The sequence below is a fragment of the Delphinapterus leucas genome, chromosome 11 (genome assembly GCF_059928025.1).
Source record: "Delphinapterus leucas isolate spDelLeu-1000000601 "Yukka" chromosome 11, BTC_Dleu_Yukka2, whole genome shotgun sequence".
Lineage (NCBI taxonomy): Eukaryota > Metazoa > Chordata > Mammalia > Artiodactyla > Monodontidae > Delphinapterus > Delphinapterus leucas.
In genome coordinates this window covers 56,845,852-56,990,030 of record NC_143139.1, presented here as the reverse complement: position 1 = coordinate 56,990,030, position 144,179 = coordinate 56,845,852, and positions in this window count along the sequence as shown.

Here is a 144,179-nt window from a genome sequence, read left to right as displayed (position 1 = left end):
AAAATTAAATGATCTTCCTGCTCATTCCCATGTTTTTTAAATTCTGCCAAATATCACCTTAGTATTCAGACAAACTGTTCCATATGCCCATTGTGGTGGATCTTCTTATGGTTTCTTTAGAACTACGCTTTTAGGATTTTTAACCATCTCTCGTGTCCACATGCTCGTATTTAAATGTCAGGGTTCAGACAGACCACACACCTTGCTCCAAAATGATGAGAGGCTAACAGGTTCCCATTGTCAGAGATGCTTCTCCCAAGGCCCACTGCTAGAGTATATTCAGATCTACAGTCTCTCAACTGCAATTCTGAAATTGTAAGAGCTCTGAAAAAGGAAAGGTTTCTGAAACAAACTTGGTGGCACAATGTGAACTGAACGGACATGAATCTGTTTATAGTCTTTTTCTCGTTTCGTGTTAATATTCGCTCAGTTTGCCACAGAAATGTTGATGTGTTTGATTGCAGGGTGCTTCCTCAGACTCCACTGGGGGTTTTATATAATATATGGGCTATCATTCCCAATATAGTCTATTTTTCAAATCCTCCAAAATTCTGCCTTTGCAGCATCTGTGACCTTGACATTTTTGACAAAGGGATTATGAACCTATAAACATTAGCAAACTTTGGAATATTCATCTCATAAACAATTTTCAGAAGAAAGACAGAAAAAAGGAGCATTAGAACTTGTTGGATGAGGAAAGAGAGGGAAGTACCTTCGAAAGCACAACCCAGAGAGAGGAGAAAGGAAGTGGTCAGCTCAGGTGAGTGAGCGGCCATCACTGGACACATTCTCCTTTGCAGAGTACAGGGCAGAACTTCCTGTCTCTTCTTCTGGGGACGTATCTGTAGAGTAGCTAGTAGAAACCATTCTATATGTTAGGAACGAGCTCTATCTCAAACACTAGAGAATAAATAACCATTGATAAGCATATTTCAGGAAAGAAAAACCAGAGGTGTTGAGTAGATAGTAATAGTAAAAGTAAGGGGAAGGAATTGTACAGCTCACTTAGAAGAACAAATTTATGGATTTTATTCCATGGACACGCAGGATTTATAAAGGAAAGTAAACAAATACAGAGCACGCTATTTCCCCAAATGCTTTATTTTGATAAGTCTAGTGTATTTTAATTGAGTATGCATAGTAGCATTTCACTGCAAGTACAGTCTCATAATGCAGGGCAAAATATATTGCGCAAACATTGTGGCTCAAGTCAGTGAGTCATAATAAAACATTGTCCAGATTGCTGCAATTAAAATTTACAGAAGCTTTTTGTTGAGCGTTGTTAGGTTTGTGGATTAATAAAGTGAGCCTGTTTGTTTTAATGCTTCTTTAACAAGGACTAACATTTTGATTTTAAGTTTCATAGATTTTTCTTCTTTTGCATAGATTTTAGATTGTATTTTGTAGGAAGAAATCTCATTGCAGCTTTAAAAATATGTAGATATTCTAAATACATTTTCTAAGAGACGATCCCTCTCCTTTTCTTCCCGTCCTTCAGTCTCCTTTGTTCACATTCTCTCTGTTTTTCCCCCTCCCATTTTCTCCCTAACTTCCCATGGGGATGGCTGGGAGAGGGTGGAATGGTGTGAGGGTCATTGGCTTGGTCACCCAGGAGAAGAGCAGCATAACATAGCAGCACAATACAGGTTTTGGGTTCTCACAGACCAGGGTTCAAATCTCTGCTCTGTCATTTACAAGTTGTGGGACTTGGAGGAACTTCATCTGTGAGGCCCAATTTCCTCATGTGCACAATGAGGACAATTGTGCCAACTTTGTAGAGCCATTAGCAGAACAAGACTTAATGTGTTACAGGGACTTCCATGCAGTTAGCACTTAATATATGGTAGTAATAAAGGATCTTCCATTCTTTTCTTGAACTTTTTCCTTGAGAAAGTCTATTGAACTCTATAGAGCCTTTCACTTTTTTTCTTTTGCTAGTGACATGGTACTTTGAACATTTACTGTGGTTTCCCATGAAAGTAGAGTGTTTCACAAAATTTTGAGATCACCTTGGTCGGGAACATTTGCCAGTGAAACAGTCTGAGTTACATTTATCAGGCCTCGGTTTCCAGTTTTAGTAAAGCCTCAATTCCCAGTTTTAATTAAAATGTATCTATCCAAAGGCATATATTGCACATTCAATAGATACCAAGCACTGGAAACGTGGGGATAAATACATATGGCGCCTGCTTTCAAGTAATTCACCACTGAGTTGAGAAGACAGACATGAAAAACAGAAAATTAAAATGCAGGATAATAACAGGGATAAAAAAAAATGCTGCTAGGGTAAAAAGGAGGGAGGAACTAACTCTGCCTCAGAGAAAGGCTTCACAGAAAAGGTGATATGTGGAGCAAGTTCTTGAAGGCTCAGCATGAGTTTGTTAAATGAAGAGAAGTGGAAGGCCATCCCTGGGAGTGTGATGAGGACAAAGGTAATTTTTAGACGATGATTAGCATGGTGCTAGCTCAGGGTGAACATGTGTGAATCTTGGGAAACTGGCATAAGGAGAAGCTAGAGAGATACACTAAGGCAGAGGGATTGTGAAAAGGGTGTTATATGCCATCTTATTAAGCTTGGGCTTGATCCTGGGTGCAATAGGGGGCCAGGGCATCTTTAAGCAGGGGAATGATGTCACATTTTATCTTTGGGAAAAGAGAACTTTAGTGTCAGCATGGGGCACTGTGAGAGTAGGAGTCAGGAGTTATCACTGATTTCAGTATATGCATATTTGGGCAAGAGGTGAGAAATACCACAATCAGTATGTAGCACTGGACATGGCGAGGTAGTAGGTGTTAGATTCCTGAGATATTTCAGGGGTGGAATTGGCACAACTTCGTGCCTATGATACCTACAAGGGATAGAATGGTTGTAATGTCTTTGTTGCCTTTAGCCTGGGAGGCCGGGTAGATGATGATTATTTCCTGAAAAATGTTGTTACCATTTTTGAGTCCTTATTTGTGCCAGGTGCTGTGCTAGGTGACTTAAATGCATCTTTTAAAAAATTTATCCCTGTCAACAACTTGTAGGGGAAATATAATTATCCTCTTTTAAACAAATAAGGAAAGTGAGGCTCAGAGAAATTAAATAACTTTCCAAAGTTTCTTTTCCATTAAGTGGTGAAGTTGACATTGAATCTGTGGTCCAATAGGACTCCAAAACCACACTTTTAAGCCCCGGAAGAGGATCAGGCTTTGAAAAAAGATAGTAAATTTAACTTTGGACACATCAAGTTTGCAGTTGAAAAAAGTTTTCAAAAATCACTTAGGGTGCTGATTATAACATGGAATTTTACAGCTTCAAATCTTTCTTGTGGACTCTTTTTTTTTTTTTTTTGCGGTACGTGGGCCTCTCACTGTTGTGGCCTCTCCTCCTGCGGAGCACAGGCTCTGGACGTGCAGGCCCAGCAGCCATGGCTCACGGGCCCAGCCACTCTGTAGCATGTGGGATCTTCCCGGACCGGGGCACGAACCCGTGTCCCCTGCATCGGCAGGTGGACTCCCAACCACTGCGCCACCAGGGAAGCCCTCTCTTGTGGACTCTTTGATTTAAGCCAGACATAAATTCTTGATCTCAGGCTTGATGCAATGGCCTCTGTGTTTGTGTTGCTCTCTCCCAATGGTAGATCACATGCAGGGCTCAGAAAACCCAAAATTCAGGAGCTGTGACAATGTCCTAACCAATTACGGTGGCAAATATTTTTGGCAAGTGATTTCTAAGGTTCTTTATTCTACTTGAGCTTTTTCCAGTCACATAATGGCTGAAATTTAATGCATTTTGAAGACATAAAAGACTTTTCCCCCTTTTATGAATGATATTACCCAAGTAATTAAAACTTTTTTCCTCTTATAAACTGTCATTTTTCTTCATCTTTCTGTTTCATCAGGCCATAATGTAGTTTCTGAAGGCATTTTATAAATGTTTCTTTGATAAGTCAGTTACAAGAGGAACGAATACAAGCTAGTTGTAGAAATATTGAAAATAAACAATTATAGAACACAATTCAAATCATGTGCAACCCCTCCACTTGAACATAAGAGCTGTTAACATTTTACCTATTTCATTTCAGTGTTCTTAGTACATATATATATATATATATATATATTTTACCCAGTTGTGGTAGTTTTCCACTTATAATGGGAAAATATTATCCCTCATTAATAATATTTGTAAATACCAGTTTTTTTTTGTGTCTTCATGATAGTTTATTCTCCCTATCCCACAGATGAGGGAATTGGTGCTCAAAGAACTTGAAAAACTTCCCTAAGTATGAAGCAGATTTGACCCCGTTCTATACACTATGTGACCTCTCAATTTAGCAAGGAGGATTCAAGATTGAGAGAAATGACCAGACTAGAATGCAGGTTATGGGAAGTTCGTTAGGAGAAATTCAGAGGTTATAGGAGTTTGGAGGCAGAAGGGAGTATGTCCTGCTGGTAGAATTAGGGAAGGCTTTATGGAGCAGCCTGCATCTGAGATGCGTCTTAAAGCAAGGGCAGTAATTTGACATTGGAGAAAGATATTTAAGAGCAGGGAACAGTATGAACAAAGGGATGATGGCAGGAAAGCTTGGAACCTATTTGGGAAATTGTGTTTAATTCAGACTTGGTTGACTTTTGGGCTTTTAAAAAGTTTTTGTGTGCAAAGCTATAAAATTGAAAGTTAGGAGAAGATTGAATTAATTTCAGATAGATGGATGGGTAGGAAAGAAATTATGCCTTAGGAGCCTAACTTTGGCATTGGGGCCTGGGGCTGATTGAAGGGAGAAGGTGGCAGAAGGACTACTGATTCAGTGTATACTTATTGGGCACTATTATATTCTGGGTATACCAGCTAGAACAATACAACAGACAAAGTTTCCAAGCTGGCTGGTCGAGAGAAAGGTGTTGCTATTAAAAAATGAGCAGATGAGGGAAAGAAAAGTCCAGATTTGGGTACGTTGAGTTTGGGTGGCCCAGGACTCAACTGGATATTCAGGCTGGTTCTTCAGAGAGAGGGGAGGGATAGACGTCCATATGTTTGGGAATTCTAGCAGATGAGGTGGTCATGGTTGATACTGATATTGAGAGGTGATGGATGTAAGTGTGGGAACTGGTGGAATTGTGGAGGAAGGGATTGTAGATAAATATCTTACATTTACTGACTATTCATCAGGTACTGTTCTAAGCATTTTACAGGTATTATCTTATTTAATCCTCAAAACAACCCCATGAGGTAGTTACTATTTACTTCCCCACTTTGTAGATACCCCCATTTTACCTAGAGATATAGGTTTGCTTCCAGACGACTGCAATATAGCAAGCCACACAAATTTTTTGGTTTCCCACTATGTAAAAATTATGTTTATACTATGCTGTAGTCTCTTAAGTGTGCAATAGCTGTATGTCTAAGAGGCCGATGTACATATCTTAAAAAATACTTTGTTGCTAAAAATAGTACCCATCATTTGAAACTTCAGTGATTCATAATCTTTTTGCTAGTGGAGGGTCTTGCCTTGATGCTGATGGCTGCTGACTTTTCAGGGTGGTGGTTGCTAAAGGTTGGAGTGGCTGTGGACGTTTTTTAAATTAAGACAACAATGAAGTTTGCTGCATTGATTGACTCTTCCTGTCACGAACAATTTCTCTGTAGCATGTAATGCTGTTTGAGAGCATTTACCTACAAGCAGAACTTCTTTCAAAATTGGAGTCAATCTTCTCAAATCCTGCTGCTGCTTCGACACCTAGATTTATGTAATATTCTAAATCCTTTGTTAACAATCGATTAAATTCACCTTCTCATATGGGTACAGTTCATGCACCCAAAACAATTAGAGTAGTAACATCAAAGATCTCTAGTTAAAGATCGCCACAACAAATATAATAATAATGAGAAAGTTTGAAATGTTGCAAGAATTACCAAACTGTGACACAGAGACACAAAGTGAGCAAATGCCATTGGAAAAATGGCGCTGATAGACTTGCTTGACACAGCGTTGCCACAAACCTTCAGTTGTAAAAAAATGCAGTATCTGCAAAGTGCAATACAACGAGATATGACTGTGTAGACGAGGAGACTGAGGCCCAGGATCACACAGCTGGAGAATGTTAGATCTGGGATTTGACCTCAAGCGGGCTGACTCTAAACCTATGTTGTCAGGCTCTCCTTTCTTCTTCCCAAGGAGAAGAGAGAGAGAAGACAAATCTGAGAAATCTCAACACTTCGAGGAGAAATCAGGAAGAGGAGTCAGCAGAGACCAGAAAGGAACAGTTACAAAAGGGCATTAGAAGGAAGCCCAGAGAGGCTGTCACCAGGAGGATGGGTAGGCACGGTGTCAAACACTATAGGCGCATCTGTTGAAAGGCACATTATTGTGGGTATGAAGCAGGTGTCAGTGAAACACTAAGGCTGCATCTTTGTGGTTTGAAACAAGGTTTTTGTTCAGTTACTTAGCCAGGAAGAATATTCAGAAGAAGTATGGTTATTAAGCAACTGGTACCTGGTTGGTTGATCATGGTCTCTATCTACATTTATATATTCTTAGTTTTCAATACCAGGACTAATCACTTATTAATGGAAATCTGACGTAACCTCACCCACTAATAATTTTGAATAGCTGGGGGAATAACTCATTTGAGGGAGAGAAAAGTCTGACTCATATGCTTTTTGCTGAAAAGAAATATGTTTACTAATTTAGAGTACGAACAAAAGAGAAAACTACTCCTGGAATTGGGTTTAACAAAATTGTGTCAAATTAAACACATGCCTGAAGGAAAGTTACAAGTGACTTACAATTATTATTTCAGTGGTTTTATGAGTAAATGTGTAGTTCCAGAACCACCTTCCTTAAGGCTATCCTCTTAATTTAATTCAATAAGAATTTATTGCCCACTATTACAGATTTAAGCTGTGCCAGGCACAAAGAGTGCTCTAAAAGGGATATTCACTTATTTATGGAATAAATATTTACTGAGAACTTACTTGGTTTGGCACTGTGTTTGGTACTGAGGATAGAATGGTGAGTAAAATGGAAATGGTCCCTGATCTCCTGGAGCTTCTGGTCTAGTGGGAGTGATAGACATTGATTAAAACCAGACACACCACAAATAAGTACTCGTTTACAAACTGATCTGAGTGCCATGAATGATCTTTTTGGGAAACAAGATTTACCAATGAGAGAATAAAATAAAATGACATGCAAAAATGAGTGGCATTGCCTAGAATGATGTTTATACCATTAATTTGTTTAGTAATCTCTCTTTTAATAGATAGATGAAGTAAACACTATTTTGAACACTAATAAAATTAATATCCTTCTCAATTAGTGTGAGTAATTGAGTTTTACTCAATTGAGTTTTACAGTTTTACTTTCATTCACCCTTTTCCTGTAGGCATTTTTTATCTCTATTTTTCCTTTGCTTGTAAAACTGTATAATTGTGGCAGCTCATTGGTCTGTAGGTTCATGCTAGTGGCAGGCAAACGAGGACAATGGAGGAGGAATCATATTAATGAGAGTTTTAACGCTTCAATTTTGAGGCTGTTTTGAGTGTTGTAAAGGTGTGTGTATCATCTCCAGCAAGGGGACAGGTGGCTATACTAAGTAGCTGAACTTCCTCAGATACATACTCGGTTGAAATCTCTTAAAAAGAGAGATCAATGTTTTCTACGGTGTTAAAAAATTTCTTGCGTGACCACTTCAGTGCCAAGTCACTGTGGACAGTCAATTGTTGATCGACATTAACGTTGACTTCCAATGTTGGCTTGAGCCGTTGGTTTGTCTGTATATGAAATGTCAGAAGAGGTGTTGTCTTTCCAGGAAATTCAAAACCTTTGAGAATGTGCTTTTCATTTCATTTCCAAATGCTTTTCAACCTTCACACTGAGCTTGTACTCATAGCCCAGGACAGAACATGTGGCAAAAATCTGGCAAATCTTTTTCAGAGGAAGAGATGTATTAGTTACAAAGAAAGAAAAAGTGAATATCACAGACTTTGGAAATGGAGAAAAGCTAAAAGAAGAGGCCATCTTGAAAATAAAATAAAAAAGAACAGCTTATTCTGAGGTATAAATGGAAAATATAATATGATTTCTAAAATTAACTTGTCTTTCTTTAGAAACTGTCAAGATAGGCAACTCTTTTTCACTAAAAGTCCTTTAAAAGTAGAATTTTTGTTTATTTTACATAATGTGGGTAAGACAAAGGGAATTTTAAGAGGTTATAAAAACTCTATGATGGAAGAGTATTAAAAAGAGTAATTCCTTAGATGGTAAAGTTAGAATAGTAAAGGAAAACATTTATTCTAATAATAATATTTAGTTACTATCTCTGGCTGGTAGAACTTCAGTTCTTATGTCAATTTACTGGCCATAGCTCTAGGATGGCTTTTTATAAGAATCAGGATTTCTTGACGTACTAGAGGATAGTAAAAACAAAAACAAAACACTAAAACCCAAAAAATGTGGTTAACAAAAATTTGTGATGGAATTTCACATGTCCTGTGATTTCTTCCCCTGTTGGCTGTTTCACTTAAGGTTCCAGGTTCTAGGATGAAGAAATGGATTCTTTTCATGTTATTGAAAACTCTTAGGAAAAAGGGGAACTGCTTCCTGACTTCTAATTTAAATTCTTATGTATATTAACTGTAATTCCCCAAAAGTGCTGTTTTGTAAAACACATATTATGTAGTTACCCCCAAAGAGAAACAAGAATGGAAATCCTTAGAGGGAAAAGAGCAGCATATGACTGAGGTTTAAGTTCTGGTTTGATGTATAAACTAAACTTAGTGTGGTGCTAGAAAAGGAATGTGTTTGCCTGTAGTTTATATTTATCTATGAGTAAATATACATATATACATATATATATATACACAAACAGAGTATATACACAAACAGAGGATGTTAAGGGACCAACTATTTTACATGCTATATAATAGAATTTGTTTCATAAGCAAGTTAAAATTTAAAATTGATCAACTTAAATGCCAAAAGCCTTAAGGCTTTAATTATATTTAGGAGGTTAATTAACATTCTATTCTTGGCCTAGGAAAACTAGCCCTTCATCATTTTCACTTGTTCAACAAATATTTATTGAGTACTTGCTATGGCAAGATGGCGTTCTTGGTTCTGGAGACACAGCAACCAAACAAAATAGACACAAATTCTTGCCCTTTACATTCCAGAGCGAGTGTACATTCTAGACAGGCACACAATGAACAAACTGATAATTAAAATACATAGAATGTCAGGTGGTAATTAGTAAAAGTAAAGCAGGAATGGGGAGGTAGGGAGGGTGAATTGCAGTTTTAAGTAGAATGACCAGGGTAGGGTTCAAAGAGAGGTGACATCTGGATAAGACCTGAAGGAAGTAAGAGAGTGGATCGTGCAGGCGTTGGTGCAGAGGACCTTTCTGTGAAGAAGAACTAGCAAATGCAAGGCCACTGAGTGGCAGGGGCAGGACTGCCATGTTTGAAGGACAGAGAGGAGACCAGTGCAGCTTGAGTGCCCTGAAGACAGAAGGCAAGGCTACTGTAATCCGGGTAATGGTTTGGGCCAGGGTAGTAGCAGTGGAAGTGATGACAAGTGGCTGGTTTAGGGGTTAGAGTCTGGAGATGTTCTGAAAATAGAGCTGACAGAATTTGCTGATGGATTGGATGTGGGGTTTGTGAGAGGGAGGGAGGAATCAAGGAAGAATTCAAAGTTTTTGACCTGAGCAACTGGAAGGATTGAAGTTGCCCTTAATTGAGATGGGGAAGACTGCAGGAAGGAAAGGTCTGGGGGAAAGAAAAGAAGGTTGGAATTGGACATGTTCATCTTGAGAGCATATCGTATGTCTGAATGGAAACACTGAGTTTGTAGTTGAATATGTATGTCTGGCATTCAGAGGAGAGCACCAGGCTGGCAATTTAAAGTTGATAATTGTTGGAACACAGGAGGCATTAAAAATGAGCTTTTCTTTTTTTAACAATAAGATCCTTTCAGAAATTTCTAACTACTTTGTAACTGCATGACTTAACCTGGTGACAAAAGCAGTTATTAAAAACACTACCTTTTCCAAAAAAAGAATAAATAAATAAATAAAATAGAATAAAAGCAACAAGACTTCCTGAGATCATTAAGGGAGTGAGTGTGGATAGAAAAGAGAAGAGATCTGAAGACCAAGCCTGAAATACTCTGAAACTACCCTATAAAAAGTCTACAGTAGAGGTTGAGGCACTGAAGCATTACCAGCAAAGGTTAGGAAGGAGAATGGCCAGTGTGGGAGGAGGAAAATCAGGAGAAAACGGTGTTCTGGAGGCCATGGGAAGGAAATACTTCAAGTGGGAATGAGTGATCGACAGTGAAATATGCTCCTAACAGATTTAAGATGAAAAGGGAGAATTGTCTATTGGGTTTAGCGTAGTGCAGGTCATTAATAAATCTTAGCAAGAGCAATTCTGATGGAGTGATGGGGACAGTCAGTCTACTTGGAGTGCATTCATTTAACCTGTTTGAAACAGAAATAGAAGGTATCTAATCTATTTGGGAATGTCTGAGATAAATAAAACAGTCGGGAATATTCTATGTTCAAAAGACCTAAAACAGGCTTTCAGATATTGAAACAAAAAATAACAATGGACATTTATTCAGCACCTACTTGTGCCAGGTACTATGCAAAAGTGCTTTAGAGGCACAATTTTATCTTTCACAATAAATCTATGAATTAGGTGCTATTATCTTCATTTTATAAGTGAGGAAACTCAAGTTTGCCAAGTTTAAGGGGCTTTGCTAAAGTCATGTAACGAGTAAGTGATAGAGCTGAGGTGTTGGAAATATTTTCATAATACCCTTAAACTGACCAATGATTTTGTTTCTAAGTTATATCTATTGATTTTGGAAATTAACAACCTCATTCTTTAGAAACTATTATTCTTTCATTTTGTTCATTCCATTTATTTCATGTATCTTTATTTTCCCAATATCTAGCACTTCTGCAATATTGAAAATTTATAACCAGTTTCTTTGATAGTTTGATTTTTTTTTTTGATGCAGAGAATTGAATGTCAAAATGTTTCAATTTATAGAATTTGATTGAGGCGGCCAATCATGTTAAAATGTTATCAAAGACCTATATGGGAAAAGAATCTAAAAAAAGAGTGGATATGTGTATAAGTATAACTGATTCACTTTGCTGTACACCTGAAATTAACACAACATGGTAAATAACTATACTCCAATAAAAAACTTTAAAAAAATAAGTAAAACAAGCCAAAAAAATGTTATTGAAGAGAATGTAATTTTCTATTTTTTGTACAGAAGTTTTATTTTGAGGAACTTGATTAAATTTTTGGAAGTACATTCTTTTTTTTGATTGAAGGATAGTTGATATACAATATTGTATAAGCTACAGGTGTACAATATAAAGATTCACAATTTTAAAGGTTATATTCCATTTACAGTTATTATAAAATATTTCCTATATTACCTGTGTTGTACAATATATCCTTGTAGCTTATTTTACACCGAATAGTTTATACATTCTTAAAGTAATGATATGGAAAGCCACTGAGCATTGAACACGCTCATTTCATGTTCACGACCTCTCCATGAGGTGGACATTATTATTATCTACATTTTACACTCATGGAACCAGATGTTTGGGGAAGTCAAGTAAATTGCCCAAAGATACGACTTGTAAGTGGTGGAGTAAGGATTGACCCCACGTCCTCTGAAATTATAGTCCATGCTCTTTCCACTACAACATGCATGTAAATTTAGTTAATTCCAAAGCTTGGCTTGAAATATTATATCTTTCCTCATCTGTGTAAAATTGATTACCCTCATTTGATGCACCATTGTAAGTCTAACAGCTGGTGCAACGAGGGGTTGCAATTTTAGGAAGCATGTATACTTTTTTAAATTAAACATGTTTTCTCTGGGAAACATGTGTGTACATTGATTTTTTCCCCCTGTATTAAGAATGGCTCTACATAACTTCAGAGAGGGAAAAGCAGCGTTACTGTTTGCTTGGGTATGCTTTTCATAGTTGCTGATTCTTTTTGAAGATGCGGCTAGGATTGGTGTTGGTAGAGAACTAGGGTAAACACAGATTATGCCATGGATTCTGGAGCCTGCCATGAAATGGGCCTGGGAGTATGTCATTGTTTTTCTAGAATGACTCTTATAACTTCCCACTGCCCCTGAACCTCACATTTCATTCACAACAAAATGGATGGTTTCTTTCAACTAGCATGCCCTTCCCACTTCTGCTTTGAGACTCTTTAATCAAGTTTCCACTTTATGACCAGAGTGGTTTAATAAAAATGCAACTCTGACAACCCACTTGTATGCTTACAATTCTTCAGTGGCTCCCCGTTACATTTAAAGTAAAATACAACCCCCTTCCTAGAGCCCACAGGGCCTTACATGACCTGGCACTTACCCTACCCTCTAACCTCTTCTAGCACCATGTTCCCTCTGCTCATTAGGCTCCAGCCCAAGCCTTCTTGAAGCTCCTTCAAGTCTTTTCCTGACTCAAGATGCACACAGTAGTATTTCCTCCACCTAGAACATTCTGTCTTCCATTGTCAGTGTAATTGCTAACTCCTCAGAGACTTTCCCTGACTGCCCAATCTAAATTAGATACTCCTGTTATCATTTCTCTCATTACCTTGTGCTTTTCCTTCAATGTACTTATTATAATTTAGGATTGCATCTTATTTATATGTTTGTTTAATATCACCTTTCCCCCACCTGAGTACAAGCCATGAGGACAGTTTCTATACCTGTTTTTTCCCCACCACTGACTAGCTTATAGTAGATATTCAATAAACTTTCTTGAATAAATAAATGCCCTTTCAAAAGCTGTTTCTCAGCCTGGAATGCAACAAAAATAGCTAACATTTATTTTGCACTAAAATCCTAAGTACTGTGATAATATTACAAATCAGTTGATCCCAGAGCTGGAGCAAAGATGGGAGGTGCAACTAGGTAGCGTGTAATGATAAAGACATTCTATACATAGGATGCTAACTTTTTGTTCTTCTGCTGGATTTCACTGACTGTTTTAAAAGCAATTTATAGGGAAAGAGCACAGAAGTATTCGGTCAGAGATCATTGTGTATCCTATTATAATCTAGATATTCTTGTGTTACGGAGAATACAATGTAATTGAAAAGCTGAGATGTGTAAGAGGATCGATGTGGGTTTGTTTTAAAGAGATGAATGCTCATATCAACTTTTCAATCCTTTTGGTGGGGATAAGTAAGGATAAAACTCAACTATCTTTCATTTTCTCTAATTTGAAAATATTCTTTCTGCCCTCACAGCTGTTTGTGGTTGGGAGCAGAGAACGGATAAAGCTATCGTTTGAGCTCCCCCTGCTGGTCGTGAGTGATGCTTTTACCGGAAGACAGATGAAGAGAGGGCAAGCAGTATGGCTGAAAGGTGGGGATGAAACAACTTTACCGTTGCTGTTACACTCCCCATGGTAAAGGTAGGAAGCACACATGCTAATTTTAAAACAATTTTTAACAGCCATGTTGAGATATAATTTACATGCCATAAAGTTCACCCTCTTAAAATTTACAGTTCAATAGTTTTTTTGTTTGTTTGCTTTTGCGGTACGCGGGCCTCTCACTGTTGCGGCCTCTCCCCTTGCGGAGCACAGGCTCCGGACGCGCAGGCTCAGCGGCCGTGGCTCACGGGCCTAACCGCTCCATGGCTCACGGGCCTAACCGCTCCGCGGCATGTGGGACCTTCCTGGACTGGGGCACGAACCCGCATCCCCTGCATAGGGGGGTGGACTCTCAACCACTGCGCCACCTGGGAAGCCCTACAGTTCAATAGTTTTTAGTATATTTACAGAGCTGTGCAACCATCACCATAATCTAATTATAGAACATTTTCATCACCCTACAAATAAAACTTCTTCTATTCATTAGCTATAATTCCTTATTTCTCACTCCATTCTCCCCTGCCCTTAGCGCCTGGCAACCACTAACTAATCTTTCTGTCTCTGTCACTTACCTATTTTGGACATTTTGTGTAAATGGGATCATACAACATGTGGTCTTTTGTGATTGCCTTACTTGTTCACCCATATTGTAGCACGTACCAAAGTTTCATTGCTTTTTATTGGCAGATAGTCTCCCACCGTATAGATATACCACACTTCATTTATCTATTTATTAATTGCTGGACATTTGGATTATTGTTTCTATTTTTTTGGCATATGAACAATGCTGCTATGAACATTAGACATTAGTGTACACGTTTTTATGTGGACATGTGTTTTCAATTCTCTTGGGTGTATACTTGAAGAGAATTGTTGGGTCATATCTGTTTAACATTTTGAGGGACTGTCAAATTGTTTTCCAAAATGGGTGTACCTTTTTACCTTCTTACACAATGCTCTCTTGGATAGATTTTAAAAGTAGTACTTCAGGGCTTCCCTGGTGGCACAGTGATTGAGAGTCGGCCTGCCGATGCAGGGGACACGGGTTCGTACCCCGGTCAAGAAGGATCCCACATGTCGCGGAGCGGCTGGGCCCGTGGGCCATGGCCGCTGAGCCTGCGCGTCCGGAGCCTCTGCTCCGCAATAGGAGAGGCTGCGACAGTGAGAGGCCCGCGTACCGCTAAAAAAAAAAGTAGTACTTCAGATAAAGATAACTTCCATTTAATAAATGCGCTTTATCAATTACACTTTCTTCTATTATACTTGTGTATTTTTGCATTGTCCCCATTTGCTTTTTTATTGCTGCTCCATCTATCTCTTCTTCATTAGTACTGTGAAATCTCTCTGGTTTTCTCCCCTGTAAAGATGGGTGATGAGATGATGTCCACATTCTTGCTCAGCTCAGAAATATTAGGTCAGGATGAAAAATGGAAGTGCTGTCTCGATTGCCTGCTTCCTCAGTGATATTCCTGGAAAACTTCTGGAGAAGCATATCACAATGGCTTAGACTGTTGATTCTGGAGTCAGACCATCTGGGTTTAGATTTTTGGTCTTACCACTTTCTCATTGCATAACCTTGGGCAAAGACTTAATTTTCTAACTCATGCATGAAATGGGAATACTAGCAGCAGTAATCTAATGGGATTGTTATGGAGACTGAGTGAGAAAAAACGCTTCACAGAGTGCCTGGTACATAGATTAGGAGCTCTCAGTAAATACTGGCTATTATTGAGTCTATCTTACTCTCAGCTCTCTGAACCTGGCACTGGAACTACAAATAGGTCTGTAGGTGTAGAGATTGCTCCTGGAATGGGTATTTCATTAATTTGGGGCTCCTGTAGAAAGCAGGAAGAGAACAGGATAAACAATCAAGACGGCTGCTATTTTATCAATGTCTTCAATCATCAGAATCTTCAATCTATAGCTCTATCTTCAGATGCAAAGTGCTCAACCATGGCAAAAATTTTGTGGTATTGAAGGGCTGAAAGATAGTATGAAATAGAAAATTTGCACTTCTTGTTAATTTAACTCCTCTAAAACTTGTTTTGGGGGGCCATCTACCATATTTAAAATTTTATAAAAGCAATGAGCCCTGTCTACATAAAATACTAAGATGTGTATGCACCCTAAATTTGCATAAACTTTCCTGGTAGTCGTGTATTGAAGCACTGAAGGCCATAGGAGTCCATGTTAATAAGCGCTGCATTCGACATAAAAGATTATTTATTTATGTAGCTTCCTTTAGGCATTCTGAAATTCTTTTTTACTTTGAAAAAATTTTATTCCCATTCTTCTCAGAAAACCTGGAAAAATGCATGTAAATCCCGTGCTTACACCATTAAAATGGTCAATCCATTTCCCCGCCCATACTTTAAAAAATTATACTCATGGGATTTAGGGAAAGATACTATGAATCTTAAGTTCTTGGTACAATAGAGACAAAAATGATACTCAGAGAAAAATGCATGGGTTGCATGTATGTAAAGATTTTTGAGCTCAACTCTGGGATACTAAGCCTGTGTTATGAGAGCCTTGAGCATTTTGTACATGAAGGTAAGAGAGTAGAATGGAGAATGTCATGTCTTTTCTCCACATTGGGATGGATGGGAAGGCAGCACTGAGTGGGACTCTGTGGTCCCTTCTGAGGTTTCCAGAGGCCTGGAGATCTGGGAATAGTCCAAAATCATCTCCCAGATCTTGGAGCTCTGTCAGCTTCTCAGAGACTATGAGGACAGAGGAGGTGGAGAGTGCCTAGTGCTTTGGGATTCGTCCCTTGATGGCTGAGAATTTCCCACTTTATCTCTAGAACTTGCAATATAGGGTTGAGATTAGATATGGAACGAAGCACTTTTTTCATCTTTACATAGACGCTGGTAGATGAAGATGGTACCTCAAGATTTCTCCTCTGTTCCACCCTCCTCTTGGACTGCCATTCTGTTACCTTCTCAATTCTTCTCTGCTTGCTTTTCTCCTGCCCAGTTCCCAGCCCTGTGTGCACAATGCAAGACTTACCCTTCCTATACCCAGGAGCTCTCGTTGGATCCACTGTCTAGTGTCTAGTGTCCGGAGATGTGGCCAAGTTTTCACTCTTCACTCTTTTACCCATAAATTTAAAATAAAACTCAATTCTAAATCAAGAAGCTGAATCTCCAATATGGGAGCTGATAGAAAAAGTTGTATGATCACTTATAAATTGGAATATTTTTGGCTAAATATCATACATTTACTCTCAGGAAATTGAAAGTTATAAACTGCAGCTCCAATCTGCTACTGTGAATAAGTTGATAACCAAAGGTTTTATTTTATTTTTTCATGAGGGCTCTTTGGACCTGTAATGCAAGAGGCATTTCAAAGTTTGGATCGCCCTTAAAAAAGAAAATGCCAAGTATGTTAAATTGTGCACTTAGCTTTCAGTGTGGAGGAACAAATCCCAGATTCAATGAACTAACACAAGTTTTCAGAGCTTGAAAGAGCATTTTCAATTAAGACACTGTACTTGCTGTGCGCTGGCTGATTCTTTCTCCTGGAAAGCTTTGTTTCTCTGTGAAACTGAAAATCCTGCCATTGATCTGTACTCACAAAACCCTGTTGATTTAAACAGGACTCCCAGAGGTGGAACAACAGCAAAACCAAGAGACTCAATTTACTGAGCTTGGGTTACAGGAAACATACTTAATAGCAGACAGTTCCTGTTTTCATTGTTTTCCATCTAAGTTCCTACAAAATCAGATTGTCTTTAAATAGATGCTGCTGCCATTGGGACAAGGTTCAGTTTCACATCCCTAAAGAAAGAAAGAGTTTTGTAAAAATTCACTCTACCTTGGCCTCCCATATAATGGGCTTAGGTCAAGCCAAAAGGATCAAGATGGATATCACGCTAAAACAGTGATAGAATAACGACACCAAAGATGTGAAACACATACTTTTTTAGACTCTTTAATGTAGCCCTCAATAACCAAGGAATGAGTGCTGGTGGAAGGAAGTGAAAAGGGATTTCATTTGAGAGCAACCTCTTTTTGTCTCTTTTAGAAGCATAATACAGGTTGGTTTTAAAGACTTCTAAGGAAGAAAAGCAGGGGAAGTAGTTTGAGAAAACCATCACTTAATGATTGATCTCATTGTTTGGAAAGATCCTGGGTTTGGCAGGATTCCTGGAGTTTTGCGTTGAAAGAGATGAACTTTGACCAAACAGTGATAAAGCTAATGCTCATAATGATTATGATGGCGATGGTGATGGCTCATATTTATTGAGCACATAGTATATGTCACAGGTCCTATGCTAAGCATTTTCTCTCTCTACAATCTTGTTTAATATAATAACAATTCATAATGCTTGGATTAAGGCTCTACCCTGGGTGGCCTCATAGTATGATAGTTAAGGGAAGGTACAGGGTTTTAGTTCTTCTCCCACCATGAAATAAGTGACCTCAAGTAAGTCATCTCTGAGTCTTTGTTTCTTAATCTGTACAATGGCACAGTAAGGCCTACTTCATTGGTTTTCAGAAGGATTAAATAACACAGGCCAGCAGTGGAGACAAACTGCCTTACAATTTGAATACAGTGAGATCCATGGGATACGGATTAAAGCACTGGGAGCAGCTTGCGGGAGGATTTTCTGCTCTCCCAAGACTTTGGGGATGCAGGACTCCTGGAGAAGCTGCCCTCTAAGTGGACCCCTGGGCTATGGATGGAAATAAGTCAGGAGAAGCTGAGGGAAGGGTGTGCTAGGTTGAAGGCATGTTTGTGGGGAATTGTCTGTTGCTGAGCAGCCTTGATGCAGGGAGGGGAAAGGCTGAGAGACAAGCCAGAGAGATAGGCTGACCCAGGTCCTGAAGGCTTTGGATGGCGTGCTAGGGAGTTCGAACTTTCTCCTGAGGTCAGAGGGTAGCCGTTGAAGAGTTTTAAATAGGAGATTGACATACTTAGATTTGCTTTTTTGTGAAGTTCATTCTCTTTGAGATTAAAGATACTGTCAGAACTTCCCTGGAGGTCCAGTGGTTAGGACTCCACGCTTCCAGTGCAGGAGGCATGGGTTTGATCCCTGGTTGGGGAACTAAGATCCTACGTGTGGCGCAGTGCGGTCAAAAAAAAGATACTGTCTGTGAACAGAGACCCTTTCTTGACCTCACGTTTGAGCAAATTCATAACCTTGACCTCTGGTTTGGGGACTGTCATCAGGTGAGCTAGCAGGTGTTTGACTCGCGCTGCCCTGACTGCTGTTATAGCATTTTATGGCTTTGAATTGTTTCTTATCTGAGATAAGTGTGGTGGTTCAGAGGATGGAAGGCTGCATCTCTGCTCGTAGGCATGGCTGTGGTCCATGGGGTGGGCCGCCCGAATACATTCTTTTTCTTTTTCTTTTTTTTGACTGTGCCGCATGTGGGATCTTAGTTCCCCGACCAGGGATTGAACCCCGGGCCCCTGGCAGTGAGAGCGCAGAGTCCTGACCACTGGACTGCCAGGGAATTCCCCTTTTTTTTCTTGAGTTGCCTTGTTTGTGGATTATATACTTACTATATTATATGCAGCTAAAATTTAATCTCAGATTGACTTTCAACTGCTTTCTTCTGGATTGCAACCATTTCTGAGAGGTGGTTAGGCAAAGAGAATCATTTTCTAATGTTAATCTAAGTAAAACAATAGTAAAGAACATTTGTAGACATCCTGTCTCTTCTTACCCTCAACCTGGCTGCTTGTTATTTGAGTAAAACACACAATAAAATCCAATTGCATGAGTAATTTCTTTTGGAGTGGGGAGGGTTATCTGTGCTTCTGCTCGCCTTGAATAGAAAATTGACTCCATTTTATGACAATATTATATTCCCTGAAAAGTCCAAGAAAATCATATTTAAAAAAAATTAGGTAGTAATGTCCTTCTAGGTCATAGTTTGTTAAATGATTTGCAATTACTATTTTGTAAAGTATTTGTCGAAATATCAACTCCTGCATAGTTACAAGGTTAAAGTTAGATATGACAAGAATAAAAAGTCACGTTAGACTGTTGGATTTCTGGTGAAGCAAGCATTTAAATATTGAAATCAGGTGAATGCTTATTTAGAACTCCATATGTTCTATACTTGTGGTAAAATTAGAAAGTTGTTAATATATCCACAAATAATAATCTGTGCATAGTGTCCAAAGGGTAAATAATTATAATTTAATTTTAAGAGAAATTAAGTGTCAGAGGACTATGATAAAACTTTTATTGGAAAATTTTAGAATTTCTTAAGAAAGAAAAATATGTATAATGGAAATTAAATATATTTGCTTTGAGTTGTTCGTGAAGTGACTTAGCACTCTTGGAGCATTTTATGTTTTACTAATGCTGTTAAATCCCATCTGGTGTTTGTAAAGTCTTTTACTATCCCCTGCTGGGACAGGCAGACATTGGTTTGCATGACTGTGTGTTCCCAAAATATTTTTAAAAAGTATCTAGTGGATTTATACCAACTGTAGCAGGATGGTAGAAGACCACATTTCCATTATAATGCCTTCAGAAATGGAGACAAATGTCATCAGGTCACAAAAGATCCATCAGTTTTACACTGTGTGACATTTGGGGAAGAATGTGAATGATTAGTGGTTTTCAAAAGTTGTTTGGAATTCAATATCCTGTGTAGATATTACTTGAAAAATATTTATAGGTTCTGAGTCAGTGAGATGCAATTTATTCCTCCTTGGAATTCATTCTAGAATGTGTGGAATATTGCCTTGAACCTTAGTTGTTCCGATATAGTCCCTGGAAATATCATTATTGTCAGCAAACAGGTTGTTCTGCCTCCTTGAGTGCTTTTTATTGTATTTTGACCACCCAACATCTCTGGAAATCAACAAGATCTTTGTGTAGAGAGAAAATAATTTAATTCAGCAAGAATTTATTGAATAACTTCTATATTTAAGACAGTCTGATAGGCATAGGGAGAAATGAAAAAGAATTAGACACCATCACTATGTTCAGACAATTTATAGTCTAGATAAAAAAGAAGGTAAGGTGAGAGTCAGGAGAGCCAGATGAAAAACAAGGTAAGTTAAGTTTCCAAAATGAAATATAATAAAGATGGTATACTAACACTGAGAAAGGATTGATTAAATTTGATTGTGTGATTTTAAAAAAAAGTACCATGGTGAAAATAAAACAGGCCTTAAAAGGTAAGTATACTTTTAATTTAAAGGAGGTGGTAGGTAGAGGTCAATATAGGTAAAGTAAGTAGCACATGTTAAAATTTATTATATTCGGTGGGAATGTAAATTGATACAGCCACTATGGAGAACAGTATGGAGGTTCCTTAAAATACTACAAATAGAGCTACCATACAACCCAGCAGTCCCACTCCTGGGCATATACCCTGAGAAAACCATAATTCAAAAAGAGTCATGTACCACAATGTTCATTGCAGCTCTATTTACAATAGCCAGGACATGAAAGCAACCAAGTGTCCATCGACAGATGAATGGATAAGGAAGATGTGGCACATATATACAATGGAATATTACTCAGCCATAAAAAGAAATGAAATTGAGTTATTTGTAGTGAGGTGGATGGACCTAGAGTCTGTCATACAGAATGAAGTAAGTCAGAAAGAGAAAAACAAATGCCGTATGCTAACATATATATATGGAAGCTAAAAAAAAAAAGTTTATGAAGAACCTAGGGGCAGGACAGGAATAGATGCAGATGTAGAGAATGGTCTTGAGGACACGGCGGGGGGAAGGGTAAGCTGGGACGAAGTGAGAGAGTGGCATGGACATATATACACTACCAAATGTAAAATAGATAGCTAGTGGGAAGCAGCTGCATAGCACAGGGAGATCAGCTCAGTGCTTTGTGACCACCTAGAGGGGTGGGATAGGGAGGGTGGGAGGGAGACGCAAGAGGGAGGGGATATGGGGATATATGTATATGTATAGCTGATTCACTTTGTTATAAAGCAGAAACTAATACAGCATTGTAAAGCAATTATACTCCAATAAAGATGTTTAAAAAATTTTATTATGTTCCAAGATAAAGTCATGTAGAAGTCAGAATGCAGTGAAAAGAATTGGTGGCTAGACATCTGAATTTTAATCTTGGCTCTGGAAGTAACAGTGTAAACTTAGGCAGTGCTCAGCTAACATTTATTGAGTACTTATTCTCAGTCACTGCTTTACGTCCTGGAGTTACAATACTGCTGACAGTCAGGGTATCTAATAGTATGCATTTTAGCTGGAGGAAATGAGAAGAAATAAATACAAAAATTAATGGAAAAAAAGAAAACAGCAGGTAGTAACTAGTACTGTGATAAAATAAAACTGGGTAATGTGATAAGGAGATAAGAGTGGGCTGCTTTAGGCTATCATGAGAAAGGACCCATCTGAGGAGGAGGTGACATTTCAGCTGAGACCTGAATGACAGTGAACTTTCCATGTGAAGGTCTGTGTAAAGATAGTTCCAGAGCAATAGCAAATGTAAATATCATCTTTCTATTCCTCACTCCCCCAGACTCAAGAAGAAGAGATAGCAGGATGTAAACTGGAGGGAAGGCAGAATGATAGCCAGGTTCTAATTAAAGAACTAGTAATAGGGCTAGTGAGTTTAACCACAGGGCTGGACCGAGGGCAGGGAAGCAGGTAGAGGTAGTATCATGGGTTGGTTGTAAGTAAGCACATTAAAATGGTTCCTCCATTTGTTTATATTTTTCTGTATATCAAGGTCTGATCAGTGATATTTCAAACATTATTGAGCTGGCTGATCTTTTGCTTTCACAGTAGTTCTTCCGATATCTCTTCATTATAGTATCATGTTAATCCATTATCTGCCTTTAAAAAGTGGTTAGTTGTTGTCACATCTTGTGTTGCAGAAATAGTTGCTTTCTCTGCTGCCTCTGATTTGGAGTGTGATTTGTGTTGACTTTTATGGATGGAGAAGAGGAATGAAATGAATTATGTGATAAAAGGGCACTGGACTGGGAGCCAGGCATATTGAGTTTTAGACAGTCCCAGCTCTGGCAGCTGTGTGACCTGGGATAAGACACTTAATATCTTTGGGCCTTGGTTTTCTCATTTGTATAACTAGTGAGTTAGATGATCTATATAATTGAACAGTCTGTAGTACGCTAAAATCCAGCCCACGGGAAGAGTATAGAATGTAATTTGAAATACTCATTTACAATAGTCAGTGTTATCAGTGGGTTGGCAATGCCTGCAAATAATAGTGGAAAGCACACACTGAAAGTAGCTTTAAGAATAGGGGAAATTTACTATAACATAAGAAAAAGATTCTGAGGTAGGTTGGCTCCAGGTTCGGTTAATAATATTTATTACCTCCTAGGATTATTATGGTTATTCTCTGAGGTGATAATGTTATTATCCCTACTTTACAGATGTGTCAGCTGAAAGCAAGAAAATTAATTCATTCATCCATGGTCACAAATCCAGCAAGTGGCAGTGCAAGGTTTTACCCTCCCAGGCTGTCAGACTCCAGACCATATTCTTAGATGCTCTGTCGCCTCCTTTTGGCCGCTAAATCAGGATGCTTTAAATTACATTGTTTGCTTTGTTGACTGATTATCAAGATTAAGTGGAAAACCATGTGGAAACTTGAAAAATAGTCACCAGATTGACTACCAAGTAGCAGGCTGAGGGCAGGGAGAGCTGATCCTTGATCTTGTGACTGGAGAAAGGTTTCTATTTTTACATGCAGTGAGAGCTTTTGGACACTAGAGGACACTTTGCAGACTATGTACATACTTCAGGACAGCAACTGCCTTCACCGAGCTTAAGTCTTCAGGCAGCACCATGTTTTATGGCCTCAGAAAAGAGGCTACTTTTACATCTGGCTACTGCTCCAGTTCCGTGTCGTAAACTCCTAGAGGCCGTGTTGGGGTCTTATCTTTGTTTCAGGGCAGCCCGCATGTCGGAGTTGTCTTCCAAATCTCAGTATGGGCTCCCTCAGCCCTTTATGGCCTTCCCCTTTTCACCCAAGGTACCTATTCTGCAGGTAATGCTCCAAATATTGTACTTTCTAGTTAGGCTAAATGTCCCCATCTTCCCATTGGCACATCTGCTTCAGGTAACCACTGCCTGTGTTCTACATTTAATTAAAATGAATTATGGTTTTCACTCATTCTTCTGCTCTTGAGTAATCATAATAACTTAACTATTAGAAAAAAAATTCTAGCATCGGCTAGTGTTTGTTTTATTGTTCCTTTTTTTTTATAAGTAAGTTTAGGTTTGTTCATATCGATATTAGTATAATTTTTAAAAAATCCTTTTTTTTTTAAAACAAAGTCTTCAATACATATGGGTGCTTAAAATGCCGTTAAATGATGAAGTTGATTAATTATTCATAGTTAAAATTCAACAGGACAAATTTAAACAAGAAATACAAAGTTTTTCTGGATAATAGACAATTTAATTTACAGGTTCTTAAATATGCTTGCCACACAGTCATAGGGTAGAGAGGACAGCGTGACAATAGAAGTCCTGCTGTGTCACTTCAGTGGGTGAATATGTGAGGAGACCCAGGGGCAGGTTGGAGAGCAGCCATGCTCTTCTAGCCTTGCAGCTGGGTCAGCCTGGAGGAAGGAAATTCTCAGCTATTGATGCCAGTACTGAGCTAGGTTTTTAAAATGAACTACCTTCCCTTTGTTAAAAATTGTAGCATAGATTTATACTTAGAGTGCTTGAAGATATGGTGTCTATGAAATTATTAATTGGGATACTTTGTGAAGATAAAAGTATAAATTTTTAATATATTTATAATTTATGAAATATATAGGAACCTATTACAATAGATCTTATATATTTTTCTTTTAAATTCAGGCATGAAGTGGGACATTATTATATCTTAATTCTTAATTCCATTTGTTTTTAAAGGCCTAGGCCTTCTGTTACACCTATTTACCACCACTTATTACATGGCTTTGCAAGTCAACTTGTCTCTTTCCTCCACCAGACTCTTTCCTTAACTGTTGTTGTCTTTAGTAGACAAGAGGGTTTGGAGAAGCTTCCTGTTACAAACACCTCACTAGTTGTTTGGTAGGAGAGTTAACTTGCTGTTGGTATAATGGCACAACCAAGCACAACAGAGGGTAATGGATTGTTTCCCAAGGTGAGGGGCAGGTACCATGAAGAAGTACACGTACAGGACTCCTCAGTCTGTTTTATATGATCATCAGCTATAATGAACTTAAAAACAGGTAGTAAGTAAATCATTCCTTTTGAGTTTTCTTTCGATTCTTCTAATTAGTTCAAAAGAAAGGCTTAGTTTGGCATTAATCACACTTACAACATCTGACACTTTGAATCTCTCATTTGAAGAGGGGGACTAGGTCTCACACTCAGTCTTTGCAGGTATTTATGTAGCATTAAAGACTTCTTTTTGTTCTTTTTTAAACCTTTAAAAATGAAGGTTTTTTTTTTAAGAGTTGATTTTAAAGAAAAATATAAGTAAATAATAATACAGAAATACAGATTGTCTACAAATATTTCAACCATGTGAAACTCATATCTGACTGATAAAAGCTTGTGAAACATTGATGTAATTGTGTAAGGGCACAGCCTTTGGACTTGAATACTGTCTCTTGCATTTCATCCATGGGGTATGTGGGCATGAAATTCTCTCTAAGGCCTGGTCTCCTCAACTCTAGAATGGGTTGATAATAGTACCTATATCATAGGGTTATTTTGAGGATTAAATGGCATTTAATATTAAGTTCTTAGCACATTGTAAGTCAAAGGGTGTCAGCTTCCTCTACTTCTACTACTATTTCTGTTACCACCATTACTTTTATCTGTATTTTTGGTCAAATCATATACAGATTATAAAAATTACAAATAATAGGGATCTACTTTCATCACTGTAGCTTTATTTTTATGAGCACAATAAGGCCCTCTACTTCCCTTTAGATAATTTAGTGACTAAAATATATTGAATTATGATTGATAAGGTTAGTGAGAACTCTGAGGATAGTAAGGGTAAAGTATGGGGGTGGATGGTAGAGCAAGGAAAATTTAAGAAGGAAAACACAAAATCCGGATAACTCTTGGGCTGACCTTGAGGAAATGAGTCTAACTCCTCTAGGAATCCAGACAACTGATTTGTAATACTTTTTATTCTCCCTATTTTAGGTAGATTTTATTTCTCCTTATGAAACTTAAGGACATTTCTTTAAACATTTGTTCTATTTTATTATAATATTCAAAAGTTTTCTATATTAATTGAGTATAGGTGATCTATAACAAAGTGCATTGTGCCTTTTAGAGTCGAATAATTAGAAAAGTAAATCCGTGAAGCAGTATAGTATAATGATTTTCTGCTCTGTTGATAGAAGTGGGTATGGCCTGTATCCACTCAAAAGAAGAAGTGAATTTGTTATTCCAGGTAATAGACTGCAGTTTTATTATTCAATACTTATAATAGAATTTATTATAAGGTGAGTTAATTAAAATGACATAATTAGCATGCTAAGGCCATCCAATGGGAAAAGGACAGTCTTTTCATCAAATGATGTTGGGAAGACTGTATATTCACATGTGAAATAATAAAATTGAACCCTTACCTTACACCATATATAAAAATAACTTGAAATGGATCAAGTGGACCTAAATGTGATCAGTGGACCTAAATGTGAGAGCTAAAACTCTAAAACTCTTAGAAGAAAACATAGGGCAAAACCTCATGACATTGGATTTGGCAATAATTTCTTGGATATGACATCAAAGCCATAGGAGATGAAAGAAAAAGTAATAAGTTGGACTTCATCAAAATTAAAAAGTTTTGTGCGTCCAAGGAAATTATCAACAGAGTGAAAAGGCAATGCTTGGAATGGGAGAAAGTTTTGCAAATCATATATCTGATAAGGGATTAATATCCTGAATATGCAAAGATCTTCTACAGTTCAACAACAGCAAAATAACCCAATTAAAAAATGGTCAAAGTGAGGATGATTATAATTTTTGTGACTTTCTGTTTGAATAAAAAAAAAAAGGGTCAAAGGACTTGAATAGACATCTCTCCAAGGAAGATATACAAATGGCCAATAGCACATGAAAAGATGTTCAACATCACTAATCACTAGGGAAATGCAAATCAAAACCACAGTGAAATGCCACTTTACACACATTAAGATGACTATTATTAAAAGAACCAACCAAACAGAAATAATAAGTGTTGACAAGGGTGTGGAGAAATTAGAACCTTTGTGTGTTATGGGTGAGAATATAAAATGGTATAGCTGCTGTAGAAAACAGTATGGAAATTCCTCAAAAAATTAAACACAGAATTACCATATGATCTAGAATTCCACTTCTGGGTATACACGCAAAAGAAATGAAAGCAGAGAGTGGAACAGATATTTGTACACCCATTTTTATAGCAGCATTATTCACAATAGCCAAAAGGTGGAAGCAACCCCAGTGGCCACTGATGGTTGAATGGAGAAGCAAAATAGGACACATACATAAGATGGAATATTATTCAGCATTAAAAGAGAGGGAAGGGCTTCCTTGGTGGCGCAGTGGTTGAGAGTCCCCCTGCCTATGCAGGGGACACGGGCTCCTGCCCCGGTCCGGGAAGATCCCACATGCCACAAAATGGCTAGGCCCGTGAGCCATGGCTGCTGAGCCTGCGCGTCCGGAGCCTGTGCTCCGCAACGGGAGAGGCCACAACAGTGAGAGGCCCGTGTAACACACACACACACACACAAAAAAAAAAAAAAAAAAAGAGAGGGAAATTCTGACACATGTGACAACATGGATGAACCTTGAGGACATTATGCTAAGTGAAATAAGCCAGTTACAAAAGGATAAACATTGTTCGACTTCACTTATATGAGGTACCTAGAGTAGTCAAATTCATAGAGACAGAAAGTAGAATGGTGGTTCCCAGGGGCTGCAGGGGTGAGGAAGGGGAGTTAGTGTTTAATGGGTACAGAGTTTCATTCACCCAACCCCAACATTCCCGAAAGTCTCAATGTATTATAGCAGCAACTTGAAGTCCAAATAATCTAATCTCATCTAACTCTCATTAGCTCAGAGTCCCAGATCTCATAATCTAACCAGATATGTGAAATGCTCATCTCTAATCCATCCTGAGGCACAATTTCTCTCTATTTATGAACCTGTGAAACTCAAGAAACAATTAGCTGGTGCTAAAATATAGTTGTGAGACAGGCATGGGATAAAAGTTATAGACCTCCTCACTCAAAAAGGGAGAAAAATGGAAGAAAAAAAGGGGTCACCAGTCCCAAGCAATTTTGAATCCAGGAGGGCAGGTGACATTATGTTCTAAGGCCTTGGAACAATCCAGTGTGGTTTCTGGTTCCACCCTCTGGACTTGGGCCTCCACCTCTGGAGTTGTCATTTTTTTCATGAAGGGTAGCATGTACTTGGAACTGAATAGTTTTGTCAGTCTGTTTTCTGCTTGTGGAAAACCTTTCATTCATCCTCTCTCTGTCCAAACTGGTTCTGCTTGTCCAGATTGGTTCTGTTTGTATAAAATTCTCAAGAATCTTGTGGGTCTCTCGTGTATGTGTTGGAAATTATTCCATGAAACAAGAGGTTCTTCCACAGGTCTTTCCTAGATAATCCCATCCTTATTTTTGGCTTTTGTTGAGCTGGCTGGGGAGGATCTATGAACTACATGTTTAAATTTTTCAAAATACTCCAACATTTTGACCCTTCTAAGGAAATAGCAATATGTATTACACACATATGAATACTTATTTCAGGTATGATTAATATTCAATAAAACTTATAAATTTTAAGTAAACAGTTTGATGGATTTTAGCATGTGTATGCATCCTTGTAACCGCCCAGATCACACTATAGAACATCTTAATTTTCCTAACATTCTTTGGTGTTGTTTCAGCAATTCCTTCAGCAACTTCCCAGAGGCAATGATTATTCTGATCTCTATCACCATAGATTAGGTTGGCTAGTTCTTGAATTTCACGTAAATGAACTCCACTGTATATACTCTTTTGTGTCTAACTTCTTTGGCTCAAAGTAATATTTTTGAAACTCATCCCTGTGTGCTTGCAGTGTGTGTGTGTGCATGAGTGTGTGTGCCCTTTTTCATTGCCAAGTAGTTTTCTATTGGCTAAGTTGGGAGAGTGAAGCCAAGAAAAATTTCTGTTGGATTGGATGTAGGATGTGAGGGAAAGAGGAGAATCAAGATGATCCCAAGGTTCCTGGCCTGAGAAACTAGAAGTTGCTATTCACAGAGATGAGGAAAACTGTGAGGGGAGTGGGTTGGAGGGCAGGGAGTTTAAACTGTCAGGCACTCAGTCTAATGGAGATGTTGAGTAAGCAGTTGGGTGTATGAGTCTGGAGTTTAGAACTAGTGTTATAAATTTCGGCATCCCTGGCTTTTTGATGGTCTTTGAAGCCCTGAAAGTTGAAGTGATCTATGTATAGAGAGACGACTGAAGAAGAAGTGCTTCAATATTCCAGTTAGGTGTTAAGAGATCAGGAAGTTGAGGAGGAACCTGCAAAGGTAATGGCAAAGGAGGAATCTATGAAGTAAGAGGAAAAGCAGTAGCATTGCTACCCTGAAAGCCATGTTAGAGTCCTATGAGGCATTATAACAATGCTAAATATTTATTTTGTGTTTAATTTATTTTAACATAAAATCACTTTTAAGGTTCTTAAAAAGTTTATAAACAACTGCATTAATACTGTTTTTCCAGGACTACAACTAGGGAACTGGTGGCTCTTACAAAAGTGGTCAACAAATTCTATCACTAATAATTTTGAAATGACTAAGGATCTATTAATCAATATTCTTTTGTGGTGACTGCTTACTTTGGACCTCAATTTGATACTTGGGCTTTGTTAGTCCCTGAAACTGAGCTTCTCTCATGAGAAAATTGGCCGTGGTAAGCTTCTCAGGAAACAGATTATAGAACTAGAGACCCAAGAAAAATATCTGAAATCCATACAGCATCAAATAGAGGTTTTAAAAAAGTCTTGTAATTCCACACGAACGAACAGGCCGTGTGTTTAGACATCCCTCAAATTTTAGAGAGAGTAGGGAGTTTCTCTTTAAATCTCACCCCAAAAGTTAGGATTTAGCTGGAATAAACTTAAACGATGCACCTGGATAAGCTAAGTCTGGGCTAATTTCCACCCCAATATCCACTAACAGTCAGCCAAATGACATCCCAATTGTTCTGAGTTTCTCCCAAGCAGTGATTGTCAGCTCTGCTTATATCATTGCTGGCTTTGGTTTTCTAATGAGAATAAATGACTCCTGGAACTGGGTAGCTACCATTAAATTTTGTTTTTGATGTGATTGTAAGCAAATCACAACCATAGAGCCTTATATTACTTATGATACGTTTATGGAACTTTTGATGCTAGTGATGAGAATACCATGTGTGCTAGTCTGATAGCATAAAACTGTAAGTGGGAAATTATACACCAAGTCATATTCTCCATCCTAAACATTTTTCAGATTTCCCAGAGCTGTTTAACACAATGGTGCTATGTGACCTTCATGCCTTCAGAGAGGAAATGATATAGAAAATGACTCTCAGCAGATTGACTGATGACTTGCTAATGATGGCAGTGTAACCTGTCCTAATGGAAGAGTTGTCAGCAGCATTTCAGATGTCTGACCACATGGTGCTGTGGTCTCTGTTACAGTTCCTGGTTGGTTTGGTTGGCAAATGCCTGCTTTTTTAAACTGGCTTTTGGAGGTAGGTGAAAAGGGCATTAAATTCCCTGGAAGAGCTTTCCCTCCTGTTTTAAATACGATTGGAAACTATTTTGTATTTATTGAGAGTGAAGTCATGGCCAGATAAACAAAGATCTGAGCAGTGAATAATCAGCATCAAATTTAGGTGTGATTGACCAATAGATGCCTTTTTGTATTGTTGTCTTTTTGCTTAGTTTTCTCTGTGTATGTGTGTGTGAGAGAGAGACAGAGAGAGAGACAGAGAGACAGAGAGAGACAGAGAGAGAGAGGGATGTGTGTTCTGAAGATGTGGAAAGTTGCTTTCTTTTATGCAAATATTGAATATCAAATATGGAACTGACAAGGATGTTTTTCCACTCCAAAGATGTGGGGACTCAAAATGTATTAAAAAAAAAACAACCCATAGTCAATGCTGATTAGATTATTTGGTTTTACACTGTAGGTTTTGTATTTTTATAAGGTTTAACTGCCTGGCTCAGAGCAGTTGATCAGTAAATACTCATTGAATTTAACTGGGGAATTAAGTTGGGCTGGGCTAGAAATCTCATCATCATTAATCAGTTTCTTTTGCTAGTTTATTAATTAATTCACCTATTCACTTATTTTTATAGTTGATACCTGACATCAACTATAAAATATACTGTATTTTATAGTATAGTTGAGTGTGCTAGGTTTTGTGAGGAAATATAAGGAATTTGACACGGACCTTGATTTCTAAGGGTTTATAATTTCAAGTGGGAGATGATATATATGCAAGGAACCAGAAAATAAAGTAGAAAATTATTACAACTGGAAAAGATATTCTGAGTTCCAGGTTTATAAGTTCCAAGCTCACAGATTTTTGAACCCAAAATGGTAAGGTCAAGGCCACCTGTGAACATTTATTTATCTTTATTTACCTGTTTAAAACTCTTTAAAAATGATGTATACAGAATTTTTATTTATTTATTTAAATTTATTTATTTAATTTATTTATTTTTGACTGCGTTGGGTCTTCGTTGCTGCGCGTGGGCTTTCTCTAGTTGCGGTGAGCGGGGGTTACTCTTTATTGTGGTGCACGGGCTTCTCATTGCAGTGGCTTCTCGTTGCGGAGCACGGGCTCTAGGCACGCGGGCTTCAGTAGTTGTGGCTCGTGGGCTCAGTCGTTGTGGATCTTCCTTGAAAATATGAATGTGAAAACTTAATATATGATAGTAAAAACCAGTTCCACTAGTTACACACCTCGTATACAGTGGTATAGAACTTGGTATCTATAGTTCAAAGCATAAATTATTTTAGCCCTTTTTCAGATGACTATAATACTGTTTCTCTATCCCCATGGTCAAAATTTGGCCAAGGGAAATGAGAAAACCCAGGAGGTAAAAGCACAATTAAAACCATTTTAAGTTGGAAAATGTGTTCAAATTTTTAGTTTAGTTTGGAGCTTAGTGTTATATTGGCAAGAAATTCTATCTCCCAAAATAAAGTTTTCGATTTCTTTATTAATAAAAGCACCATTATACATTGTGTTGCCTAAGTAGCAGATCTGGTAGAAATGTTCAAACATCACACTTAACAGAGAAACCTTAGAAGCCTTCCCTTTAAGGTCAGTAACAAACAAGGACGCCTGCTATGGCCCTTTCTGTTCAACAAAGGACTGCATGTCCTGGCCAATGAAAGATGAGAAGTAAGAGAAATAAGGGTTAAGACTAGAAAGGAAGAGACAAAACTGTCAATATGTGTAGATGATTTAATTATTTATGTAGAAAACTCAAGAGAATCAACAGACAAGCTATTAATGCTAAAAAGAGAGTTCAGCATGGTTGCTTGAGCACAAATCAATAAGCAAAAACCAATAGCCAGTTAGCAAAATTAGTAGACCATAATATGATATTTACAGTTATCAAAAGGAAATAAATAAAATATATAGGAACTGACTTAAAGATGCAAAAGTTGTTATGGATAATATTTTTTTTTTATGGATAATATTTAAAAACTTTTTTAAAGGACACAAAAGTAGACTGGAGTAGGAAAAACTAATGTTGTATGTCAATTGTATCTCAATGAAACAAAAACAAAAAAAACACATAAAAATAAAAAACCCCATCAGCAGTGAATTGGGCACACACAAATCCACACATAGCCAAACCAATTCTTAGAAAGAAGAACAATGTGGAGAATATCTTACCAGATATTAATACATGTTATCAAGCTGTAGTAATTCAGTGTGATACTGGTTCTAGAAATGCCAAATAGACAATAGGATATGATCTAAGACAAATCCATGTGTGTATGGGAACTTGATAAGTTGTTGGTAGATCATTGAGGAAATGGGAGAAACAGGATTTTGAAAACTGACAAAATATTTGGAGAAAAACAGCCCCAAAACTCACACCACAACATCATACAAAAATAATCTCCCATTGGAATAAAGATCGAACGGTAAAAGACAAAACTATAAAGCTATTATAAGGTAATGTTGGAGAAAGTCTTTGTAAAAACAGTGGGAAAGGATTTCTTAAATGAGGTGAAAAAAAAAAGCACAGACCATAAAAAAATGGTGTAATTGATGACATGAAAATTAACGATTTCATGTTTTGTGTAAGAAACTATCAACACAATGGGAGAAGATGTTTGGGATGTGAACAACCAATAAAGGATTAAAACATAATACAAAGTGACAGTTCACAGAAGGGGAAAACTAAAATACCTAAAAAGCAAATGAAAAGAAGCTCGATTGGATAACTGCAAATTAAAACTTTGGAAAAAAAAAAAAAAACTTTGCACACGAGAATGGCAATGATAAAGAGTTGGATAATATCAAGTACTGCCAAGGCTGTGGGAATCAAGAACACTTCATCACTGCTGGATGGGTATACGTTTGTGCAGCCATTCTGAAGATTTAGGGACAGAAGGAGGATTTAGGGACATGGCATGTGTACAAACCCACTGCCATAACACTTCTGTGACTGGGTATACCCCCCAGAGGAAATCTTGCACCGGGGAACAAGGAGACACGGATGAGAATAATCTTACCAGTATTGTTTGTGATAGAATTTTCTAAACTTATTGAATACCTTCTTCTTTTACTCTTAGAACATCTAATTGGACTGGAATTCTGTAGCAAACACTAGGGAAACAGTGATTTTAGTGAATAGTTCTTTTTTTAAAAATTTTTAAAAACTTTTTATTGGAGTATAGCTGCTTTACAATATTATGTTAGTTTATACTGTACAGCAAAGTGAATCAGCTATATGTATACATATATCCCCTGTTTTTTGGATTTCCTTCTCATTTAGGTCACCACAGAGCATTGAGTAGAGCACCCTGCGCTATACAGTAGGTTCTCATTAGTTATCTATTTTATACATAATACCAATAGTGTATATATGTCAATCCCAATCTCCCAATTCATCCCACCCCCCCTTTCCTCCCTGGTATTCCATACATTTGTTCTCTGTGTCTGTGTCTCTATTTCTGCTTTGTAAATAAGATCGTCTATACCAATTTTTTCAGATTCCACATATATGCATTAATTTGTTTTTCTCTTTCTGACTTCACTCTGTATGACAGTCTCTAGGTCCATCCATGTCTCTACAAATGACCCAATTTTTTTCCTTTTTATGGCTGAGTAATAGTCCATTGTATATATGTACCACATCTCTTTTATCCATTCCTCTGTTGATGGACATTTAGGTTGCTTCCATGTCCTGGCTGTTGTAAATAGTGCTGCAATGAACATTGGGGTGCATGTGTCTTTTTGAATTATGGTTTTCTCTGGGTATATGCCCAGGAGTGGGATTGCTGGGTCATATGATAGTTCTATTTTTAGTTTTTTAAGGAATCTCCATATGGTTCTAGTGAGTAGTTCTTAAATTTAAGGTCGTGCCCAATTAGAATGTCAGTGAGCGTAAGTACATTTCTACATCACTATCAAACAAGATCAGCTTGTCTGGCATAAAATGATCTATTTAGTACAAAATAGAATTGTACTCAGTAAAAGTGCTCTAGACTTGTGCCGCATTTAAACCATACCAAATGTAATTTACCATAGCTTGAGAGTTTGCTAAACTCTCAAACATAGTAACAGAGTTTGCCATCTCTCTCCCCGATTATCTAAGGTGGAAAGTGAAGAGACCATTTAGTTCTGAGAGCTGTAGCAATATGGGGATGATTATGCTTTAGAAAGATACTACCAAGTTGAGAATTACTTTAAATAGAAATGGAGTATTTGTGGAGCCATTTTTAAATATACCGTCTAACATGTTAAACAGGATCTTAGCTAATATATGTATACAAATTAAGATTATGGACCAAATGGATATGGCTTGTATCTCTGGAAAATGAGATTGCTAATGTTTATATTTTCTTTATACCTTTCTGTATCAAGTAAATCTTCTATAACTAGTATTTACTGATTTTTAATCAGAAACACAATAAACCTTTTTCCTTTTGAAAATAAATTGCGTATTAATTTCTCTAACAATGTAAAGAATGAAATAGTAACTATTTTCATCCTCCATATAAGTTGAGGAATGTATTATACTTTCAATTCCTTCTATCTCATCCCACTTTTGAGTTTCATCAAAAGAATCTGGGATTTTTAGATCCAGAATATTATTACTAATGTTTTTTAGCATCCTGTATCGTATCTTTTAAGATATATACTTTTTACTTTTGAACAGTTTTATGGCAATATTAACAACAATTAGGTAATACATTATGTTCCATTTCAGGATCTATTGCTATGTAACAAACCGCTCCAAAAGTTAGTGTCTTAAAAAACGGCAATTTGTTATTACCTCTCAGAGTTTTCTGGGCTGATGGGGCTTATTTGGGTGGTTCTCGCTTGAGGTCTCTCATGTGTTTACAGTTAGATAGAGGCTGAGATTGGAGTCGTTTGAAGGCTCAACTGGGCTAGATGTCTGGGGCGCTTCATGGCCCTCTATGCGGCCCCTCTCTCTAGCAGAACTTCTGGTCCTTCCTACAGGGAGCTCAGAGCTCCAAGAGGAAGGAAGCAGAAGCTGCCAGGTCAGTTAAGGGCTTTGTCTGGACCGAGCATAGTGTCGTGTTTATAGCTTTCTACTGGCCACAACAGTCACAGGTCTAACCCAGAGGCATGATTGTGGAGAAATAGATTCTACCTCATCGCTGGGGAGCAGCAAGCCACATCACTGAAGAGTTTGTGGGAAGGGAGATAATGTTGCAGCTGTCTTTCAAAACTTATCACAGTTGTTCATTTATTTTTTTGTTATGCTTTTTCCATCCTTAAAATACTTTGATTCAAGTCTCGGTTAGAATACTTCTTAGTGTAATTATTTCACAGAACTGATATACTTCCTGAATCTTTATAAAACTTTTAGTCCTTAGATGTGAATGAATTCAGAATCCTTGGATCACAGTTTTTGTCTTTAAAAGCATCCAAAGCATGTAGTGTTGTAGAGGAGATGTCTGTTTCTAAACGTTTTTCTCTTCGTGCATTTTCTCTTCTCACCTCCCATTCCCTGTCTGGTCTGGGTATATGTAGTTTTCTTTTCCTAAAGACCTCAAATTCATTAATTTTATCAGTAAATATCTAGGTTTATTTCTTTCTACGTAAAATTGACCTGTCATTCATTAATCCATTTGGGCTGAAGAAACAAACCTTCTCATAAGGAAAAGTTGTTCCATAATTCCTAATTTCTATGATAAAGTAATGATTTACTTTATATGTTCTACTTCTACACAGAGTTCCTGTTATAAGCAAATTCTACTTTGTGGATTTGTTCTCCATATCTCTTATTTTTGCATCTTTAAAAAAAACAAATTTACAGATTCAATTTTCTATAGTAACCTCATATGAAAATTGATATCTTGTGGTAATAATGATTTTGAATAAAACAATATTTATATACTTTAGGTTATTCCTTTTTCATAGATACAGTGTATTTTCAACTCTTGCTTGGAATACAGGTAAAACATTTGTAATGCTGTCTCCCATTTCTTTCAGAAAAGGCTGTTTAGAGGGAATTGTTTACCTAGTGCAGATCCCTAACCCTCTTTCAAACTACTAAATAATGTCTTAAGTTGAGTGGTCTTTCTCTTTTTTGCAAATTCCCACACTGGGGATGCAGGGGTTGATGTTTCCCCACCATTTGGAGTTATGAATTTTGTAGATTATGTGGATTGCCATTCAAATCCTTTAGATGCGAACAAAAGAATAAAACACTTGTTTGTTGTCGTTACTAGTTCAGAGGCTGGTGGGTGGAGGAAAGGAGGTTTGGCGCCTTGTCCCTTTCAGGTTTCAATTGTAATGCCACCTCTTCAGAGAGACCATCATTGACCCTTTTATCAAAAATGATCTATTGCAATTTTTCTCCCTCTCAAGGGTTGGCAGACTACAGTCCACAGGCTAACTCTGGCACACTGGCTGGTTTTGTAAATGACATTTTATTGGAACACAGTCACACCCATTCATGTATGTTTCGCCTGTAGCTCCTTTTGTGCTGCGATAGCAGAGTTGAGTCGTTGCAACAGAGGCCATTTGGTCTGCAAAGCCTAAAACATTTACTGTATGGCCCTTCAACAGAAAAAATTCTCTTACACCTGCTCTATCTCATCATCCTGTTTGTCTCCTTTATGCTGTGTATCACACTTGTAATTGTCTTATGTATTTCTTCGGTTATTTATTATCCATCCCCACAAGGATGAAAGCTCCGTGAGGTCAGATACTTAGTCTGCCTCTTCATCTATCTCTGTATCTCTCATCCTGGCACAGTGTTTGAAACGTGATATTTGCTGAATACATAAATGAAACAGATTTTTAAAATGTTATATTGATCTACTCACTTCACTGGGAATTTGGGAGCAGGATGGGGGGAATTAAATGTATCTTGGCTCAGTTAACATATTAAATTGGAAGTAGGTAACAGGAATATTTAGGGTATGAAACAAAGAAAATTTAGAAGGGAAGGTTCAGATAGAGGAGGCTAAGAGCTATGAAGAAACCCATAGACAGTGGTGCCCAAAAGTCAAGAGCAGGATTTCAATGGCAAGGAGTAAAAAATTTTGCCAAATGCTATAGCGAGACATCAAATTTAAAAAGTCTTAAAAATTGCCCCCTGGATTACAAAGAGCCCATTATGACATTGTTTCAGTGCAGTGTCTGGGAGCTGTATTAATTTGCTAGGGCTGCCATCACAAAGTACCACAAACTCAGTGACTTAAATAAAGGGAACTTTATTCTCTCACTGTAAAGAATAAATCAGAAGTCTGGAAGCTAGAGGTCTGAAATCAGAGTGTCAGCAGGGCCATGCAGACTGGAGCAGAGGATCCTTCCTTGCCTCCTCCTAGCTGTTGGTGGTTGCCAGCAATCCTTGGTGTTCCTTGGCTTGTTGATATATCACTCCAATCCCTGCTTCCATTCTCACGTGATGTTCTTTAGGTGTGCCTCAGTGTTGCTATGCTTCCATATGGCCTTCTTATAAGGATACCAGTTGTTGGATTTAGGGCCCACTCTAATCCAGTATGACCACATCTTAACTTAATCTCATCTGGAAAAACCCTATGTCCAAATGAGGTCATATTTACAGGTACTGGGGGGTTAGGATTTCAACATATCTTTTTTGGGGGATACAATTAACCCACAATGGGGGCCAAAGTCAGGTTGCAGGGGGCTGAGAAGTGAATGCTGCATTTTACTGTATAAGTAAAGACAATAAAATCTTCAAAAATCTTGGTAGTGAAGAGAAGGAGAGAAGTAGAGCGGTAGTTAGAGAGACAGGGTTTAGAGAGATGTGTGAAGGGCTAAGAGGAAGATGCACTAGAGGGAAAATGAAAAGATACAGGAGAGAGAAAACATGAATATACTGAAGAACACAAGAAGGCAGGAGAGGACTGTGGTTGACACTGTTACTTCTCCCTCAGTATCCATTCTTCCTGTCTCTGCTTCCCTTGATTATTAGCTATGTTCACTTAATTGTTCATATTAAGAATAAATTTCCTAGCTTCTTTTGCAGCTATGTGGGCCTTATGATTAAGTTCTGGCCAACAAGAGGGAAGCCGATGCATTGTTTGTTGACTGGAATGCATACACATTGGCTGGAGCTCAGTAGTTACCTTGGACCATGAGGTGGAAGCCGTGTGTTGAGAATAATGGAGACACATGTCAAAAGGAACCCTATCTCTGATGATTGTGGAGATATTATATTAGCCCTGATTTGCTTATGTAAGGTCTTAATTTTTACAAAAGGGAAATACATTTTGTGTATTTCCTTCCCTTGTAGTTGAACTTAATTGTGATTGAACATAGATCTAGAGCATGGTGTGAAGATTAGGCTCAGTTCAAGCAGAAGATAACCTAATTCACTGAAATGCGAGGGAAGGATGGAATAATGGTTGTGAATATAGATGCACTGCTAAGTAGATGGTAGGAAGTTTAGGAGTTCCTATCTTAAGGCACTGATTTTCTCTGTAAGTTAAATGTAGAAATTAGTTGTTGAGAATAGCAGAAGAGAGAGATTTTAGTAGAGCAGGTTTGAGGTTTAAGGTGGATAGTGAAGATTTAACAAAAAGTTGTGAGACATGAGAGAGAGCTAATAAGTAAGGGTTTGGGAGTGGCATTGAGATTAGAGACTACATAATTATAATGGTCAAGTGAATTCCTCTTGTAGTGTTCTGTGGGATGGACGAAGGTTCGCAGTAAAGGATCAACGACTAGACTTATGCTTTATGGGAATAAATAAGGGACCAGGGGACTTAGCTACTGTCAATTCGACGTTTTCTATATGGTAGGTGGACTACACAAACATGCCAAAATGCAACAATTCAGACTTCACTCCAACTGTGAAAGGAACCAGCTTGGAAGATTTGGCCCTTGAAGAAAGCTCCTGGACACAATGGCAGAGTGTGTGGGGAAATGGGTGGGTACCACTTCTGCACATGTTGAGAAGTGAAGAAATGCCCTAACATTTCATAGTTTATACCATTATTACCATCTTTAAGACAAAGGGAAATAAATCTAACAGGGCAGGTAACTCACTGCTGCTCCATGCTTAATTCTATTCAGAGTTATTAGGACTTTTGTATAAGTAACACAACGCATGGAGAATGCAGCAAGCCCTACTTCAAACTTTTTTTTAGTGTAAAGAAGTCTTTTTAAAAACTTTATTTATTTTTGTCTGTGCTGGGTCTTCATTGCTGCACACGGGCTTTCTCTAGTTGCGGTGAGTGGGGGCTACTTTTTGTTGTGCTGCACGGGCTTTTCATTGCGGTGGCTTCTCTTGCTGTGGAGCACGGGCTCTAGGCACGCGGGCTTCAGTAGTTGTGGCACATGGGCTCAGTAGTTGTGACTCACAGGCTGTAGAGCACAGGCTCGGTAGTTGTGGCACACGGGCTTAGTTGCTCCGCGGCATATGGGATCTTCCCGGACCAGGGCTCGAACCCATGTTCCCTGCAATGGCAGGCAGATTCTTAACCACTGTGCCACCAGGGAAGCCCTGTAAAGAAGTCTGTATCAGACTAATATTTTGTTTCGGTTTTATCACTGTGGTGAAAAAAGTATTATCATTTAGAGACAAAAGGAAGCATCTGAACAAATAGTGATAAAATCATGATGAAATTTGTGTTACAGAGTTAGTACCTGGCAGTTTTCAAGATATATTCCAAATATATGTTCCCTCATTTAATCTATAAGCATCACTGTAAGGCAGGTTTTATTATGACTACTTAATTTACAAATAAGGGCATTGGGACTCAGAGGTTAATGATTTTTCCAGATCATATAACTAGCAAATACCAGAATCCAGTTTTGCCTCCAAAGTCCAATGGGTGCATTTTACCATGTTCATCCTCAATATGATGATTACTCACAGTAAGTAATTAGTCTGGACAGCTCCACCATGAAGTAGGCAAGGTTTTCATTTTCCATGAAGGGTCTCCAAAAGTCTGAGGCTTTTTCAAATTATTATTTAAAACTTCAATTTGTGGTTTGTGGTTGTTAGTTCAAGGCAACATATCCACCTAAAATGGAACCTCTCTTCTCTTGAATTTGCTCTATTTTCTAAAGCCTATAAATCTTAAAGTCTTGAAGATTGTACTTTGAGGCACTGTTGAATGAATAAAATATATCACATTCATGTTGGCCTCTAGAGGTCACAAATGCAACAGAATCTTGTTTCCTTCTCTTCTCTTCAAGAGTGATTTTGACAGCCCACAAACCACAATGGTTTTGATGCATGTGTGTGGTCACTGTAATTCTTGTGATTCTAATGATTGCATTACAAGGATAAGTTTGCTTACAAATATGTTCAGAACCTTACTTTTAAAACCAGCATTTTCTAAATATTAATAGCCTTGGAGAACAGGAGAAAGCAATAGAAAGATGTCTTTGGAATCTCTGCAAATGTTTTTTAAAAATATAGAAAGTGAGGATATATTATTCTGAAGAAGACCAGTTGGAATTGTTTGCTATCACTTTTGTGTACCAATGACAAATAAAAAACATTTATTTTATATATTCAATAAAAATATTTGAAAAATACTTTATGTATTTGTGTATAAAAATAAATGGAAAAGTACTGTTAGTGTGCTATTTACACAAAGTAGTTAAAACATAATTTAAATTGGTTCAAATATTATGAAAACATTTTAAGAAGCAATAAATTGGTGGTCAGTAGAGCTCTGAACTTTTTAGTATTTTAATTTTGTGGTGTTTTCTAATAAAAATCTCTACCACTTACAACCCATGAGGCATCACCTAAATGCTCTTTAAACATATTATTCCATTTATTTTCACAACAACCCTATGCAGACCTTTTGCTAAATTTAAAAATTGATGCTTTTTATTTGCTTGTTTATTCTTAAGAAGTGTTTCCAACAAAGAGTTGGAAAGACCCATTTATATTAATCTGGAGAAAATAAGCATAGGTATTTTAAATTTTAAGTAACTATTTGAAATGAAAATATCGGTCAAACAAGTACATAGATTCATTTAATTGAGAGACAATTAAAAAAAAGAATGCCAGGTCAATATAGGCAGTTAATAAAACATGACTATTATTGCTATATCACTATCCTAATTTTTGCTTACTCTATGTTCCCTAGAGATTACTTCATAAAGCCACTTCTCAATATTTTGCAAGCTATGAATTGCAATAATGCGTACTAAGTATTTAGTAGTAATACTGAAACGGAGCAGGACCCTATGGTCCTTGCCCCCCATGTCCTCAGTCTGCCTTTTTTCTGTGGAAAAACTTTCGCCAAAGAATAAGTTTAATCAGAGAAGTGAGAAAATGCAGAAGCAAAGAAAAGCAGTCAAACAGGACAAAACAATAATAGTTTGGTCAGTAAGCATAATCAAGGACCTTTAGTTCCTTCTCAAGGGCTATAGATAATATTCTGAGCCATATCCTATGAGCTGTCTTATAGACACTGAAATCCCCACCAGGTGGAAAAAACTACGTGATGACCAGACTGTCATAAGATGCCACAATTCTGAGAATTGGCCTCAAGGAAATGGGAAAAAACCGACCCGGAACTGAAGATTAACTGTCCTTAAAATAATCAAGATGACGCTGGTCAGACCACCGATGACCAATTTCAAGATGACTGTCAGAGACTATCGTTTCTGCACGTAGCCCCGCCCTCCACCGATAACAGCTCTTGCCCACTGACTGTCAGTGGGGGGGAGTCGGCCTCTGGACAGATGTCCCCCCTCTGCCCTGCCCTGGTTGCTGGCATCCAAAATGAAGCAAACTTTCCTTTCCACTAACCTTGCCTCTTTATGGGCTTTTGAGCAGCGAGCCACCGGACCCCACTTTCGGTTACAATACCAACCCAGGAACCAATGTTGAAAATTACTCAATCTGTCATTTTTATAGAAGAAATGTTAAGACCCAGTGAAATGTACAGATATCATCAGGGGAATTGTCCTCTCCCGTCTGAGCTTGCTTCTTCACAGTGTGGAAAGAACATGCCTGGGCTTTGGAGTTAGAGCTGGGTTTAAATTCTGACTCCTTTATCGTGGGCAAGTTATTTATCCACTCTGAGCCAGATTTCTCTCTGTGAAAAGTGATAATTATATATTCTTAGCATGAAGCTGCCAGCATGGTGACTGCCCAGCCTTCCTCTCCTCTTTACCTTGGTCTGACAGGCAGTCATTAACTCCTTAGCGCTACAGGACAGAAGGAAGGGAACAGCTGTGAGGTGGAGTCTTCCCTGCTCTCCATTATCTTCCACACTTCCTCCCCAGCAGAGTTCTATTACCTCTTAGCAGTCACTCTCTTTTTTTTTTTTTTTTTTAGTCACTCTCTTTTAATTAGATGATTGGAAAAGGAAAGGGATCATGGAGACTACTGGCTGGCATCTGGATTAGTTGGCAAGGGCAGTTTGGATGAACAAACAACGTGAAGAAAGGGTTTTGTACCTACGTCCCAGGGGTCTCAGAGCAAATCTTCAAATACAAGAGATGGTAAAAGAGAAATACTATTTGTAAAGTGGACAGACAATACAGCAGAAGAGTTGTGAGAAGGGGTTGCAAAGTCAGACCGCCGGGCTTTAAATTCCACCTCTGCCACTTGCCTGCTGTGGAACCCTTTGCAAATTACTTAACCTTTCTGTGCCTCAGTTTCTTCATCTTTAACCTGGTGATTATTAGAGTCCTCACCTCAGGGGCTGTTGTGAAGTTTCCATGAGTTAATATGTGTGAGCGTTAGAACAGTGCCCAACATTGTAAGCTCCACATGGGTGATTATTGCTGTTATGAATGATTACAAAATAAACCAATGCAAACGTGACTGCCTACGTTAAGAAAAGTTTAAATTATGCTCTTTAAAAAAATGTCATTAATATAGGCTACTTCCTTCCCCACCTTGAATTTTGATCCTGGTATACAGGTTTGAATAACTGAAAACAATGCACAGTTGAAGTCAGAGTGAAAATTCCAGGAGATGAAATAGCAGAACCCCTGCATTACAGTTTTCATACCAAAGCTAAAATGAATCCAGGTTTGCTTTAAGCTGGCACCTTTGTTTTGTTTTGTTTGGTTTTAAAGAGTAGGTTGTTCCTAAAAGACAGTATAGCTTTTGGTAAGTGTTTCAAAATGTCTGATGAAGCTTCAAAGTTTGAACTAAGACCAGGCCAGGTGATTTTGTCATAAAAAAGATTGTGATTTGCAAAATGCAGTTAAGACCTCTGAAAAGGAGGCCTAAATCGTGCCAAATCTAATATTATAAAGACACAATGATATTATCTACCTTTGTTTGTCTTTTCTTTTTCCCTTTTCTTTCTTTTCTTTTTTTCCCCTGCACACTAATTTAAGAAAACTCAAAAAATAGAGTAAGACCTGAATTTAGACTGCATTTACTTGCTTGTGCATGGATAACTTCCCTCACATCCAGATGAATTTTTACATAGATATCTACAGTTATTTCAAACTCAACACACTCTAATGAAACTTATATTCTCTTTTAAAACTCTGTCATTTGTGGGGCTCCTCTAGTTCCATTAAGAGCACCGTCACCCACCCAGTTTTCCATCTTGATACCTTTGAGTCATCATTTTGATCACAGAATCTTGTTAAATCTACATCTGGAATGACTGTGAAGTCTGCCTTTTTCTTTCCCAGGGCCAGCCTCACCCTCTGCCCCTCTTTGTCCCACAGCTTTTGCTTGTCCATGTTGGATAGTCTAAGTAATTTCCTGGTTTTGGGCCTCAAATCTAAAAATTTGCAACAGGTTTTTAAAAATATATTGTTTTAGTTACTCCCTAGAATCTCAGTTTAATTACAGTATTCAGCTTCTCTCTCTAGCCATCCTGGAGATCTTCTCCTGTCTTTGTTTCCTGAGTATTGTGTGTCCTAGAACATGGTAGATGTTCCATGAATGTTTGTTGAATGAATGAATAAGCCCCCCAAAGAGTGTCAATTTATTCATGTGCCAAAATGGTTTCACCCAAGGAGGTGTCAACTATGAAGTAGTTCTAAGAAACAAAATGTAAACATTATTTGAATTGATGGCTTGAAGAGATTCTAGTTTCAAAAGCGTACACATTTTGGTAGGAAATCTAAGATTTGAAGAGAAGTATTTGTGAAGACCAAGTTTATTTAACACTCAGAGAGAATCATAAATGAGATCCGCAATCAGATATTTTTTAAATGTGGTAGGAAAAAAAAGCCAATTCCCCTCCCATAAGTGAAATCTATGGCAGGAATGGCCAGGTGTCCACCAGAGATTTATGCTCCACCCTCTCTAGTGTTGAGTTGTTGCTGGGAAGCAGCTGCCTAGCCAGCCCTCCAGGTGTCGGTGGGGCTATGTCATTGTTCCCACCAGTGGGTAATAGGGAAGGTGAGTTATTTCACTTCTGGACTAAGGACGTTAAGAAGTGGCATACCTTCTTTATTCTATCTTTCCCCATCTGCCAGCTAGCATCAGAGGACTACAAGACTTCCAGCAAGTGACAGAGAAACAAGGTGGAAAGAGCCTGTATCACTGCATGGTTGTTGTTGTGATTTTTAAGAATTAACCTTTGTTACATAGAGTCTGGGGTGTTGGATGATGAGTTCTGATTCAACAAAAGGCCACAAGGGAATTGAAATAGACAGCTTGTTACTCAGAGGTCCTGGAGGAGGCACATGGTATGCCTCAAGGACCTTGTGGGGAGGCCAAGAAAGAGTACAGGAAGAGAGACAGCAGAACTTGGGGCTCATGCCTTTATTAGGGTCTCTGAGTAGAGTAGTTTGGGATTCCTTGGCTAAGACCAGATTGGTCAGTTCAAACTAAGAGTGGGTGAGAACGCTTATCACAAGTTGGCTGGGGGAACATATCAGGAACTTACATCTACTTGCAACTCTATGGGCTGTTATCTAATGCATGTGCTTGAGGGAGGGGCAAGTGGCAGTTTAAGGCCCCCCACAGGCTACTTAGCCACACAAAACATATGCCAATGCAGCGATATTATATAATCATCAAATGGAGGGAAGCCACCTTCAAACAAGGAACGTACACAATAGACTCTTACATGAATACGAAGTAGACTTTTATTGGGTTAGGCCAGCAGAATTTTGGGGTATATTCGTTATAGTATTCCTGGTATTTGTGTGTATTATATATGCTAGTATTCCTCTAACTAATACACTGTCTGATTCCAATGTGTTCATATACTGACTCTATAATAATATTGCATGTCCTTCGCAGGCTGGCAATGTGTCTCAAAAATTTCTGTACCTACCATAACACTTAATCTAGGGCTGATCACATTCTTTTCAATTCATAAGCATATATGTTCATAAAATTGTGTATATCAGATAAGATGATTGAACGTTGTTTTGAGGGAAACCATCTTCTACGAAATATCTCTTGCTGTCTTCTGAATACATAGGGCAGTTATTTGAATGGTAAAGTCATTAAACTTGGTTGCTAGTTTTTTTTTTAATAACTTGAAATTTATTGAAGACTTTTCAGCTCAAGTTTGACTTTACAGAGCATTTCCTGACAACCTTACCTCATATGCCCCAAGGTAGAAATAATTAATCCCTCTTTTAAACTTGCAAAGACATTTCTATAGTAACTACAACCCTGTATTGCTTAGTTGCTTGTGTATCTGTCTGTCTCTACTCTACTATAAGCTCTTTGAAATCAGGCACCATGTCATTTGCATCTTTTTATCTCAATAGGCTAGAAATTCACTAATGACAAGACTTGGCCTGTGGTGCTTACTGGCTTTTACTTACTAGTAAGTAAGGGATAGATGTTTCAATTTTTACTTGCTGTATTACTTTCTCTTCCTAAACTAAGATCACTGAAGAAAATTGTGATTTGTTATCAAGAGCAGAAATATCTGAAATGAGATCAAGATAATAAAATAATAAAAATTTAAAATATATCAAAAGTCTTACCCATATGCAAACCTGAAAATGTGAGAATGTTTTAAGATAAAACAGCTACTACTCTTTCTAGAGATGAACTCATAAATGAGAGAAGACGAACAAGACAATCACATATTTGAAAAACATGGTACTACACTATGTGTTAAATCTCAGCATTTTAATTTATTAACTTTTTTAGTATTTTTAGAGAGGTAAAATGATAAAATAGAGGATGGCTATATTGTGAGTCTTGATTCTAAAGTGGACTGGCTATATATTATTGGATAAATCAGTCACTTAACCTTTCTGGGCATGAATCAAGTTCTTATCTGTGAGATGGGATTGTTAGACTGTGCATTCTAATTTTATGGTTTCAAGACTCATTATGAATGCAGGATGATTAAAAAATATGATATTCATTTAAAATGTTTTGTCTAGTATTTATTCTACTCATATGTATTATCTTCAAAAGGTTGCATTTTAAACATTTGCAATCACTTTAATCTTGTGGCTTAGTTTCTTTTCTTGTTTATCAATTACTAACCTTTTAAATAATGTAATTTTTTAGTTATTTTGATTTGATTTAAAAATACATAGAAAAAAGTATAAATCACTTAGAGTGTTTTCACCAAAAGGAAGAAAGCACTTCATATTTTGTTATAGGTCTTTTCAGTATTTTTATTGTACATATTTTAAAAATTGGAATTGTGTTCTATGTAAACATTTTCTCTCTCTCTTTCTTTCTTTTTGATTGTAACATTATCTTTAAAGCATTTTCACTTGTCACTGATTTAATTTTTTTTTGGTATGGAAGATCCAGAATTTATTTAACCATTTCCCTGAATTTACTGTTTAATTATTTAGTCATTTTCACATTTTTAGTTTTAAAAAAAGCTACTCTAAACATATTTCATTCACATCAAGCCCTGTTTATCAAAGCTGATTTTGAAATATAGTAAAGTGTACTTCAAATAGAAAAGACTAAAATTCTATATTCTTAAGTTAGTTTTCTATGCACAAGAAGTCAGCCATCTATTAACTTACATTTTACTCTTAACTAAGAATTCCTTAATTACTAGTAAAGAAGAAAAACCTGGAAAAACCAAATAGCATGAGAATACCTTTTATGGATCAGGAAGTGTTTTGAGAAACCTTAAATAAGTGATTAGCATGGTTTATGTTCTACTCTTTTAAGAAATTATTAATTCAAGTGGCACAGAGTCAAACTTATAAATCACAATAAACTCATTTATATAATTTTCTTTCAATAGTATTTAGGCATTGTATTTAATCACTATTATGTTTATATTTCTTAATGATGGATAATGATGGATAGAATCATTTGTAAAAACTTGCTTTGTGTTCATAATATTTTCTGCAAATGAAGATTTCACTATTTGTATTAAAACACTACACATTTCCAAATATTGTTCTGAAAAAAAGTGCATCCTGATGAAAAATTTCTACTACGACATTATTTAAAGAGTCTGAACACTCCAGGGAACTAAGGGCATGGTGCGATGGAAGGGCACAGATCCAGAAAGTCTATCTTTTTATCTTGGCTTTGTAACTCTTTAGCTATTTGATTATAAGTGAGCAAACCTCCTTGTGCTTCCACATAGAGTAAATGAAAGGATTTGAGAGGATAATCACTCAATTCCCTTTCAGCTCTAAAATTCTATACACCTCTGATTCTCCTTTCCTAAGGTGAGGAAAGAGATTGTATCAGAAAAATCTGATTCTGATCTATGATACATTGATTGCAGAAATGGCCCCAATTTTCTACCCCTCCCTGATTTGTACCCATTGCCATGTGACTTTGAATTTCTTCCCCTTAGAAGGTAGAGTCTATTTCTCTACTCCTCGAATCTGAGTTGGCCTTTGACTTGCTCTGGCTGGTAGAATGTGCAGAGGTGAAGCTGTGCCCAATTCCGAGCCAGGCCTCAATAGGCCTTGTGAAAGCTTTCATGCTCCCTGGCTGAACCTTGCCACTGTCTTGAGAATGAGCCTGTTGGAGGATGAGAGATTATGCTGGGCAGTGCTGAGTCAGCCCAGTTGTCACAGCCAAAACTTTAAACCCAGCCAAGACAGCTGGTATCTGACTACAAAAGCATGACTGAGTCTAGCTGGGACCAGAAGAACCATTCAATCACCAGCAGAATCTAGAACTAAATAATTGCTTATTATTTAAAGCCATTGAATTATGTAGTTGTTTGTTATGTTGTGCAGCATCCTTGTGGCAAATAGATAGCTGGTACATAATCCTTTAGGGCATTGTACATACCTTGTTTGGCCCTTACTCTTGAGAATTCAGCTAGGGGTGTTATTTTCTTCTACCAATTCAATAGCTTACCTGAAAGTACTTGGTCTTGTGGGCATTGCACATGCAATGTATTTATGATTGATGTCATCATTTCTCCCCCTCTGCATCACACCAGAGCTGCTCCTTATGTATCTCCCATCTTGGTAGATATAGTATCACAATTCTTCCAGGTTGCCAACTAGAAACAGTCCTGGAGACACACTTAATACTCTTTCTTTTCTCCCCTGCCTCGCTGCCCCTTTTTACTGCTGCTGTCTTAGTTTCAGCCTTAACTTCGCTTCAGAAAAGTTGCATTAAGTTTCTAACTGAGCTCTCTTAATATATAAATTCTCCCATAAGCTAAGCCTGGAGGCTCTGAAAGACAAGAGCCCATGCTAAACTTTCCATAGAGAAAAGAAATGTATCATTTTTGGACACTTGATCAAACTATCAAAAGAATATAAGATCAGCTATATACACTATGAACCCAAGTCAACAGTTTTGTTGAATCTGCCAAAAAAAAAAAATCTTTAAAATCTCAGCAATACAGGAAAGAAAAACCAATTGTTACCACATCTAAATAATTTTCTTTGCTGAAACATCATTTCTTTGGGGAAACTTAAATACTTGCTGGGAAATATTAATGAAGGAATTCATCAATCATGGCACTGAAATCACTAAAACGCTATTTTTTTTAATGAAAGTTTTTGTTTATCTGTCCATTGCCTGGCACATATAGGCACTCGGCAAATATTTGTTGTTGTTGTTCTTCTTCATTTTAATCATTGGTGCTGTGTGTCTGAATTTCACGAGTGTGATGGGTGGAATTTCACATTGTTGCGTTGAATTCCATACTTAGGTTCTGTAAATATTTTCAGATACTGATGTGTGTAATCAGGGCAGAAGATATTTAAACTGACACGTTTTTTCTTCAGTCAGAACTAGAAACAGTCACTTTATTTTGTGGCTTTATGAAAAGTACACTTCTGTGTGTGAACATCAGCCTCTGTTTTCAAAGATTGGAATAGCTACAGAATGAAAGAGGGTCTGTGGTTGTTAAGACAGATGCTGGGCTTACAGTAGGAGTAAATAGGATTTTGTGGCTGGCACCTAATTTTTGGTGAAGATCAAAAGGGTGAAAATAAAATGTACTCACTGCTGAGAAAAGGAATCTGGGGCCTCTTGAATCATCATTAAAGTGTGGGCTAGATGCAGCAGTCTTGCTGGGAGAGTCTTCTGGTGCAGGGGTTCCCGAATCTGAAATGCCATGAGGACCATCTGAAGAGTACCCCAATCAAAACTAACAGAGTCCTCAGCCAGACCCTTTAGTGGGGCCCAGTCCTCTGTATGCTTTATAGACTGACCAGATAATTTCAATAACCCGGCATATATGGGCTCCAGTATAGGATAAGGTAGCTACAAACTTTTTATTTTTTTTAGGGCAGTGCTAGTTTTCCCAGTGCTAATTTTCTGAAGCCTCTAGATACAATTTTTTGGAGAAAAGAAAGACATTATAGTAAGACTTTTTTGAAAAAATAGATCAGAAAAAGGAATGGAAGTCAGGTATATATTTTTTCTATCCTGAATATTGAGATTTTTTTTTGGTTGAGAAACTATATAGGCCTCTGCCAGTGGAACCTAAAAATGTTGAACTCATAGACACAGCAGAATAGTGGTTACCAGGAGCTGGGGGTAGAGGAAATGGGGAGATGTTGGTCAAGTGTTCAAACTTCCAGTTATAAGATGAATAAGTTCTCCAGAAATAGACTCACAGACTTAGAGAAGGAACTTATGGTTACCAGTGGGGAAGACTGGGGCGGGGGAGGGATAGATTGGGAGTTTGGGATTGACATGTACACACTACTACAATATATTTAAAATAAGATGCCTTTCCGTGAAAAAAAAAAAGGAATAAGTTCTGGAGCTCTGATGTACAGCGTGGTGGCTATAGTAAATAATAATGTATTATATACATGAATTTTGCTGAGGGTAAGCCTTAAGGGTCCTCACCACACAGAAAAATAGGGCAACTATGTGAGTTGATGGATATGTTAATTAGCTTGATAGTGGTAGTCATTTCACAGTGTATATGTATATCAAATTATCATGTTGTAGACCTTAAAAACATGCAATTTTTATTTGTCAACCCTAACTCAATAGAGCTTGAAGAAAAACATTAAAAAAAAAAGCTAAGCAGAAAAAAAAGAAACTATACAGGTCTCTTCTTATGATGAATTTTTGTTACAAACCTTAATACTGACATTTCTCTATTTAACCAGAGGACAAATCATTTATTTTGGGTGATTATAATTCTAATTTCCTTTATTTTGCCACCTGAGCATCTTATGATAGGGAATATTGTGCAAATGCCTTAAAAAATAGTATGCTTATTGATTCATAAGACTTATTTGCAATGTCACCTTGTTTATTTTGTACTGAAAGTTAAAAACTCTTTTTATAGCCAGTAAGCTATCAACTGTGACAGTTGACTGCAAAAAGAGAGAATTCCTGAAAGAGAAGGAAGATATGAAGCCTTTCTGGGAAAAGTTGGTCTGAAAACAAGTTTTAAAAACTGAATAATTTCTCTAGGGACAGAGGGTTGAATTTTGTCAAAACATTGGCTGCCTTCATTACAAAAAAAAAAAAAAAAAATCAACTGCCAAAGTTTTAGCTAAAACCACTGAGAACTGTCAAGAATCAACCAGATGGCAGCCTACCTGCCTGATGAAGCTGAAAAATTAAAACAACATGTGAATGGGAACACACGAAAAAGAAGCAGCTCTTCAATTTGTCTGTTTCTACTTGGAGCACTTTTTTTTTTTTTTTGCGGTAGGTGGGCCTCTCACTGTTGTGGCCTCTCCCGTTGCGGAGCTCCGGACGCGCGGGCTCAGCGGCCATGGCTCACGGGCCCAGCCGCTCTGCGGCATGTGGGATCTTCCCGGACCGGGGCACCAACCCGCATCCTCTGCATCGGCAGGCAGACTCTCAACCACTGTGCCACCAGGGAAGCCTACTTGGAGCACTTTTTAAAGGAGCAAATATATGCAAGGCCACAGACCACGTTTAATGCATCTTTTTTTAAAAAATTAATTTATTATTTTTACTTATTTTTGGCTGCGTTGGGTCTTAGTTGCTGTGCACAGGCTTTCTCTAGTTCTGGCAAGCGGGTGCTACTCTTCGTTGTGGTGCGTGGGCTTCTCATTGCGTTGGCTTCTCTTGTTGCGGAGCTCGGGCTCTAGGCGCACGGGCTCAGTAGTTGTGGCACACAGGCTTAGTTGCTCTGTGGCACGTGGGATCTTCCCAGACCAGGGCTCGAACCCGTGTCTGCTGCACTGGCAGGCAGATTCTTAACCACTGTGCCACCAGGGAAGCCCTAATGCATCTTTTAATGATGTTTTGAACCAAGAATAAATTCCCAAAAGATAATCCAGTGCATAAGTCAAGAATAAAAGACAGGGCTTCCCTGGTGGCGCAATGGTTGAGAGTCCGCCTGCTGATGCAGGGGACACGGGTTTGTGCCCCGGTCCGGGAAGATCCCACATGCCGTGGAGCAGCTGGGCCCGTGAGCCATGGCCGCTGGGCCTGCGCGTCCGGAGCCTGTGCTCCACAACAGGAGAGGCCACAACAGTGAGAGGCCCGCGTATCGCAAAAAAAAAAAAAAAAAAAAAAAAAAAAAAAAAAAGAATAAAAGAGATTAATCATGGGTGCGAAATAAAATGGAGTTTCAGTTATTCAGCAAATGTTTCTCTACTGACAGGTTACTTTGTTCCACACTGACAGGTGTGAAACACTATACATTTGCTATTACGATTGATCTAGGATAGTTTCTTGGTCCTTTGAAATTTGTTTTTATTCATTTAGTTAACAGATTTGAATACCCACAGTGTGCTAGGTGCTAGGGACACAAGAAGAGATCATTTCTTGCCCTCATCAACCTTTTGGTTTAGATCATGATCATCAAACTATGGCTACATCTGGCCTGTCACCTGTTTTGGTAAATAAAGTTTTATTGAGACACAGACACATTCATTTGTTTACATATTGATCAGGACTGCTTTCACGTTACAATGGCAGAGTGAGTAGTGGTGACAGAGGGACTGTATGGTCCTTGCCTAAAATACTTACTATCTGACTTTCTCAGAAAATGTTTGCTGACCCAGGACTAGGTTCTTTCTAAAGCAGTAAATCTAGGATGGGGAAAGTAAAGACAAGACACAAAAACACCGGGGCTATGTATTTTTTTAAAAATCACTGTGCCATACATATAGTACATAGGTACTAAAATAGTCTTTAATTGGATAAGAAATATCTTTTCCTGGCTAGCTCAAATAGTTATAACAGCATGTTAACAAGTCCAAGACCATATTCTTGACCCTCATAAGGGACAATTATCTTCCCTCTAGGTATTAGCATCTAGACTATGAACACAGACTTAACTATCAATGCCAGCGAACTGTGCTGCACATTAACGGTGCTGTTTATAAGGGTGAGAGGTTGAAAGCGTGTGACTTAATCAATGTAAAATTTCCAACATGGCAGAACAAATAAAGCATATCCCTTTCCAGTGAAGGGCTTATAGTGTCTTTGCAGGTTAAACTGAGAAAGAAGTGTTGAGGAAGAGTAATGGCAGATAGAAAAGAGACCGCAACCAGCCTTAGCACTTCTAAGATAGCCTTTCTGCTCAATGGGAGTGACTGATGTCACAGTCAGATCACTATCCCCTTGGAAGATATTTTAGTTGGGAAAAATCAAGATTCCCATTTTGTAAGACAAAATTAAGGGACAGGGGCATAGTGCTGCCTCTGTATCACTAAACTGCTAGTTTAAGAATCTCCAGTATTGCCCCTGTAACCTTGAACCACATGGAGAAAGCCTGCTTCTAATTTTGGGCTGTAAAGTAGAAGAGTCACCAGGGAGAATGTGGACATTACTGAATTTCTTGTCTGCCTGCGAAGGTGAATCCATCACCAACACCATGCTGCTATGACTGTGCATCTGTTGAAGCCTGACAACCCTGCAAGGGTACAGAGGAAGCGACTAGCTTTTCACTGCATTGCTCTACTAGAGGAGGAACACTGGGCTTCTCCCAGCTCTGGGAAATTGGGGCTAAAGATATTCCTGACTCCCTTATGTCACAGAGTAGAGGCTAAGCTTACTGTATATGCAAAATGCCTGGGGTGGGATAGGGAGGGTGGGAGGGAGGGAGACGCAAGAGGGAAGAGATATGGGGATATATGTATATGTATAGCTGATTCACTTTGTTATAAAGCAGAAACTAACACACCATTGTAAAGCAGTTATACTCCAATAAAGATGTTAAAAAGCCTAACAATTGATTTTAAAGTGGCTTGGATAAATGACCTCAATGCAATGCTTTGGGTTGGGAGAGAAAGTGAGATAATGAACAACTCAACTTCACTGAATCATGCAAATCTTGCAATCATGCAGTCTTGCAATCAAAGAATGCAAGATCTCATTTTCTTCAATTAAATTAGCTTTACTTGTTCATAATTTGACTTAAGATATCAAACTTGGTGAAACATATAAATTGTCTGATTTTTAGTAAATAGGGGTGACCAATTCAAGCAAATGACTTCACTTGACCCAGGAAAAATCTAGTCAATACTCAGTAGATGCCCTAGAGAGAGAAAGGAATAACATCCCAGCAGAGTAAATTTATTTAAAAAGATCAAGCTTGGTGAATTAGGCAGACTATCTGGTTTCAGCACTTTGGCCTTTAATCTTGGCCTAGTGAATTCCTTGCTGTGTCACTTTAAGTTAGCTTCCTGCCTCTGCTTTGTCTTCAGAGGTTTTTTGTTTTGTTTTTGTTTTTAACAAAATCAAACATCCCGATTGACTAAATGGATAGCTCTCTCCATTTTCTTCTTCTACCTAAAAACAGAACTGGAATTTGGGGAAACTCAGTTACTTTCCTAGAAAGTATCTCCATAGTAAAATCAATACTTGAAAGTTGAAAAGTGCAAATATAAGCTGATGTATATAAGCACTGTTGAACAATAATCAATATAGAGGCTGCAAAGAACAAAGAGCTTTATTTGGGGTCTTAAGAATTGCGATTTGGGAGACACGGATTTGGATAAAACTGAAAGAATGTTCCGGGGAAGAGAAAGAGTCAGGAGCTTATAAAGGCAAACGCCACAAGGCTGTACCCTGACACAAGAAAGGAAATACTTCTCCTTAAGGGAGAGGCTGTTATGAGTTGTTTTAGGTAAAGGGTCTGATAATAGATAGGCTGTCACAAGTTATTTTAGGGTGAGGGTCTGATAAGTATCTTGAGTTTCTGGCTGATGTTCTGGATGTCTTCGTTAGGACGATAAGTGCTCAAAAATTCAGATTCCATCCAGGCTGAGATGTGCATAAGTCACACTTCCTCTATGGCCTCCAGGTTCCCTTTTAGAGAGCTCTCTTAGTAATACCAGCTCCATTTGGATTTTCCTTTCACAATATGAAAAGGTTTCTTTTTTTCTCCTTCCTCTTCTTATAAGCTTATTCTTATTGGTGGTTCTCTCTAGTTCTTATGTCCTTCAGCTCCCTGTTCAATCTGGTTGAGCTGATAACTAGGGTGGCCCCAGCTTTCCATTCCTCCTAGAATCAGGGGGAAGGATACTTTCTTTGACACTGTTTTCCTTCTTTTATAAAATTGGGATTATTATAATAACTAACTAGGTTTCTCATGAGGCTTAATAACACAATGCAGAAAAACACTTAGCAGAGTGTCTGGCACATAGTAAGTGTTAAATAGATATTAATTATTGTATTTCAAATTCCAAAATAAAATGTGGCAAACATTTCCCTACCCAAACAGTGATTGTGATTGAGGGGGTGTGTCCCTTGCTTGAAATCAGAGTTTGTGGGTTTAAGTCTCAATATGGGATTCTAAATATTTAATTCAGGAGAATCCAGCCTATTTTTCTGAGCAGGAATAATTTCTGTTCCTCAGAAGACCCAGATCCTTTGGGTGTGATGGGATGCTTTGTCCTGAGCATCAGGGCTGAACAAAGGGGAAGTGAGGAGCCCTCATCTTCCCAGGAAAAGAGAGTGTGACTTAGATGTTCTAACCATTCAAGATGGGTTTTACATTATGTCTAGCACCCGGGTAAGAGGCATGATGATAAAGACCTAGAGAGGCTAGATATCGCTTCTGGAATGTGTATGTGTATTGTGAGTCAGAATAGGTATATTGTAAAGGAGATGTGACACAGTCTGGGAAGGCAAATTATTCACTTCCTGACTGTGCAGAATCATCAGGGAGTTTTTTAGAAAAGAGTGAGATTGTTGGATTGAGGATATATAGAATGCCCACTGTGCTATGTGCTTAATGTGGGTTATCTCATGGGAACCTCACGACAACCATATGAGATGGCTATTATTACTCCCGTACACAGATGATAAAAAAGAGGCTACAAGAGGTGAATCCATTCTTCTGAGTTGCATAGCGAGTAAATAACAGAGCTGGGATTAAAATTCAGTTCTCAGACTCTAAAGTGCATGTTCTTTTATTTTAACTTTTAATTGTAGGTTAAAGGATGTTAAAATAGGATGTTCCTTTAAAATAGGATGTTTGGACAAAAAGACAGAAACACACACAGAGAAAATTCATATACTAAATATCTGGCCTTTTGGGGTTGAGAAACAGCCTTAAAGGAAAACCCAAAAGCTCAGGGCACAAGAAATTGAAAACAGAGGCTGAGCCATGTTAACAAAAGTTGGGATTTGTGAATGGGAAATTGATCTGAACCACTGTGCCTTCAACCCTTCTTACTGCATCTCACACACCTCTCATTTAGAGTGATGTGGCTGGAGAAAAGGGAACCCTCTTGCACTGTTGGTGGGAATGTAAACGGATACAGCCACTATGGAGAACAGTATGGAGGTTCCTTAAAAAACTAAAAATAGAACTACCATATGACCCAGCAATCCCACTCCTGGGCATATACCCTGAGAAAACCATAGTTCAAAAAGATACATAAACCCCAATGTTCATTGCAGCCCTATTTACAATAGCCAGGACATGGAAGCAACCTAAGTGTCCATCGACAGACGAATGGATAAAGAAGATGTAGCACATATATACAATGGCATATTATTCAGCCACAAAAAGGAACAAAATTGAGTTATTTGTAATGAGATGTATGGACCTAGAGTCTGTCATACAGAGTGAAGTAAGTCAGAAAGAGAAAAGCAAATACCGTATGCTAACGCACGTATATGGAATCTAAAAAAACGGTACTGATGAAACTAGTGGTAGGGCAGGAATAAAGATGCAGATGTAGAGACTGGACTTGAGGACATGGCGGGGGGAAGGGGAAGCTGGGACGAAGTGAGAGAGTGGCATGGACATATATACACTACCAAATGTAAAATAGCTAGTGGGAAGCAGCCGCATAGCACAGGGAGATCAGCTCGGTGCTTTGTGACCACCTAGAGGGGTGGGATAGGGAGGGTGGGAGGGAGACGCAAGAGGGAGGGGATATGGGGATATATGTATATGTATAGCTGATGCACTTTGTTGTACAGCAGAAACTAACACAACATTGTAAAGCAATTATACTCCAACAAAGATATTAAAAAAATAAATAAATAAAGTGATGTGGTTGGGGGACAGCATGATGCAGTAGAAAGAGTCCAGACTTCAGTGATGGATAAACTTGGGCTGAAAGTTTTTCAGTTAATTGGTGGCTCTGTGATATTAGGCAAATCACTTAACCTCTCTTAATCTGTCGAATGGGGATAATCACACATGTAGTTGAAGAGAAAAACTATGCGAATGATCTAGCATAATTATAATATTAATCATTCATAATCCCAGAAAATCCCTGCTTCTTCACGTTGAACTAATCCACCCTCTCCCCCACTTATATTACCGTTTATCCTAGGGAGATAGACTCTGAGATGGAAATTTGCAGGCGGGAGATTTATTTGGGAGTGTTCGCAGGAACAGCACCTGTAAAGGGAGGAGGGAAGCTGTACTGGGCAGTGGGAGAAGTTGATCTGTGCTGCATTTGCAGCAGAAGTCCCAGTGGATCCCATCCGGCACTCTGAAGCTGGGACGGCACTTTATGGATGTCCTGAGTTGAGCCTTTGGATGCCTTTTCCTCCAGCCATTGAAGGCAGCTGCCTCCGGGACGGGGTATGGCTTTGGGAGAGACACCTCTATTCAGGCCAGTCCCTGAAAGGGACTCTGCTGTGACCTGTCAGCAGGCAACCCTGTTGGTGGCCGTAGGAAGTGGGGCTCCGGCAGCACACCACAGCATCTCTGTTGTCCCAGGTTAGCTCATCATCCACTTGCATCCTTCACTGTCCCTTCACTGCTTCCTTCTCCTACCTCACTCCTTCAGTCTAGGGGACAGAGCATTCATGTTTACTATCTTTTGTGTACCTGGTACTGTGGTGGTATGTAGCACATATATAGTTATATATGTTATGTAAGGCATATAACATATGCAATCTTATTTAACCCTGTGAGGGAGCAAAATTTGCCACCCCAAAATGTGTCTCTTTGGCCTGAGGTTTCAATTAAGTTGACTTTTTTTTTTTTTTTATTTTTTTTAGCAGCACGCGGGCCTCTCACTGTTGTGGCCTCTACCGTTGCGGAGCACAGGCTCCGGATGTGCAGGCTCAGTGGCCATGGTTCACAGGCCCAGCCGCTCCGTGGCATGTGGGATCTTCCTGCACCGGGGCACGAACCCGTGTCCCCTGCATTGGCAGGCGGACTCCCAACCACTGCGCCACCAGGGAAGCCCTAAATTGATTATTTTTAAGGAACAGAAGAGTCAGGAAGTCTTGCTTTTTACTTCCCCCTTAGCTGCCTAAGGAATTTAAATGGAGGACCATTCCAGAAAGGGAGGTATCACCATAGTTCACTGTAGTATGAACTAGGTATAGTAGACAAGGAGGAGTATAGCAAAGCCTGCTTGTTAAAATTCCTCTCTGTGTCCCACTGTCTCTGCAGGGCCCAGCAAACATTTATTTACCAAACATTTGCTTTTCTATCTTCATGTCAATGGCTTTCCTCCCCTTTGAAGTTCCAAATCACTACTCCCAACATCCTCTGTTGTCTTTAGCTGAAGGTGATATTTAAAGTGAAGGTTTCAGCCATTTTGGTGAGTTATTCAGCTTTCCTGGGTCTCTTCCACGTATATGTGTTATTAAACTTTCGTTTAATTTTCTCCTGTTAATCTGTCTCATGTCAATTTAATTCTTAGACCAGCCAGGAGAACCTAGAAGGGTAGAGGAAAATTTCCTCCTCCCGCACAATCCTCAAAACAGTTCTAAGAAGTAGGAAGAAACTGAAGTTTATAGAGTAACTTGCTAAAGGTGGCCAGAGCCAGGGCCATGTTTCAAATGCCAAGCAGTTTATGGCCAAAGGCCATGGCCCTCCCCCAACACTGCTATATCTCCTCTTTGCCCCCATCATCTCCATTCCATTTACAGTTTCCAATATGACTACTTCTAGTGTTCCCTTTGCAGATATCTCTAAAATATACCTTACCACGTAGCTTTTTGAAAATGTGTTTATTTTATTTAAAAATACCTACATCATCCCTTTTAATACACTGTATTTAATTTACAGGGAGTTATACAAGTTAAAGTCTGGTAATCATCAAGGATCTATAAATATTAAGGTGAAGACAAAATAATTTCATTATGTTTGTTGGAAGCTCACTAATTTAATTTAAAATTTTTTCATCAAAAATCCTTATAGTACGATAAAAATTTAGGTTGGGATCAGTTTTTTTGACCTCACATACTGAGTCATTAAATTCTGTCTTCCCCTAACTTTCAGTAATGGAGTTAAGAGAATCACCTTGGAGAATCACCTCTTGAAAGTAATAACAATCAAAGAAGTTCATCTGACTATAATAAATTGTGAATTTTTTCAAAAAATGAGGATAGTAAACTAATGTCAGCTTAGTAACAGATAAAAGGTAATTTTCTCTCCTTGATTTTTTTTCCCTGTGAATTTTCACAGTACTTCCTAACCCCAAACAGGTCATCGTTGTTGTTTTAAAGAGGTGTCCAAGGGAGAAAAATGTTTCTTGGTCAAATTCTTTCCTTTCAGAACTGTTGACAGTTTAATAAATCTTATAACAATTTCCGGTTCTTTCCTTTCCCGCCAAAGAAATATTTAAGATATCTTTGAAAAACTTTTGTGTGTTAGTCCCACAGATTATCTCTAAAATATATAGCTGTGAATCAGACTTTCAAATCAGTTCCTTCTTTTCCCTACTGTAAATGGTAATGTAATTCTTTAGTATTCTTTGGACACTAAATTTCCAAGTCCCAGACGCTACTGGTTTTTTATACCCACCTATCGAATCAACAAATCCTGCTTATTACAGAGATGCCTCTAGAGAATGCTGAAAAAAATCTTATTGCTTCTTTGCTCCATGGAAGGAGCTACCTTCTATTTTGTGCAATTCCCTACAAAGAGTAGATTTAAGAAACAAAACTCACCTTTCAAAGTCAAAATCATGGTGCTTACCAGAGAAATGTGGCAAAGTCCATGGCCAACATGCCACTTTTTCTTCCATTCTAGGCGCAATGGCAGAGGTGAATTTTAGTTTCTGACCTAATAGTTGATTTGCTTTTTCAGGTAGTTCACTTTTTTAAAAAAATTTTTTTATTTTATATTGGAGTATAGTTGATTTGCAAAGTTGTGTCAGTTTCAGGTGTACAGCAAAGTGATTCAGTTATACACATACATATATCTATTCTTTATCAGGTTGTTTTCTCATATAGGTTATTACAGAGTATTAAATAGAGTTCCCTGTGCTATACAGTAGGTCCTTGTTGATTATCTATTTTATATATAGTAGTATGTATATGTTAATCCCAACCTCCTAATTTATCCCTACTCCCTTCCCCTTTGTTTTTTTTTTTTTTAAACATCTTTATTGGAGTATAATTGCTTTACAATGGTGTGTTAGTTTCTGCTGTATAACAAAGTGAATCAGCTATACATATACCTATATCCCCATATCTCCTCCCTCTTGTGTCTCCCTCCCACCCTCCCTATCCCACCCCTCTAGGTCCTCATACTTGCAGCTAGACTCCTGGGCAGTCTGTCCCCAGGAGCCTTCTCTGCTAGAGTTTCCTAAAGGTTTACTTCATGCAGACTGGCCGCCCAGTATTATAGCAATATAACTTTTGGAAGGCTCTCTGTTTCTTTCATGCCATGTCCTTCTCCATTCTTTTATTTCATTTAAAACCATAGTACTTTTTTTTTTTTTAAGTACCCTACTGGTTAAGCATTTTCCATCAGCATCTCAAAAAAGAGAAAGTGTTTTGAGTTTTGACCACCCTGATTAGTAAAAACATTGAAGCACAAAATGATTTAAAGTTTGTATGCTTTAAAGATCAAGTAATTAAAAAATACCCTTTGTTCTTCGTTTTATGTGTAGGAAAATGTTGAGGTTAATTCACTGACCGTGTGGGATAATTTGACTCTCAATCAGTAAATTTAAAAAAGACATAACATATCATAACATAAAAAAGATCCAGCCCTGCCAAGGACAAATGACTGGCACTGAAATTCCTTTGTTAGCTTAAGTCATTGATATGTAAAACAAAAGAAAATTATTTGGCAGAAAACAGAACAATGTCCAGATGGTTTCTATCTATTTTCTCATTGATTGTATAATTAAAATCCCCTTTAATCATCAGAAAAATTGAGATAGAATGCTTGTAATAGAACAGTACTGTGTTTTAAAGAAATACTTCTTTTGTGGTAGGCTCACTAGTAATGAAGTAAGAACAATTAAGATAGAATATTTGTAATAGAACAGTACTGTGTTTTAAAGAAATACTTCTGTAGTAGGTTGAAGTACTGGCAGCAATATTTTGTGAATTTTCCCTGTGCAGAAAAGATATCCAGATAGTTCACCAGGGGATGTGACTGTCTACTTGTAGCATTATATTGGTTGCGTCAGATAAGATCAAACACTGATCTATTAAAATGGATATGAATTCGCAATGATCACCTGATTTTCACGTAATATTTTTCCTTACCTGAAGCAGGATTCACACCTTAGATTAATTAAGAGGTGGATTAGTTTCTTTGTGAGGTTAGTTGCTAATAAAAGCACTAATAAACTAGTTAGTAAACTACTTATGATGACTTATGTCATCAACAATTATGAGATGGAATTTATTTACTCAGGGAAATGATCTAATCTTGCTACACTATATTCTGTGAAATGATGTTTCTGCTGATCAACATGGATGATATTGGTCAACAGAACTACATTCCCTTGTGTTCCTTCTTCATTCTACATCATTAGGTTGTATATTACTACTCTATACATATAGAATGTGCATGTATATGCATGACTTTAGTTGATGGATGACTTTATCTTTTTAGGTTGAGTGACTACTTAGAACTTTGTGGTGACCTTGCATGACATCATATCTATGTCTAGATCCAGATCTAGATCTCTTTGTATCCTCGGTTTATAAATGGTGTCAGTAATGGTTTTAAAGTGGAAAACAAACAAACAAAAGCAAAAATTATAGTGACTGATCTATAATTTCTAGGGTGTTTTTTTACTTAGTGGTTATTTTCAAGGTCTTTACTTTGGTCTGAGGAATGAGGCAATATTGTCATGATTTAGGATGCTGATGAGGCAAAATACAGGAACATAGGATCCCCTTCCCAGCAGTTCTGAGAAAAGGCTATAGGGGTATAAAGTTATGGTGGACCCAGTACTACAGAGAAAGCAGTACTGTTATTCTAGTTGCTGGGTTCAGGAAGAAGGAGTGGAGAAAAATGAGGATAGGGTTTTGGTTTTTTATGGCTCCTTGCAAGGTCCTCGTGTAGTTTCTGATGGGTAATGACTCACAAAAGGCACAAGAGGGTAGGGTAAAAATCATAGGTTCAAATAACTGCTATGCTTATTAAGTACTTACTATAAGCCGTGTGCAGTGCTAAGGACTTCACACGGATGATCTCATTTAACAGCCAGAGATGTATACTGTCATTATCCCCATACCATGCATGAGGAGAGCAGAGGTTTAGGGAAGTTAGTTAATTTGGAGGATCTGCAATTCAAATCTGAATCATTTGACGTGAGAAGCATGTCTCAGTCATTACATTGTTCTGCCTCAAAGAAGGACTTTGAAACATCTGTATCAATACCAGGGAACATTCCAAGAAGAGAAACTGCTGTCTGCTTCTGTCTGTTGCTTTTCTTTCCTCTCTCTGAGCCTAGGAGGTTCAACAGGGAGTAATGGTCATAGGAAAGATTGGAAAGGGGGTGGACGGCACTCAGGGTTTGCCCTGTAGTGACTCTGCTTGACAGTTGCAAGAATGCCTCAATACCTGCTGTGTATTTCCAAGCCAAGATTTGTTTTTGTGTAGGTTTTGTTTGTTTTGGTTGTATGTGACTGTTGTTTTAGCTAATAACTTAGAACTCTGTGGTGATTCTGCAACATGACCTATTTTTTTGGTACACTGCTTTATTTAATTTTCCAATAATCCAAGGAGGCAGATATTATTACTATATTTCCTCAATTCATTGCATCCTCCCTTCCCCTCATATTTTAATATCGCTAAGTCAGAATGTCTTTTGGAATTGATGGTATGTACGAATCTAGTTTAGTTGGTGGTACTGTTTTTTCTTTTACTTAGTGGCACATAAAATAATAGCACAGCTTAAAAAAAGATGGTGTTTTGGATGCAATGAGATACAGTATCTCCATTTTTCAGAGGCAACTGTAGAGATTAAATAATTTCTTTTAGGTTACCCAACTAGAGATTGGTTGTGACAGGTAATGGATAGCTGTTGAGAAAATCAGTTTCTTTTTCATCCTGGGCACAGTTGATCTACATTTTACAACCTCTCTTGCAGTTAAGTTAGGCATGAGACACAATTCTGGACAATGGAACATAGATGGATAACTGGACCCACAGAAACCACTTGATTTTCTCCACTCTTTCCTAGTCAGCCAGTTGGATACCGATATCCAAGGCAACCGTGGGAGCCCCCTGTTGAAGACAGCTAAACTTCTGCCAATACAGCTCATGAATGACTGCATGGAACAGAGCTGCCTTCCCTCCCCCACGTTCTTTAGTCTACAGACTGGCTTTACATGCATGAGAGAAAAACATATTGTGTTAAAAAACTGAAATTTGGGGATTAATGGAGCCTTGTAAATACGTTTCAAATTATACTTATATAGAAACTTCTCTAATCTTAATTATTTTCTGGTGTTACATTTTCCAGCCTAGTCAGTAAATTTTCTATCCATTCAATGACCTTAGTTACTATATAACTGATTTTGTGTAAATTATCAAATAATAATTTTTATTAAAATTCTTTTGAGGACAGGGTCTGAGGTTTTCTTATTTACCACTGTATTCACAGCTCCCTGGCACAGTATCTAGTGCATGGTAGACACTCAGAAAATATATGCTACTCTAGTTAAAGGGGTAGCATGGGGTAGTGGAAGGGATGTTGAATTAAGTGTTAAAATGTGTCCCTAGTATGGAATCTGTGAGTCTCAATTTTCCTCATTTATAAAATAAGAATACTATTATTCCATTTACTTAAGAGGATTCTATGATGATCAAATGAAATAATATATACATGAGTGCTTTGTGAAACTGTAACGTAAGATACTAGTACCACTACTGGAATTAAATGTGTAGAGTTCAGGAGATTGTATTTAAAACATATATTTTCCCACAACTGTTTGGCTTTAGTACAGACTTTATATTACATATGGGTGATAAAACTGAATCATACGTCTTTTCCCCTCGGAACATGAGGGAAGTTGAACCTCAGTAAAACTTGTGTGCTCATCCTTGCTTAGGTCCCAGAGTTATCCTGTTTTCTGAGCATGTCACAGAGTCACATGGAAATGCATTCAGCAAGTACTTAAAAGAAGGATATAAAGAACAACAGAAGGACCAGAAAAAGTTAAAAACCACATAATGAATAATCTTTTAGATAATTTATTTGAGAAAAACAGAATTCAAGTTTGGAAGTCTTTTTTCTTCCTTTCTGAATGTTGCTGTATCTGCCTTAGAAGGAGCAACACAGTAATAATCAAAAGCAGATTAGTGTCTGAGTAAGTGTCCTTCCCATCGATGTCTGATTTCCCTTCGGTTCTGTGTAAGAAAGGGCTCGTTACTTTCATTGGCATAAGCTTCTCATTTTGAAATGTGCCTGGTTGGAATGTGCCCTGTGGTACTGAGTATTCTCCTTGTTAATGTACCTTGTATATTGGATGTGTTGTCGAGTTTATTTGGACCCTCTCTAAGTGCTAGCAGTGAAATTATCTTGGATTGCTTTCCTTCAAACATGAATCTTTCGTCACTGCTGGGTCCGATGTTTTTATTGCCAAATGACAGGACCACACGTGTGGGGTATTTTCAGGCAGCAACATATGGTGCTGAAGCAAGAGAAGGCAATAAAGCTTTAGGTTTTGGTAATGCACTGAATGGCTTACTCCCTTTTCCAAGAAACAATTCCAGAAACAAAATGTTTTCTCCCGAGCTTAAATGAAAAGCAGATACAACAAAGGCTTTAAACTGAGAAATAATAGATTCCCTGGCATCAGGTACTGAAGAAATTGCACATTATTTAGACTTCTCAAAAAATTGGCTATGCTTCTTAGCTGGGGGTCCAAAAATTCTCTGGAAATTATTGTCTATGTTAACCATAAAACTACTAAACAGTTTATTATTGTCAGATTCACTTAAAATGAATAACCTTGATCTCTAAGTAATTCCCTTTAGGGAATCTCCTGTGGTAAGAATATATTTTAGAAGTCCATTGTTAAGCATTTCAATAAATCAATATGATTGAGGAAAATTTGATATTCCTATGGAAATTTCCATGCTTTCATTGCTCTTTCCATATTATTAAGATTAGTGATTCCCATGCTAAAGAATCTGGGACTAACATTTTCTCAGTTTAAAGTATAGTTTATGAATACTGATGGAAAGAATGTTACTGTGGAAATTCATTTGTTTTCCTTAGTCTACATTATCTATCTTCTTACTCTCCTAGTTTACCTTAAACTCCTGTCAACCTAAATTAGTTCTGTTATCCAATCATAGCTATAGCCTATATATTTACCATGAGAGGGATGCAGGCCCCAAATATTTGCTTAACCTAGTTTTCTGATGGAGCCTTATAAAAGTTATTGTTGAGATCATATAGAGATGCTATAATACAGAATTTAGTGATAGGTAAACAACCATCCCTGTTTGCCCAGGACTGAGGAGTTCCCTGGGACATGGGACAGTTCTCTGAAAACTTGAACAGTCATCCTAGTGTATTAATAATATACATTAAAAATTATATGAAAAATACCTAACTCGATAGCATAACATTAATTATGAAATATATATCCCAAGCAGGTCTTCAGTTTTGGGGGGATTGACATTAGGATTTAACTAATTCTTTGAAATATTACTTATTTAATTACTGATCATCTTAACAAGGAGATAATTGGATATTTCTGACTTTAAAAAAAATAAAATTTAGTTATTTATAGATATCTATATTTAGCCCAGATTTTACTATGTTAAAAATACAGAATTTGCTGTAAACCTTTTACATTATTTCTTAGTTTTCATTCAATAAGACATAAGAAATTACTGACCAAGAACCTCATTAAGAAATATTTTTTATTAATTTCTTTTCCAGTTGCTTATTTTCTGTGTTGAGATATTTACTTTTAGAGGTCACTAAACATATTTCTACTTCTTTGTAGTCTGAGCAGAGTAATTATGAAGTTCCCCATGTACTGTTTTCGCTGAGAATCAGACACTCAGGTTTTACATGTCTGAAAAATAAATCTCTTGTCAACACTCCTTACTCCTTTTTCTTTTCCCAGAGCTCTGGTTTGCAAAACAGGCTTGATGTGTGTTGGCTTTCTCTTATAGATAACTCTGCTCCCTCTTGTGAAATGCTGTAATCCAAAACTCCAAAGAGCTTGAATTATCCCAAATATTGAATATTTTAAGATTTATTTCAGTGAGACATAGCATATGAGACAAAGAATACCTAGCAGATTCCTGGAGACTTTGAGCTTGGAGGAACCATCTTAGAAAAAAAGACTCTCCTTTCTTAAACTTTAATCTGAAGGGCTTTCCTTCTTTCAGAGTTGCAAAGAATCAATTTTGACCTGCAGGAGTAAAGTGGGTCATAATATTGAACATAAATGGTTACAAAAGCTCATTAATTCACTCTGGTTATAACTAATAGTTGCATTGTATGGGCACACCTATCTGGTCCGTTTATTCCTGCTGATTGGACATGGAATGACAAATGCGTTGAATGCCCATTTCATTCCTGAAGGTGTGAAAGGAAAATGAAAATGGAGTTGGTACTAAGAGAGCTCTCTAAAATGGAGCCAGGGGGCCACTGAGGAAGTGTGACTTATGCACATCTCAGCCCAGATGAAATCTGACCTTTGACCACTTACTGTCTTAACATAGGCATCCAGAACATCTGTCCAAAGTTCCAGAAATGCAAGATACTTATCAAACACTTACCCTAAATAACTCATGACAGCCTATTCCTTAAGGACAAGTATTTCTTTTCTTGTGTCAGAGTACAGCCTCATGGCTTTCCCTTTATAAGCACCTGACTCTTTCTTTTCCCCAGAACATTCTTTCAGTTTTACCCATATCCGTGTCTCCCAAATTGCAATTCTTAAGACTCCAAATAAGACTCTTTTCTTATTTGCAGACTTCTGTGTGTTTTTGTTTTGTTTTATTTTTGTTTTTTGTGGGTTTCTTTTGTTTGTTTTGGTCAACAAAGAAAGTGAGAGGAAATAGAAGGTCCCCTTCTTTAGGAACTTATGGAAATAGATGTTCTAATATTATATGTCAGGAGATGGCCGTATTAAATGATAGAATTAATTGTAACCACGTTTTCCTTTCTTTTGTAGTTCATGGGCTGTTTTGCCATACTGCACATGATCAAAGCCTCAACTGCCCTCTGTGGTCTTCTTCTTCTCTTCATTCTTTAACAGTGAGCAGACCCTAATACAAAAAATGGCAAAGGCAATAAAAATGGAAGAGATATAATTACCAAAAAAAAAAAAAAGGGGCAAAGAGTTGAACTGCAGGCCATACCTAGTGTCAGGTGAAATCCCGCTTTCAGGAAGAACTAGTATCATTTCCTTTGTAGGTCCTATGTAGGATCAATCTCTCAGTATATATATATTTTATAATTATATTTTAATTATATAATTATATATAATTATACTTTAAATATTTTAATGTTATTTAATTATATTTTAAATGTTTTAGTTTTTATATTTAATATTTTTAATATTCATATATTTTTCCAATGATAAAAGACAGATTTTAATTATATCACAGATAGCTTTTTTAAAAAAATTGGTGTATAATTGCTTTACAATGTTATGTTAGTTTCTGCTGTACAGCGAAGTGAATCAGCTATATGTGTACACATATCCCCTCCCTCTTGGACCTCCCTCTCAGCTCCCCCCATCCCACCCATCTAGGTCACCACAGAGAACTGAGCTGAGCTCCCTGTGCTATACAGCAGGCTCCCACTAGCTATCTGTTTTACACATGATAGTGTATTTATGTCAATCCCAATCTCCCAATTTATCCCACCCCCTCTTCCCCCTCTGTGTCCACACATCTCTTCTCTATGTCTGTGTCTCTATTCTTGCCCTACAAATAGGTTCATCTGTACCATTTTTTCTAGATTCCACATATATGCATTAATAGATGACATTTGTTTTTCTTTTTCTGACATTTCACTCTGTATGACAGACTCTAGACACTATAAAACTCTTAGAGGAAAACATAGGCAGAACACTGTTTGACATAAATCACAGCAAGATCTTTTTTGACCCACGTCCTAGAGTAATGAAAATAAAATCAAAAATAAACAAATGAGACCTAATTAAACTTAAAAGCTTTTGCACAGCAAGTAAAACCATAAACAAGACAAAAGACAATCCTCAGAATGGGAGAAAATATTTGCCAACGAAGCAACTGACAAAGGATTAATCTCTAAAATATACAAGCAGCTCATGCAGCTCAATATCAAAAAAACAAACAACCCAATCAAAAAATGGGTGGAAGACCTAAATAGACATTTCTCCAAAGAAGACATACAGATGGCCAAGAGGCATATGGAAAGATGCTCAGCATCACTAATTCGTAGAGAAATGCAGATCAAAACTACAATGAGGTATCACCTCACAAGTAGCTTTTCACGACACTAATTTATATCTACAGATCTGGCTGTAGATATATTCCTTGAGTCTAAAATAGATATAGATAAATAGGTAGAAAGATAGATGGATAGATAAACAGATAGATAGGTAATCTTCTGTAAGGGAATAAAGCTGCAAACTAACTCAGTACTTCACGATGCCTTTTCCTACTGCAGTAATTCAGTTGCCTATTCAGGATTTCTACCTGACAGTTGCACAAGAAACGTTACTTGTTTTTGACTTTTTTTTATTATTTATTTTTAAAAATTAATTCATTAATTTATTTTTGGCTGAGTTGGGTCTTCGTTGCTGCACGCGGGGTTTCTCTAGTTGTGGCGAGCGGGCGCGACTCTTCGTTGCGGTGCACGGGGTTCTCATCACGGTGGCTTCTCTTGTTGCAGAGCACAGGCTCTAGGCGCGTGGGCTTCAGTAGTTGTGGCTCGAGGGCTCTAGAGCGTGGGCTTCAGTAGTTGTGGCACACAAGCTTAGTTGCTCCGCGGCATGTGGGATCTTCCTGCGCCAGGGATTGAACCTGTGTCCCCCGCATTGACAGGCGGATTCTTAACCACTGTGCCACAAGGGAAGTCCCTTGTTTTTGACTTTTGAAGAGTAAATTTGTGTTTCTCTCTTTGGGTAGTAATGGGAAAACCAGGAAATGTGAATTTTAACCCCTAATGACCACCCTTAAGATTTTGTTTCCAGGTCATTCTTTTTTTAATGGTTAATAGTCTTCCTTATAGTCCTAAGCAATGTATAGCAAGCTATCTACATCCTAAGAAATGTAAATCATACATTATCTTTATTCAGAATTAGAACATCTTCTGGGTTTTCCTCTCCAGCAAATTGTTCTTTAACCACATGTACTAAATTATTCATTCCCTGTCAACAGTTTCTCAAATGGAGCCATGGAGGAAGCCTGAAGTGGTCAATGGTTAGCTGTTCTCTGGACAGTCATAAATATTCAGTATGTGTAGCTAAGTACCCATGAACAAGGGCAGAGTGCCAGAAGTAATTAGGCATCAGGGCTGTGCAAAAGTAAGCTGAGGGGTTAAAAAGGAAGTAAATAAACACGGCATTTCCTTCTGATGGCATCTTTTGTCAGGCATACTGTTTCCAAGGAAAGGGTAATAGTTCTTCACCAGAATTTAATACTGAAGCAAATTAACCATCCTGTACTTGTGGGGCCCAAAGAAAAGTATTCTGAGTCTTTCTCCCTTACTTTGTTTAGATAAATGAATTAGACATGAGAGATCTCTAGGAATCTCTGTCTTTCAGAATTTCTATTGCGGAAGAAAATCTGAAGAATTTGACATCTTGGTGAAAGGAGAGCTAGTGAAGTCCACGAGAGCAATGCTGGAGGAAGTGGGACCTGATAAGTTCTGAGTCTTTCATGTCTTCTCAACTTTTTACTGAGGTTGCAGAAGAACCTGCTGTTCTCTGACAAATAAAAATTGTATGTATTTAGGTTGTACAACATGATTTTTTGAAATGTACAATGTGATGATTTAATATATGTATACACTGTAAAATAATTGCCACAGTGAAGTTAATTAACACATCCATTAACTCACACAGTTACCATTTGTGTGCCTGTGTGTGTATGTGTGTAGAGACTTAACAAATTTCAAATACACAATTTCAAATTTCTTAGGATCTACTGTCTTAGCAAATTCCAAATACACAATACAGTATTATTAACTACACTCATCTACAGAATGGGAGAAAGTATTTGCAAAACATATATCTGATAAGGGGTTAATATCCAAAATATATAAGGAACTCATACAACTCAAATAGCAAAAACAAAACAAACAAACAAAAAACCCAAATAATTTGATTGAAAAATGGCCAAAGGACCTGTATAGGTATTTTTCAAAGATGACATACAAATGGCCAACTGGTAGATGAAAAGGTGCTCAACATCACTAATTATGAGGAAAATGCAAATCAAAACACAATGAGATATCACCTCACACCTGTTAGAATGGCTGTCATCAAGCAGACCAGAGATAACACACACTGGCGAGGATGTAGAGAAAAGGGAACCCTTGTGCACTATTGGTGGGAATGTAGATTAGCGCAGTCACTATGGAAAACATTATGGAGGGTCCTCCAAAAACTAAAAATAGAACTACCATATGATCCAGCCATTCCACTGCTGGGTACATATCCAAAGGAAATACTATTCTTTTTTTTTTTTGCCGTACGTGGGCCTCTCACTGTTGTGGCCTCTCCCGCTGCGGAGCACAGGCTCCGGATGCGCAGGCTCAGTGGCCATGGCTCACGGGCCCAGCCGCTCCGCGGCATGTGGGATCTTCCCGGACCGGGGCACAAACCCGTGTCCCCTGCATCGGCAGGCGGACTCTCAACCACTGCGCCACCAGGGAAGCCCAGGAAATATTATTCTTTGAACTTGCCAAGATCCCATGCTAAGCCTCAGAGACTTTGCATTTGCGGTTCTCTCTGCCAGGAATGCTCCTTCTCCAAATGTCAGAGTGGATCTTTCACCCTCCTCATTCCAGTCTCAGCTCAAGTGTCTTCTCGGGGAGGCCTTGCCTTGTAGACCACACTATCTGCTTACTGTTTCCACTAGAACACTTATGACAGAGGGTCTGAGACTGCACAGCTGTATTCACTCACTCATTTAGTCTCAGCCACTAGAATGTAAGTTCCACATGGGCTGGAGGTTTGTCTAGCTTATGACTGCACCCCCAGCCATATATACTTCAGGTGCTTGATAAATGCTTGCTGGTGAATGAGTGATTGGATTTAGGGTAAAAGAGAAAATGTCATGTATTAACTCTTTTACCATAAGGAGGAAATACTAATTTTTCAAGTAAGAAGCACAAAGAATCTGTTTCTGGCTTTAACATATGCCAAGATCAGGTGAGAAATTGTAAATTATAATAGACACTAGATGGTGAGTTGTATTGGAACAAAGGTCCGACTGGGAAAAAAAATGACTCTTAGGATCGAAATCAGAAGAAGATCCTGGATGTGCTTCCTCTGCAGGCAATCGGCAGCATCGTCATCCGCCAGGAACACATGCATTTTGACCAGTGAAACCGTACCTGCCTCTCTTCTGACGATACCTACAGGCAGCAAGGAAGAAGCAGGTGGCGACTGCAAATGAGAACGAGCATGAGAAGGGGCGTAAAGATTATGGGGCCAGCCTCATTTTAGTTAATCACCCAGGAGCATATGGCACTGATCACTCACTACTTCTTGAAAATATTCCTCCCTCTTGCCTTCTATGAAGATAGTTTCCTGATGTTTGTCTACTGCCCTGTTATCTTAACCAGCTCCTCTTCCTTTGTCTACCCCTTAAAAATTGGAGTTCACTAGAATTCTGCCCTCTGTCCTCATTCAAATCCTGCCTAATAGCCTCCCCTGTCATCTTCATGCTGATAATTCCTTAACATATGCCTCTAGCTAGCATCAACATTTCTTTCGGTTCCCAGGCTCGAATTTCCCACTGTTACTTGATATCTTTGCATAGATTTTCCTTTCGGTACCTCAAGATTAAGATGTGTCAAACCAAATATGTTATATCGTTTCTACTTTTCTCATTTTATTGGGTTGGCCAAAAAGTTCCTTCGGTTTTTGTATACCATGTTATGGATATTTTCTAGTCAACTAAGGAGCTATCTACTTCTTATCCCACATCTCACTTGCTGTCTTTTGTTTTTCTCCTCGTCTTTTTCTCTGTCACTCTGAAGCTTAGACTTTCATCATTTCCTATGTTGACTAATATAGTAACCAACATGGCTTCTGATATCATCATTTCCCTTTCCTGCAAGCTCCTTGCTTTTTTTTTTTTTTTTTCCCCAGAAGAGATTTCCAATTTCTTTATGAAGGCGTAGAAATTCTCCTGAAATCTGGTCCCAAATATCTTTCTAGCTTCACATGCTCAGTCTCAACACACCCAGCCACACTAGATCGTTTGTGCCCCTTGGGTGTCCCCGGGCCTATCTCCTCTGTGCCTTTAAGCGCACCCTGGTCTCAGTTTATGTTCCTTTCCTTGATTCTTTACATATAAAAAAATCCCATTCACTCTTTGAGATGCTGTTTAAACGTCTACTATGAAGCCTCCCTTTGCACTTTGAGAGCTCATGTCTCTCCATTTATTTAATTCTACCTTGTGTTAGGATGGCTTTCTCCCTCACTAGACTGCAGTCCCCATTCAGATCAGCTGCCTGACCTGTCTCTCTGATTCCCTTCTTAGCATCTTCTAGTATAGTGTCTTGACTATAGTAGACATTCAATAAATGTTCCTTAAGATGACCTCTGTTGTATGTCTTGGGCTCATAGTAAAGTGCCCATTCTAAGTGATGGCTGATAAACTATTGAAGATTCATTGTCTCATACTTGTAGGATGCCATTCATAAGCTCTTCACGTTTGGCAAAGTGGTGAAGACGTGGGCTATAGAATGAAGCAGATCTGGGTTTGAGTCCTGGCTTTGCCATATACTAGTTCTGAAGCCTTGGGCAAATTACTAACCTCTTGTAAACTTCAATTTATTTACATACAAATGGGGCATAATAATATTAGATAAGAATATCTAATGTAGGGTGGTTGTTAGGACTGATGAAATACTAATATAAAGTACTTAGCACACTGTCTAGCACATAGTAGGTTTTCAATAAAAATGACTTATTATTTCAAGCTTCTAAATAGTTATGTCCAGTCCAAAGATATCTTCATATCGAATGTTAGCTGGAGAGCACACTTCCCATGTAACTCCTTTATGTCTTCGGAAATAATAGATGTGTCTCATGATACAACGTCTTTGATGGTATAATTTCTTGATATGCTTCTTGTCATTCTTGTCTTTTGTCTGTGGTCTTTTGAGAAAGCAAGACAAATAAGTATAAACATTATTCATGGCATAAACAATGCTCATCAATGATATGAAAACAAAACAATTGTAACCTGATGTGGATTACAAGGATAGCACACTGGAGTCACCAAGATTGTCCTTTTTACTTTCCTTTTGAACAGCCATTGAAAGCTAAATTAATTTAGATTGCTGAAATATAATCTTGGCTACAGTTTCTGGCATCTTAAAGCCAAAAGTAAAATTGCAGTTTAATTGGCTTCCCTGACTTTGGCAATAAGCAGTATAATAGATTTTACTTAGGAAATTTTGACATTTCCAAAAGAATCATGTTTTTTTTTAACAGTCTCTAAAAGACTATATTTAAACCTAGGAAGAAAGAGAAGGAGAGAAAGAGGGAGAGAGAGAGAGAGAAGTAATCATGAGAGAAGTATATATTCTGGCTCTGGACAAGTATACTTTTTGGACGAGAAATTGGGCTGAGGTGGTGTTTGTAAGGCAGTTTAAGCTTCATGAAAGAAAACTGGCATTACAAACACAGAGTTATTATCTGCATATGTGTTTATGTGGCATCTATCTATATGCTGTAAAAGAATTTAGAAAGAGATATTAAATTGACGTTATTGAACATGAAGGTTATCAGGTTAGCACTCCAAGGAACACTGTATCCTGGAGTCTCTAAGGAATCCCCAGAGTTGTCTAGCCAAGTCCTCTCCTCTGCCCAGAAATATACTTAAGGTCTACAAGGAAGTGGCTTCTCTGGGTTCATCTAAAGGCTTTCCACACGTAAAACCTGTTGGTTGATCTCAATGTGTAATAATCTTTCCTGGGAAAAATGCTTCCATTTCCTGAAAATCTAGTCATCATTGGTGTGAGGCTACTATTTTTGTGCCTCTCTTATCTGAACACAACTGTCTTATTTGCATGTGCACTTAAAAATTGCTATTAAAGAGTGACTAGACTTACTGTAGTGATCATTTCACAATATATACATATTTTGAATCATTATGTTGTACACCTGAAACTCATATAATGTTATATGGCAATTATATCTCAATAAAAAATAGTAATGTATGTGCATGCAAATAGTTAAAACAGGATAGAGGTGTGCACATGGGAACAGGAAATTTTCCCTTTCCTCACCCTTGTCTTACTCCTCAGAGAAAACTTTTTGATCTCAGGACCCTTTTAGGCTCTTAGAAATTATTAAAGACCCCAAAGAGCGTTTGCTAATCTATCAATATTTATCACATTAGAAACTGAGAAAATTATAAAATATTTATTAATCCATTTAAAAATGATAATGATAAACCCATTGCATATTAACATTAAAAAATGCCATTTAAGGAAAAAAATAATGAAAAAGATTTTCCATGATAGTGAGAAGAATAGTATTGTTTGTTTTTGTACATCTCTTTAATGTCTGGATTAATACAAGGCAAGAGGATTCTCATCTCTGCTTCTGTGTTCAATCTGTTGTAATATTATTCATCATGTAGCCTCTAGAGAACTCCACTGTACAATGATGTCAAAGTAAGATTGAAAAAGGAAAATAACATTTTGGTATTATCAGGAAAACAGTTTTGACCCGTGGATCCCCTGAAAAGGGTCTGTGGACTCACTTGGTCCTGGGCTATATTTGGAGAATCACTTTCTCCAAGAAAACTATTTTGGACCATTTCTGGATTTGTCTTTTCTGATTATTAAGTATTAATGTTACATAGTATGCTTATACCTCTAGTTGTTTACTTTTTAGTTAAATTTGTATCTGATCACTCCCCCTCCTTAAATTGTCTCCTGATAATTGTTAGACACTTCTCTTTCCTTCCAATTATATAAGATGAACCCTTTGGTCCCCCTCCTCCATTTCTTCTTTTCCTTTCTCTTTTCAAAATCTGCCAACTGTTAGGACTTTACATGTACCAGTACTTTACATGGTCAAGTTTTATAGCTTGAATTCTTTGCCATTGTTATAAACAGAGCTTTCATGTCATTTCTGTAAATTGACTTTGAAATGGAAACTAATAAGCATTTAAAATATGATGATCATGTAAATATTTGTATGTGTAAAAATCCATGGGAAAAGAAACAGAATCAGAAGAGGTGGCATTTATGTGGTGGGTAAGAAGCACTATCGCTTTTTAAAAAAAATATTTATTCCTGTATTTGCAATGTTTGTTTTTCTTTTTTTTGCGGTACGCAGGCCTCTCACTGTTGTGGCCTCTCCCGTTGCGGAGCACAAGCTCCGGACATGCAGGCTCAGCGGCCATGGCTCACGGGCCCAGCCGCTCCGCGGCATGTGGGATCTTCCCGGACCGGGGCACGAACCTGTGTTCCCTGCATCGGCAGGGGGACTCTCAACCACTGCGCCACCAGGGAAGCCCTGTATTTGCAATGTTTATGAATGCTTGTAATGTTTATATTCATGTATTACTTGAGTAATTTAAGAATACAAATACATTTTATAAATGGTTAAAAAAAAAAAGAAAAAGAAACAGAATCTTACATCCCTAAATCTGTAGTTTAGAAGATGCTCTAAGCATAAAAGTCAAGCAGGTTGTCTTTCTCAGATGTCTATTGCCCCAAACAATGACTTTTTTTTTTTGGCCACGTGGCTTGTGGGATCCTAATTCCCCAACCAGGGATCAAACCTAGGTTCCCGGCAGTGAAAATGCAGAGTCCTAACCACTGGACTGCCAGGAAATTCCCAAACAATGACATTTTAATATGCTTCCTACTTGGATCGTAAATTTCTTCTACAGTTTTAAATTCTTTTTAGTTTCTAAATGCCTTTTGTGGTTTTTGTTTTTTTCAGAAAAAAACGTGTGCCTTAAAAAACTATATTCCTAAGATAATTCAGTTTCTTAATTACACTATTTGTTATATACACCAAATATGTGTCCTAGGCCTGCTGTAGAGGCATTATTATGGGTTCTCTTGGATCTTATTTCTTCCTTTTTTTTTGGTTTCCTTCTTAATTTAACTGTAGTGTATCTTCAAGTAATGTTTTTTTTTCGCAGAAAGGGAAATACACCTACTGATTATCTGTAGGTACAAAAATGTTTTTATAACCTCTTTACAGTTTGATTGAAACTTTGGCTAGGTACAGAATTCTAAGTTGAAAATAATTTCCTGTTTTATCTGTGAAGGCATTGTTTCCTTAGTTTCCAAGAGTCAGTGTGTCTGATGAGAAATGTGATACTAATCTGTTTTTTCTTCCTTGTAGGTAACTTCTTTCTTCCTGTGGATACTTTTTGGTCATTTTGTTTGTCTTGCTATGCTGAAGTTTTTTAAGTATGCCCTTAGGTATGGGTGTGATTTCGTTTATCTTGCTCTGCCTCCAGTGAGACAGTTTAATTTGAATTTGAAGACTTCTGTTTTTGGTTCTGACAAGTTTTATTCTATTATTTCTTTTATTATTTCTTTCTCTTGATTTTATGTTTGTCTCTGGAACTCTTATTAAGTGGAAATTAGATACCCTTGATTGATTATCTTTTTGTCATTTTCTCTCATATTTTAAATAATTACATCTTTTTTCTTTACTTGTGCATTACCTTAACTTTTTCTTCCAGATTTCTAGTGAAAATTTATCTTGGCTATCAGATTATTATTTTCCAATAGCTCTTTCTTTCTTATTACTCCTTTTTGAGCCTTTTCTTTATGTGTTATTAAAACCTTCCTTGATGTCATTGACAACATTAATTAAAAATTCTCTTGATTGGATCTGAATTATTTTTGTTTCCTCTTGGGTCAGTTCTATTTATTCAGCTTGATCCTTTTCCTTGGCTTTGCTGGTCTTCCCCATGTGTCTGATGACCTTGGTTTTCTGTTTATATTTGTGAATGAAGAGTGAGGTTTGACTCATACAGATAAGTGCTTTGCTGTCCACCTGACTTTACTAACCTGTCTCCTGCATGAGAGAGGTGACTGAGCTCTGGGTAACGTGAACAGCTTGTTGACTGTTGATCTCACTCCAGGCTGTAGCGGCTTGGAACAGGAAAGCAAAATTCTCCACCCTAACCCCCTAAGACTTGCCAAAACACTGAGGGCTCTGCTATGTGTCTCCAGTCCCTGACTTGGAAGCCTTAATTCTTTTAAGGCAGATAGCTCCGTTTCTTCACAGCATAATTTTCTGCTGCATCTTGGGTGCATGTGACCCTGCTGCACAGGAAGGAGTGGGACAGTCACTCAATGCAGGCATACTGCAAACAGGTCTTCAACCCATCGCCCTGTTTTCTCTCCTTCTTTCTTCTTACTCTCACTCTCTGTTTATTCCTACTTCTGCTCTCTATCGGCTGTCTGGGTTAGGACAGGGCTGGAAAGAGAGCTCAGCAATGAGGAATTCTTCTATTCCACTGATGTTTTCTCTTGAGGGTCCCTAGGCTTGTAATGCAATGTTCCTTAGTGTATTTTTGGCCCCAGTTAAACAAGGTGGTCATTAGCTTTGCTTTCAGCCTGGTTGAAATAGCATGTCTGGTCAATTCTCATTTTCTACTTATACCCGGAGAAGACAGTTTTGGAGCCTCATGAGACCAGATGGGCGTGTGTAGGCAAGCACATCTAACTGACACATTAATTGGTGAAGCATCCTGCTGAAGAATTCTTAAATGGTTTGCCCTTTATGATTTCAAACATTATTTGAGGAAACCTGACACCAAGACCTGCAAACTTGGCTCCATTTGAAAGAGGTACGGAGTCCCCTAGAAGTACAGGGAGGCTCCAAAAGCAGTTCTTTGGGACATAAGCTGTGTTTTTGGGCAGAGAGAAAGAATTCTCCATGTTAATTAAAATGAAACAAGCTTGATTTAATGAATGCACGTGCATTTTTACAGCAGCTTTCTAAGATGACGCTCTCAATGATGTACATAAGCCTTTACGAACAAAACAAGAATGTTTGCCAAATGATATTTTTAGGAAGCATTTAATGAGTGCCAATACGCTTACAGGACACTGAAAGGAGAATCACAAGTGTTGCATTTTATCGATGTCAGTAATAGCTTGTAAACCTCAGATGTGACTTCACACCCAGGGGTTGCTTCACTGCCCGGAATGAAAAGCCATTTTCAAGGGAACTCCTGGCATCCGTTTTAAGAGAACGGCGTGCGTGGCCGCACTGCGAGGCTTCGTCTGAAAGGCAGAAGTGGCAGCTGGTGAGCACACAAGCCTCTCACCTCTGGAGGTCTGCGTTTATAACTCAGCCTTGCTTTGGCCACAAGAAAAAACTTACTTGGTTCATTCTCTCCCTGCTTAGCCTCATTAGAAAACCACCACATCATCTGGCTTGGTTTGCTCCAACTGGCAGTGTCTGTTGAAGGGGAGGCCAGGGGTTGGGTAAACAGGACCCGGCTGAGGTGTGCTGGCTCTGCCTGCCACCTGCCTGGACGTGTGCTTGCTTCAGGCCAAGCGCTATTAATCCTTCTCTGTCATGAACATGAAATCCATGTCAAACTGTTTTTTATCTTAAAACCACTTCATTAGGTATTTGCTCTTCTGAAGTTGGAATTGGCAAAGGGTTAAAACCTGAGACCGATTGTAAGTAAAACTGTTAACTGCCATGGGGTCCTATTTTTGAAAGCATTTTGTTTTTATCTCACCAGGTTTTTTTTCCGCTTTTTTTTTTTTGTGGATTGGAAGTAAGGTGTGAGTGTTTAAGGTTTTCCATCTGAGCCTGTAAAAATAATGGGAAGAGTGGAAGCCTTTTTTTTTTTTAACATCTTTATTGGAGTATAATTGCTTTACAATGGTGTGTTAGTTTCTGCTTTATAACAAAGTGAATCAGCTATACATACACATATATCCCCATATCCCCTCCCTCTTGCGTCTCCCTCCCTCCCACCCTCCCTATCCCACCCCTCTAGGTGGTCACAAAGCACCTAGCCGATCTCCCTGTGCTATGCCTTTTGAAACAGCTTTAAGGGAAACAAAGGATTATCAGTGCTATAGGGTGGGAAGATACTGACAAATTCTGCTCTTTCTGCACCATGAATCCTTCTTGATCCAATGACAATAGGAATCTCCAAGGTTTTATATTTGAGATACAAAGTTTCGTCATCTGCTTTTCTGCTGCACCACACCAGGGCCCCTGCTCCAGCCCAGGCAGATCCTCACTTTCTGTTCTTTTCTTTCGTGGATGGCATCCACCCCTCCACCCTCTCTTGTCTCTGCCCAGCTTGGCCGCTGCACCTGAACATAAGCATGCTGGCCCGTTCAGTTTTAAAGTTGTCTCCAAATTAGCCTCAAACCTCCTAAGTTCTTACTAGGATTTTAAGAACTTTCTCTGAAAATAAAATTACACATTGTCATGAAGTCAGATCAAAGAACCAACAGGGAGGAATCTTTTTTAAATTTTGGGACAAAAGAGATTCAGGAAAAATTAATTTCAGTATTTTAAGGGGATACACCCTGATTGTCCCTTGACAGATCTGTTTTTAAGATAAGCTGTAAATGATCTGTCATTCACTTTGCTGCTCCAATTCTGCCATTTGGGGAGGGAGGGCAGAAACTTTTAAGAAGCTGAGATTCAAGAGGGAAAGAACCCACAGAGGACACAGAATCTCTGAGGCTACATTCCTTGACCCACTAGAGGCAAAGAAGTAAAGATATAAGATGTGTTTCTACTGGCAATCTAAAAGACAAAAGTGTTTCTGGAGGGGCTTTGTCTCTGAATGATATTTTCAAATTCTCACAGCAGAGTAGAGAGGAGACTAGAGGAGTAATCAGAGTTCACACCTTAAATGTCACTTCCTTCATTAAACCTTTGTCACCAAGGAGTCCCCAGGGATCGCTCCCCCTCACGTTTGAATTTAGATCTCTACCAAACACTTGTTCCACAAATATTTATCCAGCACCGTCTATTTGCTAGGTACTGGACTAAGTGCTGGGGATACAGTGATAAGTAAAGTAGACATCGTCTCATCTTGGAAGGAGCTTACATTCTAGTGACAGAGACAACCTATATGTTCTCAGTTTTATCCTCCTTGCAAGAGTCTGAGTTTCATCCTATTTGCAAGCTAACAAGTTAGCCGCCGGAGTTTCATGAATGCTGTTAGAAGAGATGAGGCACCTGGATCAGAGATAAAGGTCATTTTATTACTCAGAGTAATAGCAGTTGCTGGAGAGTCAGCATTTATGTGCAAGTTCCTCAAAGCCCACTTCCCGCAGGGTGCATGTGAAGAGGGCCAGATGATACCTGCAAGGGCAGGAGAGGACCGCTCCTGTTTAGCAGTTTAGGAGCCTGAATCCACAGTAATGGGCAGTAAGCATGCCTGGCCTTTATTTTGGAGAGAGACATTATCTTTTATTATGCTGGAAAGTAAGCATGCCTGCCCTTTTCCCTAGAGGGAGACCCTGTCTCTGCCTTCCAAAGCTGTTCACTATATAAACATCCTGAAAAAGGTGGTCTGGAACAAAAAGCTCTCAGTGCCTCATTTGCAAGACGTGCAGAAACAAGAGAGACCTGTGGAGAATTCTTTTCCAACAGTTCAAAGCCATGGGCTGATTCATCAGATTAGAGACAGCTCTGCTTATAGGGGTGAAAAGCAGTTTTTTCAGATGCTGCCTCCTGGGACTTTTGGATGTGACCACAATACTAAAAGGGGCATGTCTTTGGGTGGGACAGAGGAGGAACAGGGCTGAGCCAAGGAAACCTCTGATGTGTCAGTTCAGTTGGCAGCTTCCAACAGTCCTATGACAACATGGAACATTAACTATGCATCTCATGATTAGAAGGTTGGGCTGCAGGTGTCAGCCACGCCAGCCACCAGGGTGACCAGGCATCCATCCAGGGTGTTGGATGAAGGACTTGGAGGAGAGATGAGAGCTAGGCATGGAATAGTTGCATTAAAAAAAACAAACCTGTTTTTGATGTGAATTAGTTTAAATAAGTGTTTTGTGTTGGCCAGGATATATTTTATTTGAGCCTGATATACAGGAATTTAGAAACAGCCATATGGATTTTCTTGAACGTTGGTAGAAACAAAATGTGCTTCTAAACTCTCTGCCAAGTTTCAGCCTTAGTTAATTTTTATGGATGAGTTTAAACTCCTAAAAAACAAATGCACAGTAGAAGAGCTGATGTAGACATCGACTTAACTGTAAAAACATGCAGTGGAAGCTGAGACAGACATCATGGAATTTTGCAGGAAGAGTTTGATAAAGGTGCATTTGGTATGAGGATAAATTGGAAACAGAAGTAAAATGAAGTAAAAATAAGAAAATACTTACTGGTGAGAAGGATGTGTAAAATGAGTTATAATGTCTCTTAATCAGAAATCCAAGAATACAGGATGTGTATTTCCTGAAATTCTCGGTGCATATCTGTCTGGAGTAACAAATTGACCTGATGAAAACTGTTGTTGATAGGATTCTTGTCTGAATTCTTCCTCACTAATACCGTTCACAAAGTAGTAGCTGTATAACTAATTTTCCAGGCTGCCTAGGAGAGAAGCTACTGTGCATTTATTTAGTCTTAAATTTTTTTTTTTAATCCCCCTTCTATATACTCACTGTGCCAAAGCTTGCCATATGTGTGCTGGAAAAGAATATTTGTGTTTAATTTTTTTTAACATCTACAAAGTGCTTTTGCTACATTGTTGTGTTGGATCCCATTTGTTCCTAAGAATTACACTTTGCACAGAGGAATTATTATCTCCTTTTCACAGATGAAGAAACTGAGACAAGTGGAACCTCAGTGATTGCCTAGAGCCGTATCACTAATGAGAGCACAGGATAATGAATTGTCAAAAAATACTCCAACTTGGTTCCTCTTGAAACAGCCTCATCATGTAAACAGCTTATTTACTTGGTGAGATGGCAATTTCTAGTTTTAGATAGACATTACAGTGAAATTATCTCCATTAAAAAATAGTAATAAAAATATGTAAATAAACAACACACACAAGTGTTTTCTGTGGTTCAGTTTTATAAGAGGAGAAATTATACCCATTCTTTCAGTGCTTCAAAAATAAAGAAAAGGGGCTTCCCTGGTGGCGCAGTGGTTGAGAGTCTGCCTGCCGATGCAGAGGACACGGGTTCGTGCCCCGGTCCGGGAAGATCCCACATGCCGTGGAGCGGCTAGGCCCGTGAGCCATGGCCGCTGATCCTGTGCGTCTGGAGCCTGTGCTCTGCAACGGGAGAGGCCACAACAGTGAGAGGCCCGCGTAACGCAAAAAAAAAAAAAAAAAATAAAGAAAAGGAGAGAATTAAAGGGAAAAAAAAGGATGCCAGGCAATGCCTGAGATTCTTTTTGGAACTTAATTTCTGGCCTATGAAAACTTAAGAAGTAGGGGCAAAACTGCTGGAAGATTTGGAATTCAGGAGATCACTTTCTCTTTTAAGAAATTATACATCCTATTTTGCTGAATAATTAGGGGAAAACATAAATTCATTTACTTAGTAAATATAGTCTAAGAAAACAAACGTTTTTTAACAAGGAGATCAATTTTAACTACTCAGAAGATGTTAAATATATTTAAACAAATTTAATTCTATCCCATACAGTTTTGAATGATTTCTAGTTTAAGAGATAAACAAATTTTAGGGCTGGTTTAGTACTAAATTCAATGGCAACTGACATTTTCATGGTGAAGAAAGCTTTACCATCATATAGATATTAAATTCAGCAGTAGCTTAGCAAATAGAATTAGAAAACTGTGCCAGTATTAACATAATCATGAATTTTTAAATCTTTATGCAAAGAAAGTTGAAGTCAAAACGGATATAACTGCCATACCTCTTCTTCTACACTGAGAATTATGACAGTCATAAAACACAAAATAATATGAGACCACAGAGATCCGTTCTGCCTACGCTTCTGTTTCTGATAGTGACCAAGAGATAGATTAACCAAATCCATTGCTTTCTGCAATGGCTATGGTAAACTTTTAAATGAAAGCCCCCCTTCTCCCTAACCTCTCCCTCCATATACAGACACAGAAATATGAAAGGCATAACTTGCCTCATCCTGAAGATGGGAAAGGTGGAAATAAGTTGAAATTTAATAAGGCTTAGAGAATGAATTTATGGTTACCAGCAGGGAAGGGGGGGAGGGGTAGATTGGGAGTTTGGGATTGACATGTAAACACTGGTATATTTAAAATAGATCATCAGCAAGGGCCTACTGTATAGCACAGGGAACTCTACTCAATATTCTGTAATACCCTAAATGGGAAAAGAATTTGAAAAAGAATGGATACATGTATATGTATATAAGTGAATCACTTTGCTGTACACCTGAAACTAACACAACATTGTTAATCAACTATACTCCAATATAAAATAAAAATTAAAAAAAATAAGGCTTACAGGATTTACCAAAGTTCACAAATACTATCGTGGCTCTTTGTGTGGTTCCCTGCTCCCAAATACAAGCACTACCAGATATCCTAGTGCTTAAAAATTCACCAGTGGATTTATTATTTTGGGTTTCAAGTGCCTTTGGGTCATTGAGAATCTTTCTGGGAGAAATAACACCCAGTATTGGGTCTGACACACAGTGAATGCCCAATAAATGTTTTTAAATGGAATTTTTATTACCTTCTTATGGGGATTAGTTGACAGCTAAGTGAGAGTAAGTTAGGTCCTCAGTTAAGACTGGGAGCAAATAGAGAGTATCTCAGAAGCCAGGAGTGAGGATATGGGATGTGAAAGAAATCACAAACGAAACCCTTTGTTCAGTTCACAGATTCACTGAGGTTTGTCTTTCTTATAAATAATTTTTCAGAACTTATTTTTTCTTCCTTTTATTCTTTCTCCTTTACTAATTTTTCACTTTTATATCCTCTTTCTCCCTTCCGTTTCTTCCTCATATGTCTAGTCCCCAAATGGATTTAAAGGTGTACTAGAAGTCAGCATTATTAGAATCATAGGTATTATGAGCGATAAGTAATTTGTATGGATGGTAAACTAGAATTATTTCAGCTATGCATCAATTCAGAGAATTTTCTGTATCTTTCTTATGCCTTTCCTCACTGCTTTTCAGGATATTTAGAGACATTAAACACATTTGGAAATAGTGTACATTTTATTCTGAATTCACAGAGGAGCAGGCAACTTGCCTTACTGTCTTTTCCTTTAATCCCATAGTTAGCATTAAATAAATCTTTACTGACGTCAGAGGGTGGTGAGATCACTACTTAATATTTGAAATAAAAAGACAGCACTGAGTTTGTTTATAAGGGAGAACTATGCCTGAGAAGTCTCCCTGAGAAGAGTAGACTGCTGATGTTATATAGGGTTTTTGAACCGCATGGGGTTCAGGGATTGGCCTACTTTGAAAGGCATAAGTAGGTTGACATCATCTGTTTAAGCATGATTACTCAAGTGAGATTGTTGCTGATTGGTTGGCATTCAGAGGCATTTTTCTTAGAGTGAGTTTGTTTCTCATTGGCTGACTTTTTGAAGCGAAGACCTGTTATTGATTGATTGGCTTGCAAAAGCATGTTAATTGAAGCAAAATTGTCATTGATCAATTGAATAAATGTAAAAGTGGTTCTGATGGCTACTTGCTACCGCAGCTATAGAACAATCATTCTCTGTCCTAAGATTGTGAGAGTATCTTTGTTTGCACTCTCCCATTTTGGTCCTTATCCAGATAAAGCTGCAGGAAGGTTGCCAAGATATATACTACTGTTGTTTATTCTCAGGAAGATGAAATTTCATCTTTGACTAACATGTTTTCATTTTTAAATTATTTGTTAAATCATCTGTTTGGACAGTGGCTGTGCAGAATCATTTAAGACAATGAATAACAAATATTGAATAACTGTGGCACAAACAAGTATAACTAGAAGTGTTACAAAAAGGGCCTAGAAGACACTCTGGAACCATGACTCAAGATTTCTCAGGCCCAGTCAGGAAAATAAGAATTCCTGGAGTCTAAAAAGAAAGAATACTTTTTCTTTTAGCTTAAATATATATCATTCCATCTCACCTGTAACATTAATCCAGGTATAACATGAACTGGAAACAATGATGTAGAATCCTCCTAGTTGACCAAAGTAAATAAATAATAAGTAAACAAACAAACAAATACACACACAAATAAAGAAAATCCAAGGCTATTGTATTGGATTAAGGAATTAAATTGGCTTATTGTGCCCTCATTGCCTGAGCTGATTTGTTAGTGAGGAAACACATATTTTTGATGACTACACCAAGCTATCTAGCTCATCTTTAGGAGAGTTATTATTTCCCCAGTCATTTTCTGCTGTGTTTATTAAAAAATAAAATAGACAATTTCATGGAAGGTCTGAGTTAAGAACAAAACAAGAAAAATTATATAATATTAAGTATGGTAAAGGAAATATAACTCTAAATATTAATAAGGTTAATAAAATTTTATAAATGTTATATGGAACTGTCTGGTATAAATTGGAAAATTTATCACATAGTTTATTAGGTAATTTAACAAGCAAAATATAAATACCAGATTTTGCCCTAAAAAAGATAAAAAACCTAAGTAGACTAGTTGCTGTAAAAGAAATTAGAAACGTTGTTATAAAATGTTACAGAACACTCAGTATTTTTAAACATATGAGGCCCAGGTGGTTTTACAACTGTGTTCTAAGTAACATTCGAAAAGAAATAATTCATGCATAATACAATAATTCAGGATCACAGAAAAACTACAAATACCATTTACAAAGCTAGCATAACCTTAATATCAAACTCAATACTGACAGTATAAAAATTATAGATCTAGAAATGTATAGGCAAATAACATTTAGCAGTGTATTAAAAGAATAATACATCAAGTAAATTTTGTTCCAGGAATGCAAAGATGGTTCAATTAAAAAAGGTGAGCAACATAACTCATTTCATTATCATACGAAAGAAGAAAAAAAAACAGTATCATTCTACCAATAGTCTTTAAAAAGCGGATTAAATTAAATTTAAAATTAACTGCATTTATAATAAATAATGCTAAGAAAAATAGTGACAGAGGAAATTATCACAACACAATAAAACCACTTATCAAAAAGTTTGACAGCAAGCCTCAAAGTAAACTATAAAATATTAGCGTTATTCTCATTTAAAGTAAGACTAATGCTAGGATACTCTCTGTTTTCCTCACTATTAAGTGCTGTTTTGGAGGTTCTAGATAAAGCAATGAGACAAGAGAACAAAGGAGTGGTATAAATATTAAAAGGGACAAATATCCTTATTTATTTATTTACTGGCTGTGTTGGGTCCTCATTGCTACACTCAGGCTTTCTCTAGTTGCTGTGAGCAGGGGCTACTCTCCATTGTGGTGTGCAGCTTTCTCATCACGGTGGCTTCTCTTGTTGCAGAGCACAGGCTTTAGGCATGTGGGCTTCAGTAGTTGCAGCATGTGAGCTCAGTAGTTGCAGCACATGGGCCCTAGAGCGCACGGACTTCAGTAATTGTGGCGCCTGGGCTCAGTAGTTGTGACGCCCAGGCTCTAGGGCACACAGGCTTCAGTAGTTGTGGTGTGTGGGCTTCAGTAGTTGTGGTGCATGGGCTCAGTAGTTGTGGCTCGCGGGCTCTAGAGTGCAGGTTCAGTAGTTGTGGCACGTGGGCTAGTTGCTCCGCGGCATGTGAGATCTTCCTGGACCAGGGATCGAACCTGTGTCCCCTGCAATGGCAGGTGGATTCTTAACCACTGCGCCACCAGGGAAGTCCCAAAAGAGACATATATCCTTAATTGCATGTAATTCAAGTGATTCGACTAAAGGTATTAGAGTTTGGTAGAGTGGCTGGATATAAGATTACTGTAAAAACAAGTTGATTGTTCTTCTTCATACTAGTAAACAGCTAGAATGGAAGGAATGCATTTAAAAGAACATTTAAGGATTTGTGTGGACAAAACTATAAGACATTATTGAAGGTTCTAAATAAATGAAGAGACACGCCCTGTTCCTGAATTGAATGAGTTAATATTATGAAACTGTCAGTTACTCAAAAATGAATATGTAAAATCGAGTTATATATGTTCAATCAGAGTTTTCACATGTAATTTTTAAAATAGGAAAAAAAAATTTAAATTTACCTGGAAGAATATATGTTACAGAATTGCCAACAATTCTTGGGACAATATTAGTGGTGGGATTCTTTCATTACCAGATATCAAAGCTTATCATAAAGCTGTTATCTATAATCAAACCTGTACAGTTTGGCAGAGAAGTAGATGAGTAGATGAGTAGAGCCAAATAGAGAGTACATGTGTATAGTAGAGCCTAATATATTATGAGGATGACATTTCAGTTCAGTGGGAAAAATGATATGTTTAATAAATGGTGATGGCAGAAAGACAATTTAGTTGGGAAACACAAAGTTAGATTCTTATCTGTTGTCATATATTAAAATAAGTCAGTCAATGAAGGCAGTCAAAAGGTACAAACTTCCAGTTATAAGATAAATAAGTACTAGGGATGTAATGTACAAAATATAAGTATAGTTAACACTGCTGTATGTTATATATGAAAGTTGTTGAGAATAAATCCTAAGAGTTCTCATCACAAGAAAACAATTTTTTTCTATTTTTAAAAATTTTATATCTATATGTGATGATGGATGTTCACTAAACTTATTGTGATCATCATTTCATGATGAGTGTAAGTGAAATCATTATGCTGTACACCTTCAACTTATACAGTACTGTATGTCAGTTATATCTCAATAAAACTGGAAGAAAATAAAAGTGAAAAAAAAGGAAAAGAAAAACTAAGACAGAAGGAGCACAAAGAAATAAATAGATGGATGACTATAGAGAACAAATTTCTCTATATGTGGAACTACATCGTTAAAAAAGTCAAATGACAAATTCGGAGAAAATGTTTTCAACACTAATAACAAATAAAGGGTTACTGTTGCAAACATTTAAAGTATTGCTACACATTGATTAGCAAAAAGACAAAAAGCCTAGTAGAAAAAAAATAAAGTCAAATGTCCAATAAATATTTGAAAATGTGATCAAACTTAACTATTAGTCAAGAAAATACATCATAAAGCAATAATGAAACATAATTTTCACACATTATATTGGAAAACATTAAAGAGCTTGATAACATTAATATTCATATTTACCTGGAGTGAGCTCATTTAATCTTCAGGAAAGTTATTTTTCAGCAAATTCCTCTTTTGGGACTATGTCCAAGAGAAATACTTGCCCAGCTGCATAAGGAAACATGTACAGTTGACCCTTGAACACTACAGGTTTGAACTGCGTGCGTCCACTTTAACATGGGGGAACTCAGCTCAGTGCTTTGTAATAACCTAAATGGGAAAAGAATTTGAAAAAGAATAGATACATGTATATGTATAGTTGAATCACTCTGCTGTACACCTGAAACTAACACAACATTGTTAATCAACTATACTCCAATATAAAATAAAACTTAAAAAAAATTTAGAATATTATATAGTAAAAAAAAAAAGTAAATACTACAGTACTGCACTATCCACCAGTGGCTGAGAATAGGGAGGAAACTCGTATATAGAGGACCAACTATAAGTTATATGTAGATTTTCTTCTGCGAGGTGGGTCAGCGCCCCAAACCTTATGTTGTTCAAGGGTCAAGTGTATATGGATGTTTGTAGTAGAAACACCTGGAAACAAACCCTCAACGTCTATCAGTTTAAAGAATTACTGAAAATATTTAATTTAATAAATCCACTTTGTAGAATATGATGCAAGTCAACTCAATTATATATATGTGTATATAATATGTATATTCATCTACAGGCATGTCCAAGATACATTTTTAAGTGAAATAAAACAAGTTGCAGAGTAATATATAAAGAACAATCTGAATTTTTAAAAATATGAAGTAAGCAAAATTCAATATATGTATATATATGTTGGTATATACCTTAATGAGTATAGAGACAAGATTAGATACCACACAGATGACGTTGGTAATCTCTTGAGATGGGATTGATTGTGGTTAATGGAGATTATTAATTTTTCTTTTTACTACCTCTCTATTGTTTACTTTTTAAAATGAGCACATACTACTTCAAATAATTAGAATAGTAAAAAACAATCAAAATGGATATTTATTCATAGATAGATCATGTAAAGCATTTTAAGATGTTAGACCTCTTAGAAAGTTAGGAAATCTAAGTAAAAGAATAAATCATACAAACGAAACAGGTACACTAAAGGCATTTCAGGAACCAAGGGAATGAAGAGAAATGATAAAAATCCTATGTATTTTTGGACTTCCTATAAACCATAGCTCTAACATTGTTATAACACTAGATAACTAGTTATTAGGTATTAGTTATTATATCCTACATCTATGTATTCATGACCAACTTGAATTAGTATATATAAAAAAGCAAGCAACAGGCAAGCAAGAACCTTGAAGACTGACTGCTGGAGATTTATCTAGTGGTGGGGATCTGGAATTATCAGTCCTGAGTCTTGTGTCAAAAACACAACCTCTGGTTCTCATCCAGCTTTGCCATCCATATACAGATATGGTATTTAAAGTATTCTCTGAGGACTCCCCTCGTGGTGCAGTGGTTAAGAATCTCCCTGCCAATGCAGGGGCCACGGGTTCAAGCCCTGGTCTGGGAAGATACCACATGCCGCGGAGTAACTAAGCCCGTGCACCACAACTTCTGATCCCACGCGCCACAACTACTGAAGCCTGCATGCCTAGAGCCCGTGCTCTGCAGCAAAGAGAAGCCACCGCAATGAGAAGCCTGTGCCCCGCAACGAAGAGTAGCCCCTGCTCGCCGCAACTAGAGAAAGCCCGTGTGCAGCAGTGAAGATCCAGCTCAGCCAAAAGTAAATAAATTAATTTATTAAAAATAAATAAAGTATTCTCTGAATCACAATAAGTTAACCAAAATAATCATCACGAGAAGCTAACAATGAGGAAATTGCGATTCAGGAGGTTCTAACTTGCCAATGTTCAGGTGAGTCAGTGGTGAAGTTGAGATGGACCCCAATCATTTTAAATAAAATTCTCCCTCTCCTTCTAAATTTTAGGTACTAAGATAAGCCCTTGTAAGATTATGCCTTTCCCCCCAGCAAGCCATAAATAATGCTGCTTTAACATAAAAATGAACACATGTGATAAGACTGTACTTGCTTGATTTTTAAAATACCTAAAGGTTGTCTCATTATTCATAGTTTTGGTTTTCAGTTTGCTTTCTATAGCCAATATATAAACTGACTAGATTAGTAGAGATTTAAATCTCACAGATATCCTGTTCCTGTTTTTTTCCTGCAGTGACATTTTAGAGGAGATAGAGCCAGAGATAACAGAAATGCAGTATAAGTAGCGATGTGGATGCTTATCTGAACTCTGTAAACATATATGGTTAATTCATTTAGATTCTGTGCATGAGTTTAAAGTGAACAAAAAATATATAATGAAGCTTAGGCCCTCAAGAAGGTCCTAATGGGTACCCTTATATTCATGGAACAACCTTTGATTTTCCCTATAAATGATCAATTAGAAGAAGAAATGTTTACATTTAAGGGAATATATCTCTTAACAGAGTATATTTTTTCTACGTATATTTATAGTAAAGACCCTCATGTGTCTATATCATGATGCAGGAATATCAGGTCAACCATTCGAGGCTGAAAACTAAAATAAAGTTACCATTTGTACGTATTTTGAGTTTGGTCCTATATAAAAAAATACTTAGGCGCGTTGGAGAAATGGCTTTAAATTCAGCCCCTTTTTCCTAATTGGAAACAGCTTTGCATGGAAACATTTACCGATACTTGTGGAAATGACTAGAGTCTAGGACAGCCTGCCTGTTTTTGTACTGACCACGAGCTGAGAATGGTCCTTACATTTAAAATTATTGATTGAAAAATATTTTCAAAAAGAATATGTTATGACACATGAAAATGATAGGAAATTTAAATTTCAGTATCCGTAAATCACACAGACCCATTGGTTTTTGCATTGTCTATGGCTGCTTTTATGCTACAGTGGGAAAGTTGAGTATATATGACAGAGACTGTATGTTCATCAAAGTTTAAAATAGTTATGGTATGGTCCTTTACAGAGAAAGTTTGCTGTCCTCTGGATTAGAAAATTCCTTAGTGTATTTGCTGTGAGGACTTGTTTATGTTTTGTTTCTTTTGTGGAAGCCTGAATGACATTAATTAATTCATTTATTCTTTCATTCAATTAAACCTTTATTGAGTACTGATGCTGAACCAGGAGTAGGAATAGAGAGATGTGTAGGACAAGTTCTTTGTCCTAGAGAAGATTATATGAAACGATTGCATGTTATTTAGACAGTCATACTAAAAATTTTTACAAAACAACACCGAATTGGGCAGAGGACCATAGTAACTTTAGGTCCTCCAAATTCTTTCCTAAGAAGAGCTCTATCCCAGGGTTTGATGCAATGCGTGCAGACTGTGAACTTTTCTCTCCACCCTCTATGCCAGCATCCTGAACCTCCTTTTCTCTTCCCACATGGTTACACAAGTTCCCTGCTCTCTGGAGATGAGCACTGTGCTTCCCTATCATGACAGTTTTAGAGGTCCAGATTTGTGGCCAGGGGCTTTGCTTAAATGATGCCATTTGAAATCTCACATGCTGTAAGGTAGGCATGATCACCTCCTTGTAAATGAGGAAACAGAATTTCAGTAAAGTCAAGTAAACTGCTAGTAAGTGGCAGAGGCAAGGCTTCAAACAAGGTTGCGTGTTTCCAAGAACCAGTTCTTTCTGTGCCAGTTTACTAAGTTTGCCTTGTTTTTAAGACAGATTCTCTCCCCGCAGTGCTGTCTTTTGAGGCTACTTTTGAGATGTCAGTTGTTAGCTAAGTTTTCTAGGCTGTGGCTATGGGATAGAAAATAAATATTTTTCTGGAAGTATGCTGTTTCCATGTTTGTGGGTGGCAGTGTCTTTACACAAGAACTAGTTTCACCCTGAATTCCACTTTTGTTTCCTACCTTTGTTTTTAAAGCATTTGTGGATGAGATTGAGGATGAGAAGAATTTTCTCATCATTGAGGATGAGAAGAATTTTCCAGGCAGTGACTCACTGTAGGTTAGAATCACAGGGTAGGTGGCAGAAGAAACATGGGTTCAGATTTAGACTCTGCCACTTTCTTGAGTGAGCCCTTGTCAACATCACTTCACTCTCTTAGCCTCAGTTTCTTCATTTGTAAAATCATTCGTGGTGGAGTTTAAGATAGGTGTCTGTCTATTCTCTATAGGAATAGGGCCATCTTTAGAATGTTTCCCACCCAGTCCTATGTCTTTGGCTTTGGCTGGTAGGATCATAGACTCTTAGAGTTGGGAGGAGCAATATAATGGATAATCTTTGAAAACAGATAGACTGAAGTCACTACTAGCTGAAGATCTGAGGCAACTGACTTCATTTCCTTGAGTCTCAATTTCCTTATGTGTAAATGGGGGAAGTATCATACTACCTCAAAGGAATCGTAATGTTAAGTGCTTACTGTGTGCCCACCACTGTTCTAAGCCCTTTGTATGAACTGAATGATTTAATCTTTATAACTCTATGAGGTCATTACTAATATGAACCCCATTTTGCAGAAAAGGAAATTGAGATGGGGAAAATTTTAGGAAGTGGAGAAGTCAGAATTTGAACCTTAATAGCTTTGTTCTTGAAACCAAGTCCTTAATAATTATGCCATAGCTCCCAGAGAACTATGTTGAGGTTTAATTAAGAAAAAACACACAAAGCCATTAACACAGAGTGGATTTTCAATAAATGTTGACTACTCTCCTTTGAAGAGTGTTTTTAAAAATGTGACCCACGTTCACATGTATTGAAATCACCTGGGGTGGGGGGTAGATTTGTCAGAAATGCTGATTCTTGGACTCCAATCTGGACCTGCTGGATTCTGGGAATTCTGCCTTTTAAAAACATGCTTCTTGGCTGATTTTTAATACACCAAAGCTTGGGAGACTCTACCTTAGAATGAATCCAGCCCAGTTTGCTAACAATACAGAAATCCTTTCATGGCATTACTCCAATCATTTCCAGGCTTCTTGGGAGTTCCTGAGGATGGCGAGCTTCCTCTCACAAAAGGAAGCCCAACTTGTTTTTTAAAAGGCTTGGATTATTAGAAACATCATCTTTGTAATTGAATGAAAAACATCTTCACCTTACTTTCTCTACATCTGACCTATTCAGTCTTCTGAGTCACGAAGATTATCGGCGAGGAAGGCAATGGGAAAGCCATTGTGGGAGCATATGGGACCTGGGGATTAGATATGTTTACAAGTCTGACGGGTTGAACAGTCTCCAGAGTCAACAGTTCCATAAGGAGGACGTCCTCAAGGTGATGTCTATCCCAGCACAGTGACAGGGAACGTGTGCATGGATCAAACACAGAAATCCAGGTGGGGAGGCAGACAGGTGATAACATCATCGGGAAGATGATCAAAGCATACAGAACACCAAGGACTCAGATGCTGAAATGGAGAATGCGGTTATAGCTTGGTCACAGGATAAGAGTGCATAAACTCATTGTGGAGTCACCAATAATTTTACTTGACTCTGAAACAAGTGAGTTGCTAAATCAGGCTTCTTTAAGTTTTCCCTTAGTAGAGACAGGATTCCTGTTTCCACATAGTGCACATTAGAGGTATTTAATGAGTGAATAAAAATGGTGCCAGGTGGAGATCGCAAGACAGAGAACAGGGCACATTTCGATCATCAAAATATTCAAGGGAAGCCTTTCCTTCTCCAGCTTAAAAAATTCTGAGTTTTTTCTGCTGTCCAGCATTGGAGCATAGGATCTGTTTTCTGGAGCCCTTTCCAACTGGCAGCATCTTCAGACACTCGGGTTTGTCAATATCCCTCTTAAAATGTGGTACTCAGAGCTGAACGCAGGGCACTGATGTGGCATGACCATACTAAGTGCAACAGGCCCTCTAATTCCTTATTTTATGTGTTACACCCTCACTAATGGCCACACCAAACTATTTCCTAATTAAATGGGCTTATATCATAAATAACTCACTTCTGCTAAGGCAGCCTACACTCACACTAGCTTTTCTAGCCGCCAAAGCATGCACTTGGCTCATATGAAAAATTCTGTCAGTGAAATCCCTGAAGTTTTTTGTCACATAAAGTACTACTAAACTAAGACAAATTTGGCTTGTAGTTGTGCAATTGAGTGCTTGAACCCAAGTGCAGGATTTTACATTTATCTCTGCTAAATTGCTTCTTGTTAGTTTTGGCCCAATAGTCATGCCTCTAGAGGTATTTTTAAATTTTATTTCTGTTATACAATATATTTAGCTAACCCTGCCATCCTTGTGCCATTTAAAAATATTACCAAGCTTTCTATACCCTCATCCAAGTCACTAATAGAAAATATTTGACAGTAATAGGCTTGTGCATTTCCCTAGGATCTCCCTTCTAGATGACATTGCTGCACTTGGCAATATTCTCTTAGGTACCTATGATATACCAAATGACACATTATGTCCTAAGGATAAATTATGAACTGCTTATCCCTGCTATCAAGAGGCTCACAGCCTAAGGAAGAAGACTAACACATTAACAGCCAAATCAATACTAGAAGGATGCACGAAATACACAGGTAGAATCAGGACTTGGGTAGAATAAGCATGGAATGATGAAAATCCATTTGGGGTCAAGTAGGCCTACATAGTTTAGAAACACTTGTCTCAGGTAGTTCCAATCTTATGAACCCTTTTCGTCACTGTTATGCAACATTTAAAAAATTACCACCATTGTGGGTTTATTGACCATTAAGCTGAAGGCCCAGCGGTGGTGTGGTACTGAACTCTTCATCTTGGCTGGATGCTCTTTACCAGATAGATGAGAACAACCACTTACTGCTCTCTTGTGAAGACTATTTTTGACCCTTTTCCTTTTACATAACTTGTCTATGCTCCCCCCACCCCCGATTCTGCCCCATATCCATGACTAAGGTGACTTCACTTAGTCACAGATGGCAACAATTAGCTGTTTTCCATTTCCAATTACACTTGTGTTTGTATTTAAATGATAGTTGCTCTAGTCTTGTTTAACCTAAGTTGGCGTAGAATGCCAACGCTGCTTTAGAGTGCTTCTAATTGGGTCTCCCACACAAAGCAAAACAGTTAAGAGGAACAGTTAGCTCCCTGCTCCCCACCCACTCAACATCATTCAGGCCAAAAACCTTGCCTCAAGAGTCCATGGAAAATATTAGTTATTTTTATATATACAAGTCAGCTCTGAATTAGTTTAGAAATCGGTTTTTTTTGTTTGTTTTCTTTTAAGCATAAAATGAAGCTAGAGAGATTTGGAGAACCACCCAGATGGAAACTGGACTAATTCAGTATTTGTAACTTGGGCCATTTCTAGTCATTCCCATGTGTAAAAAAAGGGCGGGGAGGTGCTGGGCTCCTTTGGATTGAGTGCTGGTAATGGTGGGTGGGGGAGATAGAGATGATTAAGTACAATTTAATTTCATCCAGCAGCTCATTAAAAAAATCTTGTTTTTTTCTCTTCCAGGGAATTGTCTTTAAGTTCTCTCCTCTGGTTTCTATTTCTGTGGCTATTTTGTGGGGTGTTGTGGATTAAGGATTTGCTTCTGGAGTCAGATGGACCTCGGTTTGCATCTCATTCCTTTGTAGCTGTGTGTCCTGGGTGGGTCACATCCTCCCTATGCCTCAATTTTCTTGACCGTGAAATGGTGACAAGAGTTTATCGCTCATTGGGCTGTCGGGAAGACTAAACAAGATGTGAAAATGCTTAGGAAGGCACATGGTATAAAGAGACTGCTCAGTAAATGTGAGCTATTTTGTTGTTGATCTTAAGATAATGCTTTGAAAATCTGGATGATGAAACTGAAAAAATTAAAGTGAAATTATTGGATTGCCATAAGTAGAGTACGATAGTTCTAGGATATTTCTAACATTGTCTCAGGGATTTCATTCTCTGAACTAGTATTGATATGTCGGACCAGATGATTTTCTCTTTTTTTTCCTTTGGGGGTGTTGGTGCTATGGTGTGCCTTGTAGAATGTTTACCAGAATTCCTGGTCTCTACCCACTAGGTGCCAGTTGCACCCCACCCCCAGTGTGACAACCAAAAATGTTTTCTGACATTGCCAAAATGTCCTTTGAGAGACAAATAGCCCCTGGCTGAGAACCACTGTTCTAGGTAAAGAATGATCAAAAGTCACTTTCTTCAGCTGTAGGATCACATAGTTCCCATTGTCTTTCCTGAGAGCTGTGAAATTGAGTTTGGCTTTGGCGGAGTGGATCTCTGTAACATTTCATTGGGTGTGTTCTTTAGAAATAATATTCATGTTTTCATATTGCTGACAGTGTGCCTATCTGACACACATGTACCACTCCCGTGGGCTTCCTGGTATAATTCTGGAGTGGAGAATAACAGCGCATTGCATTTTCAGGTTATTTCACTTGCTACTTTTGATCCAGCACTGAATTCTGCAGGAGGAAAGAAGAAATTTTCATTAACAATAAATGCCATTTTCAATAAATATTTTTAGGACTCATTAAAGGTAAAACACTGAACTAAGAAAAGGAGATGGCAGAAAAGTATTATTCACGTAAAATAAATGTGCTAATTGGCAAGAGTGGTTCAACAGGACTTCTCTGCTCTCCAGACACTTTGAACTTTGCCCATTTTTTCCTTGGCAATGCAGTATAAAATTGGATTCTGTGAGCCTCTCGACGACATTTTTTTAGATGCTAAGACATATTGCATTTAGATTTGTGATCTGCAAGAATTCCACCTGTACCATTCACTGGAGACAGTGCCAGTGATGATGATTCCAAATGGTCTACTTTTATTATTTATTTACCTGGCTAATAAAAGCAAATTAAGCTGAAAGAATAGTTTAACTTGATTTGGAGAATTCAGTCAATTATTTTATGTCTCAGAGTGGTTTGTGTGGAACGAAAAATGGTCCACATTTTGTATAGAAATAGGTAACTTTATTTTTCATTCCCGAATCCACCTCAGAGATTTTTAAAGAAACTACTGTCAAAGGACCCTCTTACCAGGTGAGTGGTAGAGGTAAATGGCATAATAAAACCTACAATTATTTTAAATCAATTACTTTTTGCCTTTATCCTAACCCAAGTTAATAATGTCAATTAATTTAATGAGTCAACATTGTACCACTTTCTAGATGCTGTGATTCTTTGAGGGGCGGCCCCCATGAGAATGAAACACAAGTCGCTGGCTCAGTCTTGGAGGACCAATTATGTAGATTCAGTTGGTGGCTATTGTCATGGCCACTTAAGTGTCAAGGTTTTTGATATCCATTTGTAACCATAACCTTACATTTAAAAACACTACTACTTTCTTTGGCAGCCATCCTAACCTAATTAGGAACTAACGCAGACTTGTACATTTCTTGTAAACACATCCCGGACCATAGCATCTGGCCAGGGCTAGAGCATGATTGGAGCTTGATTGAGGGGTTTATCTTTTTCCTCCTTCCTATAATGCTCTTACAGGTCTGGACTATATTCAGCAGAGCTGCTTTTCCTTTTATTTCCCAGTTTTGACATTTTAAATTGATTTACGCTCTTGTTCTCATTCTCTTGCTCTTTAGTCCTCTTTGGCTTTGCTTCCTCCCCCCCACCCCACTATTTTGTTTTGCTCTTTTTAAAAATTGTTACAATGTTATCATTTAAATATTAACAGAAGAGCTAGTCTGACAGTGAGGAACAAGACTTAATGATGACATCAGGGATGATTGTATTTTTTAAAATGAGAATTGTATATTATAAGTTTGATATTTTTTTAAAAACTTATTTTGAGGGCTTCCCTGGTGGCGCAGTGGTTGAGAGTCCGCCTGCCGATGCAGGGGACACCGGTTCGTGCCCTGGTCCGGGAGGATCCCACATGCCGCGGAGCGGCTGGGCCCGTGAGCCATGGCCGCTGAGCCTGTGCGTCCGTAGCCTGTGCTCCGCAACGGGAGAGGCCACAGCAGTGAGAGGCCCGCGTACCGCAAAAAAAAACCCAAAAAACAAAACAAAAAAAACTTATTTTGAGAGGAGGGCTGCTCTGTTTCCTGGATGGTTCTAGCAGTCGTTTGCCATCCGATGAGCACACAGAATAAGATACCTATTCTGATGTAAGCCGTGGTGAAATGAGCACTTTTGAGTCGTCAGGGCATACAGTTCTACCCTAGAGATGAGTTTTGGTGGACCATGTAAATATTTTACATATTGCAGATCACCAGTGATAAGGACATAGTCACCAATTTGGGTTGTAAAAAGTAGTAATAGTATTAATAGCTAATTTTATGTGTCTACTATGTGTCAGGTTCTGTGCCAAGTACTTGACCCATTTTTCATATAATCTTCACAACAACCCTATGGATATGAAAATCATTTTCATCACCATTTTGAGATGAAAATGAATCTCAAGGAAGTTATGTAGCTTTCATATAATCATGCAGCCAGTAAGTCTGATTTCAAAACCTATATTATCAGACACTACCTTTGACTGTCTCCCCATTAATTTGAATATAATTCTTTCTATAATCCCCTAGAAAAAGAGCATGAAAATTGAATTGATAAGATAGAGATGAGCAAACATTGTTCCTGGTAAATGTCTATCTGGACCTGGGCTAAGAAAAATCCTGTTGGGTACTGGTATTGTCTGTGCCTTGTATTATTCCCTGGGTGTACTAACAGGTTTTGGCAAACGATAAGGGGCAATGTGGCTTTTCTTTCAAGATTTGTTACATTTCATCTGTAAAACCTGTTCTTTGAAACTAGTTCCTCTACCAACTTTGGAAACAGAGAAGCCTGTTCAGCATAGAAATGAGCGTAACGTGCAAATAACACCTTTTCCTGTGGCCCTTAATCTCCCTAGTGAGTTTTCAGCTAATTGGAGGTGATAAGAAATGGAGCTAAAATTATAACACAGTTCTTGAACTTCAAATGATGTTGAACTAGATGGTGTTGCTGTTGGCCAGATGATCTTCCAGGTTTTGGCTTTTAAGATGAAAATGCTGAAGAGTTGTTTAGAGATTTGATGTGAAAGTATTAAATGTGGAAAGTTAAAACCAGGGTTTTGTTATTGTGATTATTTACAGGATGAGATGCTCAGGTACAGATAATTAGGTATCTGGTCCTGCGTGCTGCCTGTGTGGCTTGGTAATGCCTGTGGGTACGAGGAGCAAGTGGGGGCAAAGGAAAAAGCAGGAAAATAAGAGAACAGAGCAGAAAAGGAAAGGATGGAAAGGGAAGGGAGACCTGGAAGGAAGTAAGACTGATGGAGTAACAGGAGACCGGTAGAAGAAAGCTGTGTTCATCGTGGGAATAATTAACTGTTGTCTCAGGCAGATGCCAATGTCATGGTCTATAGTTTAATCCCTCTAAACACTGGTATGGGAGAATTTATTCTATCATTGAATGACTTCCATGATGGGATAACAAACCCCTTGAAGAATGATTCTTTCTTTTTCCTTTTCTCTTTTATTAAACAAAAAGGAAGCATATGATACATGGCTGTCTGCCCCTTGCTTTTTACACTTCATCATATATCTTGGAGATTGTCTATCTCAGAACACTGAAGACCTCAGTTTTTTTGTAAGTAACTTAGTATTCCTTTGGTGATATAGGCTGGTGCGTATAATTAGTCCCCTGTGTTTTCTTTAATCTTTATCTTTTTCAAACAATGAGGCAATTACCAATATTGTACACACCATGCTGTGTGTGAGCAGGTTTATCTGTTGGACAAATTCCCAGACTCAGGATTACTAAATTAACAAGTGAATGCCAAATTGACCTCCACTGAGTGTTACTATTTTGGGACTTCCAACAGCAGTGTATGACTATTCGGTAACCCACTGCATTAATACTGATGACAGTAAACATTAAATGACTGCTTACTATTTGCCGTATTTTGTGCTAAGAACTTTAAATGTATTATTGTATTTAATGTACCCTGAGTTAGGTAGTATTATCTCTTTACATAAGGAAAATGAGACACAGAGAAACAAGTAACTTGTACAAAATTGAAGACATTTCAAACTCTGGTAGCCTGACCTCAGGATTTACATTCTCACTGTCACAATCTGCTATTCCACTGAAACTGGGCAGGTCACCAATGGCTATTTGTTTCCAAATCTAACAATTCTCAGTCCTTATCTTTATCTTTTTCAACTTCGTGGCTGCATTCAATGCAAGGGACTAAGTCTTTGAAGAGTTACTCCTTAATTACCCCTCATTATGGGTATTTTAGGCCTTTACTACAAGTAAAAGAGAAAATAAAACATATGTCATTTCCAAAATTATTTAGGAAGAAAATGCCATATGTCAGTTCAGACTTGATGAAAACACCCTTGAATAAACAAGTAAAGTGTCAGGGGCTTCCCTGGTGGCACAGTGGTTGAGAGTCCGCCTGCTGATGCAGGGGACACGGGTTTGTGCCCCGGTCCAGGAAGATCCCACATGCTGCAGAGCGGCTGGGCCTGTGAGCCATGGCCCCTGAGCCTGCACGTCCGGAGCCTGTGCTCCGCAACGGGAGAGGCCACAACAGTGAGAGGCCCGCGTACCGCAAAAAAAAAAAATTAAAAAAAAAATTAAAGTGTCAACAAGAGGTCTCAAAAAGGTTCTGCCATTTAATAATAATGTTAGAAATTTGTAAAAGTCTCTACTAAAGCTAAGATTTTAAAATTTGGAAATACCTTATTTTAATGATTTACGCAGTTGGAGGAAATTTTCTTTAGCATTCTTAAATATTTATACTTTGTTGTTCATATAATTACTTAAGCAATATTTATTTGTAAGAGTAAAAATTTTGACACTATACATCAACTTTCTGGGCTGGCCTTGAGAATTCAGGGTAGTAAGTAGGATAATAAATTACACTATCTCTGACCCTGATTTAGTCTTGGATAAAAGAGAATATGTGGATAAATACACATATATTGATATTTTTTAGTTCCATGATTAGGTGGAAGGTAGAGGAAAGTAGAAAATCTAGTTCTCAACTAAACCATATGTTAACTGGTAATTAAAAATTGCTCAGCATCACTAATCATCAGAGAAATGCAAATCAAAACCACAATGAGAGATCACCTCACACCAGTTAGAATTTCTGTCATCAAAAAGATAAGAGATAACAAGTGTTGGTGAGGGTGTAGAGAAAAGGGAACACTCTTGTACTGTTCTTGGGGATCTAAATTGATATAGCCACTATGAAAAATAGTGTGGAGGTTCCTCGAAAGATTAAAAACAGACCTACCATATGTTCCAGCAATCCCACTTCTGTGTATATCTCCAAAGAAATTGAAATCAGGATCTCGTAGAGATATCTGCACTCCCATGTTCATTGCAGTGTTACTCATGATAGCCAAGATATAGAAACAACCTAAGTGACTGTCAACAGATGGAACAAATCAAGATAATGTGATACACACAGACACATGCACACGCATGCACAATGGAATTATTCAACCCTAAGAAGGAAATCCTGCCACTTGTGACAACATGGATGGACTTTGAGGGCATTATGCGAAGTAGAATAAGTCAGACAGAGAAAGACAAATACTGTATGATCTCATTTATGTGTGGAATTCAAAAAAAACAAAGTCCTGGAAACAGAGAGTAGAGTGCTGGTTATCAGGGGTTATGGGGTGAGGAAAATGGGGAGATATTTGGTTAAAGGATACAGACTTCCAGCTATAAGCTTAACAAGCTTGGGGATCTAATATACAGGATAGTGATTATAGCTAATAATACTGTACGAATGTTGCTAAGACAGTAGCTCTTAGATGTTCTCACCAAAAAAAAAAAAAAGAGAGAGATATGTGATAGAATGGAGGTGATAGTTAATACCATGGTGGTAACTTGTAAATTTATAAGTGTAATTTATGTTGCAATTTATAAATGTATCAAATGAACATGTTGTACACCTTAAACTTACACAATGCTTTGTGTCAATTATGTCTCAGTAAAGTCAGAAAATATATTTCCGGGAGAAAAAGCCTAAAAAATTGACAATAGTCTTGAACTAATTGCTCCTTTTCTTCATTTCTGAGAAGGCAATTGAACTCCTCTTGAAAATGTAAAATATGCTTTAGTTAGTTGCTGAGAGTATCTGACCTCTCAGTTCCACCCCTGCCCTTCTTTATCCTCCTCTCCATTTTGGGGGCCGAAAGCCTGCACACCACTTTCCCTGGATTCCCTGGCCAGTTGCCTTCCTATTAAGTGCTGCTAATGGGAGACACTGGCAAGTGATTAGGAGCTGGGAAGAGGGCAGGAGCCGTGTTCTTCCTCCTGGCATCTGGCAGCTGCGTCTGGCAGTAGATAGACGTCACTAGACAGCGTGGGCTCTGGATTCTTGCTCCAATGGCAGCTACGGTGGGTGTTTGAAGAGGCACTGGCACCAGGAGCCCCAGTGGAGCATCGCTAGTAGGGGTTCTCGGCAGCCTGAGATGCCCACACTCTGGGTTCTGGTAATACCATTTCCTCTTTCACTCCTCTGGTCCTAGTGGCTCCCTGCAGTTACTGATTTTGGAGTGAACTTCTCTCTTCTGGCTCATGGAGCTCTTCCAGCATTTTTGTGACTGGTTTCCTGTATTAAATTCTCTCTGTTTGAAATGCACAGAGTGGTTTCTCTTATCCTGACTGGACACTGACTGATACAGTTTATGAAAGTTTTTCTCTAGTCCAGAAACTAGAGCTTATTTCCCTTAAGGTGATGGTACCCAGACAGGATGGTGTCAAATTTTTATGGCAATGGAGATATTTATGGTACAACTACACGCACGCCAAAGCAAGTGACTATAAAGCTAAGTGAAAAGAATCACAGTCTTCTCGTGCTGTTCCTGTGTGTGTGCCAGTGCCCCTCTCCTGTCACTACATTCTTGGATTGAACTTGCAGCAATTGGTAAAATCTTTTATACTGCACAAATATGGAGTTCTTTTTCCCCCTTATCTGAAGGGCAATAAAGTTGGGAGAAAAAAGACTATTAAGAGCCATATTAATTTCTACCTTTTGTGGCCACATGTCTTATTATAGGAGCTCATCAGAATTATTGTATAAAAGGATTGTCAACCAGTTTGTAAACGTGTGTATATAAGAAGTTATTGATAAACTTTTAAGGCAGACATTTGTCTCACTTTTGATTTTATTGTATTTTATGAAATAAGTGGTCCATTCCTGGGCTACAAACTATTATGTGTCCATTAGAAGATAAGACACTTACATCAGAAGGCAAATCAAGTACATCATTAAGCATACAGAATTAGTTCACTAGTTATTATTACTGTAATAAGGCTTTCCTGATGAAGGAAGCAGTGTATTGACTTATTTTAAGGAGCCCTTCTCAAGAAGACTTTAATAAAAGGTTCAAATGTAGTGCTCCCTTCTCTATAGTTTCATATCATTTTGCATATACTGTGATATAGAATTTAAGGATAATATAATATATAATAATATGATAATATAAATAAGAATTAGTTGATTGTGACTTTGTCTTCCTAATTTATTATGGCATCTTTGAAGATTACCTGTGGCCTAATGATAATAACAATTTTTAAAAATTATTTATCTTTAGGAACCCTATTAGCATATTCTAAATACTTGTTAAATAAATGTGGCATGAACATATAAAGATAAGTTAGATTCTCATTGTTTTTGAGGGAGTGGAAAACTAGTTAAGGTATAAATAAGGGTAGGAGAATAAAACTAATGATTTCTATAAAGGACAACTCAAGGAGAGTTTACTTAAACAATGAACTATTTACAAGGGATAGCACAGGGACTAAGGGCTAACATCAGCTCAATTCTTACCACTCACAGGCAGCAGAGAGCACTTATTGGAATTAGAAAGGACCACAAAGGAGAGAGAATTATCTGGAGTTGTGTTGAGCAGACCAATGAACTTTGGTGGATGGGCAGGCCAATTCAAGGCAACCTAGAAGAAGGGAGGCAAAGGAATAAATATTTTGACCTAAATTTACCCCTTCCATTTGATTTATTGGGTGCTCACCATTGATTGAGCCCAACCAGAACCCAGAGGATGGGGAAATCCTGTTGATGCGGTTGGTCCAGGTCAGACTCCCAAGTCACAGAGCAGGGTTCAGAAATATGGCGAATGGAATGGAAGATTATGTACAACTGTAGCTTTCTTTCAAAAGATTTCTCTTTTGGTCCACTGAAGGAAAGGATTTCTAAAAGACATACATGAAAAGAGAGACATAGGGTATTTATTTGAATGGAAATATCTCTCTATATAGCATTGCCACCTATTCTGAGGCTACTTAATGATATTTTCATTTTAAGAATTATTTCAGACCTATATAAGAAGGTTTATATAGAGAGCACAGTCATATACCTATCATCCAGCCTAATAAATAACACATTAAGAAAAACAGATGGAAGCCCCTTGGGTATTCTCCTTGTTCACTTTCCCTTCCACCTCCACAGAGGTAACCAGCATCTGGAATCGTGTGGTTATCATTCTCATTCATGTCTAGAGATGTTGCCATATATATTTTTTTTAATGTTTTAAAATTTTATTTATTTATTTTTGCTGTGTTGGGTCGTTGTTTCTGTGCGAGGGCTTTCTCTAGTTGTGGCAAGCTGGGGCCACTCTTCATCGCGGTGCGCGGGCCTCTCACTGTCGCAGCCTCTCTTGTTGCGGAGCACAAGCTCCAGACGTGCAGGCTCGGTAGTTGTGGCTCATGGGCCTAGTTGCTCCACGGCATGTGGGATCCTCCCAGCCAGGGCTCGAACCCGTGTCCCCTGCACTGGCAGGCAGATTCTCAACCATTGTGCCACCAGGGAAGCCCGTTACCATATATTTTTACCTACCCCCAAATTTATAGAATTATTGTTGAATTGGTTTATAGCCTCAATTATGCAGGAGGAATAAGTTCTAGAGATCTCCTGTACAGCATAGTACCTACAGTTAACAAGACGGTATTGTGCACTTAAATATTTGTTAAGAGGGTAGATTTTGTGTTGTGTTCTTTCTTACCACAAAAGGAAGGAAGGAAGGCAGATGGAAACTTTTGGAAGTGGGGACATATGTATTACTTTGATGTGGTGATGGTTTCACAGGTGTGTGCATATGTCCAAACTCATTAAAATATACACATTAAATATGTGCAGCTTTTTTTTTTTGGCCTTGCCACGTGGCTTGTGGGATCTCAGTTCCCCCACCAGGGATTGAACCCCAGGCTGCAGCAGTCAAAGCCCGGAATCCTAACCACTAGGCAACCAGGGAACTCCCATGTGCAGCTTTTTATATAGCAATTATACCTCAATAAAGCTGTTAGAAAACTATAGAAATGATATCACACTGCATGTATCATTCTGCAACTTGATTTTTTTTCACTCAATATTTTTATTTTGGGGGATCTCCTCAGGGTGATACATTTAGCACTATTTCTTTTTCATTCGCTTTCATTGTTCTGCAGTATTCTATGACTTAATGACACAACTTCACTTTCTGTTTTCAACATTAGAATCCTATGATTTTAAAATTCAGAATATTTACTATAGCTATGCCTTTGTATTTTCTTAATATTAGTTCATTTCCTTCTCAGGTTGCATTCTGCAGTAGTGAAGATTAGTGAATCCCAGTAATTTTCTTTTTTTAAGCTACTCCATGTCAGGGGAAGCCCTAGGTAAATTTTATCTTCCACTGTCTTTATCGTGACTTGCAACCTCAAATGTGTTAACCTGTGCAAAGTGCTTGGAAGGGAATGAGGCACAGAGTAAGTGCTGGAGAACTATCGTCTGAGGAGCACTTGGGAGCATTAGGGTAAGAAACCAGACGGTCTGGGTGTGAATCTCAACTGTGCTACTTGGTACCTCTGTGTGACTTTGGGCAAGTTACTCAGCCTTTCTGTGCTTCAATTCCCTGATCTGTAAAATGGAGGTGTAATAATAGTCCCTACCTTATAGGGCTGTCTTGAGGACTAAATGAATATATGAGAACTTACAGAGAACACAGAACATATCCAGCCAGTCGTAAGTTGTTTTTGTTATTTCAGGTTCCTCGTGCCCTCACTCCAGGCATTGTGCACCCTGGCCCCTGCAAGCTCTGCCGACTCGGAACCTAGATACTCCAGCTCTTGCCAAGGTGCTGGTGAGTTGCTACACTGCTCCTTTCAGTGGTATTTCCCTTTAACACACTCATGCTGAATGAGCCCGATGGTGAGCACACCTTCCTGGTGCCACACTTCTATTTCCATCTGGTCTAGACCATCTGCATCCATTCATCTTCCTTCGCAAGGTGTTATGACACAAGAGACTTTCAAATATACATTGTTTTCCTTTCTACACGAATGTACATTTTTGTCGAAAAAGCTGCTAGGAGCTGAACTGGTGACATGACTTAAACTTTGAAAAGTTTTTTTCCTTTCCTTTCAGCTTAATGCTTCTTACTCATGCCACGTTTCTTTCCTCTAGCTGGAGGTAGGGGGTGGGAACAGTGGTCTGAGCCTTGTTTGGTAGGAAATCCAGTCTTTCTCACCTCATCGAGTTTTTCCCAAGAAGTCTGACAGGGTCTCACACATAATAAGAGCTGTGGCCTCTCCGTCTGATACCTTCTGCTTTTGCATTGCTGTTCCACAAACCTTTTGTTTCAGTGAGTCACTGATCTGCTGCCGCCCTCATTGCCCATTTGCTGCGAACCTTTAGGCACTCTGCTCCCCTCCCGCTAGGCTCAGACCCAGGCATGGACCCAGATCGAACACAGTCCCTGGAACCCATCTTCCTTGAAGTTCAATCTGCCCGCTTGGTCAGGCTGTTGTCTCCATTTGGGCAATTTTTGTTTTTGTTTTCAATGCTGGACTTTCTCTTCCTTCAGTCTGGTTTCTTTCAGGGAACCCTTGTACCATATAATGGGCACATGTCCGAACTCCAATTGCTGGTCGGGTTTCAGTTCTTTCCTACAGAGCTCCGGGGCCCATGCAGAGTAGGGTTCCTGGCCATTCCATGTCAGGAAACAGTCTGGACTGCTTGGAGCACACAGGAGGCATCTAGGGGTGGGGTGGCCTGCCTCTTCAAGTCATCCTGAAGGACTGCTCTTTGTACCCAAGATCATATCAGCTGCCTGAGTTTCTAGGTGGATATGGCAGTCACTTTATAAGCAGAAAGCCCAGAACCTGTAAAGCTTTAAAAAATGACAATTATTTGAGTATTGAAATAAGAGTGTTCTTGTGAAACCACAAGAATGTAGAATATCAGTGATGGAAAAATTTTAAATCCTAGACAATGTTCTGTCTATAGGGTATGAAAGGATTATGGGAGTCTTTATGATTGACAAGTATCTAAAGAAACTGATATAACATGGTTCCCTTCATAATGTTGCATATTAACCACGTACTGTTTTGTACCACAAACATTGTTGAGACTAGATCTGACCATTGCCAGGCTGTGTTCTGTAAAGCAGCCTACGGTGATGAACACAGGGAAGCTCCCTGCTCTCATGGAGCTTATGTTCTAGAAGTTTTGGATTTGATTAGACTATATTCTAGGAGATTTGGGAATCTAGTCATTTCATGTGCAGAAAAGGTGGCTCTTCCTAGTATGAAAGCGTATATTATGAGAGACAGAACTGTCTGTTTGAGGATAAGGGGAAAAATGAATGTTCAGAAAATAGTGAAGACGTCAGATGTGAGTATAGTTAAAATATAACATGAAAAATGCTATGGTAGCATATAAACAAGATATACCTTAGAATAATGGGCATTAATCAGATTTCACAAGAGGGTAAATTTAGGCTTTAATAACAACCTAATAAACGAGTTTCAGGAAACAGCACCAAGCTGGACCAGACGAGAGACTTCCCTAGCTGAGAATCAAGGAGACATCCAGGAGGTAATTACAGGATAGCTCAGGATATCTGAAATATAAGAGAGGAGTCTCACGAGCAGATATGGGTAGACCTTTCTCCCTGAGGGTCAGAGGTGAAGGCAGGTCAGACAGCGGTTATAATATCTGGGGGAATGGTGGAGGCATGTCTAATATAATAAAATAGTGAGAAGCCCAGATTCATAGCTTGAGAAGCTCTGCTTTCTGGTTAGGCTTTGCATCATCGTGAAATAGAAATAACAGGTTATTAAAATAATTCAAATTCCTACTAAAAGGAAGTCTCAATAACAGAAATCTCTTGCAATTCAAAGTTTATTATATGAAAATTATACAGTAATTGGTAGGATAACATATGGTTCCTTTTCCCAATTTCCACTTAAGAAAAGGAACAGACTTTAGTCAAGTTAGATGGGGTTAGAATAGGGCAGGAAAACTTTATTCTCCTCCAGAATACCCTCAATTTAGTTGTAATAATAATATATCTTTCATATAGAAAGATGAAACTTTTGAAGCACCGTTAGGAGGGAATATCTTTTGAGGGTTCCCCTAACTACCCCCTCAAAGGTGAGGTAATTGGATTGGTGCCCTGGTCTCACCTGATAGCTAACATGCTGGCTACCAAATATATGTGTGCAAGGTACTAGGAACATAAAGCGGCATGAGATGTGATGTGTATTCCCAACCTTAATAGAACTTAAAATCTTGAGAGAAAGACACAAGAAAAAGCAACACCAGGTAGGGTAGCATTAAGGTGTAGACTAAGGTCTTGGATCAGAAACCAGCTGTGTTGCCCATACGCAAACCTGGAACCTTGATAGAAGAAGAGTGTGTAAGCAACTGAGGCTAGACATTTCTCCAAACAATTTCTCAGGACAATTCACTAAAAATAAATTTCCAAAAAGTCAATATGTCGAAATTGATGAATTATGGAAGATTTTTTTCGAAGTTTTAGTTTTGTTATAGTCTTTCCACCTTTTACGAAGGATTTATCTGTCCAATTTAGCTGGATGCTAATTTCACACATATTTTACACTCCAGAAGCATAGTATTTTTCAAATGCTTAATGCTTTATCTGTGAATGTGTGGTCTTTTAAAAAATATCCGGTTTATTGCTGGACTATTTAAGGCTCATCTGTTATTGGGACTTAAGGGTTTATTTTCTTTCAGATCCTTCCTATTCCTCTTGAGATCTAAGTAAAGAAAGGGGAAGCCCAGATGGGAAAGGGAAACCTATTTGAAGCCATGAAAACACAGACATTACTGAATTGTTTCAGTAATGTTTTATTGTCAGAAAAAGATTCAAAAGATAAATCAGTATGGGCTGCCTGGAGATTATGTTATGGGAATTTTGATTAGCAAATAACTAAGATTTACTCCAGGAGGCATATTTGTAGTCATTCCTTGCTAGGGATAAAAGAGGGTGATGTAAGCTTCAAGAGTAAAGTAATGTGTGATATATTTTGGAAGAAATAACTGGAAAAAAATAACAAGAACTTCTGGCTTGATGTTCCAGGAATACAGCTAAGCAGACCAAGATTTTATTGAAAGAGAAAAATTGCATATTACATAAATGAGAAGACAATGTTACATGGGTAAAAAGGCACTGTGATGTTTTAAGCTGGATGAATAAAATAGAAGATGACAATGGAAATATGAATAGGAGGCATAGAAATGGGGGCTAGAAAAAGCCAGATGTACAAATTTTTTTTCTGGGAGCAGAGAGAAGTTCATGTTGATAAATGAAACCACCGTGAACCTGCCTTGTAAATGAACGTGTGAATTTTGAGGAGTTGGTTGACTTTTGCTCACATGGTTAGAATATTGGGAAAGTTGCATTTAAAAAAATTTTTTAAATTTTATATCGGAGCATAGTTGACTAAGAATGTTGTGTTAGTTTCAGGTGTACAGCAAAATGATTCAGTTATATACATATACATGTATCCATTCTTTTTCAAATTGTTTTCCCATTTAGGTTATTACAGAATATTGAGTAGAGTTCCCTGTGCTATACAGTAGGTCCTTGTTGGTTATCTATTTTAAATATAGTAATGTGTACATGTCAAGTCAGACAGGGAAAGTTGCATTTAATGAAGAGATAAAAAATCTTGATTTGAGGAGGAACATATTTTTTCTAGGCTTTTCACATATTTGAATAGAAAACATAAGATAAAGAGAAGATGAAAAAATTAGAGGTAACCAAATTTGATCCTGCCTGTATTTTGTAGAAGCAGAGAAAAGATCTCTTAAGGGAAAAAGAAAATATTTTTATTAATTAAACAATTATTCAGAGGGATTGGAGAACAGAAGGCATAGGAAAAAATTTCCCTGTGTGATGCATCAACCTGATTCTTATTTTGTGACCACTAACCTGTTAGAAGGTACTATCTGCTTAACAGGCTTTTACTTTTTAATTTTATTTTTATCTGTTAGAAGAACCAAAAGGACATTGCTATAATTCATTACTGCTGGCAACATTATGTTGGGACATAAATTCCAAGAACTGTATTATATAGAGTAAGGGCAAGATTGTATGAGAGTAAGATAAGATAGGAAAAGAAGAGAGGAATAATGAAAACAGACACCATAACCATGTTCAGAAGAGAACAATGAAAGTAGAGTGGAGCATCGGGGAAAGTGCTCTGGCTGAGGCCCAAATCGTCAGAGAAAGGCTTTCGAAAATTAGAGAATTCATAGAGAATGTGTCAAGTCTTATTTGATACCCCAATGTGTATAGGTCCGGTGGGGAGTAGAAAGTTTAAGCATCTTTGTATTTAGAGAGAAGACCCCATGATCGTGTGCTTCCTGTCTAACTTCCTTCCCTTTAAGTGTGTCATTTTGTCCCCTTCAATGTTATGTGGGATCCCAAGTCAGTAGGTCACAGATTCTGTAAGCCTGTGGAGAACAGTGCAGGCAAGGAAGGCAAACCCATATTAGGAATCTGTGTGGATTTCAGTCTAGATAAATTACTGCATTTTCCAGGGTGAAAAGAGTCTAATGTAATCAACTTGACACCAAGTTGGTCTGGAGAGCTGGTGCCATATTGGCTGCTCAGAATTTGTCTCTGTTGCTGGCAGGTTTGGACGTTCAGCAGAAGCAAAATTGAAATCAGCTCTGGAGAGTGGGAGCCCATGCAGTTATAGGCTCATGCCCCCATCTGGATCACCATGGCTGTCCTTTTCATGTCCACATTGTGCCAAGACAGGACAGAGGCTGCTGATGGCCACTGGCAGTCATTCTGTCTACTTCTTGTTTATTGTCTTCTCTGCCATAGGTGTCCTCTGATGGATAAAATGCAGTACATTTCCCCACTCCCACAGGTGCCTCCATATATGCCATTCCAGACCTTTGTGTCTTCAATCTTACTATTTATTCTTTAAGCCATATTTATTCTTGACTCAAACCCTTCTCTTTCCACACAAAGTGGATGACCAGGTGGACTGCCTAAAGCCCTACGTATTGAAAGGGTTTCCCTCCCCACTTCCTTTCAGGGCTGCTCTGAATTGGGCTGTACAAAGGCAACTGTCTATTTTCGGCTTATACTCACATATGGAGTTGATCAGGCTGTGAAACAAACTTGGCCATTTCCCTCCTCCGTTAGCTGATCACACTGGACTCCCCATGGAGCCATAGATATGAGCTGGGAGAGAGGTACTGGTGTGATGGTGGTAGATACCACGAGGGTCTGGGGCAGCTTCTATGCAGCTTATTTACACCTGATCCCAAATGTACCATTTGCATCTTATGGGATGCTGCTGGGCCCACCCGACCTTATGTTTTGGTGGGTCTGGTAGAACTCAGCTTGTGGTGGACATGCATGTCCCATAAAGTCTGTCACGTCTCTTCTGTGAGAGAAGAATCTCTTAATTCACTTAAGTTTCTGTAGTTGGCTCTTTTATCAGCAGCTGAATACAATTTCTAACTGACACAAAACTTTATATCTCACAACATGATACTCGAGCTGTGTTGTGTAAGCTACTGTCAGTCCTGGACTTTGCTAGCAGTGGCAATAAAACCAGAAACTAGCGCCAGAATATAGACCAGTTTCTTCACTAAACACACTGTTCAATTCAACTAATTTTTTTGAGGGGGTTGCAAGATGTTCTCAATCAATGAAGCAGTATGATGATTTATTTTCTGGTGTAAGCTCTTTATCTCATGATGGACTGGTAGCAAAGAGTTTGTATACTGCCACCTTAAGAAGCACCGATCTAAGAGCTACATCCCAAAGTGTAATTTTGAGACAGATGCACTGGGAGATAACAAAAAGAGATAAACAAAAATTCTTTCATTCAATTGTTGATTCCATTTTGAAATTTAAAACTGTCATTATTGACTGGGACTACTGAGAGCTCTTTTTTTTTTTTCTTTTTTTTTTGCGGTATGCGGGCCTCTCACTGTTGTGGCCTCTCGCGTTGCGGAGCACAGGCTCTGGACACGCAGGCTCAGCGGCCACGGCTCACGGGTCCAGCCGCTCCACGGCATGTGGGATCTTCCCGGACCAGGGCACGAACCTGCGTCCCCTGCATCGGCAGGCGGACTCCCAACCACTGCGCCACCAGGGAAGCCCGAGAAATCTTCTTTTAAGGAATCCCTTAACTATCTCACTTGGAAGCATGATAGTGAAAAATTATTACACATGATTTGGTTTCACAGACTTCTGTAATCACAGCAGTGTCTGACATTTTGTTTACTTGAAAGCAAAATAGAAACTTTTCATTACATGCTTCTTAGTATGCCACTTGTCTGACAGCAAACTTTGCATACCACAAAGCAGTTGTTTTACACGTAGATCCGGCTTCAGTTCAGAGTGGAGATCGAATTACATGGTTTGCCAGTACATGTAGTAAGTGCTAAATATATGGCAGCTGTTATTCTTATTTGAACTTGGGTTAGTTCAACACTACTTGACCCCCATCCCCCAGATCCTACTGTGTTTATCAGAATGTATTTTGTATGGATGGAAAGAAATGGACAGACCTGTGTAAACCTTTAAGGACAGTCTTTATTACTGCTAAAATTACTTAGCTAAGCCCCAACCTGAACCACTACACTTCTATCTTTATCTGTAGAAAACCATGGAATAAGCACCAATAGCTACTCACTGCTCTAGATCCCATAACTCTTTCAACTTTCTAGTGAGGGTTAAAATGCTCTCTTTCAAGATCATATTATTCTTGGGAACCACTTATTCTGACTGTATGCACAACTTTTCTTTCCATATGAATTCAATTGGCATTAATTCCATTAGAAATTCTGCCATAGAAAATCTTTCCTCATTGCCAAATGATCGAATGGTACGATTCTTATCATCTTTTTAGTCTAATGAGGTCAGCCTTCTGGATATGGTAAGGATAATGGTTTATTAACTACAGAACTCAATTTCCCTAGTCTGCCTTTCAAGGAAATGTACTCTTTGAAGAAATTCTATGGCCAAGTAGAAGACATTTCTAGCTAAGTCATCTGCAAATCAGTGGAGGATGCTCATATAAAGAGGGACAATAGCTAGAATTTCTACTTTTGAACACAAATGGCCTGTGACAACTGGGCATGACCAGGTTAGCATCTTAAATTTTTATGGGATTAGAAAGGGAAGAAACTAATTTTTCTTCTCAACAGTGACTGAAACTGAAAAACCAAAACCCAGAAACACAGGAAAGAGAGAAGGTCTAGGTGGGAGAGGGGTGTTGGAGAGGGTGGAATGCAACTGAGGAAAGCATCACCAGTGGGACTCGGAATGGCTCAGGTTTCCTTCCCTTTTTAGGTCAGCCCTTGGGGGGTGAATTAGGTGCTCTCCTGTCTTGTGTTTCTTCTCACTTTTCTTATTCTAGGGACTTAATGTATTTGTATCTAATTTGACTTACAGGAGAAGAAATCATGTCACTGCTCTATGCTTTAATTACCTCATGAGCGTATCTGATACTAAAAATATTTAACAACTGGTATGGCGTGGGCACTGGCCAATTAGCAAAGACCCTGTAGTCAATCAGAAGGTTCATGAGCCACAAGTAGAGAGGCCATGTAATTAACTGTCCAAATTAGGATACGGTGGAGGGTGAAATGAGGCACTATTAAAAATTATGCCAGAATGAGAGGCATAAACAGGGGCCATCCCAAGCAAACTTGGACGTATGGTCACTCCAGTCATAAATAAAGAGTAATGTGTGTATTGGCTGAATAAAATTAAAAGTTGGACTTGGAGTCTTTTTCAAATCTGTAACATTTTATGTATCCATTGAACATATTTAGTCTTAAGAGTATTTGATACATTTGTCTAACAGTGATTTCTAGAGCACATTTCTAAAAGAATCCAGCCTACGTGAGGGAGCAGCCTTTAGACACGCCTGCAGGAAGAGTGACAACAAGGTTTAGACTCTGCTAATACCCTAGGCAGATACACAGATTTACATGTAGCTATAGCTACAGATGTAAACAGATACAGATATTCAAAACTATCATCATCTTTTGTAATTTTTAAAAATTATTTGGTTGCACCGGGTCTTAATTGTGGCAGGCGGGCTCCTTAGTTGTGGCATGCAAACTTTTAGTTTTGGTATGCATGTGGGATCTAGTTCCCTGACCAGGAATTGAACCCGAGTTCCCTGCATTGGGAGTATGGAGTATTAACCACTGTGCCACCAGGGAAGTCCCTATCATGTTTTGGAGTGTTCACTGTTAGCCAGGCTTTTTCAGTTTTAGATGAATGCTGAAATTGATGATGAAATTGAGGTCAATTCAGGAAGGTAAATGGTGTGACCCGCTGGACTCATCTCTTATCACTTGTATGTGATGGGATCGGAGCTATGTGAGAGCACCTCCCACTACCAAACTCCTCCCTTATTGCTAATACTTTGCTTCCTTGCTTAGGGTCTTGTAGAGCAGGGGACAGACAAATAAATCTACCACTTATAATTCCATATAAAATTTGCTGTGATACATGTAGAGCAAACAAAATCATACAGGTAAGGGAAAACTTCCTGCTGAAGGACTGCTTGAGGTGAATTTTTAAGGATGGGTAGGAAATAACCAGAAGCAAAGGGATCTGTGTGTGCAAAGACACCCAGCACAAAACCCTGCATGACACGTTTGGGGAATAATAAGTATTTGGGGATAGTTGGAGGTGAAGGGGTGGTCTCCGTGCTCAGTTGATTAAGGTGACAGCATTCTTTACACCTTCAGGAATCATTTCAAAAGGCTTCCAGTGTAGTAACAATGTGATTTATTTGCACTTTAGGAAGAACTTTCTGGCAGAGGTGTGGCAGACAGGTTAGTGAGAGGCCAGCATGGTGGCAGAGAGATCAGTTAGGAATTGTAGGAATTTAGATGAAACGTTATGGTTTTGAAAAACCATCCATCTCCCCCTTCCTTAGTTCCAAAGCACTCTGAGTCATAAATAAAGTGTGAAAATAGCAGAAGAATGAACAAGAACAGCCTAAGGATCTAGGTTATTAAGTGGAGGAGAGATGCTTGGAAGCTTCAAAGAAGATGAAGAGATCAAGCAAATGGAAGATGAGAGGAAGGGAGGGAGGGAGGGAGGGAGGGAAAAAAAGAGGGAGGGAGAGAGAGGGATAGGGGAGAGAGAGAGAGAGAGAGAAAATCCCTACTGTTGCTTACTTCCCGTCTTTGATCTACTTTTTGTTTCCTTTGCCCAACTCTGCCCTTGCAACTACTCTCAATAGTTTTTCCTTTGCTTCCTTCTCCTAAATAGAACTACCTCAGTTTCTTTGTATCCTTAAAAAGGGAAGAGTACTGCAGTAAGACAAGTGAGATCAAACCAGAAGTCTTTGCCAAGTTGTGGACTTGTTGATAAGTTCTTCTTATCTCCTTTACTTCTTACCTTAGACATCCTCCTTGTCATTGAAGAAGGTGGATAAGTGACATTGAGGCAAGGAACGACCCAGAACATTCACTAATGAATGTTCAATCATTAGTGATTTAGTTAAAACCCATTAACTTATGACTGATTCAGTGTCATGTGTATGAAGTGATTTACCCTGAACCACTTTAAAACTGCTTTTGCCCTTCTCTGTGCTTCTTGAATCATCTTCCTTCTCGCCTCATTGCTACTTAAGCTTTCCTCTCTGACTCTCATTGCTTGGGATCTTATCTATCACATTCCTACCTTTGCTCCCTGTTTAATGTAATGAAAGCTGCCACCTGTACACTAGCTAGGCTGTTCTCTTTAGCACAGGAAGCAAAAGAGTCCACTTTTAAAAAAGAAAATAAGCTTTTACCCTAAATGTAGTGAAAATGTAATGCTTTAATATTTAGGTTGAAGTTAATGCAAATAAATAGAAGAGAGAAAGAGAATGAAGAATAAAGAAAGATAGAAGATTAAAAAAAAGACTGCAGAAAGTGACCAGGGAATAGAGTAGTTTTGTTTGTACATTTATGTCTGTGTTTTTCTAATAGTTGTTGGAATTGCTCCATGTGGTTCTATTTATTCTATTAATAAAATCTGATGATTTAAGACATTAGAAATAGGGAATGGAAAAATAATGTATTTTCCCAGCCAAACCAAACCCAGTCCTTAGCTCTTATTTTCTGAGGTTGGCCCCCTATAGACCTTACTTTTACCAACTGCTAGCATCACAGAAACCACGAAAACCTCAGGTAAAAAAAGAGTCCTAATGATTTTAAATTAAAGAAAATTCAAATTTGAGAACTAAATAATTTTTGAATTATTATTGGGTATAGACTACTTATATTTCTAACCTTTCCTCTTGTTATACATTTAGGATAACACTCACTACACCAAAAAAAATCTAATTTAAGTGTTGGAAAGATTGACCAAAACAAAAGTTCTAGGAATAAAAGCAGAAAATAAGCACATCCTTTCATCTAAGTTTTGGACTCAGAAGACCCCACCATAACGTAGAAATAATGTATGAGGGACTTTTTCATGCTTGACACACACTTTTAGTATAAGATTCTTGGGCAAGATGCTTCTAAAGAATAGAAATATTCATAAAACAGCTTATGTAAGTACCATATAACTAATCCATGAACAATTTAGTTCCACTCAGGCATTTAGAAGGTAAATGTTATCCATTTCTATATATTTAAAATTTTTAGCCAAAACTATTTTAGCCATATAACTTTACAGCATACAGAAAAAAAATACACATAAAAGTAAAAAATGTGTTTTGCAATGAATCTGCCACTGATATGATATGAATGTGCAATTAAATGGGCCATGCTGGAGAAAGGAAAGATTGGCTACTGGGTGGTTGCCAGTGGTATCCTTTGACGCTTCTTGGCCTCATGTGTTCCTGATCAGGCAGCCAGGGATCTGGCAAACCCAGGCCAGGAAGGTAGAAAACAGAACAGATTTTACTTTCAATTATGGGGTTGAGAGGGAATGGGACATAGAGCACACATTTGATCTGCTGTCAAATATTTTATTTCAAAGCCGAACACTAAATTGTAGCATAGAATTGTTACTTTTAAAGACATTTTTTTTCTTATTTGCTTATTCTGAACTTCACTGTGGCATTTTATGATGGTGTAGTGTAAGGAGCACTAAATTCAAAGACTAAAAACCTGACCAGGTGTGGTTAGCTACGTGACCGTGGGCTAGTTACTTAAGCACTCGAAGCCTCTGTTTCCCTGTCTAGAAAATGACGTGATTGGTTTAGATGATTATAAATTGTACTGAGTGGCCCTTGGGTAAATCTGGCTTGCAGATGTACTTTTGGCCTTTGCAGTATCACAAGATGTGTTAACTAGTAACCAATATTAAAAAAGCAGGACATTTCACTAAAACATAGATTTCTGGCTTCTCTTGAAAAATTGGAAGGTCTGGTAACTCAGGACCCACAGTTTTATGGAGCAAAAATATGCTGGTACTGAGTGCATCAGATACCTTTTGATCTAATTGGGAATGTTCTCTTTAGGCTGTCCCATTGTCAGCCACTGGACCCATTCAACTCACTACATTTATTTACTTTACCCACCTGACCTTTTTAGACATTTTAATTTTCCACCCCTTGTCTAGAGCAATGGTTTCTAAATGTGTCTTACAGAGCCTTAGTCATTAAAGGAACCTTATGAGGAATCAAGAGGCGGGGAACAGGGGTCCAACCTCTCACCACCTTTAAGCAAAGAGTTCAGTTTTTATTTGTTTTATATATTAGGATCTAAAATGGCCTCGGGGCACAGACTTTTAGCTAATCCTCTCAAATATCTTCTGTCCTTCTTCCATAGTAATTGAATTTTAGCTGAGCATGTGAATGTTAAGAATAAACACTACAGCTCCCAGCATCCTTTGCATCCAGGTATGGCCATGTGACTGATTTCTAGCCAATGGGATAGGAGCAGAGTGATGTGTACAAAATTCAGGTTGTGCCTGAAATAGGAATTTGGTGGTGAGCAATCTAGGACCATGTGGACAAAGATATCACACTAGGAATGACAGAACAACATTATGGAAGAATCCTGGGTCCCCAGATGACTCTCTAGAGCAGAGTATCCCTATTAGCAGTTCGCTACTTCAGTAGTGTTACATGAGAGAAAAATTAACTTCCATCTGTTTAAGCCAATTTTAATTTGGGTCTCTATTACACGCATGTAAAGCTGTACCTGAATTAAAACAACCTCTTAGGTCTTTCAAGCTCCAAAATTCTCTGATTATTTTACCCCTAGTTGATTTGGAATTTGAATATATTTGAGTAATTTTGACTTGAAACAGGCAAATCATTGCTTTAAACTTTTGGAATTACTTCCTTGAATGCTTTTTTTTTTTTTTTTTTTTTTTTTACTGAGTGGAACTTAAATTTATTTTCAGGCATGCACATGGTTATATTTTTATGAAATCATTATGCAAAAATACCGATGACCTAATGTATATTGACCAGGGAGTATATGTTCTATTTCCTTCTAAATGATCAAGTGTTACTAACACCCTTTGCAGTTCCATTTCATCCAGAGAATGAATTTGCCCCAAGGGAGTGGAGTCAAATGTGCAAAATAAATGATGTGAGTTTGCTCTGTTTAACTATGTAGATGGCTAGAGTAGAAAAAGATAAAGTTACTAAGCTGCCCAAGAGAGGTCTTTGAGGTAGGCTGTTTCAGGCTCAATTTAAAATCTGGCAATGATGGTCCCTAAAACTTGGACTGCTGTAACTGTTGTTATAACTAAGCAGAGGATTTCATTTTTCAAAGTCTGGGGAAAGAGAAAATTTCTATGGCAATGAATTTTATTTTTAAAATAATGTACCTGAGTGGAGATTACTAATGTCGCTCATCATTTTGAATCCATGTCACTGCCTCATAAAACTTATGGATTGTTGAAGATAAGAAAAAAAATCCAAGACAAACAAACCTTGGATGTCATTCAAGTGATGCCTTGGAAATGATGTTTTTAGTAAGTTTAACATACATCCCCCTCCTTGCCCCAAAACCTGTTACGTAATATTCAGAAGATCCTGGGAAATATTTAAATCCTAACATTTGGAACTAAAAGCAGCCATCAATAGAGATGATAAGGTTAGAGCTGGTTCTGATGAGACTCATATGTTGGGACAGATATGTTCTTGATGTTTGGAAAGTAAAATTCTTTCTTCATGATGTTTATGGGATTTGAAGTGATATAAGCATCTCACATCAATAAAGTACCTCTTGAGCATAAACAAATTCTTTTTGACAAATAGACCATCATAAAGAAAGATATAGCTATTTTGCATTAATGATTTAATTCAGCTTTCTAATGTCTTCATTTTGCTCACTTCAAAATTTGGCTTAATAAAGTACAAGGGACCATTCTCATAACAGTTGGGCAGAGTAAAACATTTATTTTTAAGGTTAATTTGGGTCTTTACATGCATAGAATTAAAAGAGAAACCTGTTTTCTATGTGGATCGGAATATTTGGAGCTAGGAGTTGTTTTAAAGGCCTTAATTAATTTCTTTGTGCCCGATGGCTAGAAGGACATGTTAGGTTCTTTTCCTTTGGTTGAATTTCAGAATTGAGTATGTACTCTCAAGATTTATTTAGGAAAATATTAATATTTCTCCCTTATTTGATGACTCAGAAAATGAAATAATAGGTGAAAAATCATTTCTCTCAGGAAAGTTTATGAATAGACACTGAGCCCTTTGATTTCATTCTGAAATAAATGTACTTAACTGTGAACTCTCCTTTCTTATATAACAGTGAACTAGAGAGCCATGTGGTCTTGTATATTTACATGTTATCTATGCTAACATTCTGAAATTTTTATTAATTTCTACATATATGAATATAAAAGAGAAGGGGCCTTCTTATACTAAAATAACAGTGATTTGGGTTCTGATTTGTTACTTATTTTTAACTTTGGTAAGTCCTCTTGCTTCTCCATGCCTCAGTTTCCCCACCAAAACAACAGAGATATACGCTTTCCTAATTATCTCCCAGGCTGTTGTCATGAGAAACTCATGGTCATTTTACATCAAAAAATGCCACCAAATAACTAAGTGGCTACTTTGAACAAACACTGAAATAGATGCTCTGTTATAAAATAAGATGCCCTATTTTGAGTGTAATTAAATACTACCTGTGCAGCCATGAAAAAGAGCCTCTCAGAGCTCCTACTGCAGAAGGCATAATTAACAGATGGTCCCAGCTGCCTCACTCTAAATCCCCCCTGCTGTCACATGGAAGCCACACTTACCACGGGCTGCTTCAAGTCTGTGATTGAATATGGTAGGATTACTAAGAGAGGGCCATTTCTTGAAGAGAAAGGACTCCTCTGGTGGGAGACTTTGTCTCAAGGACTTCCCAGCAACCTCGCTGAACTTCCTTCAAATTGCATTGCAGTCTCAGATGCTTTTTACCCAACCCCACATCCTTTCCTCTTTCCTTCACAGGGGTCAGACTTGCATTATGGTCTGACAGTTCTCTGAGCCTCCCCTGGAGCCCTTCATCATTTTCCCTCATAGATGGTTCCTCCATTAAATCTTTTGCATAACTAATCCCATCTTGACATCTGTTTTTACACAGTACCTTTTTGAAGGACAATCCCTTTGAGAATACGTTGTGAGATTTTTCTATGGTTTTGTAATTTGGTAGCTAAGTTTCCCTATCAATCTGTAGTATCCATTTACGTGGGCATAAGCAATAACCTGTTTTATACCGTATAACAATACAGACATTTTCAACTGTTAAATACTTTCTTTAAGCATTATAAGAATGGTTTGTCAGGAACACATCTGATGCTTTTTATGATACTATTTCAAAAGAACTTGAGTAACTATCCTCCTAAGAATAATAAGGATAACATGCAAACAAAGGAAACATGCATACATGGCATGGTTTCGAGTCATTGTGACTATTCCTTTCTCTTATTCCTCCCAGGACACCCATCAAAATAGCAAAAGCAAAGCCAATGGGAAGTATTTTTTATTTCTTTTTAACAAAGATGTAATTAGTAGACCAGCTCACATGAACAAAGTAAAGTGGAAATTTAAGGCTAATTAGGGCACAAGTTCTGTTTTCACTGAATTAGCAGAATAATTATGACTGCTAGTTAAGTGAAATATTTTCAGCCCTTTTCTTATACATAGTTTTTATGTACTTAATCATACTGTACTTAAAATTTTATATTTCTTATTTTTTCACTTATAAGCTATTTTTCAAGCTTCTTAATCATTCTCACAAAATTATATAATAATCTAACTAGAGGATGCGTCATGTCTTACATTGTCTATCTTATTGAATATTTAATTTGCTTCTAATTTTTTACTGCTGAAAATAACGCTGCTTTGTGTAGTTTTATAAATCTCTCATATTTATAATTGTTTAGGATGAATTCCTAAGGGTGTACTCATTAAAGTTACACATTAACTATTTTGTTTCAAAAACATTTGGATCAATTTATACCTCCCACAGAAATTATATGAGATTATTCCTTTCATCACACCCTTGCTAGGATGCTAACATTAGAAAACAAAATCTCCAAGTCAGTTTGCATGGAAAAGTGGATATTTCACTGAAGTGTGGTTAAATAGTTGCCTATATGTTTGTTATTGAGCCCTATTTACACTTTTGTGAACTATTACACATTTATACGTTGAGCATTTTCCTTATTTGTATAAGCCTTTAGCTAATAAAGAAATTACTCTTGATCTATGATACTGGCATCAAATATTTCCCCCAATTGGTTGTACCTTCTTTTCTGTTTCTTTGTGTTTTGCCTTATTCATTCTTTTTTTTTTTGAATTTTATTTAATTTATTTTTTTATACAGCAGGTTCTTATTAGTTATCCATTTTATACATATTAGTGTATATATGTCAATCCCAATCTCCCAGTTCATCACCACCCCCCTCCCCCGCCATTTTCCCCCCTTGGTGTCCATAGCCTTATTCATTCTTAGTGCTCCATAAGCATCTACTGAGCACTTAGGTTTTGTTAGGCTCATTACTGGAATTTGAGGATTCAATTTTAAACAAAGACAGACGCAATCCGTGCTATCTTGTAGCTTCTACAGCATATCAGGAATAATGGAAAATTAAACAAGCAGTTATCAAAAATATATGATATGTGCTAGATTAGGGAATCAGGTAACAGGGAGCTATTGCTGTTCTTTACAGGCCATCTAACTCAACAGAGAGATCAAGGAATTGTAGCTGGATAAAGAGGTGGAAATCGGAGAATGGAGCCAGCAGATGAGACTGGAAAGGGCAGAAGAAGGTAAAGTTGGAGGGTTTTAAGCCATGTTAAGGAGTTTGGCTTTTATTACAAGGACTATGGGAGGTAATTTAATGGTTGTTCAGTAGAAGAGAAACATGACGATACCTATTTTAGAAAGATCATTCTGGCTGCTGTGTGGAGAATGGCTTAAAGGAGAGCAAGCCTGGACACAGACCTGGTGGAATAACACAGATAAGGGCCGGTGCCTGGATGGGCATTGTATCAGTGAACATATTCCAGAAATATTTAGGGGATAGAATCCAAAGGACCTGGGAATGAGATGTGGGCAGCAAAGGGACATGGCAGATTCCCAGACTTCTGACTTGAGTAACTAAAGTGAAGGTGCCATTTTTTGCAGAAACTAGTTGGCAGGAAGGAATCAGCTATAGATTTTTAAATTCTGTATATTCATATAATAACATTCTTGGCAATTTGTTATTATGTAATGCTAATTAATTCATTGCCATCTTTATTTTAAGTAAATTTTTGAATTTCTTTTGGGCTTAGTTAAATGGAGATTTGCGATTTGCTTTAGGAGAGAATTTTCAGTCATTCTAAATAACAAGAAGTTAGGTTATCCATTGGGATTCCCCAGATGGATGAGAAACTGTTGGGTCTAGTTATGCAATTCTAACAGCCCTAAAGTGAGTTTCAAGATTTAGTTGATAATCATGAGAAAGATGTTTTAAAAGAACAAACAATTACTTATTATCTCCAAGGGATACACATAAATAGATGACACAGAGATGATTTTAAATGTTGCCAGTTTGAAACATCTTTACTGTCTTTTAAACATAGTGACCCCTAGCAGATAAATGGGTTTATGATCTATTCTTACACATCTTTAGAATTAGGTGAAAGAGAATATATGTATGCATAAGATGTTAGCCTCTTTGCTGGAGGGGAGAAAGTTTCTTTCTTGGAGGGCATGTTTCTCTCCATTTTTTTTTGGAGGGGAAAAGTAAGTGCAGAAAGCAAAGACCCCAGGCAAATCTGAAAAGTATGGTTAACAAAATAAGACATAAATGATCTTGGCAGAAGGTTCTGGAACACAAAACTTTTATTATAGTTATACACTAGTGTCTTTTGGGCTCACCTACAAGTACTAAAAATTTTGTTTGCTAAACAGTAGTTGGGAACACTTCTTGAACTTTATAACTTTCTTAATGGATCATTTGGAAGCTAAATAAATTCCTGTTGGGAGTATCATGTTCTCAGGTACACTACACCCTCAAGCATACCGTATGCTTCTGAAACTGGTTGTGATAACTTTAAACGCCAACAGTGGTGAACTAGCTCCATCATTTCTCTCCCTCCCTCTCTCTCGCTCTTCCTCCCTCTCTCTCGCTGTCTCTCTCTTTCTCTCTGTAATCATGTAGCCTTGTAGAATACTGCTATGGTTTAATTTTATGTCCCACAAACATCCTCATTAAATAATAATTTAATATTCCTTGGATTTAATATTCAGCCTGTTTTCAGTCTGTGTTTGCTTTCATAAAAGCAAACAAATGGCTTTGGAAAGGGCATAGAGCATGCCAGTGAATGTGGGTGACTGGCAGGGTTCCTATTGCCTGACCATAGCCCACAATGAAACATTTCTCTAAAAAAATTATTTGGTCTATCCTGTCAAAACTAGAAAAGGCTTATATACGAAGCATTTGTTTTCCATCACATGGACAGCCCAGATTACCGGCTGGCTAAAGTAATTACGTGACTAGTATGTCTGGTTTGAAGGCTACATGGTCAAACCAGAAATCATGTCTTAAAGACAGGAAATTGAGTTGTATTTATTAACCTGATTTTTAATATATTCATTTATACTATACAACTTTATATTATATACATACATAATATATATGAATATATATTCATAATATATAAGTTATATCGCAACTAATTTTCTGAACACTAAGGTTCTTTGAAGCTCTTAGTTTTCTTTCTGTTTAACTGTAAAATAATGCAACAGTGGGTTTGCCCAGTTTTTTCAGCTTAACTCAACTCAATAGGCAATGGGCAATAAGCCATGGGCAATCCATTCTGCAGGGTATAGTGAGGTCTTCTAACGTGGTACAAAATGGACTTCTGATTTTTAGAAGAACAGAGTTTGTCCCTAGTTTTTCCCTGGTGATAAGGCAATTGTGAATAGTACCATGACTTCTTTTTTTTTTTTGCGGTACGCGGGCCTCTCACTGTTGTGGCCTCTCCCGTTGCGGAGCACAGGCTCCGGACGCGCAGGCTCAGCGGCCATGGCTCACGGGCCCAGGCGCTCCGCGGCATGTGGGATCCTCCCAGACCGGGGCACGAACCCGTGTCCCCTGCATCGGCAGGCAGACTCTCAACCACTGTGCCACCGGGGAAGCCCAACCATGACTTCTTGAGCCAAATGACTTGTTCATCCTGTTTCAGGGGCTGGGGTATGGTGGAGTGGTGGGGAGGAACCTTGTCTCATGTGCAATTGGCTCCTGTTGAATTAGTTTTTAATTTAGCAATGCAACTGATTTTAATCTTTCTTGGAATTTTGCTTCTTTATGTTATTTCAGTGCTTAGACTGAAAACAGCACACTGTTCTGGTGACCTCTTGGGAAGTGATGGAAAACTCATGATACAATCTATTCACAGCAACTTTGTAATCAGAATCGTGATAGTGTCATTGATGGTTTGAAGTTTCTAAGTTTGTGTTTGCATCCAAACAATTATCTTTCCTACCTTTATGTATATGATTTCATAATTGAACTGTAAATACTGTGGAGACAGAGCTTTTTGCACTTAAGGTAGTTGAGGTAGGAAACAGGCATGTTGTCAAGAAACAGAAACTCGAAATGATTGTTTGTGTACTTAAAAGGTTACCAACCAAAGATAGGCAAGACAAAAACCCTCTTTATTAATCAATACTAACCAGAATTCTGGATCCCAAGAGAAAGGATCTTTGGGATATGTGAAGAAGGACAAAACAGTTTCTCTCCCTAATTTTGGATTAGCAAAACAAAATTTTGAAGCACATGAAATTTAATTTTGACATTGCCTCACCTTGCTTTCTATAGTCCTTTCCTGCCATCTTGTCTCAATCCTTAGTACTTCTATGTTACCCTCAGTGCTCCACTGCAACATGCTATTAATATTTGATCCCTTTCCCCCCCACCAATGGCTCCATATGCCATGGTTATCTGCCTTCCTTTATCCCCAATCCTGAGCCCAATTCACTCAACCCATGATTAAGAGGAAAGAAGCTGGGTCAAGCAAATCATTCTAAAATGTAATTGGAAAATAGTAACCTTCAAAATGGCATTTACAGTTTAAAAAGAAGGTGATTTTCTAACCTGAATGAATCTAGGATTAATGTCATTCCGATGAGGAAAACAGTTAGGGTCAGCTTCCCTAAGCTGGTTTTATTTAATTTTTTCCTCCACTTTTTCCCATAAGGTATTTAAAAGCCACAGATTTTTTTTTCATAATGGCTCCAAAGCAGTAGTTGAGGGGGATTCTGGTTCAGAAGGTAGGGCATGGGTGGGCTAGTCATTTCTATGTATGGGTGAAATATATGATATGTGTTTGTAAGTATGGCAACTGTATGTAAGTATGACATCATACATCATAACAGAGTAAAGGGGAAAGCTGTTTACCAAGTCAGAAACACCTACAAAGAGGTTTAAGTTTAACTGATTTGTTCCATAAGTATTTTATATACTACAGCATGCTTATAAAATTATAAAGCATGATACGTTTGATTAAAACTCAACATAAAAGCTATCTCTTTGTATGTGCAATTCATCCAACATGCTTCAGTGGGGGAGAGGGTGCTATGATTCTCTCTTTCTTCTATCCCCTTTTCTACTCTGTTGAAAGCTGGATCACATATTTAATCATTTTTTAGTCATGTTGAATGACCCGGATGTAATGTCACATCACGTCCCAAGTCAGTAAATATTACCTTAAGATCAAAGAATTAGTTTAACGGCGATGGAACATACCAACCCTGACACCAACTTCAGTTGTGCCTGGTAGCAGTAAAGCAAATTCAATCTTGTTTATATAAGGAGAAAGACTGGAAATCAAGAGATGTGATGGATGGTTATAGAAGAATTGGCTAGAAACTACATTTCTCTCTATAAGACTTCTCACAATACGCAGGTTTTTCTTGGCTCGGAGGAGATTTTGCAGGCAGTAACACCCAATGCCTTCCAGTAATGATAATGGGAAAGTCATAAGGTTCAAATTAATTTTAAAGCTTTTCTGAGAGTGTTTAAGATTGCTAACAATTTTTCTCCTAGCAAAACACATGACAAACATTTAAAAAAATAGAATGAATGTATATAGAGTTCCCTATATAATAGCCTTATTCATAGGTAATGTAGGAAGTTCAATGTTTCCCACCAAAAATATTTTTCTTCTGGCTTCCTCAGGGCTGGAAAATCCACTATTAAAGATTTGTAGTTTTGGCTTAAGCTTTTTGGTTATTCCTGTTGTCTTCTTTCAAAGACTAAATGCATCTAAATGGGAAAATTTGTGAAGGGTCATGGCTTTAGAGAATCTAAATCTATATTCATTTATTCATTAAGTCAGCAAAAAGCTACTGAACACCTCCTGTGTGTCAGGTATACCACGAGCACTGGGGATGGAAGAATAAGGGAAGGTTCCTGCCCTCACAATGCAAATGGTCTTTTGATCCTTAGCTTGAGCTGCACTAAAATCATGCATTTCCAAGTGTCAGTGATACGAACTTTCTTTTGGTCCATCAGTCCCTCTAGCTCAGTATATCTGTGATGAAACATATCATCTTTTCTTACAAATTGGCCATACTTTCTGCCTTTCTCAATTTCGTCAGTGTTACCACCTTTCCCAGGCAATGGAACTTTTCCTGACAACCCAACTCCACATTAATCTTTCCCTTCTCAAAACTCCACTGCATTAAACTCAAAATCACATAGATTAGCACTCAGCTGTTCTCTAATTATTCAATGCATGATCAGTTTGCTTCCCAGCTATGTTATAAAATGCTTAAAGGCAAGGATTTCTTTTATATCCTCTAAACCAGAGGTTCTTCAAATGTAGACCTCATAACAAGCCACCCAGATGAATGTGATTAAGCTAAAGTTTGAGAACATTTTCTCTAGACCACACTGTCTCAAATTTTAATGTGTTTACAAATCACTTAGAGATTATGTTAAAATGCAGGTTTCAATTTAGTTGGTCTGAGATTCTGCATTTCTATCAGGGTTGCAGGTAATACTGATGCTTTAGGAGACAGTCTGAAGATCAAAGAAAGAACGCCTGTAGTCCCAAGTACAGAGTTTGACCCATGGGGAGATGTCGAACAAATTATTTAGAGATTTCAATCAAAATTACTCTAGTGTGAATTAGTTTATACAACTGATTGAAAAAGTGCATACACAGCTGAGAGAAAATAGCATTAAGAAGGATAAGGAGAGCAAAGGAAGACAAAATTTACTTATGTAACAATTTTACCCAAAGACTTACCTGAACCCCTAATTTGAAACACTTGTAAAGTTTTATTTTGTTTTCTAATTTCTTGTATATCTTTTTTCTAAATATCCCTGTACTCACAGGCAAATATACAAATCTTATCTTTGAAAAAATGTATATTTACAGGATTTACCACAATGTCAGTCACTTAACTTGACATAAGCTTATTAAATTGAATTTCCTTAAGCAGACCCTTCCTTTTAGGTACAGGAAAAAAGTTATCTTTCTCCGAAAAATTTTAAAGCGTAGCACTAAAAATTATAGAATATCTACAGTATATGTTCTTGAAACAATTGAAAAATGTTCTAAACACTGCCTTTAGCAGAATGTAGTAGTTGAACACCAAATGGAAGAGAAGAAAATACATATTCTGAAAGAACCAACATGATTCATTATTAAGGCTTTTCAGGGATACATGAATGAAATAATGAACATCAGTGTCCTGGCCCTGATGGGTTTTATATTAAACTATGACAACAGTATCCTTGGTTTTCTGCTATTTCAGAATTACACTTTCTTAGCACAAAACACTCTCAACGCCTGGTATATGGTTCGCTCACCGAGCAGTCAAAAGCAATTAAATGAATGGTTTGGACAAAGTCAATTTTTATACATTCCATGCACATTGAAAAACAAGTTCAAATAAACCTCAAACAAGACAACTTTAATAATGAATGGGTTTTATATTTCATGAGACTCAAGTACAGGCAAGTAACACCTACAGCATGTTACTCTACATCTGTGGCAAAGTTGGAATAAATAGTTACTTAAATGATCCACTTCTGGCAAGATCCATCAATGTTATGACCTCCTTTGAAATTATGGCAAAAACTGCTTTTATTACAATTTTTTTAATCATGAAGAGGAGGACAAAAGTAACACGATTTCACTTCAGTGATTCAGATTTGTGGAAGCCTCTCCAATATTTTCACCTCTGACTGTGGTGGAACTTGTTCACAAGGGCACAGATGAACATTCAGTTCAGGAACCAGCTGTATGATCCAGAGAAAAAAAATAAGTGGACTAACTTATACCCCACATCTCAAACCAGAATTGAATGCTTTCCAGGGTTTTAAACATCTGGAAAATCTCTTTAATATTGTCCCTTCTTTTGGTTCTATCTTTTCACTTATTTCTATCCAAGATGGGAGGGGAAAAAAAGGCTGAAATGTCATGAGAAAGTTATATTCAGCTGAAGTTTATGTAAGAAGAACCAATGCTTTTTCCTACTTGACTTCCATTCCAATGTCGCATACTTAAGGGCTAGTCTTCTAAGGGTGCCAGCATTCCCCTGAACCAAAATAAGCAAACATCCAAGTACTTTGAATTCTCTTCCTCAAAATTATGTTTCATTATTCTGGGATCTTGACAGAGTAAAAGAACACTGCTGAATTCTAAAAGGTTTTCTCATTTATCTGTATATGCAATAATGTGGAGGAATTTATCTATTGGATTTACCTTTTTTCCATTTGAATCCTACCTTGCAAAATTCCTGACAAATCTGAATTATCCTCTGTGAAAAGAAGAGGCCATCAAAGGAAATTTTCCTCTTATTTTCCCAGAATCCCCCAATCCACAGCCTAGTCCAGAAGCTTAAAGAAACTTAGTCAAGGGAGTTCTGCTACAAGACATTGTCCCCACTGACATGGTCACGTTGTTGGAAATCACTTTGAATGAAGGCATTGAAGGCCCCCGTGAAAACAAATTTTACTGCTTTTGTATGCAAGAGACCCAAACAAATTGAGACTGGAGAATTTTCCACTTTGGCCTTTACAAGTCCTTGTATCCCCACTCTCACCCCACAGCTGTTCCTTCCCATCCCCTCTTACATGTGACTTTAACCCCTGATTCTTCCTTTTTACCTCGCTCAGTAAAATCCAGCCTGCCCGAACAATGACTCTTATTCCGCAAGAACAATCCCTCTATTCCCATTTCCAAAACTAGCTGGACTTCAGCCAACCCCTTATCCTGCTAGGTCTAGCTGAACTTCAGCCAACCCCCTCCTGCTAAAGCCATGCAAAATTTTCCGTTGTCCTTCTCCAAGTAGAATGTTTCTTTGGAGCCTTCCTTCAGAGCCTTATGCTAATGGCTCTCTAGTTGATTTCTTCCACGGTTTTGCTGCTGAGATTCAGGCAGGATTGGCCCCTTTGCTGCTCAGCCCAGGCCACTTCATAGAGGACCAAGTCCTTCTATGGACCACACCAGTGCCCAGCTCTCTTGGTGTTGAAGCACTGCCTAAGCCTTTATTCTTCCTCTTTATTATCTTTGGTCTACATCTCTTGGTTTGATTCATTCTACTAATAGAGCTTCTCATGGTCATGGTGGGGCCACAGTGCCAAGGAGGTTTCATTAGTTTGTTCAGGCCACTTGAATATAGGTTTAACATCATAAAGCCAACAGCACTAAACACTGGAAGCTTTGGGAGTAGTTTAGAACTTCAGAGGCCACCCTGGGGAACTTGGGATATGGGTAAGACAATGCCTTTGTATAGCACCTTAGCATGAAAAGATTCAAAGATTCCAAATATTCAATGGTCAACAAAAATTTAACTGGTATGAAGAAGACTTTTAAAGACAAAAAAACCTCTAAAAGACAGCAAAGTTATAAAATTACTTCTCTTAAGGACTCCTTAGGAAAATCTAATAAAAATGTGAAGGACCTAAAAATCCAAACTTAAGCTCTCTTTTTCCACTTCTGCTCCATCTTTGGATCGGCTTTCCTCCTGGCCCCCTGTATCTCAATTTCCTCCTGTCCCTGCTCTGCTCCTTCCCTCCTTCTCCTGCACCTTCTCTCAACCCCCTTCTCTATCCTCCACTGCCCATTCCTAAATATAGTCCTCTCACTGGAGAATATCTCCTCATAATATCTTTTAATGTAGATGGAAATGATTCTGTAGCTTTAAATCTTGGTCAAGATCAGATTTTCATAATGTAGCAAGGGACTTTCTGATTCCTCCTAGGGAAAAATGGAAGTTAGTTGAAGATTTTAAGCATTGTCTTAGGAATTTAGAGTCTGGGCTTCCCCGATCTCTATCAGTTAGTTCATCTCTTGGTTGGAAACCAGAGATGGTAGAACTTCATTTGAAAAGCAGGATGGATTGATTACCAAAATGATACAAAAAAAAAAAAGGGACACATTTTAACTGTAAATGAATATAAAAAGTATAAAAATAGGAGCAGATCTCTTAGCAGCTATTCCTGAGGTATTTCCTGTCAAAATTCATTGGTGAAAAATCCAGTTATGTAAGGAGGGAGAAAAATAGATCCATCCCTGATTTCAGAAACAGCTTAACTACCACATTCTAGAATATTCTTTTCTCAATAGGAATGAAGATATCACAACTGCCCTAACTACGTTCTTTGTTGATGGTCTTAAACCTGATGCGACAGATTTAGTTAGAAAACAGAATATAGGATGGTAGACTGCTTTCCCTCTGAATTACAAGAGCTTGATGAGCGCTTTGAAGATACTTTGGCTCAGAAAAAAAAAATTACAGATTAACTTAATAACTTTTCAGATTAAGCACTTAGATAAATCCAGGAACAAAAACATCTCTATGGCTAGTCTAGACAAAGATACCTGTGGATATCATAAGGAAAAAGGACACTGAAAAACACTTGCTTTGCCTTAACTTTCATTGCAAGACAGACTCTAAAGTGACAAAGTACCAACTTTGTCTAACACAATGACTCCTCTTTGAGTAAGTAGATTCTCTGGTTTTCTAAAATTGCCCTTAAAACAAAAAGAAGAAATTTCTATGCAATTGTGAAAAAAATCTAGGATCTTCCTTTTTTGATACCAGACGTACACATTTCTCCCATCAACCCAGCTTTCCATCATTCCTTCCTTGGAGTAACCAAAACATTTCAGTGGTAGGAATCTCAGATATTCCTCTCACTAATCAGCATTCTCTTCTGGGCAATGAACCTGTTGAATGAATATGGTGAATCTGTTGGAGTGAAAGCTACTTTGCTAATGTGATGCCACTCTTAAATGTGCTGTGGCTGGACCACGTCTTTCTGGAATTCTATAGAAGAGAAGAATCATTTGGTGTTGGTACAGATTGATTTTCCAGTACCTGAGCCCCTGTCTGGGATAGACTCACCTAGAGCCTTGTGTAACTTTAAAAATGCCTTTCAGAAGCTCCTATGCTTCTACTCCCCAATTACCATAGACCTTTCTTTCTGTTTGTATACAAAAGATCCAAAGACAAGCTGTGAGGGTTCTAACTCAACAGCACAATGGGTTTCAAACACCCATCACTTAAACAGCCTCTCATTTTACCCTACACCAAAAGCCTACCCTCTTTGTTTGTGTTCAGTGGCAACAGCAGCAAAGTTAACTGAGGCTTCTACTGACTTAGTCTTAAGATCTCCACTTAACCTTTGGTCCTTCATGTCATGCAGATCTTACTCTTTATTGAAAACACTCAATGGTTTTCTGTTTCTAGACTGACCTACGAAATCCTCCTCTTCTCATTCACACATATTTCTATCCATTGCTGTAGTCCCCAAAGCCCTCCAACTTTTTTCCTCTCTCAAAAGAAGGAAAACCTCACCACCGTCATGCACGTATTCAGGAATTTTCCTTGCCTCACTCTGATCTCCTCGAAACTCTTTTAGACAACCCAGATTTAGAACTATTTTTGGAAGGAGCGCATTTGAGAACTGAACAAAGAAGCTATCAAGCTTAGTGTGTGATTGCAGCCCACTCAGACTTATGTGAATATTGTCTTTTCCCAGAGGCAAAATCTATACAAGTTGCTGAAATTGCAGCACTTACAATTGCAGCCTGCCAGTTAGGTAGAGATAAGAGAGCAAATATCTATACATATAACAAATATGTGTGTGGAGTAATTCATGATTTTGATATGCTTGGAAGCAATATGGCTTCTTAACTGCATCTGGTTTTCCAATTAAACATGGCAGTCACATAAAAGTCCTATTAGATGCCTTGTTTTGCCAAAGGAATTGGCTATATTAGGGTTGAGCCCCACAGTAAAAAGCAGACTCAGGGATCAAAGGGTAATGCTTTAGCAGGTTACTACACTAAATGAGCTGCTTTAACACCTCCAAGCTGTCCAGCAAGTCCAAGAGTCAAAGCCAAAACTAACTCCTAACTACTGGCATCAGGTCTTGAGTTAGCGCCAATATTAAGCATTTGATTCTGAAAAAGTGTACTGAAACAAATCAAATTGTTTTCTTCTCGCAGAAAGCTATAGTGGCACCAAGATGATCTCTTGGTCTGCCCCAAGATGCTGAAATGAATCTTCTCAAAAAGTGTTACGTGTTGTGACCCACTCTGGAAAGGCAAATTTAAAAACCATCAAAAATAAACGTTGGTAGGGACATTTCAATAAGATCTCAAAGTACATCTCTGATGTATTTCCCATCTGTCAAACATACCATCTTGAGAGAATTGTAAAGCTGAGACATAAAGACAAGCCAAAACCTTTAGGACCTTTTGGAAATCTATCTACACATGGACTTCATTCAGTTACTCACTTCATGTGGTTATGAATATGTCCTTACTAATGTGTTTTGTGTTTCCTGGTCTTCTAGAAGTCTTTCATTGCCATAAAGCAACTCATTTGATAGTAGCAAAGAAACTTTTAGACTTCGTTTTTTCCACTTGGCAATACCCACCCATTTATCTAGTGATTGAGGTACTAACTGAGACTTGTAAAGCTATCTGAAGAACTTTAGTTGCCAAGGCCAAAGGCTTTGCCCTTAGTTCTCATGGCCATTAGGGCCAGTCTAACAGGAACTCATAGACTGTCCCCATATGAACTTGTCACTAGATGCCCATTGCCTATAGGGTTCTCACCCCCTCTCTTGACTGCCGTTTTACAGTCCAACATGGCAAATACTGTAGAAGATGAATGCAGCATATTCAAGTTCATAATCAACAGGTCCAAGCAGCTTCTCTCAATGATAAGGCACAGGAACCCCTGCATGACCTTCAGCCTCAAGTCTTGGATTACAGGAAACAACAACAGCATAAGACTCTTCTCAGACTTCATTGGAAAGGATCATATCAAGTGTTGTTAGCCATAAACACTGCAGTAAAACTCTAGGGAATCAACCCTTGGATCCTTGTTTCCAGTAAAAAAGTTATCATACATTTATTTCCTAGACTTCTATATCAACAGGAGATCCAAAACAGAATCCCATGGAATCTTCCAGAAGATGACATCAAGAAGGTGGTAGCTTTTCCAAGATCTTTGGACAAAGCAGCAGGCTGCTCAAAATGGATAGCTTTTATCCAAGATCTTCAGTTCAAGGCCTCCTGTATCCTAAAAGTAACAAACTACCACATCCTTCTTCATCTCCTTCTTTTCATAACCGTCTGTGAGATTCTTAAACTTTCTTTCCATAGTTTTGTTTCTCTGGATAAATCAGGAGGATGAACAAGTATTATACAAACCTATTTAGGTCAAACCTCCCTTCGCTATAGACTCAGGGTGGAGATGGGATTTGTTTTCCTGGATAATCCCAGATGGGGCAGGATCTTGTCTAAGAGGCATTGTCCAAGGCCTTCTAATGATTCTCATGTCAATACTTGTCTCCACAGTCATTTGCTCTATTCTCTCTAGAATTTTAAATACTTCAGCCACTCACTTGACAAATGATTAAAATTCAATCACAAAGGCAAAATTTACCAGGAAGACAGGAAAAAGAGGTACAATGTTAAGAAAAGCCCCAATGGCATCATTACCAATGAGTCTGTGACTATAATTGCCTCAAGTTATATAGACCTAGAAAACTGAACAAATCAAGATTTGGTTGAATGAGACTCAGTCTCCCCACTGACCTAGAGGAAGGACTGTGAGAATTTTCCACTGTGGCCTTCTTATGTCCTGGTCTCCTTTAGCTGTTCCTCTGTGACCCTCTTATGCATAACTTTAGCTCCTGTTTGTCTTCATCCTTCTTGAGAACATCCAGACTTCTCAGAGAATGGCTGCTAATCCACAAGAATAATCCCCTTTCTTCCCATCTGAATTCTGCATTGGGGAGCTTGGGAAAATATCACAAATAAACCCAGGCACAGCTTTGCATGAGGTAGTAACCATCCTGGAGAATCATGTTTGGAACAGAAGGTATTTGAGGCTGTGACATAGAGACCTCAAAAAGAAGTAGCTTTATAGAACGAAGAAGCTCTTATCTCTTTCTCATAACAGCCTTGGATTTAACAGTCCAGGTTTGGCCATGTCTCTGATCCATGTAGACATTTAGAGATATAACGTCTTGTTGGTCCATTATCCCTTAGAGCATAGCAGAAGCTGGTCACAGGCAGTAGCTTTTAGACTGTAGGAAGGGGAAGAAGCTGCATAGGAACACATGTCCTATGTCTTAAGGCCTAAACACAGGGGCGCATACCTCTTATACTCACATTCAGTTGGTGAGAAGATGGGCAAACGTTCACATCTAGCTGCAGGAAGGTCTAAGAAATGTGTACTAGCTGAGCAGTCATGTGCTCAATTTTATATCTCTCTATCTATCTCTCTATCTATCTCTATCTATCTATCCATCTATTTATCCACCTCTCCCTCTCTCTCTCTTTCTCTCTCTGAGTGTCTATAAGTCTCTTCCTAGATTTGATTTCCAATGGCCTAAAGAGTTATGGGAACAGAGCAGATTTCTAATATAGATAAAATGTTAAGTATGTCAGGCACCAATAGCTGCCTACCCAGCATCTATTTTTCTTTCCATCCTTTTGAAGAGAATTCGAATTCTCCCAACTAAAGACAATTGCTGGACACATTCTCTTGTAGTCCAAGGGTTCCAGGTGGTTATATGACACAATCTGGCCAATGAGATATAAATGATGCATTTCTGGGGGGGGGGTTTCTTCCTCTTTTTCCTTTATCCTTCTTTCTGCCTACTACACAGATGTACCGATGTGATGCTTGGAGCAGTAACAGCCATCTTAGAACCATAAGACAACCAGAGTGAGGATGAAAGCGAAAATGTCAATGATGGTAGAGCTGAAAGATGGGTTCTCGATGGCTCATTGGGTCATAAAACTACTTATGTGAACCATGTAAACCTTTTTGTGTTTAAGCCAATATATGGCAGACCCTCTAATATTGGCAGTTGAATGGGTTTCTAAGAAATGGAGAGGGTGAGCAAAGGAAGAGAGAGAGAGAGAGAGAAAGAGAGAGAGAGGGAGAGAGAGAGAAATTGAGAGAGAGAGAAAAGAGCTTCCTTTCTGCTCCTGCAAGCTTCCTGAATATATATATATATATATTTGTCTGTTTTTTACCTAGACTGGGGAGAGAAGAGAGGGAGGAGGAGTGATAAAAGCGTAGATATCGGTAAGCCTATGATGGACATTTTGCATTTTACCCCACAGATCCACTTCCCATCCTTCATCCTGCCTGGTGCGCTGGGTGGCTGTCCATATGGACTGCATCGACAGTTTCCTTTCCTTCCATTCTTCCATTGGGTTTGGCTAGTAGAAGACATTGGCAAGAGATCTGGAGAGCAGGAGGAAAGTAAGGTCAGGATTTTTATTCCTTCGTCTTCCCAGCTGTGCTCCTCAACTAAAGGCCACAGGCCCTCTCAGATGGCCTTCTCCCCACAACTCACTTTCTTGGTTCCTGTAACCACTTCCTCCCCTCATTCATTCAGGCTGGGGTGTAGGGTGGTGATGGATCCCTGTCCCATTCTCTGTTGCTTTTCCTAAACTCTTCCCACATTTTTGTAAACAGTTCCTTTATGAGTTCTCCTTAAATTACCCAATTTGAAAGTGCCATTTGATTTCTGCCCGGATCCTGGATGACCCATTTCTGGAGAGTGGGATTAGAGCCCTGCTTCCAGGATTAGATTCACATGGAAGCAGGAAACTCTAGAGGCAGAGACAGCCTCTTGGAACTTCCTGTGCACCGAAGCAGCTCAGTTTTATCATGTACTGGTAGGATGAGAGGGACCAGGAAGACAAGAAAGAGAGATATAATGCAGAGGTTAGAGCACAGAATCTGAAGCCAGACAGCCTGAGTCCAGCAGCAGGCAGATGCCATTACATCTTCTTCTTTTTTTTTTCTTTAACATTTATTTATTTATATTTATTTATTTTTTATTATTATTATTTTGGCCACACCACTCGGCTTGCAGGATCTTAGTTCCCCAACCAGGGACCGAACCGCGTCCCCCACAGTGGAAGCACGGAGACTTAACCACTGGACAGCCAGGGAAGTCCCAGACGCCATTACTTCTGTGCCTCACTTTCCTCATCTGTAATTGGGATAATAATAGTACTTGTCTCATAAGATTGCAGTCAGGATTAAATGAAATGTACGTGTAAGACACAGAGTTCCTGGGACTTTCTAATTAATCAATAAATATAACTGTAATAATAATTATTCTTAAATACCAAGGATCAGACAAGATGCTGGTTGCTTCAGAGGATTTCTGTGTGGACAAGTGAAATCAAAGACAAATGCCCTTCTAATGAAGAATCTGATTTCATATTTTGATATTTGACTGCCGACACCTTCTAAGCCTTACCTCTTCCTCTTCCCTTTCTGCCCCACATCTGGACAAGCTGATAAAAAAGCCTGGGTGCTCACCATTTTGACACCAGCCAAACCACAAGACGTTGCTGCATGGGGACTCTCATGCCCAGCCCCAAACCCTAACCACAATAAAAGCCCAGGCCAGTCTCATTTCCTTGCTTTTTTATTTCAGACTTGCTTAAGAAGCCTATCCTGTGCACCCCAGATACAGACACCAATTATGTAAGTAATAAACATTTTTATGCCGTTTTGGTGTGTATGTGTGGCAGCATCAGTAGCAACATCTGAACCAAACTTTGGGTGTGGATCCATCTGCCTCTGCAGGTGACATAGTAGCCTTCCATTCAAAACACATTGGCACTAAAACTACTTTTGACCCACCTTGGGGTAAGAGAAGGAAAACCTTGAACTGACTGAACTTACTTTCCTTCCTACAATGAATGGGCATCTCAAAAATAGAAAATAAGTTGAATCACAGAAAACGAACTTCTATTTCTTTCCCACCTTAAGTTGTAGACTGAGATTCACATCTGCTCTATCAGGTTACTGACAATTTAGTCACTGAGCAGGGCACCATCTTGCCCAGCCTTAAAAGTCTCCCCCCAACCAAGCAAAGCAGAACGAGGACCAGAAAAGAGGGAAGACTCAATAGTGCCTAAGGTTTGAGAACTTAGACTCTGAACGGTGCTGCTTTACTTCCATCTCCTTCTCTTGACCTCCAAATTGACGACCACTGCCTGTATGCCTCTTATATCTTTACCAGGACCTTCCAGTGAGCGCACCCATCCACTGTTTCTTGACCACCAGCAGTTTCCTTTTCCTCCCTAATGTCCTTTTTCTCTCTTTTGGTAAGTTATAAAAGTATTCTGACATAGGCTCATGTGGACAGCCCCCTTCTGGGTATGGCTTAGCCCAGAAGACTCCCATGGATAGATATGAGAATCATTAGAGGAATTTAAAAAAATGAAATAGCCGCTGGGAGCCTACCTCAGACATGTAAAGTGAGACTTTGCTGACTTGGGACAGATAGGGATGGAAGAGGTGGGTTAGGAACGTGTATGTTGAAAAGAAGTTCCCCAGCTGATTCCAGTGATGAATCAGGTATAGAACCCATTGAACAGATTAACTTTGTGACCCAGGGTTATACTGATCTCGGGACGTTTGACCCAAGGATATGATAATCCCACCATTTGCTCATTGCTCTGCCATCAGCATGAGCGGTTAGTACAGAATACCCAACTTGACTGGGAATACGTTAGAGAATTAAGTCATCAATACAGAGAAATTCCAGACAGCAGAACAACTTTGAAATAGCGGAGGGAAGCTGCTCACAGTTTTCTCATTAATTAGCTAAAAAGAAAAAAATTTCCAACTATCAGTCCTTTATCCATTTCCTACTAAATATTATTGGCAGGAATACTCAGTACAAAAGAAAATGACAGTGGTGAAAACTGTACATGATAAAATTTGTTAGAGATGAAAATCTGAAGAATCGTGTCTTGATGCTCACATTGAAACAGGCAAACGTTAAACAGGGAAAAATTAGACTTGGCAGAAGTAATCAACACTAAATAAAACTGCCAACAACATGTTAAAATTTATTATTGCCTAAAAATTGACAGAAGAATCCCATTTTTTGACTAAGTTTAGGTATGAATAATTTGACCTGAGACAATTGGATTTGGCACAAATAATGGCTATAAAAGAAAAGCTGCAATTGCAGAAACTATAATCAGTAAAAATTTGATATGAGCAATAAGGAGAAAAACCACATTGAATAACATTTTCATTTAAACCTTATGTGGAAAATAATTGATTCCAATGAAAAGAATTTCAGTAAATTAAAAATTAAAATGGAAAAAAATTAGAAATATCTTAATGCCTGGGAATAAAAATTTTATCAAGGAATTATAGTAGCTTAATAGAAATTACTATGGCTCTAGAAATACTTTCTTAATGAGTATTTTAATCTATGTATGCATAATTTTAATGTAAAGTTTTAACTCCCAAACACAGGGGTCAAAATATTCTCAGAGCAGAAAGTCCACAGGGTCGACATGGATAGGTCAAAACAAAAAGGCTTAAAACTTTCTGCATCCAATTATTTATTGTGGGGTGTCAAGAAAGGAGTGGTCAGGAAAAGTCTGGAACGTGGGGTAAACCCAAGAAGGGTAAGCATTCATGGAGTGCCACCACTTCAGGTTCCTGGGGATCCAGATGGCAGGATAAGGTATGTGTACCTAGGAGAAAGAGCACAGAAAACAAATCCTTTCAAATGTTTCCTAAGCCCCTCTCTCCTTATCTAGTTTCTTACTGAGGGAACTGAACCATAATTCTAAGTCTTGAAGTTGACCAAAGTAGTCATCTCTCAAAATGCAAATCCTACTATAAAAAAGAGGAATAATAACAAGTGTAGGGGGAGGATGTGGAGAAATGGGAACCCTCTACACTGCTAGGGAGATTGTAAAAGGACACAGTCACTTTGGAAAAGAGTCTGGCAGTTCCTTAAAAAGGTTACACATGGATTACCGTATGACCCAGCAATTCTGTTCCTAGGTATATACCCAAGAAAAATAAAAACATATGTTCACATAAAAACTTGTTTACAAATGTTCATAGCAGTATTATCCATGATAGGCAAAATGGAAACAATCCAAGTGTTGATCACGTGATGAATGGATAAACAAATTTGTGCTTTATCCATACAGTGCCATATTTTGGGGCAATAGAAAGAGATAAAGGAATGATCCATGCTACAACACAGATGAACCTTGAAATCATGAAGGTGAGTGAAAGAAGCCAGTCACAAAAGACCACACATCGTATGATTTCCTTTATATTAAATGTCCAGAATATGCAAATCTATAGAGACAGGAGGTAGATTAGTGGTTGCTTAGGGCTGAAGGGGCTGAGGAGAAAATGGGAAGAAAATGCTAAAGAGTACAGAGTTTCTTTTTGGGCTGATTAAAGTATTCTAAAATTGATCGTGGTGATGGTTGCACAACTCTGTGAACATACTAAAAACCATTGCTTTGTACACTTTAAATTAGTGAATTGTATGGTATGTGAGTTATATCTCCGTAAAGACTATATTAAAAATGCAAATCTCCAAAAATGGAGTCACATTCTAAAGCCTCAATTTTTATCTCTGGGTATCAGTCTCCTTCTCTGTATACTAGGAATGATCTTACTAACTTATGAAGATGTTGAAAGAATTAATGAAGCAATGTATGTGAAAATGCTTACATATCATGTAACACGCATGGTAGAAATAGTTAACTGCCCAAGATCTGTGCTTTTCCTTCTATGGCATAGAATTGGCACAGGGAAAGAGTTGCCCAGGCAGAGACTGCAATTTCCATGGCTTCTTGCCTCCAGTTATCCCATGATCTAGTTCTAACCAATGGTATGTGAGCAGAAGTGATGTGTGTGGTCAAGGTGGTTAGGCAACTGCTCTGTCTCTTTCATCCTCTGTTTCCTCTCCTAACTGGATGCTGAGCAACTGACAGGGAGGGTGGAGCCATAAGATGGGACATGCCTGGGCTCTTAAATCCCTCTGTGGGTAAAACCCCACCCACCAGCCACCCCGGGTTGATCATCTCAGTGAGAAATAGGTTCTATTTGGTTGAAATGTTTTTGTTATAGCAGCTAGAATTACCTTCACTAACACAAAAATTTAAGTATGTATGCCCTCAATAAATTTTTGATAAAAAAATAAGACATCTGGGCTTCCCTGGTGGCACAGTGGTTGAGAGTCTGCCTGCCGATGCAGGGGACACGGGTTTGTGCCCCGGTCCGGGAAGATCCCACATGCCAAGGAGCGGCTGGGCCCGTGAGCCATGGCCGCTGAGCCTGCGCGTCCGGAGCCTGTGCTCCGCAGCGGGAGAGGCCACAGCGGTGAGAGGTCCGCGTACCGCAAAAAAAAAAAAAAAATCTTTGTCATTTGTTAGTACCTTTGGAGTTTTAAAATAAAAGCCAGTAGAGACTGAGAAGAGGACAGTTGTGGAAATCTGAAAAGTGGAGGACATGAATGGATGGGGGGTGGCCTGATACTGACTTGATCCCACCCTAAATCATATGAGGTGTTTATTGTACCATTCAGTGCTCATCCTTACTTAAGGCATTGATGCACTTCATTGAATCCCAAGGTCATGGAGCAGATACCATATCAATTCTGAGTCCTCTGCACTATTTATCAGCCCTAATCTCTACAGTGAACCTACATTCATGAGGAGGGAAACAGATAATAAATCAAACAAATAAGCAAAGCATATGATATATTTGATAGTGTTGATTGTCATGGATAAAATAAAGCAAGAAGGGAGTGTGGGAGCTCAGGAGTCATGTTCAGTTTTAAATAAGATGGTTAAGGAATGTGTAGAGAGAAGATGACATCGGAGCAAAGGCTTGAATACAGCGAGGGAGCAAGCCATGACTTCCAAACAGAGGGAACAGTGGTACAAAGACCCTGACGTAGAAACATGCCAGGTGCATTAAGGAACAGCAAGGAGATTAATGTGCTTGGGGAAGGCTAGGCAAAGGGAAGAGTGACAAGGAAGAGGCCAGAGAGGTAATGGAGTGGGACTAGATTGTATGGAGGTCTGAGGACTAGTCAAAGAACATAATGGGGGATATGAAAGAGTTCAAGACCAGAGATAATTGGCTGCTCTTATTGACTTCAGCAGTGAATGCCAGCACAATGCCCCAAAGACAGATAGGTCCATTTTCACTTCAGCAGATATCAGTTCAGGACCTAGATGTACTCCCACAGCAGGAACCAGCAAGAACTCAGATGGTGAATGGGATCCAAGATCCCCCCATCCTCCCAACACTTGCCATAATGAAGTCACATCAGTGCCTATGTACCCCAAGATGCCACTTCCTGTAGGAGCAAAGAGGGAGGAAGTTTGAAAGACTGAGCATTTACCAGACATAGATTGTTTTATCTGGAAGAGATTGAGTTATAAGGATAAGAAAATAAAGATGCTATATATTTTTTTGCACATCTTAGTTTTACTGGATTATATTTATGGTGTCCCACAGGTTCCATGGGCCTTGTTCACTTGTTTTCTTTTAATTGGTGATGGTTAAATTTTATTTTATTATTATTTTATTGAAATATAGTTGACTTACAATATTATATTGTTTCAGTTGTAAAATGCAGTAATTTGATATTTTTATAGATTATACACCATACAAAGTTATTATAAAATATTGACTATATTCCCTGTGCTGTACAGAAATAAGTGTTGGAGAGACTATGGAGAAAAGGGAACCCTCCTACATTGTTGGTGGGAATGTAAATTGATACAGCCACTATGGAGAACAGTATGGAGGTTTCTCAAAAAATTAAAAATAGAACTACCATAGGATTCATCAACTCACTTCTGGGTATTTATCTAAAGAAAAATGAAAATACTAACTTGAAAAGTTACCTGTACCTCCACATTCACTGCAGCATTATTTACAATAGCCAAGATATGGAAGCAGCCTGAATGTCCATTGATAGCTGAATGGATAAAGAAGATGTGGTACATGTACACAATGGAATCCTACTCAGCTATAAAAAGAATGAAATTTTGCCATTTGCAACAACATGGATGGATTCGTTTGCTTCCCTTTAATCATTTTTCTTTCTGTTCCTCATACTTAATAATTTCCATTTTCCTATCTTAAAATTTGCCGATACTTTCTTCTGATTGCTCAAACCTGCCTTTACCTGTAGTGAATTTTTTCATTTCAGTTACTGTGCTTTTCAGCTCCAGACTTTCCTTTTGATTTCTTTTTAGATCTTCTGTCTCTTTAATAATATTTCCATTTTGATCACACATCATCTTCTTGAGTTTTTCTATATCTTCCTTTAATTCTTTGAGCATTTTTAAGACAGTTGTTTTAAGTCTTTGTCTTGGAGATCTGCCATTAGGTCTTTACAGAGAGAGTTTCTGTTGATTTATTTTTTGCCTTTAAATGAGCTGTACTTTCCTGTTTCTTTGTATGCCATGTGCTTTTTTTGCACACTGGACATTTGAATCTAATAATGTGGTAACTCTGGAAGTCAGATTCTCCCTCTTCCCCAGGATTTGCTGGGTTTTGTCATTATTCTTGTGTTTTGTTTTTGTTTATATGTTTGTTCTTAATTGTGTCAGGTGTCTTTATACTGAGGGTCAGGCTGAGTTGTCAACTTAAGGTCTTATCAGCTCTTTTCTGAGCCTTTCCCTGGTCATGCATGGTCACTTTCTAATTTTCCCCATATATATAGTTGTTTTTGAATGTCCTAATCTTTAACGTCTGGTTTCTGAAAGAGGGAAAAGTGAAAAATGAAGGGGGTAGGGGCAGAAGGCTGGCCCTTTAAATTCCCTGGAACTCATTTCAGCTGGAAGGGCTTGCAACAATGTGTGGAGAAGCAACAATGGCTGCCTGCCTTTTTGTCTGCACCTCTGTGATCAGAAACAGCAATCAGTGAGCAGTGCAT